Here is a 144,179-nt window from a genome sequence, read left to right as displayed (position 1 = left end):
CAGGTAGGTAAAACCGGACAGACTATAGAGACCTTAATGTCATTATTCTCCATCATAATCTGGCCTTCTGGCTGCAGTGCATGTCGAGCCACAAGGAATTCTGCAGTCATACAGACCTGATTCTGGTGTGTTAACAAAGCTTGTCCTCTGACCCCCCCATGTCCCATGCCCTCAGTGCATGCTAAGGAACCGAGCTAGCAGTGGCCTGAGAGAGACCCGCGGTGGAACTGAAGTCTTTGTAGAAATGCCGGGAAACAGCAGTCTGGCGTGATGCTGGATCCGCCAACCAGGCCAGGAAATATTTACTTAGCAATTACAGCTGCTGCGGATTATTTACAGGAAGAGTGTTCTGTATTTTTCTAATTTTTTTTTTCTTTTTTGGATGAAGAAGGAAGAAGCTCATTGAACAGAACATGAGGCCACGAACATCAGAGGCACAGTTTAGTCTAATGCGGCTTTACTGCCGAAGGCCTCCTGGGTTGCAGCCCAGTCTGGCTCTAAAAGGCCCGGCGTTCTTGTGTATGCATCCAGTGAATGATGAGGCACAGAGAGGCACTGGGAGGGGCTGGGGACAGTGTAAGCTCCCTCCTGCTACCTGGAATGGGGCCCAGAAATGCAAAGCTGCTAACTCATTTAAGAGAGAGTCTCACTTTCTGGGAGTTAAAATTGCTATTTTTTTTTTTTTGCAGTGTCTATCCTAAATGACTCCCTTTTTCAACCAATCTTAATCTTTAAAGAGGTACTAACACACAGGATGAGGACAGGGCTGGGGCTAGAGGAACAGTTCATGAAAAATTCATCATTTATTTATTTTTATATCCCGGCGTTCGATCTGAGATATCACATCTGTTTACATTCAGGTACTGTGGGTATTTCCCTATCCGCAGAGGGCTTACAATCTGTGGGGCAGATTTTTAAAAAGTACGCGCACCCCGCGCAAACAAGAGTATGCCGGATTTTAATAGATACGCACGTAGCCGCGCGCATCTTTTAAAATCCGGGGTCGGCGAGTGCAAGGCTGCACAATATCGGCAGCCTGCACGCTCCGAAATCGGCGCGGCCTCAGAGGGAACTTTCTTTCCGGCGCCCCCCACCTTCCCTTTCCTTCCCCTAACTAACCTGCCCCCCAGCCCTAACTAATTCCTCCCCCCTACCTTTATTTCAAAAGTTACACCTGCCCGAGGCAGGCATAACTTGTGTGTGCGGGCTGGCGCACCATGTTCCGATCCGGGGGCTGCGGCCACACCCCCCAGAACATGCCTGTCCCAGGGCTTGCACGCACCACCGAGTCTATGCAACATAGGCTTGGTGTGTGCAGGGGGTAGATGGGGCAGCTTTTTGGGGGTTAAGCGTGTATCCCTTTGAAAATCTGCCCCTAAGTTTTGTACTTGAGGTAATGGAGGGTAAAGTGACTTGCCCAAGCTCACAAGGAGCTACAGCAGGACTTGAACCCTGGTCTCCTGGTTTGTAGCCCACGGCTCTAACCACCCCTCCACCTTCTCTCCTCCCATCATAGCCATCTATTTCACTCTTTTTAACTTTCATATCATTTCCACTCCCTTCATCCAATTCACATCCACCTCCTAGCTGTCCGTCTCTGATTTACCACCCCTTATAACTCTCCATTTCACCCTCTCTCCATCTCTGATCTGCTCCCCCATTGCTGTCAATCTTACTTCCCCTTCCCGGCCCTACCGTTTCCTGTTGCCGTCTCTCATCTCTTCCAACTCGAATGCTACCTCCCGGTCCTGTATCTCACCCTCTTTCTACTTCTCATTCCCCCTCCATCCCCACTTTGTCTCAGATTCCCTCTCCCAGCCCTTCATCACTCGCCCTTCCCCTTCCATATTTCCTTGCTCTCTTTTGCTTGGCCTCGGCAGCATCATGCTTCCTTCTCAAGTTAGGCTTGGACTCAAGGCAAGGCAAGTGTGACCCTGGGTTTGAGGGGTTTAGAAGCCATTATGGGTGCTCTTATCTTCCTGCCCACCTCAGGCTGCTGTGCCACTGGATTTACAGGACCCAGGCTATTTGCACCGTTTGCAGTGGCCTGAGGAAGATGATTAAACCACGGTACACCAACGGCTGAATTCGCCCCTGAGCAACTTCCGTATCGAAGATGGAAAGTCGGGGGCTTTTGCTGGCTACAATAAACAGTGGAATTTTGTGCCATTGTTAACAACACTTGGCTTGTAACTTTCCAACATGCTGATGCCTTGGTGCCCAGCCCTCAGGCTTAAGGCTGGCGGTGACTGCGGCTTTGAACTCAAAGGTGTGAAACTCTGATCCAGACCCACTCACTACATGTCCTTTAGCAAGGATCTTAACTTTTCTATGCTAAGATCACGGAGCTGAGACTTTTCTTAGATGCTCTGTACACCTTGAGAAGTCTTAGTACATAAATAAATGGCTCAAAGATGTAGTGGCTCTAAAGGGTCATGCTATAAAGCAGGGAATAACACATTCCAGTCATCCTGCTGGAATAATTTTGAGGTGGGAGATATACAGACTGAGATGCGGATAAGTCTAAAGAGAACAAAAGATCTCCCCTGGAAGGTGAAAGGAGAGGAACATGGTTGGAGGTGCTGAAGGCGCTCAAAGTTTACTTGTGGATGGAAATGAATAAAATCCAAACTCAGCCCAACACAAGAGCAGTGCATTAGATTCATGTGGGGAAGTACAGGCATTCCCGATCCATTTGTATTACTCCTAGGGGATAGTCGGGACAATCCTCCAGATTTTCAGCGCCGGCAGTAAGATGCCATGCTCCTGGATCAGCGGCTATTGAGGGTGGTGGAAAGTAATCCCCTGTCTCCACCCCAGCCGCTATCAAGAATGAAGAAAAAGCGGGCAGTCTGCTCTCTTAAAAAATAAATAAATAAATAAGAGGAGCAATAGAAAAGAATGGAAACTATTGTGTTTTGCCATTGGTTGGAAATGGAAGAAAAAAAAAATTCTGTCAAATCTACCGGCTTCTGCGAAGTTTGGTTACTCTCTGTTGTAACAAGAGTAGGGTATTTCCCCACTGGAGGGCTACTTTTTAATATAATTTTGATTCACTGGAGTACAATCTCATGTGGCTGTGGTAGGCCCTGACACAGCCCGAAGAAACCTGGCTACAGAGATATATATATATATATATATATATATATATATATATATATATATATATATATATATATATATATTTATATTTATATATATCCATGCAGACAAATAATGAAGTATTGCAACCTGCTTATCCTCACGGCATGCTTGACATCTTTGCAAGAGAATTCCTTGATAGAAATTGTTGGGGGAAATTCTGGTAAACTCCCATTATTTGTTTTACAAAAGGCACTATGATTAAAGCAAGCTAGTGCATGAACCTGTAGGTAGCTGAGGATTCCATAATAACTTTTCTTTATGCAACCCTCTCTCTGATGAGGGTCCCTGATACAGGGGTTACAGCAAAGACCCAGGACTGTCTTCACTCTGCCAGTTCTCTAACACATTTGTGGTCCAAACTTCAGCACTAGGGGTCAGGGTTCTCTGGCAAGGAGGAGGCCTGAGCCTCCAGAGCCCTGAGTGCTATGGTGAGGTAACCAGGCTGCACAGTTACTCTCGCTCCTTGCTCAGTACTCACGGGGGGTGGGGGGGGGGGGGGTTGGTTGATCCAAAAGGGTACACTTGAATGAAGGCTCAGAGTCCAAAAGTGGTGTTGAAATTATGAAAAGGTTTACTTCAACTTAAAAAAAAAGAGTATCCACACTAGGATTCCAAAAACCATAAATAAGGTAAGAAAACTACAAATAAAAAAGGGGTAGGTTTCTTTGTTCATGGTGCCTCTTTTGATGACTCTCTTTCTTCTGTGTCCTGGTCCAAAATGCCCTTCCCAATAGGGGTAGGTAAGTTTTCCTCCATGACCAACATTCTCTAGAGGTGATGGAAAAATTTCTCTCAATTCAGAAATAGATGGATTCACCAAAACGCTCAAAATACCCGCTCTGTCTTCCATCTTGCTATTAAGTGAGTGCAGGGTGCAAAAGGAGGGGTCTAGTTCTTCTTTCCAGGGTGTCCTCCCTCTCAATTAGGAACTTCTCTAGTCTTCTAAAAAATGCTTTATCTCATTTAGAGATCTCAATGGCGTCATTTCTTCTTTTCTATGGCGACATAAGACTCCACATATAAAGCTCTCAACCTTTCAATTTCCCAGAAACTGTGGCGGGTTGGACGCATCTAACCTGTTCCTTTATTACTTGGCTTCCAGATTGGTGGGCATTAAGGACTGGTTGGTGCACTCTCATCCTCCCAGTTGGGTTTCCCTTGAGAGTTTAAAGTTGGGAGAATTTACATTGGCATCAGGTCCTTACTCTGCCTCATACCTCCCTCATCATGCACGGTTGGGATGCCTGAATCCTTTTCTTTCGCATACACTTAAAGTTTGGCGCATGGCGAATAAATTGTTAGGCTTTGGATACGAGGGGTTATCTCCAGTCTCCTGTTTATATGGAAATCCGGCATTATCTCCACTCACATTTGGTTAGATTTTAAACCCTCCGCTCTTGTATATCCCAGCGTTTACATGCGTGGCCAGACCTTATGCACGCCGGGCGAATTTTCAAAGAGGCCTGGCCACGCACGTAAATGCCAGTACGCGAATAAGTGCCGGGCCTCTTCAAAAGGGCGGGCCGGGGGGGGAGGGTGTTCTGGGCAGGGAGGGGCAGGGGGCAGTCTGGGACAACGCTATTGTTCGCTGTCCCGAAGACCTGGCTGCTGGTGCGCGCAACGGAAAAAAAAAAGAAAACGGTAGGATTTAGGGGGTGGGGAGGAGAGGAGAGGGGAAGGGGAAGGGAGGTTAGGTAGGGGGTTAGGGAAGTTCCCTCCCAGTCTGCTCCTTAATTGGAGCGGACTGGGAGGGAACTGGGGAAGACCGCACATACGCATGCAGATTATAAAATCCAGCGCACATGTGTTTGCAGCCCACGGATTTTCCACCATGAGCGCACTTGGTAAAAAATCAGCGTGCAACATGGAAAATCTACCCCATTGTCTCCAGGCTTGAAGGACTGGGGTAAGGGGGGGGTCTATGCTTTTTGGATCAGATATGGGTGGGGGGACACTTCAGATGCTTTCAACATCTTCAAACCAAATATTGCATTGTAGAGCACACAAGCATTGTATTCTCACAATGGCAGAGGGGATTAAAATGATACCTTGATGGGGCTGGTCCTCTGCGGGCTTGCTGTGGTCACCCGGACATTTGAAACGTATGATTTCTAGGATGTATATGTACTTGTTTGATCCTGATACATGCTCTAGTATCAGTGAAAGGTAGAACGAGGATTTGTCACTGAGTCTTGATGAAGACGACTGGAAAGATGTTTGGGAATCACCTCCCAAATTATCCCGCTGTAACAAAGCTCTGGAATTAATGTTACGTTTGTTGCATAAAGCATATTGATAGCCCCTGGGTTTCTCTCAATTTAGCACAGCTAATCCCTGTTTCTCACTTTCATATGTGGTGGGACTGTCTCATTGTTAATCATTTTTGGCAACAGATTGGAGAAATCTGGGGCCGAACACTTCAGCTTACAGCAGCCCTTTGCCTGCTGGGAAGATGGGATGGCCTTGTTTTGTCCAAAACTGGGAGACTGCCGACTGTTCGGTTGTTATATGCTGCTCGTATCACCATCACCTATTACTGGAAATTAACCCCTTCAATAGATCCAATACTAGCAACAGATACTCAGGGTTACCACAGAAACATGACAGCAGAAAAAGAATTTATGGCCAATCCAGTCTGCTCATCCGTCCAATTAATTTAGCATTATAATTCTCATCACTTCCTTAGAGATGCTTTCTGGAATTCAGATACTGTTTTTGTCTCCACCACCTCCACTGGGAGGCTTTTCCACACATCCACCACCTTCTCTCTAAAGAAATATTTCCTAAGATTACTCATGACCCCTTGTTCTAGAGCCTCCTTTCTGTTGAAAAAGGCTCATTTCCTGTGCATGGAAACCTTTGAGATATTTGAACGTCCTTATCATAGCTCCCCTATCTCGCCTTTCCTCTAGGGTATACATGTTTAGATCGTTAAGTCTATCCCCATATGCTTTAGAATGAAGACCACTGACCATTTTAGTAGCCACCCTCCGGACCAACTCCATCCTATTATATTATATCCTATTGACGGTGCGGTCTCCAGAACTGTACACAGTACTCCAAGTGAGGTCTCACCAGGGACTTATATAGGGGCAATATCACCTCCCTTTTTTCTGCTGGCCATTCCTCTCCCTATGCAGCCAAGTATCTTTCTGGCTTTTATCATCGCTTTGTCCATCTGTTTGGCCACCTTAAGATCATCAGATACAATTACCCCCAGATCCCTCTTTTCCTATGTGCTTAGAAGAATTTCATGTCCAATACTGAGCATTTCCCTTGAGTTTTTGCATTCTGCATTTTTCAGCATTAAATCATAGCTGCCAGACCTTAGACCATTCCTCAAGCTTTGCTAGATCCCTCCTCATGTTTCCACTCCTTCCGGGCTGTCCACCCTGTTACAGATTTTGGTATCATTGGCAAAAAGACAAACCATTCCTGACAACCCTTCCATTATGTCACTCACAAAAATGTTTGCAAAGTATCGGCCTCAAGGCACACCACTAGTAACAGCTCCCTCCTCAGAGAAAACCAAGCTTCTTCATCCCATGGGCCTCAGCATATCTTACAGCTTTCACTTGCTTGGAACACTAAGTATCCCCAATGATCCCTTATTAACCCCCAAGGACCAATCCAAGTTCTCCAGGGTGAGGATACAAGTCTGTTTGGCTGAAAGCAGGTATGCAAGCCTTCTCAACTTACGTGGGTACAAATAGACTCATCCTGTTGCTCAAGGGCAGAGCACTGGCCCTTCAACTGAACAGCCCCTTGTTCAAGGTCAAGTCGGATCTTGTTTTTTTTTCCCTTACAAGCCTAACGCATGCAAAATGAGACTTTATGGGTCCCATGTGCTCAGAGCTAATGACACCCTGCCTTGTCCCCCACTCCCTGGAGTGCCTCTTTTCTATACACTCCTGGGGGAATCCTGCATTGCACAGTTGTGCAAAATGTGTGCACCCTCCAATGCAGAATTCTGCATTTGCCCCACAGAATAAGGTGCAAGGGCCAGGACACAGTGGGGACCTGCAAGGGCCGGAAGGAATAGCTGTCGGTGTCAGCTGGAAGTGAGAAAAGAGCAGCGCTGGGGCTGGCCTATGTTGACCGGAAAAGAGTTGGGAGATTCAGGGTTGGCCCATGCAAGCCGGAAGAGATGAGCCTGCATCAGCTTCATGACCTGAACAAAGGAGGGAGCATTGGGGTTACAATGAAGTCTGAATGAGCAAGAAAGACAGTGAGCTTGAGGGAAGAAAGGAGAGAGCAAGAGCAGTCTGAAGAAGCCAGGCCTTATGATGGAACAAATTTGTGCAAATTGTTTTTTGTTTTTTTTTATTTTCTGTGCAGAATTCCCTCAGGAGTATACGAGGCTCAAAGTGTGTGCATTTGACTAATACTCGTTTCCTCGGTTATGGATGTTTTAGACAGGATAACTATTTTTTTACCTATGTACAAGGCACCTAAACGTCTGACTCACTAAAAGGTGAATTTTAAAAGTTCTACACGTGCCAAAACTGGGAGATAAGCGCAGAAGTAGGGCCAGTTTTAAAAAGTGTGTGAGTATGCAGATATCTCCCTGTACGCACACTTTTTTTTTTTTTTTTTTTTTACAAAAAAGTGGGCGGGGGGTGGGCATGATCTGAGTGGGACACAGGCATTCCTAGATTTCTCAATGAAACCTGCACATATTTACGTGCATAAGTGCGCGCCAGGGTCCCTTACTGCATAACTTTACTTCTGCTATAAATGGCCTAGAACATAATAAAACAAAAAATAATGAGGCAAGTTGGGACTAAAAGGGTAAAAGGAAGGCTTATTAACTAGGGGGCTTAGGAAGTCCTAGGAATGGACTGGGGAAACTGGTAATTGCATTGGCTCGCATATGTACCAAAATCCCCCCCCCCCCCCCACACACTTACACAGTAGGGGCAGCATTTTGTGCAAATGTGTGCATCCATATAAAATTGCATGTACATGTACACACATACAGCCTATTTTATACTATGCGTGCACATATTTGCGTGTGTTATATATAAAAAGCAAGTTTGCTTACCGTAAACGGTGTTTCCGTAGATAGCAGGATGAATCAGCCATGCTGTCTTGGACTGTCCATTCAGGCCCGGGAGGCGGAGCTTCTCTAAGCTGTTATACAGAGCTTTGCTCTGTGCGGCTGCGCGAGGGTTCCCACGCTGGAAGAAACAGATTCTCCTCAGTCTGTAATTTAGCAGTGTGTATAGTTGATATGAGGTTAGTGATCTGTCCAGGGAGGTGGGTGGGATCGCATGGCTGATTCATCCTGCTATCTACGGAAACACTGTTTACGGTAAGCAAACTTGCTTTTCCCGTCGATAGCAGGGCTGAATCAGCCATGCTGTCTTGGGAGTCCCAAGCTAGAGTCACGCCATATATGTTGGCAATGTTTGTAGGCGTGACTACGGATAGTGGACAGAGCACTCCAAGTTACTTAAGAAGAGTGTTTAGGATTGTGCGCCCAACTGTGGCGTCTTCTGCCGTTTGTTGCGCGATGCAATAGTGCGTTGTGAAGGTATGTAAGGATGACCAAGTTGCCTCCTTGCATATCTCGATTGGTGGAACTTGCTGCAGATGTGCAATGGATGTCGAGACTGCCCGCACCTGATGTGCGTGAGGGAGTGAAGAAAGTGTGAGATCTCTTTTTGAGTAGCAAAATTTTATACACTGGACGATCCAGCTGGAGATTGTGCGCTTTGCTACCGGTAATCCTGGAAAGTTGGGATTAAAGGTGAGGAAGAGTTGGGAAGTTCTATTTACAGAACTTGTTCTTTGAAGGTAAGTCTGTAATGCCCGTCTACAATCCAAAGTGTGAAGCAATCGGTGTCGCTCGTTGTGGTGTAGTGCCAGACAAAAGGTAGGTAAAACTATAGCTTGATTGAGGTGAAAAGCTGAGATGACCTTCGCTAAGAAGGAGGGGTGCGTGCGAAGCACCACCTTGTCTTGAAAAAATTGTAGGTATGGCGTGTAATGGACCAAAGCTTGAATTTCACTGACTCTACGTGCTGATGTAATTGCTATTAAGAAGACTACCTTCCATGTGAGGTACTTCATGTGCGACGTATCGATTGGCTCAAATGGTGGTAACATTAATTGTTCCAGAACTATATTAAGATCCCAAGGAACTTGTGGTCTTGATACTGGAGGTCTGAGATGAGATAACCCTATCATGAAACGAGAAAGTAGCGAGTGCATAGATATGGATTTTCCATTCACCGGGGAATGGAATGCTGCAATTGCGCTGAGATGAACTCTTATGGATGCCGTCGCTAGGCCTGTTACATACAAGGAGTACAGGTATTCTAGGAGATAAGGTGGTGTACAATGTTGAGGATCATGTTGGTGAGAGGTACACCAATTAGTATAACGCCTCCACTTAGAATGGTAGTTTTTCCTTGTGGAAGGTTTCCTAGACGCTAGGATGATCTCCTGTACAGAACTGGATAATCCCAGATCTGTCAGTATTTCCCGTTCAATTTCCATGCCGTCAGGTGTAAGGAGCTGTGCATTGGATGCAGTAGGGATCCGCCTTCTTGCGAGAGGAGATCCCCTCGATGTCCGAGCGGAATCGGATGATCTATGGAGAGACGGAGAAGGTAAGAGTACCACGGTTGTCTCGGCCATGCCGGGGCTATTAGGATGAGATCCGCTTGGTCTTGAATGCATTTCTGGATTGTTCGAGTCAGAAGTGGAATTGGTGGGAATGCGTACAGGAGATCTCTGATCCATGACAGGAGAAAGGCATCTTGCGCCAGTCTCCTGTTGCTGTTCATCAATGAGCAGAATTTTTGGACTTTCCTGTTGTACTCCATGGAGAGTAGATCCACCGTGGGAGTTCCCCACTGCTCGAAGAGCATATCCGCTACTTCCTGATGGAGGGACCATTCGTGCTGGTGAAAGACTCTGCTTAGGCGATCTGCCCTCGTGTTGGCTATTCCTGGAAGGTATGTTGCTCGAAGGAGTATGGAATGCTGAGTTGCCCATTCCAGAATCTTGAGTGCCTCTTGACAAAGGTTCCAAGAACCTGACCCTCCTTGTTTGTTTATGTAAAACATGGCTACTTGATTGTCGGTGAAGACCATTACTCTTTTCCCTTGTAGGTGTGTTCGGAAAGTCTGTAAGGCATTCCGTATTGCTCGAAGTTCCAGGAGATTGATTTGTGGAATGCTTTCGTTGGGCGACCAACGGCCCTGTGTTTCGAAGTGGTCTAGATGGGCTCCCCAGCCCATATGGGAAGCATCTGTATTGAGAGTTGTATTGTGTGGAGGTGTCTTGAATAATGCTCCCTTTGTAAGTGTTCTTGGTCGTAACCACCAATTGACATCTATCAACATTGCTGGTGTAATTGAAATTGGGTGAGATAAGGGTTGATGGTGCTGAGACCACTGGCGTTTTAAACCCCATTGTAGTCTTCATATGTGTAGATGAGTGTTTTGAACCGTATATATTGCTGCTGACATATGGCCTAGAAGAGTGAAGATATGGTGTGCAGACGCGGTCTTCAGTCGCTTCGTGGTACGAAGTAGTGTTCTTAGATTGTTTGCTCTGTCTTTTGGCAGAAATGCCCTGCTCTGCTGTGATACCAGGTGAGCACCAATGAATTGTAGGGATTGAGTCGGTGTTAAATTGGACTTCTGAAAATTTATAACAAGGCCTAGAGTCTGAAGGCAGTGAATCGTTTGCTGAACTTGGTTCTGTAGAGTTTGTGGGCTTGATGCTACTAGGAGCCAGTCGTCTAGATATGGGAAAATTTGTATCTGTTGTTTCCTGAGGTGGGCCACCACCACCGCCATGCATTTTGTGAAGACTCTCGGTGCTGTTGCAAGACCAAAAGGTAAAACCTTGTATTGGTAATGACGACCTTTGCATTGAAAACAGAGGTATTTCCACGACGCCGGATGCATTGGGATATGCGTGTACGCATCTTTCAGGTCTAGTGAACACATCCAGTCCTTGGGTTGGAGGAGTGGTAGAATGGATTTTAAGGATACCATTTTGAACTTTTCCTTTACCAGATATTTGTTGAGTTCTCTGAGATCTAGGATTGGACGTAGTTGTTTGTTTTCTTTGGAATGAGGAAATATGGGGAGTAAAATCCTTTGTTTCATGAGGATCGGGGTATATGCTGTATTGCCTTTTGATGAAGTAGGTGAGTTATTTCCTGTGATAATTGAAGGTGATCCTTTATGGTTATGCGTTGCGGCTGTAAGTGTGGGATTGGGAGAAAGGTGGAGAAAGGAAGACAGTATCCGTGCTTTATAATGTCCAGAACCCAATGGTCTGATGTAATGTGTGACCATGTCTGATAGAACAGTTGTATCCTCCCCGCTACGATGGTAACTGCAGGGGGTGGCCCTGCTAAGTTCAAAAAGACGACTGGGTCTTTGAAGCAGACCCTGATGTTTGTGCTTGTGTGCGTTGATTTCGTGGCCTTCCCCTTCTTGGTTGATGTTGGGAGACCTGTTGCCTTTGTGGTTGCTGGTAAGTGGATGACCTAAATGGAATGATTGGCCTATACTGTCTCCTTTGAAAAGATTGTCTTCTGTGTTGAGAGTAAAACCTCCTACTCGATGATGGGTACGTTGGTGGGTTTACCAGCGACTGCACGGCTAGCGATTGCTCTTTTAATTTGGAGACTGTCTCTTGTAGCTGAGTTCCAAACAAGTTGTCAGCACGGCATGGTAAGTTCGCCAGTTTATCGTGGACATCCTCTCTTATCGTGCTAGCCTTTAACCTTTAATCAAAAGATTCATAAATGGACCTTAAGAGATGGCGTAAGCCTTCCTCCACATCTAATATGGGTTGAAGTACGCTCATATCAGCTGCTGAAGATGGTATTAGCGCCTTGACTTGCTGTAGGGAGTCGTAAAGGTATTTGACTATGAAGAATTGGTGTTGTCCAATATGGGCTGTGAGCATGGATGATTGGAAAGTCTTTTTTGCAAAATTGTCCATACACTTATGGTCTTTCCCTGGAGGAGTGTTTGAATGGGTTCTTGACTTCTTTGCCCTTTGTAACGCAGATTCCACCACTACGGATTGGTGTGGGAGTTGCGGAGTAGCGTAATAAGGGGATTGTTTCATTTTATATTTTAGGTCAATCTTCCTAGAGACAGTTGTGAGGCGTTTCCCAGGACTTTTCTAATAGACTATCTAGTACTTTATGAGATGGCAAACTAGTGGGTTCACTAGGTAAGTCGAATATTTTTAACAGATCTAAAGTGTCTGCTCTAGGGTCTGGAACCTTTTGTATTTTGAGATGTAGGGCAGTGCCTACTTTCTCAATAAATTTTGGGTATGCCAAATCTTCAGGTGGTGAGTGAGGTTGTTGGTGTTCCTCTTCTGGATCAGAAGGGTAGCCTGTTGAAGATGTTGGGGTGGACGGGTTCGACTGGGGATGATGAGGCAAATCCCTTAGGTCTGGTTTATCTGGTTGGGAAGGTTGTGGTAAAACTGGTTCTGGCTGAATTTGTGTAATAGGAATTAGAATCCTTGGCAAGACACCCGATGCTGGAATTGAGGATCCTTCTGGCGAAGGTGTTGGACGTTGTGGAACATTGAGGGCATCCTGCAATGTGGACATCACCCCTGATAAAAGGGTGGAAATCTGCAGTAAGGTTTGTTTGGCGTCCTCTGATGGTTGAGATCCCTGATCATCAATGGGAATGGATGGGGGGCTGTTTGGTGGCCCCACTTGTGGCTCGTGGGAATCCGACATGTGCCGAGATCTTCGTCTTTTATGAGGACGGTGGCTTATATACGATCGTTGTGAAGCAGGGGAGGATGATGAACTTAGAGATATTGGTAGCATTTCCTCCCTGGAGGAATTATCAGAGTGTGACGTAGCTGTATGGTGTGTCGGTGCTTCCAAGATATTTGGAGTATCCCATGCAGAGGATGTGAGACCTAATGCAGAATCCTGTAGTTGTTTCGACCTGTGGTGATCGTGATGGGAGTATTTTGAACTCTGTAGTGTCTCTTCTGACCACTGTGTGTGTCTGTGTATATGGTCTCGATGGGATCTTCCACGGGAGTGGGTATGGTCCATCGATGACTCTCTGGATGTGGGAGAGCGACCATGGTGGCTGCCATGCCTAGGAGAGTGGTCCCTGTGGGTAGAATGTAATCTCTTAGAATGTTGATGGTGGGAAGTAGATGTCAGTGAAGCCAAGAGTTGTCCTTCTGGCGTTGAAGAATGTTTCGGTGGTCTTTTATATGGTATCTCTTGTGCCCTGTTTGGGCTATGTGTCGGCTCCACTGCCTGTGTCGGCGCCAATGTAAGCGTCGGAGTCGACATGTGAGTCGGGGTTAATTGGTGCGTCGAGCGGTGAGTCGGCGTCGAGTGGTGAATCGGCGTTGAGCGATGCGTCGGCGTTGAGCGATGAGTCGGCATCGAACGATGTGTCGGCGTCGACGGCTGCACCGGCGTCGAAGGTTGCACCGGCGTCGCAGGTTGCTCTTTTTGCGTCTGATTCAAATATTGTGCCGATACTGAGTGCTCAGCGATGGCGCCCAGCTTTCTCTCTGGTTCCCTTCAGTGGCAGGTTTTGGCACCTTCCGGGGTTGTTCTGTGCTTGAGGCAGCCTATGACGGGCGCGTGGAAGATGGCCTCTTGTTATGTTTCTTGCCCATAGTCACCGGTCCCGGTGACGAAAGCGAGTCCTCCGGAGGGGCATAAGAGTCCCTGGCTAAACGTAACTTTTCTACTTTTTCCGCCCTTAATCTCCTTGCTCTGGGTGACGTTTTCCCACAGTACTTACAGTTAGCTTGTATGTGGTCTGGGCCCAGACACACATAGCACAACTCATGGCCATCTGTTAAAGACATTACTTTTCCACAGACGCAGGGCTTAAACCCTGATGGTCTAGGACGTTTCTGTGGAGCGGTATCCATATTAATTTGTTTGAATCTCTTTATTTCTTTTGTCTGTTAAGCTGAACTGAGGAGAGAACCGAAGCTCCGCGAGCGATCCCGCGTGCGGAAAAAACAGACTGAGGAGAATCTGTTTCTTCCAGCGCGGGAACCCTCGCGCAGCCGCACAGAGCAAAGCTCTGTATAACAGCTTAGAGAAGCTCCGCCTCCCGGGCCTGAATGGACAGCCCAAGACAGCATGGCTGATTCAGCCCTGCTATCGACGGGAAATGGACGTGTCCATTAGTGCGAGCTGGCATATGTGTGTGCTTGTGTGCCTGTGCGGCTTTTTAAAAGTTACCCATCTAATTGTTCTTCCCATTCTATGTCTGAAGGAATAAAGCTTAGTGAATCAAGCCCAAAGACTTAAAATATATACCCCTTAATGAGTGCATTTCACTTGGTCTGTTTTACAAGGCGTCCAATCGATAGAAAATCTAACTTTGTGTTGAATCAGACATCCACATCCTTTTAAAGAAGATTTTTGATGCAATGAGAAGCAAATACTCGCCACCGTTACTCAGTCTGAGCAGGTCACTTACTATCACCGTGCTTAGAACTTGCATCTTAAAGGTCCGTGTTCAAAAGTTTTGTCGAGCTAACCGGCTAAAGTGTATCCGAGCAAATGATTGCACGCACAAAATTTATCCAGATAAAAAGATGCATTCCCTGGCACGGTTTAACTTTAGCTAATCCTCGCTGATGGGGGTCGGGCCAAAATTAGCTGGCAACTTTAATCGGCCAGCTAGCAGGCCGGATAACTTTAGCTAGATATGTTCAGTGGTCCTTTTTATCAGGGTAAAGAAAGACCCTGGTAACTTCTCTTGTACACCGCTGCAATGACGGAGCTCCAAACAAAATAATCTGTGATGGGGGTCTGATTCACCGAACACTTAGACCTGGGGGAAGCTCTTGACCCTGATACAGTTAAGATCCTGCTGCTGACAGAAAGATATAAAACGCCTTCCGGAGAGTGGAATTTCTCCTGACAATAAACATTGAGGCTGTATTGGAAGGGTTTCAGCTGCGCAGTTTGTTGTGTGTATGACATCGCAGAATTATGAAACAGACCCCGGCTTAGCGACCCTACCCGAACCTGGAGAGCCCTGTTCCTTCCCTGTAAAACCTGCCACCAAAGAGCTTGCGGAACGTCCTGTTCGGAAATCGTTTGCTTTGGTCTTGCCATGCTGGGGACGGCTCCCGGGGACTGATAAGGGCGGGAGAGCACCCCCTCCAGCCCTCCCCCGCTCAGTTTGAAGGAACGCACGCATGCATGGACTTCTTTGTGGGGATTCCCCAAATCCGCTTCATTTGATGGACCCCCCCGATTTCAAGGAGCTTTAGAAAACTTTTCAGCTGCAGAAGCTAAAAACGATGGTACCATTCCTCGCCCCCCCCCCCCCCGATTCAAACCCGCCCCTCCCCCCCCCCCATTCTTTTCTCTTCTCTCCGTTTTCTTTTCTTTGGAGCTATTTCTGTCTATTCAGGGGGCAGGAGGACGCTGCCCTCCCTTTCTCCGGCTTGGCACCCTCCCTCTCAGATTGCAGCTGCTATGCTAATGAGCCCCTGGCAGAAAGGGACACCGCAAAGATCGAGGGGGCAGAAGACCCCCCCCTCCCCACCCCCACCCCACCACCAAATGCTCAATAAATCCAGCCCTGCCGAACAAAAGAGAATGTCCCCCTCGCCCCGGACAATGCTACCTTTTCACATTCAAATCCATTAAACAGTGAGCAGAAAGAGCCTGGGCATTCATAGCGCTGCGTTAAAGAAAGCAGCCCCCGCCCAACTTCATCTCTCCCCCCTTTGCCACAGAAGGCGGCGGGAAGGTTCTCCCCAGACGGAGGGCTCAGGGCAGCTCACATCCCCCAGTTGTTGTGTCTGTACTGGAATGTATAAGTGAAAATCCCTTCACTGCTTCGGAGAGCACAAAGGAACCTCCCCAAGTGAACCCGGCACGGATCCAGAGCAAATCAAGCCCGTTTCTTCTCTTTGTACGGTTCACGGCTCCGCGAGGGACAGCTGCCATGTCAGTCCTCATTTGTTTGCTTTGCTTCCCCATAAACGTGATGAAAGTTTAATCCCAGCCAAGCTTCCCAAAAGCTGCCTGCCTTCATCCGGCCTTTGCAGACTTTCTGCAGACCTCGCGCCTCTTGTGTTTGTGCACAGTCCTGGGAGATTGGATGGCAGCCCCCTTTCGGTAGCCTCACCTGGCCGTCCACTCTGCTCTGTCCTGGTGGTACTTCCATTTCCATCCTACTGCTGGAGTACACGCCCCAGAGAAAAAGCATAGCGCGAGTTAAAGCAGTGTACTTAGCAGGGAATCCTCATTCAGTGTTGGTGCAGTGTGCACGGCGGAGGGAGTCATCAATCAGTATTAGTACAGTAAGTCCCGCAGAAACCATCATCGTTCGATTATTAGTGCAGTGTGCACCGCACAGGGAGTCTTCATTTAATTAATGTTCATTGCAGGAGGAGTCCTCTTGCCATCCTACTGCAATGCACACCAGAGGAGGACTCATTAGTTATTGTTACAACTGTGTGCATGGGATGTCATCAATCATTGTTACTGTTGTGTGCACTGCAGGGAGAGTCACCATTCAGTGTTAGTGCAGTGTGTATTCAAGGGCATCATTATTCAGCACTAATGCAGAATGCACTAGCAGATGACTCATTAGTGGAGTGTGCACTGCATGGCAAATCCTTTCTCAGTATTAATACAGTGAGCACTGCAGGAAGAGTCATCAGTCAATGTTAATGCAGTGTGCACCAAAGGAGGCGTCAATATTCAGAATTACTGCAGTGTGCATAAGATGGGGGATCTATATTCAGAACTTCTGCAGTCTGCACTACAGAGAAAGTCATCAGTCAGTCATTGTTATCACTGTGTGCACAGCTTGGGGAACCATCACTCAGTGTAGTGTACACTGTAGAAGGTATTATCACTCACTATTAGTGCAGTGTGTATTGCAAGGGGCATAATCAATTATTGTTACTGCTGTGTGCACTGCTGGGGGAGTCATCACTCAGTGTTTGTGTAGTGTTTACTGCAGAAGTAATCATCATTCACTGTTAGTGCAGTGTACAGCTCAGAGAGCATCATCAGTCTGTGTCAGCACAGGGTACACTGCAGGAAGAGTCATCAGTCAATATTAATGTAGAATGCATGGGTGAGGGAGTCATCAGTCAGTGTTGGTGCAGTGTCACCAAAGGAGGAATCAATATTCAGAATTACTGCAGTGTGCACAAGAGGGGGATCATTATTCAGAATTACTGTAGTAAGCACTACTAGGGAGATCAATATTCAGAATTACTGCAGTCTGCACTACAGGGGAAGTCATCAATCATTGTTATCATTGTGTGCACAGCTTGGGGAGCCATCACTCAGTGTAGTGTACACTGTAGGAGGTATCATCACTCACTATTAGTGCAGTGTGTACTGCAAGAGGCATAATCAATTATTGTTACTGCTGTTGCACTGCTGGGGGAGTCATCACTCGGTGTTTGTGTAGTGTTTACTGCAGAGGAAATCATCATTCACTGTTAGTGCAGTGTACAGCTCAGAGAGCATCATCAGTCTGTGTTAGTGCAGGGCACACTGTAGGAAGAGTCATTATTCAGTGTTAAGGCAGTATGCACTCAGAGGACGTGTTAGTGGAGTGTGCATTGCAGGCATTGTGTCACTCAGTATTAGTGCAGTATGCATTGCATGGTGAATCATTACTTAGTGTTAGTATCATGTGCATTGCAGGGAGAGTCATTATTCAGTGTTAATGTATTGTACGCTGCAAGAGGAGTCATCAATCAGTGTTAGTGCAGTATGCACCAGAGCAGGAATCAATATTCAGAATTACTGCAGTCTGCATTGCAGGGGTAGTCATTAGTCATTGTTAATGCTGTATGCACTGCAGTGGGAGTCATCACTCAGTATTTGTGTCATGCACTGCAGGGGGATTCCTCAATCAGTGTTACTGCAGTGTGGACCACAGGGGGAGTTAGCATTCTGTGTTACTCAGTCTGCAGCTCAGGGAAGGTGTCATTCAATGTACCTCACACACTGGTCTTGGGAGGGATGTGGTGTTTAGAGTGAGCAATGCCCCTTTCCATTTGGGCAGCTCTAGATGCTCAGAATGGTTTGCTGACCTGAATGAGGGAGGTTACAGAGGGTGCATGCTCAGGGGGACCCTTACCTCTCCCCTTGCCCTCTTGAAGAAGATGGATCCCTTAATATTTTGTTGTTTCTGTGTTTGCGGAAACATTGAGTGCTGCATTCCCTTCTCACCCTAGCCTGCCACACTTTTTGATCTCTTCTTGCACTTTTCTATCAACTCACTTCCCTGGCCCTCCCCCACTTCATTCCATCCCCTATCTCTTCCCTCCTGCTCCCAAAATGTTGACTGAATCAAGCCACACACACCAGTAAACTTCTCCTGCTTCTCTCCCCCCTCTCAATTAAAAGGAACAAAGCTGCAGTTGTCTACGGGCTGGTCCTGGATGCTGCTGACCCCAATTTTCTGTGTGGTTGGGCAGGGTGAATAGGGCCATTGAGAGGCTAAGGACTGCCACCTTGATGTAGGGATTGTGTCCCATTCCTGCTCTCCTCATACTCCTCCCACCTCTCCACTCTTTCTTTTTTGAAATGTCCTTCTTTCTCATTGCTTCCCACTGGCCCAGGACTCGTGAAAGGGAGCAGAGAGGTGATTAAAGACCCCATCTGAATGCAGAAGGCATTGGCTTAGGAAGAATCAGAGCACAGCCAGGCAGCAGATGAAGCAGGTTCAGCCTGACCCGTGTTCAGTGCCTTCTCTTCCTCCGGAGAGGGGCCTGCTCACTTTATTGCTTCCTCCTATTGCACCTGCCAGAGCAAATAGACAGGAAGGCGAGCACCCCCCCTCCTCTTATTTTGGGGATGCAAAGCAGAGCTGCAGTCAGCTCTGCTTTGGTTGCTTGCGAAGGACACATAGTGTTTGGGGAGCGGCTAGGAGGGTGAGAATTTTGGAGAGAATTTTGCATTTAGCACAACATGGGAAGCTCTCAGGCAGCTCAGGGTGAGCAGGGGCACTGCCGAGGGAGGTATTATAATCACTGAAATGCAACAAGTCAAGTTTAAGGAAGGAGAAAATGGTAACAAATTAGTTTATCAGATAAGAAATGCCATGCTGGGTCAGACCAAGATCCATCTAGCCCAGCATCCTGTCTCTGACAGTGGCCAGTCTGGATCACAAGTACTTGGCAGATACCTAATAATTGATCTAGTTACTGCATCTCATTCCCAGGGATAAGCGCTAGCTAATAACTGTTTATGGACATTTCCTTCAGGAACTACTCCAATAGGGATGTGCATTTGTTTTTTGACGAATTAGGAAATCGTACAATATTTCCTAATTCGTCATGTATCGGTAAAACCGATAAACAATCACATTTTCCACAAATTATCGGGAAAAATCGTTTTTCGGTTTAATGCACGCTAACGGGACTTAGCACACACTAATGGTTTTATGTTAGTGCGCACTAACGGGAGCTAGCGCACACTAATGGGAGTTTGTGCGCACTAACCCGGAATCAATTTGCCATGAAAAAAAAAATACCGAACCGCGGGAGATATGAAATATCCTACGGTTTTACGAAAACGAAAGCAGAAACGATTGCTGGCACGATGCACATCTCTATTCTCCAATCCTCTTTGAACCCCACTCTGTTAGTTGCCTTGACCACGTCCTCTGGCAGCAGATTTCACAGCTTGATTGTGCACTGAATGAAAAAATGCTTCCTATGATTAGTTTTAAATCTGTTGCTTGCCAGTTTCATGGAGTGTCCCCTAGTTCTAGTGTTATCTAATAGGGTAAATAACCAATCCCTATTTACCTATTCCACCCGACACAGCTCTGCCAATATCCCTCTGTCCTGCCTTGCAGCACCCTCTGTTATTCCAGCACTGAGACCCCACACATAGCTCTGCCCATGCCCTTCCATCCTGTACTGCAGCAGCCCCTGCCCTATAATCTCAGGGGTGACCTGCGCTAACCCTGCTATTCAGTTCCTGCCCAGGCCTCCTGCTAACCCCACGCTGCTTCTGTGAAGCGCACAGATGCCGGATAGGAACTGGGTGGAATGTGCTGGACTCATTTTCCATGACCCCGGCAGCTTTGACCTCAGGTCTCCTGCCATGAACAGCCTGTGGCTTTCCTCCCTGCTCCTCCATTTTCCCCCTGAGCTCTGCCTGCCTTAACAATGAGACTGTGCCCACATGGGCTGCAGCTTCCCTGCTTGCTGCATTCCTGTAAAGCAGCTCCTTCTCTCCACAGGACAGCATCACATACGCTCTTCACTCTTTCTATCGTCATTCTGGATATCTTCCCGCATGCAAAGAAGGTGGAAAATATTTTATTCTTCACTTGCATTATTTTGGAGGGAAGAAAAGTCTTAGCTCATCAAACATTAATCCTAATGAACTTTCCCACCCTTCCCTCATTACCCATAATTCCCTCCCCCCCCCCCCCCCACAGCTCCACCAGGTACATTATACTCCACTTAAGGTAAGAGCACACAAATCTTTTTATCCCAGTGCTAACTTTACACGTACTGTAGTTAAAAGTGCTGAACCTTAATCTTTAAAACTCTTCTGATTTCAGCAGAGCTTAATATGTAGACAAAAAGGAAGCAGAACTGTGGAGTGGGCGGCGTATTGAAAAGGTGGGGGAGAGGAGGTGGAATGGAGGGAGCCTGGCAAGGGCTGGGTGGGATCTGGGTGAGGGAGCCAGGCCAGGGCCAGGTATGAGCTGGGTGAGGGCGAGGGAGCAGGACCGGGTGTGAATTCTCTCCTAAACACACACACACACCCACACAACACCCAGTAGCAGCAGAAGCAGTGGGGCTAAGAAGCCTTCGCCTCCTCAGCTGTGCCAGCAAACTGCACAAAAATCAAGGCCATGTGGCTGCTCCCATCTCAGGGTGAGCAGATCCCCCGACATACTGTACTCCACTTCCTCATGGGCCTGGGGGGCAGAAATGACCTGTGCCAACTCTAGGTCTACTTCTTTTCTGCAGGGGAGCCAAAACTAATTTCCACCACCAGCTCTGCTCTACCTTCTTGAGGACCGGAAACAAAAAGTGGCAGAAGGACATTCTGTGTTGCTCTGTAGTAGAAATTAAACCCTGAGTGAAACAAAAAGATGTTGAAATAGCACAAGTTTGAAACTTGTAGCGCTAATCATCAAGGACAGGACTGAAGCTTTGATGACTGGCACTGCTGCTCATAAATTTCCAAATTTGTGCACAGAGGGTGCTGCAAGGCAGGACTGAAGTATATTGGCAGAGCTCTGTGTGGGGGTCGCAGCAGGGGAATATCAGGGGCTGCAGCAGGGCAGGATTAGCACAAGCTCCTCACTCTGTAGTGCCTGCTTCCGTTTCAACCCTTCCTCTCCTTTTCCCTGTAGAACAGGAGGGGAAGGGGCAGGTTTAGGGAGCAGAGTGGCTGAGCTCTGTTCTGTCTGTTCCAGACTAATCCCCACTTCTCCTCTTCCCGGCAGTCGGCCTGAAGGGGGAGGGGCTTTAGCAAAACACCCCTGCTGCGCTCTGCCTCTTAAGTCTGAAAAGAGGTGATGGAACTTAGTGCGTTCCCAGGCTGCCCCCCCACAACCGAAGCCCTGGACTTCCGTCAGTTATCTGTGTAAAATCTGTCCTTGACACTACAAGACATAGAAACTAAAATGGGAGCCACATGTCTGGAATTGTACTTCACTTGGTTGTCGAAAGGTGCTGGGCATGTGCCATGAAATAAGGGTTCCAAATACTCTGAAAAAAAAATTGCATCTTCTTCTGACCCAATTCTTTCACTGTCAATCACTCCATCGTCATCGTTCTGTGGACCTGGTTTCTCCAGAACATCACATCCAGTGGTTGAGTTTGTGTCTTTTGCAACATAATTCACTTTTTGGCTATTAGAAGTCTTTTGTGTATGAAAAGTTTATCAGCAATCTGTACTATTGGAGACAGCAACATAAATTTTACTAAATTGGCGTGGAAGAGTAGCTTAATGGTTAGAGCAGCAGACTGGGAAATCACTGTTCAGATCCCACTGTCACTCCTTGTGATCTTGAGCAAGCCCAAGATTTAATATGTGTTAAATGCTGTTTTTGTGGGGCAATATCTCCAAAGACATTCTCCCCCTACTGAAATGAACTGCTTTGGATGTATAAAATTATCTAATGCATGCAAAGCAGCTCATCAGTAATCAATTCCATGCAAATAAAATAGCACAGCTGACTTTAACAAAAAAATCAGCCCTGTTATTTTTTTGCATTTGAGGGAGGTATAGACATTTTACTTTGGGAGAATCAGGATGCTAGTGCGGGTCCCAGTGGCCCAGCAGGAAAATATATAGAAACATAGAAACAGAAATGACGGCAGAAGAAGACCAAACGGCCCATCCAGTCTGCCCAGCAAGTTTTGCACTTTTTTTTTTCTCATACTTATCTGTTACTCTTGGCTCTTAGTAACCTTTTGATTCTATTTCCCTTCCACCCCCGCCATTAATGTAGAGAGCAGTGTTGGAACTGCCTCTAAGTGAAATGTCTAGCTTAATTAGTTAGGGGTAGTAACTGCCGCAATAAGCAAGCTATACCCATGCTTATTTGTTTACCCAGACTAAATAATTCAGACCTTGTTGGTTGTTGTCTGTATATAGATCCACTTTTCTTCATCCCCCCTGCCGTTGAAGCAGATAGTTATGCTGGATATGCATTGAAAGTGAAATATCTGACTTTCTCACCTGCCGTTGAAGCAGAGAGTTATGCTGAATATGCATTGAAAGTGAAGTATCTGACTTTTTCCCCTGCTGTTGAACTAGAGAGCTATACTAGATATGTGTGAAGTATCAGTCTTTCTCCCCTGCCGTAGAAGCAGAGAGTTATGCTGGATATGCATTGAAAGTTAACTATGAGACTTTCTCCCCTGCCATTGAAGCAGAGAGCTATGCTGGATATGCGTGATGTATCAGTCTTTCTCCCCTGCTGTAGAAGCAGAGAGTTATGCTGGATATGCATTGAAAGTGAAGTACCAGGCTTATTTGGTTTGGGGTAGTAACCGCCGTAACAAGCAAGCTACTCCCCACTTTTTTTTGTGAATGCAAATCTTTTTCCATGTTTCCTCTTGCCGTTGAAGCTTAGAGCAATGTTGGAGTCGCATTAACCGTGTATGTTTATTGAATAAGGGTATTATCTCCAGGCAGTAGCAGTCATTCCCGCGAGCCACCCGCTCTTCATTCACGTCCTCTAGACTTTATGGATCCACAGTGTTTATCCCACGCCCCTTTGAAGTCCTTCAAAGATCTGGTCTTCACCACTTCTTCCGGAAGGGCATTCCAGGCATCCACCACCCTGTCCATGAAAAAATACTTCCTGACATTGGTTCTGAATCTTCCTCCCTGGAGCTTCAAATCGTGACCCCTGGTTCTGCTGATTTTTTTCCGACGGAAAAGGTTTGTTGTTGTCTTTGGATCATTAAAACCTTTCAAGAATCTGAAAGTCTGTATCATGTCACCTCTGCTCCTCCTTTCCTCCAGGGTGTACATATTTAGATTCTTCAATCTCTCCTCATAAGTCATTCGATGAAGACCATTCACCCTTTTGGTCGCCCTTCTCTGGACTGCCTCCATCTTGTCTCTGTCCCTTCGGAGATACGGTCTCCAGAACTGAACACAGTACTCCAGGTGAGGCTCACCAAGGACCTGTACAAGGGGATAATCACTTCCCTTTTCTTACTCGATATTCCTCTCTCTATGCAGCCCAGCATTCTTCTGGCTTTAGCTATCGCCTTGTCACATTGTTTCGCCAACTTCAGATCATTAGACACTATCACCCCAAGGTCTCTCTCCTGCTCCGTGCACATCAGCCTTTCTCCCCCCATCAAATACAGTTCATTCGGATTTCCACTCCCCATATGCATGCACTCGTGACGTCGGGTGACAGGAACCAAAATGGCGCCGGCGCTACCTTTGCCCTGTCATATGGTAAGGGCAAAGGGCCACCGGCTCCATTTCTATTAACGCAGCCATGGCCCGAGAGCGGGAGATCGTGGGAGATCACGCCGGGGACACCCCCCCCCCCCCACTGGACCCCAGGTAATTTAAAACATTTTGGGGGGGTTCGGGAGGGTAGGGGATTTGTTTTAAAGGGTCGGGGTGGGTTTTAGGGTTGTTTTGGTGTGCCGGTTTTCCCACCCTCTCCCCTCCCCTGATTTATGATTTTTTGACGATAAATCGGGGGAATTGTTCTATCGCGGCTCTAACGATTTTTGACGATTTAAAATATATCTGACGATTGTTTTAAATCGTCAAAAAACGATTCACATCCCTAATGCCCAGCACTGTGCATCAATGGAGACTGATGCAGATGCTTCTTTGGCTTGCCTTGATGCCTAACACAGTTGTTGCTGAGGCTGATGACAATGAACCCGATGTCCTTGGCTGGGAGGAGCTCAGTGTTGGTTGATCTCCAGGGCCCCTATCAGCCAATGGCATTGACAGAACCAATAGCCCCATCAATGTCGATGGCTCAGTGTCCATCGGTGCAGCTCTGTGGTCCCTCAATGCCAATTCCTCCGATGCTGATTGTTTAGTCTTCCCAACCCGAAGATGGCTCCATCTTATCGAGTCGGAGGCAACATCTTTTCAGGGTCATTGGGGGCACTTTTACAGCAACCCCAGATGTCATGTAATGCCTTCAGGCAGAGGACACATGGGGGTCTGTGATGGACATAGTTCTTGGGCACCGAGGGTATCACTTAAACCTGGAGGCAGCCATGAGGGGACAAAAGAGAAGGACCCCAATATCAAATTCATTGGTGACAGGCATTGATGGCCAGCAGACACCAACTGTATCACTGCCCTGGGGATATTGACATGAAAGGAAACTTACCGAGAAACGTTGAAAACCCTAAGTCACTAAAGGGAGAACTGAGAGGTACCCGGCATTAATTGCTGGCACAGCAAAAATATTAAAAAACTGATGGAAAAATTGTTTCCAAAATAGGCTAAAAGGCCCAAAATGTGTGAGGTTCACAACTGTGATGCTGCAGCTCCGTGGAAAAAGAAAGAGTGAAGAGGGACCCCGCATGGACGCGTGGTATAGGGCACGCTGGGCATGCTCAATGTGATCAAGTCAAAGTTCTAGAAACCTTGACATGTTTTCCCTGTTAGGGCTCCATCTGATGATGTCACCCATGTGTGAGGACTACCATCCTGCTTGTCCTCGAAGAATCATCTAATCGTGAGTAAGATCACTGAGGACACCCATCCGGCGTCTTCACCCCCTGGGGAGAGAGAGGATTTGACTCTCTGTTCCTTGCCCACCCGGGAGCCCCACTTATCCAAGCGCTGGTGGGTAACAGTTTCTCTGGCCCTAGTTTAGAGATTCCTGCACAGATAGAGGGGGTAAGACTGTAAGGAAAAAGAGAGACCATATGGTGCAGAGGATTTTGTTATTGCTGCCATTTTACATTGCCCATCAGTAAAGACTTTTTATTTGGACACTAACACAGTGACTCCAGTGAGGTTATTGGATTCCAGCCTGAAGAGATAAGTTTATAGCCCCACTGGAGTGCAGTCTGCCTCCCAGGATGAGGTTACAATACTGAGTACCTCTGACTATTCACTGGTGCTCAAGCCTGCATGCTCATACCTTGACCTGCCTATCACTTCGTGTGCCAGACTTTGTTGTTCCACCTATGGCTGAATAGTTGATGCTAAAAACTCTTCCTGATGCGCCCTTCCAGGCTGCCCAGATAGGTAGACTGGCTGCAAAGGAGAGGTGTGGACAGGAGTTCAGACCATTTTCCAGCAGGCAGCAAGATCTATCAGCCCATAAAGGATGTCTCTGAGAAAGGGTGATCAGGCCATTCTAGCCATGTTCCACACTGCTCATCTTGGAGCTGTGCATAGGAAGGCACTGACCAGGAGCTACATCTGGTGGCTTGGAAAGGTTGGAAAGGTTGGAAAGAAATGCAACACGTGCCAGATGTCTAGACACAACCTGTCAAAAGCCCCCACTTTCCATTCGAATGTAACCAAGAAACTGTGGTCAAGGATTCATATTGACTATGCAGGTCCATTCCAAGGGATGAACTTCCTTGTTGTGATAGATTTTTATTTGAGGTAGCTCAAGGTGATTGCAACATCCTTACAAACATCTTCTGCAACAAGTATAGCACTTCAACAGCTGTTGGCAACTCGTGGACGACCAGACACAATCAGGTCAGATGCCTTGTCTGTTTTTATTGACTTCAAAAGCTTTGTGCAAAGAAACCTCAGCAGGGCTGTCACCATTGCACCTCACTGACCCTAGGCAAATGGCCTGACAGAGCAGATAGTGCAGTCAACAAAAGATGCATTAAAGAGAATTATTGAAGAAGACTGGCCTAATAGGAATGCCAGATTCCTTATCTCACAACATGTGAAACCATGTACAACTATGCAGAAGGACTGCTTATGGGACATGCTTATTACTCCTGATCTCACTGCAGAATTACAACTCAAGCAGGTAGAGACTTCCCTGGATTTATCTACTTTGTGCTGATTTACACTGCGAGATCCTGTGTTTTCTTATGGCGCTGGGCCAAGGTGGGTCCATTCTTCCATTGCTGAGATCACTGATGGACAGATCTGACATTGCCACATTGATCAACCAAGAAGCTGTTTGTGAGATGATGGAAGTTTCTAAAACTGTCATGTCAGTGGCACTGATTCTTTCCTTAGTTCCAGATACGCTCACCCTGCCAGGATCACCTTTGTGTGAGGGCAATGCTCTTGGCTCATCAAGAGCTGAAACTGATGTACAGCAAGTTGAGCACAGGGGCCTGCAGAGACCTCGGCACAATTATGAGTGGCCCCTAGAGCAGTGTTTCTCAACCTTTTCACATCCAAGGCACTCCTGCATTAACAAAAATATTGTGGGGCACACCAGTCTTCATGGAACAAGCAGTGCAAACACAGAGAGGATACTTGTTATGGATAAAAAAAAAAGAGTTAGGGTAGCACTGAAAGCCCCACCAGTTTTTTCCAATTTTTAAAACAAAGGGCGAAAAATGCAAAGACACATGTGAACCTGTCATGGTGGATCAGTTCCCTCTCTATACAAGTGCAGGAGAAGGAAGAAGACAGTGTGATGCAGGCAGCCAGTTTGGTTGGTTACCTTGGCTGCTGCATGGGGCTGCCAGAAATCCTTCACTGCTGCTGCTCCCATCATGAGTTTATAATATACTCTGTGGACTCTTATAGTGTTGCGGACGGAACGGTGGACCCTTGGACCGGCCTGGCGGAGTGGGATGGATGAATAAGAGAACTCTACCGAGATCGGTAGAATAGGCCAGAAGGCGGAGTCAGGACGGACATAGAGCCGAAGTCTTCACCCTGGAAGCCCGAGGTCCCCCCGGGAGGAGCCCGTGAGGACCCGATCCGTTGGGACTTAGGTGACGGCAGCGAGGCTGGAAGAGAAGGTAGAGTCTTCACCCTGGAAGCCTGAGATCCCCTAGGGAGGAGCCCGTGAGGACCCGGACCGCTGGGACTTAGGTGACGGCAGTGAGCTGAAGAGAAGACAAACCAGAAGTCGAGGCAGGTGGCAGAGACGGAGAGTCAGAAGCAAGCTGGAGTCAGGAACCAGAGAAGCAAGCCAAGAGGAATCCGGAACCAGGAACCATGGACCAGAGCAGAAGCGGGATCAGGAGCCACGAAGGATCCGGAGCTGGAACTGAAGCAGGGACAGGAACAGGAACAGAAGATCTGGAGCTGGAACTGAAGCGGGACCAGGAACTGGAACAAACTGAAGATCCAAGCAGAGATGAAGGCAGGGAAGTAGGAACACAGTAACTAACTACTCAAGGCAGGGAACCTCGTTGCAAGGCAACTTGGTCAGTCAGACGCCGGGCTTAAATCCCTGCCGGCGCCTGACGTCACTTCTGGGTGGCCCGCGGTCTGGCGGGAAAAGCCCTTTAAATACTCCCTCCTCGCGTGCCTAGGAGAAGAAGGGCCTGATTCTGAGGCTCGGCGGCATCTCCCTTAAGGAGACGCCGCCACGGGGAGGCCTGAGTAGGCCCAACGAGTGGCGGACCTTGTCGCCGGCAGCCCGGGAGAGAAGGTAAGGGCCCGGTTACGGGACCCGTGACCGGGACCGCAACAGTACCCCCCCTCTTGCGCCCCCTCCTAGAAGGACCAGGTTTACCTGGGTGGTCCAGATGGAACTGATGAAGCAGGGATTTGTCCAAGATGTGACGAGCTGGCTCCCAAGTGTTCTCCTCAGGACTGCATCCCTCCCAGGCCAGCAGGTATTCCCATCGCCGATGGTGAAAACGGACATCAAGAACATCACAAACTTGATAGGTTGGATCGTCCTGAACAGGCGTGTCCATGGGATCAGGAAGTCTACGATGGTACCTGGAGAAAATGAGAGGTTTAAACAAAGAGACATGAAACACATTGTGGATGCGTATTGAAGAAGGAAGACATAGTCGGTAAGACACCAAGCCCACTCTTTCTGCAACACGAAAAGGTCCACAATATTTTGGGGCCAATCTTCAAGATGGGAAGATGTTTATTCTTGGTGCTAAGCCAGACTCGATCGCCGGGGAGGAAGACTGGTGCAGGTTGTCGGTATCGGTCTGCCCACTTCTTAGCCGTGCTTGCCGCCTTGGTGAGCTTGCTTTGGATAGAGACCCAGAGACTGTGCAACTGCTGAGCGGAGAGTTGAACTGCTGGTGAAGGACTAGCCATGGGCAAGGGTAATGGTGGCTTGAGTTGCTTGCCAAATGCTGTTTGAAACGGCAATTCTCCAGTAACCGAATGAGTATGGTTATTATAGGAGAATTCGGCCCAGGGCAGTAGTTTTACCCAGTTAACCTGTCTTTCAGTGGCAAATGTGCGAAGAAAGGTCTTCAGAGAGCGATTGGTGCGTTCAGTTTGCCCATTACTTTGGGGATGGAATGCTGTAAATAAATTAAGTTGCACATCAAACTTTTTACATAATGCCCTCCAGTAGCGGGCCGTGAACTGGGGTCCCCGATCAGAAACTATATCCTGTGGAAGACCATGAATTCGAAAGACATATTGTGCGAAGTGCTGGGCCAGTTCTGGTGCAGAAGGTAACTTGGGAAGTGGGACAAAGTGGGCCATCTTGGAGAAACGATCCACGGTTACCCAGATGACTGTGTTCCCTTCAGAAACAGGCAGGTCTACCAAGAAATCCATGGCGATGTGAGTCCAGGGTTCCACAGGTATGGGCAAAGGTTGCAGCAGGCCCCAAGGTTTTCCAGTTTGAGACTTTTGCTTAGCGCAGGTGGGGCATGAACTGACATAAGCGCGAACATCTTGCTTCATGCTGGGCCACTAGTAATAGTGATTTAGCAGATCCAGTGTTCTCTCGTGACCAGCATGACCACCAGTAAGAGAGTCATGGGCCCAAATCAGGACTCTTTTTCGACAGCGTCGCGGAACTACAGCTTCCCTAGAGGACTTACAGTTGTACTGGATAAATTGATTCTCGCTGGATCCAGAATATACTGAGGAAGTTCCCACTCTTCCTCCAGCTCCGAGGTTCGAGATAAAACATCTGCCCGAATGTTTTTGGATGCGGGCCGGTAGTGAAGCACGAAGTCAAAGCAGTTGAAGAAAAGGGACCAGCAAGCTTGCCTGGGGTTTAAGCGTTGCGCTTGACATAGAAACTCCAAGTTCTTGAGGTCCGTATAGACTGTGACAGGATGAGCATCCCCCTCCAGCCACTGTCTCCATTCTTCAAAAGCTAGCTTGATTGCCAAAAGTTCCTTATCTCCTATACTGTAGTTACATTCAGCTGCAGATAATTTTTTGGAGAAATACGAGCAGGGTAATAGTTTCCCTGTACTGATGCTTTGACTGAGCACGGCACCCACCGCTATGTTGGAAGCGTCCACCTCCACTATAAAAGGACAAAGTGGATCTGGGTGACGTAGGCAAGTGTCTAGTAAAAAGGCCTTCTTAAGGTCTTCAAATGCTTGACAGGCCGCTTTCGGCCATTCCACGGTGTCGGCCCCTTTTCTAGTGAGGGCAGTGAGTGGCGCCACCCTGAGGGAATAGTGAGGAATGAAGTGTCTATAAAAATGTGCAAATCCGAGAAAACGCTGTAAGGCTTTTAATCCTCTTGGACGAGGCCAGTCTTTAATAGCTGCCACTTTCTCGGGATCTGTCTGGCACCCAGTTGCCGATACAATATATCTCAAAAAGGGAAGAGACTCCCGTTCAAACATGCACTTTTCAAGCTTTGCATTCAAGTGGTTGTCCCTGAGAATTTGCGGCACTTGTCTTATGTGCTGACGATTTGATTCCAGGTCCTGGGAATAAATTAGCACATCGTCCAAGTATACAATGACTGAAGAATGTAGTAAGTCCCGAAGCACTTCGTTCATAAGATGTTGGAAGACTGCCGGAGCGTTGCATAGTCCGAACGGCATCACTAGGTACTCATAATGCCCGTCCCTAGTATTAAAAGCAGTCTTCCACTCGTCTCCAGGACGAATCTGAACCAAGTTGTTAGCACCTCGCAGATCCAGCTTGGTGAAGATCCTGGCTTCTTGTAATCTGTCTAGGAGTTCAGGAATTAACAGAAGAGGGTAGCAATCTCGCTTAGTAATGGCGTTAAGGCCTCTATAGTCAATGCATGGCCTTAGAGAGCCATCCTTCTTTCCTACAAAGAAGAAACCAGCCCCCGCAGGTGACTTGGAGGGTCTGATGATCCCTCTAGCGAGATTCTCAGCAATGTACTCTGAAATGGCTCGTGTCTCCGGCAGGGACAAGGGGTACACCCTCCCTCGAGGTGGCGTGGTCCCGAGTAACAGTTCTATCGTACAGTCGAAAGGACGATGCTGTGGGAGGATCTCCGCTTTCTTTTTGGAAAATACATCTGCAAAGTCCGCGTAGGGCGCAGGAGGTGAAACGGAAGTGTGCAGCAGGGAGATGCATGGTGCGCACGGGACTTTGAGACAATTAGTGAAGCAAAAGGAGCTCCATTCCGCAATCTGTAAAGTGTCCCAATGGATGACTGGAGAATGTTGCTGTAACCATGGTAATCCCAGTACTACGGGGTGGACTGCTTTTTCCAGGATCAGGAAGGAAATCTCTTCAGAGTGCAAGACTCCAGTACGGAGAGTGAGAGGAGCCGTGGAGGTTGAGATACTTCCTGGAAGGACTGTCCCACGGATAGAAGTGATCCGTAATGGAGGGTCACGTGGAAGAATGGGAATTCGAAGTTGTTGCACCAGATCAGACAAAATAAAATTCCCACCTGCCCCAGAGTCAATGAAGGCAAGAGTCTCAAAAAATCCACCAGGGTATTCCAAGGTAATAGGAACAGTACATTGAGGAGCAGAGTTAACGCAGCCTAGGAGCAGCTCCCCGGTACATCCTAGGCTTTGGCGTTTTCCGGACGCTCTTTACATTGGGCTAGAAAGTGGCCCTTGTTGCCACAATAGAGACACAAGCCCAAGGTTTGGCGACGTCGCCTCTCCTCCGCAGAAAACGGAGTGCGTCCCAACTGGATGGGCTCCTCCGCTGACACTTCGGGGTGTGCTGCTCCTTGACTCGACACAGATGTCATGGGTCTAGAAAACACAGGAACTAAAGACACTGTTCATCGAAGCGGACGCCCCTCCTTTGCCCTCTGCTGTAAGCGGCAGTCAGTTCGTCCAGCCAAGTCGATTACCCCATTGATATCTTCAGGGATAGTAGAAAGACTAGGGGGCACTCCATGAAGTTAGCATGGGGCACATTTAAAACTAATCAGAGAAAGTTCTTTTTTACTCAACGCACAATTAAACTCTGGAATTTGTTGCCAGAGGATGTGGTTAGTGCAGTTAATATAGCTGTGTTTAAAAAAGGATTGGACAAGTTCTTGGAGGAGAAGTCCATTACCTGCTATTAAGTTCACTTAGAGAATAGCCACTGCCATTAACAATGGTTACATGGAATAGACTTAGTTTTTGGGTACTTGCCAGGTTCTTATGGCCTGGATTGGCCACTGTTGGAAATAGGATGCTGGGCTTGATGGACCCTTGGTCTGACCCAGTATGGCATTTTCTTATGTTCTTCTTATGTTCTTAACTCGACCTTGATACGTGCCGACAGGCCCTCCAGAAAGACTCCTCGCATACTATCCTCTCGCCACCCTACTTCTAGGGCAAGAGTACGGAATTCAATTGCGTAATCTGCCAAGGAGCGGGATCCCTGTCATAACTGTAATAGCTCCGATGTTGCTGTGGACAAGCGTGCGGGTTCATCGAAGGCTTGTTTGAAGCTGATTACAAACTGTTGCAAATTGTTTAGTAGAGGGTCACTTCATTCCCACATGGGTGAGGCCCAAGTCTGCACCTTCCCATCTAGCAGAAACAGGATGTACGCCACTTTCACGGAGTCGATAGGGAACTGATTGGGTAGGAGAGAGAACCTGATGTAACATTGGTTCAAGAACCCTCTGCAACCTTTAGCCTCCCCAGAGTAGCGAGAAGGAGCAGGTAGCTGAGTTGGCATGTTCACACTCACCACGGGAGCAGGAGGTGGCACCAGGGGAGGTTCTGGAGGCGTGGCATCCAAGCGATTCGCCAAGTGTTTGACGGTGGCAGCAAGTACATCCAGGCAATGTTGCTGCTGCTGCAAGCGCTGAGCCATTCCGGGGATGGCCTGAAGACCAGAGATGTCCGCCGGGTCCATGGCCTTGCAAACTGTTGCAGACGGAATGGTGGACCCTTGGAGCGGCCTGGCGGAGTGGGATGGATGAATAAGAGAACTCTGCGGAGATGGAATAGGCCGGAAGGCGGAGTCAGGACGGACGTAGAGCCGAAGTCTTCACCCTGGAAGCCCGAGGTCCCCCCGGGAGGAGCCCGTGAGGACCCAGGCCGCTGGGACTTAGGTGACGGCAGCAAGGCTGGAAGAGAAGGTAGAGTCTTCACCCTGGAAGCCCAAAATCCCCCTGGGAGGATCCCGTGAGGACCCGGACCACTGGGACTTAGGTGACGGCAGTGAACTGAAGAGAAGACAAACCAGAAGTCGAGGCAGGTGGCAGAGACGGAGAGTCGGAAGCAAGCCAGAGTCAGGAACCAGAGAAGCAAGCCAAGAGGAATCCGGAACCAGGAACCATGGACAGGAGCAGAAGCGGGATCAGGAGCCACGAAGGATCCGGAGCTGGAACTGAAGCAGGGACAGGAACAGGAACAGAAGATCCGGAGCTGGAACTGAAGCGGGATCAGGAACTGGAACAAACTGAAGATCCAAGCAGAGATGAAGGCAGGGAAGCAGGAACAACACAGCAACTAACTACCCAAGGCATGGAACCTCGTTGCAAGGCAACTTGGTCAGTCAGACGCCGGGCTTAAATCCCTGCCGGCGTCTGACGTCACTTCTGGGGGTGGCCCGCGTGCGTGTGCGCGCACACCTAGGAGGGAAGGGGCCTGATTCTGAGGCTCGGCAGCGTCTCCCTTGTGGAGACGCCACCACGGGGAGGCCTGAGTAGGCCCAACGAGTGGCGGACCTTATCACTGGCAGCCTGGGAGAGAAGGTAAGGGCCTGGTCGCGAGACCCGTGACCGGGACCGCAACATATAGTGCCCCATATGGGGGAGCCAAACCCCAATAATAATACTACTCCAGTTCCCCCTAAGCTCATGGGACGTTCCTCTTAGTAGGAACCCATATGGTTCTCTACACCCTCCCCCAGATTTTTTAAAATTTGAGTCTTTGTCACAAATTTACATTATAAAAATACACACTAAATATGAAAAGGACACTAAAACATGAGGAGAGTCAAAGAAAACCCACCCATTTCTGTTATGACAATTTACAATCATCAGAAACAACTACTGCCTAGGCTTAGGGTTCTGAAGGAAGCAACAGTATGTGGCCCCTGGCCAAGGATTGTCACTGTGATGTGTGGACTTGATGTGAGAGGGTTTAAAAAGAGAAAAACACTTGGGTGATATGAATGATAGCTCATCGCGTCATCATAGGTGCCAGCTGTGTGGGAGTGTAGATGCTTGTGCATTCCCAATATTGTCTCCTGCAATCCTGCTGAGTGGGAACTAAAAGCTGAAGAGCTTCCAGGGAGGGCAGGTGGGTTGTATTGGTTCTCCTCTACTGCTCCTGCCTCTCCTTAAAGTCTATTGGCTGGCTGTGAAATGTCTGACCAATGAGCTGCAGGGGGAGGAGTAAGCAGCAACAGTGTAGGACAGGCAGGCTTCTTGCCTTTGGTCTGCCCTGAGGTTCATAGAAGATGGGGAGGGCTGCTTGTTAGAGGGACAGAGGAAATCTGAACAAAGTAAGAGAGAGGACAGAGAGACTGCTGAGAGATGGGGAGTGGGAATGAGTGTCTGGGAGATGGGAAGATTGGTTGTGAAAGATGATGCTGGATGGGAGAAAGAATACTGCTGCGGGGATCTGGGAGAGGAATGGAAAGAGAATCCTGGCTGGGAGAGGAGGGGAGGGTTGCAGAGAGGGAGAGGAGTAGACAGGCAGTGAGGGCAAGAGGACATGGACTGGGAGAAGGAAGAAAGGGATAGAAGCTGGGAGAGAGGCTATGGCCTGTGATAAGAAGTGGAGCTGGGCTGAGGGATTAGCTGAAGGAAATTTAAGAGGGAGAGAGAGGTGAAGTGAACTGGGAAAGGAGCTGTGTAGGCCAGAGAGGAGGAGGGCTGATAGAAGAAGAAGAAACCAAGACAAGGGTGGGGGGAAGAGGCAAGAAGGGGGTGAGGATAAAGATAGAAGTGGCAGGAGAAGATGAGCCTAGGAGTGGGTGAGAGAAAATAATGAGCTGTGTAGAAACAGCAGGTGGAGAGAAAAAGATAAGCACATGGGGGAAAAATAAGTAGAAATGACAAAAAAATGAGAGAAAGACCAAAAAATTAAAATAAATGAGGAGGCAGGGTAGAAACTAAGAGCATGCAGAGACAGAGGACAGATTCAAACTATGGAAAGAAAGCTTGGTGTTGTGTCCGTCGGTCGCAGATGGCTCTGCCTTACCTCTTTTCTTCCCTTTTCCTCCTCCTTGGGCAGGATGGCTGCCTCCGGCGCCGAGTGCCGAGGGCCTCGGCGTCTCCAGCTTAGCATGGGCGTTCCAGTCTGCCATGCTCACTCCTGTGGCCTCCTAGGGCACGCGCGCACACACATCTCCTCGCTCTAATACACGTCATGGCGGGAACCTCAGGGGCGTCCCCACCGCATGACGTCAATACCTCCGGGTATTTAAAGCCTCCGCTTCGCTACCACCTTTGAGTTAGCAAGGACTTCGGTTTAAGCTACTCTGACCGCTCTAAGCTGCACGCTTAGACGCCGCTCTACACTCCAAGGGCCTCGCTCCTTTAGAAGCTCAAGACACCCGCTCCTCGGGGGTCTCTCGCTTCCATCACCCTTCGGAGCCTCTACTATCTGAGACAACCGCTCCTCGGGGGTCTCTCGCTTCCATCACCCTTCGGAGCCTCTACTATCTGAGACAACCGCTCCTCGGGGGTCTCTCTCTCTTATTCTTTTCAGGATCTCTGGACTATCAGGTACTCGCTCCTCGAGGGCCTACCAGTCTATGTATCCTGTACCACGGACCTTCAGTCCCACCATCTCACTACCAGGAAGACGCCTACACTCCTGTGAGTACCTCTACGATCCGGTGCTCCAACTCCACCCACCAGGCTCGGCGCTGCCCGCATCGCGGGTCCTCACCTCTCTTGATCATCTGGGTGAGATTCTACATCAGAGACTGTTGAACGTATTGGCACCTCGCGGACCTCAGTGCCTTACCTTCCTGCTCTGTACCATCTATCTACAGCAGTGCAATAAAGCCTTCCATTCATTCTGTGTCTGCTATCTGAGTTTAACCTATCGCTGTGGTTCCCCACGGGGCCCCTCCCCATGGGCGGAGTCATCTCCACAGCGACCAAGGGTCCACAATGCCATAAACACAATATTTGGAAAATTGTATGTTCAGTGAATGATTCTGTGCTAGCTGGGATGGGGCCAGGATGGGGGACAGGTGGTATCTGCCTTTGATTCCAGCCCTGCAGTCGCTGCTATAATTAAGATATTTTACCAGAAGGATGGTGAAGGGGGTGGAGGTTATGGTGACATGCGATGCCATGGGCTGAAAGTCTCCCAGAAATTGCTTTCTTTTAACAGCTTTGAATCATCAAGAGCGCTTAAAATGAGGAGGAATGGAGGGGGCTACTGTTCCCAAAATTTAAAATAAATAAATAAATAAATCATCCCCTGTTATTTCCTGCAGGAGACAGCAGTTATTTCTGGGGTTTCCAAGCTGAGGGCTGTAGCTCTGGCGCTGGGGGGGATGCTGACCGCTGGGCTGCCCCTGGGTTCAGGACATGCAGGTGGGGGAGTGTCTGACGTGGACTCTGCAGGCAAGGACCTGGCTCTGGCCCGGAATCTGTGAGTTTCAGAGGTGCTGCAGGTCCCTGAACCACAGACGGATGTGCCTGGGCTCAGGGAGTGCAGAGCAGGGAAATGAGCCAAGCCCGTGCAGCAGGGGGCATCACAAAGTAAGAGGTGAGCTGAGCCTGCCAATGGAAGGGGCGCCTAATGTGCCGAGGAGGGGCGAGGGGTGGGGAGCAGCGAAGGGGTGGGCGAACCAGGCCTGCAGAGGACGGCAGCTAGCTAAGGAGGGATGGGGAGAAACCTGCTGGGGAGCGGAGGGGCGGGGAGAGGAACAGAGAAGCACAGGTCAAGGCAAAATCGGAAGTAAACGAAGGGGGTAGAGGAAGCGGAGCAGGGAGAAGGGTATTGAGCCACCTGCCTTCGGAGATAAAAGTATTCCCATGCAGAAGGGGGAGAAATAAAAAGGTGCAAAGGGAATAAGGAGGAGAGGGGGAAAGAGAAAAAATGGGGAGGGGGAAAAGAGAGAAGGAAAATGTGAGAGAAAAGGAGCGTTGAGAGAATGGTGGAGGCAAGTGGTGGAGAGTTGGGGGGAGAGAGACTGGTGGGGGAGAGCTGGGGTTGGGGAGAGCAGCTGTGGGATGTTGCTTTGGTCACATGGGTCTCTCCCATGCTCGCATTACCTGCTCCTTCTGGACATTCGGGGCTTGATTTTCAAAGCGCTTTTCACACATACAATTCTGTTTTATGCATGTAAATGGGGCTCTGCAAGTCAGTCTTGGGCTTGTGTGGGCATAGGTACAGCAGTGACTTAATCTCATTACCCGCGCACTTTCCCCCACACTTGCAGTAGGCGTTCCAGAGGAAGGGGGAGCTGGGGGTAGGGAAAGGATTTGTGTTCATGCGTTTCAGTTTCAAATGTTTTTGCGTAAATCGCACCCTGCTGTGAGTAGAGTGTAATCTTCTGTATCTATATCCACAAGTAGGCACGTGCATTAGTTTAAAACAAAATAGAAAAATGAAATGACTAGGGGGCTAATTCATTTCTTTCGTGGGGCCCCAAAACGAATTGAAGGGGCCCCACAAATTCAATGAATCTTATTTGCTTCATTCGTTTGACATTCAATGATTTCTATAAGCCACTATAGTCAATGGACTCATAGAAATCATAGGGAGAGGAACAGGTGTACAGCAGTCAGGAGACCTGGGGAGGACGGATGTGTTCTCAAGGAAACAACAGGGATGATGTATCACAGTGAAGCAATTTGCCAATCGGACCTATCGCAGCACAGCAGGCACAGCGGCGTTGATCACGAAGACTGGACATGTCAGAGTTTTGCTGTGCGTGCGTGCGTGCATTCTGAAAACATTGTCTGGAAGCGTCTTGCTGTTTGAGATCTCTCTGAGTGCAAGGTTTACTTTTCCCAATCAACGTTGTTAATGCTGCCCATTTTGCAGTCTGTCACGCTGCCGTTCAGTCACATAAAAGTGGAAAGCAGTGAGGCAGTGCTGCATCTGAGGCTCTGTGTTTCAGATCAGACTTGTTTTGCTTGCTGTTTCTTTTTCTTTTTGCTTTGTGGTGACTGGAGGCAGACTGTTGAGTTGCTTGCAGAGCTGGTACTGATTTTGTCTCTGCCTGGACAGCGGGCATTGTGGGCACACGTGGAGCACTGAGGGCAGGGTAGAGACTGAATCATACCAGGCTGTGTTGTGAACCTGTCAGTGTTAGAGAAAAAGTGCCAGCAGTGTGATACTCGGTGCAGCAGTGTCTCTGTGTTGCCCAGACACACACATCAGCGTGGCACTGGCACAGTCCATGGGTATTATGATGCCACTGCAAAATATTAAATCGTTGTAATCCTCTCATCCCAGTGACAGAATCAATCCTATCAGGATCCTGTCAGGGATAGGGAAAGCCAAAGCAGCAAGAACCCAAAAGGCAGTGCTGACTCAGGATGCTATTGCCACTTTGGATGCCAGTTTGCCACTTGAGATGCCATGAAGAGTTCATGCCACTATTGCTAGTTCCCTCTTTTGGAGCCTTGGGGTTTTCTTCTCACACTTGTTTTCTTCTTAGTTTGTTATACTGGGGTGTTTTGTTCCCAGAACAAAAATTTGAAAAAAAGTCAATAAAACACACCAGTCGCACTACTAGGGCACAGTGGCACCTGTAACTTCCATAGCTCTTCCTTTCCTCCTAACATTTCAGCCTGCTTCTCCTTTCTCATTGAGAATGATTGATTATACTGAGGTAGATTTTTGTCAAAAAAAAAACCCTCATTCTTAAGGACAAAATAGAGGCGTAAGTAAAAAAAAAAAAAAAAAAAGGTCTACACTAACCATTTTGATGCTCTGAATGTGATAATGGAGCAGTGTGAGATTTCATACAAAACCAGAAAATCAGGAGATGGAACAGCTTGAGGTCAGTTAAATAATAAGGGAACTGGTTTCACCACTTTCCAGGAAAGCCACACCATATCATTAGAAAAACCATTGCTATGTACTGAATGTGATGATATTTTCATTTGGCAAGCCCGTTTCACAAGAAAATCCAAATTCCACAAGTGAGGGCAAAGGCTAGCGGCTGCCAGTACTGAAAATGGCGCCGGTGCTAGCCTTTGCCCTCACTATGTCACAGGGGCTGACCATCGGCCCCTATAACATAGTGAGGGCAAAGGTAGCGCCGGCGCCATTTTGAATACTGGCTATACGGCCTGAGTGCAGGAGGTCGCTCCCGGACCCCCGCTGGACTTTTGGCAAGTCTTGTGGGGGTCAGGAGGCCCCCCCAAGCTGGCCAAAAGTCCCTGGGGGTCCAGCGGGGGTCCGGGAGTGATCTCCTGCACTCAGGCCGTATTGCCAGTATTCAAAATGGCGCCGGCGCTACCTTTGCCCTGTCACATGGTAAGGGCAAAGGGCCATCGGCGCCATTTTTATTAATGCAGCCGATGGCCTGAGAGCGGGAGATCGCTCCCCGCGCTCCCGCTGGACCACCAGGTAATTTTAAAACCTTTTTTGGGGGTGGGGGAGGGTTTTTTGATTATCGGATTGGGCGCAGCCGATAATCAAAACTCAAATCGGGCTGGGTGATAAAAATTTTAGGATTTGGATCGGAACCGGAACCGATCAGATTCCGGTTCCGATTCACATCTCTAGATTAGAGTACTAAGAAAGAACTCATACAAAAACATAAAATCAGGAAATGTATCAGCCATAGTAAAACTACAGACTATAGGAAACATTTTCCATTAAAAAGCTCCCCTCACAACTGTAAATCCCATTTATGTGAAACCATTTCCATGTACTACATGTAATATAATTTCATTTGGAAAGCCCATTTCACAAGAAATTCCAAATTCCACCCTGTACCTAGGGGGGGTCTTTGTGTCACTCCCATGCCCAGACCTTGAACCTTGCAGTTCTCTTTGCCTCTGTGGTCTTGCTGTCATACCCCAGACCTTTCACCTTGCTAGTCTTGGGAGGGCTGCTTTGCACCTCTCGTGTTGCTTTGGAGTCTTGAAGCCACTGTTTGCACTGCTTGGCCCCTTTATCAGTGCCTACCTTGAGTTTTTTTCTGACACCTTTTCTGCTTTGTTTCACTTTCATGCTGCCATAGGAAGCTATTGCCACTTTGGGTGCCAGTTTGCCACTTGAGATGCCATCAAGGGTTCATGTTGCTAATGCCCTCTTTTGGAGCCTTGGGGTGTTCTTCCCACGCTTGCTTTTTTCTTTGTCCCAAGAACAAAAATTTGAAACAAGTCAATAAAAGACACCAGGGCATGATGGCATCTGTTCGATAGTTTTCCCTTTCCTCCTAAAGTTTCAGCCTGGTTCTCCTAACCCATTGAAAATGATTGATTATACTAGGGTTTTTTAAGCCCTCATTCTGAAGGACAAAATAGAGGCACAAGTCAAAAAATGCTCAAGACTAATTATTTTGAAGCCCTAATGTGATAACAGTTAGAGCAGTGCAAGAGATTTCATGCATAATCAGAAAATCAAGAGATGTAACAGCCTGAGGTCAGTTAAATAATATGGGAAATATTTTCAAAATAAAGCAGCCCTCACCACTTTCCAGGAAAACCACATCTCAATCATTAGAGAAACCATTGTCATGTTCTGCTTGTGATATAATTTTCAATTGGAAAGCCCATTCTACAGAAAATCTAAATTGCACCCTGCACCTTGGGGGTCTTTATGCCACTCAGCCTTGCTTCCATGCCCAGATCTTACAACTTAGAGTTCTTTTTGTAACACTACCTTGCTGTGGGACCCCAGACCTAACACCTTGCCAGTCGAGTGGCGGTGTGGGGGGGAGGGCGGGGGGAGGCTGCTTTGCACCTCTCATGGTGATTTGGAGTTTTCAAGCCACTCTTTCTGCTGCTTGGCCTCTTTATCAGAGCCTGCTTTGCAGGTTTCTCTGACACTTCTTCTGCCTTGTACACCCTTCATGTTGCCTTAGGATACTAATGCCACATTGGTACCAGTTTGCCACTTGAAATGCCTTTAAGGGTTCATGAGACTGTTGCTTGTGCCCTCTTTTATATCCTTGAGGTTTTCTTCACACTTTTTCTGCTTCTTTGCTCCTCTCACAATGTCTTGGTGAAATTCTGCCAATGCTGATACCCCTTTACTCCTTTATGAAGTCGTAGGCTATTCATGCCACTTTTTGTGCCTCTATCCAGTCTTGACAGCTTTTCTAAGTACCTTGTAGGGATGTGAATCGCGCTTCGGACGATTGAAAATATCAGATGATATTTTCAAAATCGTCAGAAATCGGGGGCTCCCCCAAAACAATAGGAAAACCCCACGATATTGATTGTGGAGGTTCTCTTATCATTTTGGGGGAGGGCGGGAAAAACGGCACATAAAAATAACTCCTAAACCCACCCCAACCCTTTAAAACTAATCCCTTAGCTTCCCCCACCCTCCCGACCCCCCAAAAAACTTTTTACAGGTACCTGGTGGTACAGTGGGGGTCCCTGGAGCGATCTCCTGCTCCCGGGCCATCGGCTGCCACTAATCAAAATGACGCCGATGGCCCTTTGCCCTTACCATGTGACAGGGTCTCCGTGCCATTGGCCGGACCCTGTCACATGGTAGGAGCACTGGATGGCTGGCGCCATCTTGTGCTCCTACCATGTATCAGGGGCTGACCAATGGCACCGGTAGCCCTTGTGACATAGTAAGGGCAAAGGCTATTGGCGTCATTTTGAATACTGGCAGCCGACAGTCCGAGTGCAGGAGGTCGCTCCTGGACCCCCGCTGGACTTTTGGCAAGTCTTGCGGGGGTCAGGAGGGTCCCCCAAGACTTGCCAAAAGCCCCTGGTAGTCCAACGGGGGTCCGGGAGCGATCTCCTGCACTCGGGCCATCGGCTGCCAGTAATCAAAATGGCGCCGATAGCCTTTGCCTTTACTATGTCACAGGGGCTACCGGTGCCATTGGTTAGCCCCTGTCACATGGTAGGAGCACAAGATGGCGCGGGCCATCCAGTGTTCCTACCATGTGACAGGGTCCAGCCAATGGCACGGATACCCTGTCACATGGTAAGGGCAAAGGGCCATCGGCGCCATTTTGATTAGTGGCAGCCAACAGCCCGGGAGCGGGAGATCGCTCCAGGGACCCCCACTGGACCACCAGGTACCTGTAAAATGTTTTTGGGGGGGTCAGGAGGGTGGGGGAAGCTAAGGGATTAGTTTTAAAGGGTCGGGGTGGGTTTTTTGTTTATCGGCTCGGGCGCAGCTGATAAACAAAACCGCAATCGGGCCCGATGAAAAAAAAACCACATGTGAATCGGAACCGGAATCCGAACCGATTCCGGTTCTGATTCATATCTCTAGTACCTTGGAGTTCTTTTCCTCTTCTGTTGATTTCTTCCCACAAGTTTTAAGACAATTGATTAGAAAACTCCCATTCAGGAGCCCAAATTAGTCTGGAAACTAAATGTAAATGCTTCCCCCATTGACTTTAATGGCAAATGAAAACAAATCAAGTTAATAAACACATTTTTTTTTTGTTTTGAAACTAAAGAAATGAATTAGGTAGAGATGTGAATCGTGTGATCGATCGTCTTAACGATCGATTTCAGCTGGGAGGGGGAGGGAATCGGATCGTCGCCGTTTGGGTTTATTAAATATTGTGAAAATCGTGAAAATCGAAAACATCCCTAAAACCCACCCCGACCCTTTAAAATAAATCCCCCACCCTCCCGAACCCCCCCAAAATGCCTTAAATTACCTGGGGTCCAGAGGAAGGGTCCCGGTGTGATCTTTTACTCTCGGACCTCCGGTGCGTGTAGAAATGGCGCCGGCGCTACCTTTGCCTTGTCATATGACAGGTCAAAGGTAGCGCCGGCGCCATTTTGTTTTTGTCCCCCGAGGTCAGGAGCGTAGGAGATCGCTCCCGGACCCCCGCTGGACCCCCAGGGACTTTTGGCCAGCTTGGGGGGGGGGCCTCCTGACCCCCACAAGACTTGCCAAAAGTCCAGCGGGGGTCCGGAACGACCTCCTGCAGTCGAATTGTGTTGTCTACGGCCGGCGCCACAAAATGGTGCCGGCCGTAGACAACACGATTCGACTGCAGGAGGTCGTTCCGGACCCCCAGGGACTTTTGGCAAGTCTTGTGGGGGTCAAGAGGCCCCCCCCAAGCTGGCCAAAAGTCCCTGGGGGTCCAGCAGGGGTCCGGGAGCGATCTCCTACGTTCCTGACCTCGGGGGACAAAAAACAAAATGGCGCCGGCGCTACCTTTGACCTGTCATATGACAAGGCAAAGGTAGCGCCGGCGCCATTTCTACACGCACCGGAGGTCCGAGAGTAAAAGATCACACCGGGACCCTTCCTCTGGACCCCAGGTAATTTAAGGCATTTTGGGGGGGTTCGGGAGGGTGGGGGATTTATTTTAAAGGGTCGGGGTGGGTTTTAGGGTTGTTTTAGTGTGCCGGTTTTCCCGCCCTCCCCCTTCCCCCGATTTACGATTTTTTGACGATAAATCGGGGGAATTGTTATTGTATCACGGCTCTAACGATTTTTGACGATTTAAAATATATCGGACGATATTTTAAATCGTCAAAGAACGATTCACATCCCTAGAATTAGGGTCCCCATGAACTGAATTTTCAAACAAAATTATTTTTTTTCTTGCTGCACACCCCTATCCTCAAGCATACAGGAATAACCTGCAAATCTTCAAAGTGGACTTATGTACATTAGTCCATTAAAAAAATGTAGGTGAAAACCTGAAGGTTAAAAGTACCCGCAGACCTTAGACTTATCCAAAAATTACCCTCTTAAATATGGGCTGGCCAGGCACACTGTGTTTTGTTCTTTCTTTTATGCTGGGGGTGCTGTAATTTGTGTTGAGTTCAGCACCCCCAATGATTGTTTTAACCTATGAACTACGTTTATAAAACTGACAATATCTATGCTAACAATCACATGAACCTTTTGGAAACTCTGTTAAACATCGAAACCTTGTAAACCGCTGTGATGGCGAAACCGAACGCCGGTATATAAAACTCGATAAATAAATAAATGAATTGTCAGAGTCATGATAGAGACCAATTTGGACAGAGCTAGAAATCCAAAGGAGCAGAATCTGTCAAGCCTTCCAAAAAAAAAAGACAGTATTTTTTTTTTTGTTTTTTGTTTTGAAATGCAAAGGCTTTGAGAAGAAAGAAATCTGTAAGAGTGAATCTGGTGCATTCGCTGCTGATAGGGATGGCTTTGGTTTAGTCTTTGATTAGGAGGAAAAGTAGCCCCAATGCTGAGGCATTGGTCAGGGGGAAGAATATCTCCTAAAACTCTTCTGGGTTTTGGGTTCAGAGCAAAAGAAGGAGGAAAGAATACCCCCCTGGCACCATGCTGGGGTATCTCTTCAGGAAGAAGAATGCCCCTCAAAGCCATGCTAGATTATTGACTCAGGGAAAGGATGCCCCTAAAAACTATGGTAGGGCATTAGTTCAGTGACATTGATTTGGGGTTGAGCGCCCCTACAACATTACCAGGGCATTGATTTAATCCTGGATTGTAGGGAAGAGCGGCCCTTCCCGAACCACCAGTGCCATTTCTTGAAGGTGCCTGTGTTCCTTGAAGTTTTCCTATCACGCTGAGCCTCTAAGATAGTAGAGAATAAGAGTGTGGGGAGGTGTGACTGTAGAGGAGGTTCTCAAAGGTCAATGAGTTGTGCCCTGATCTTAGACTAAAATGACTAAGATCCTCTATGCAGTCCTTGGGATATCCACAGTGAATGCGCATGAGAGAGATTTACTCACATTGAAGGCGGTGTATTCAAAACTATCTCATGCATCTTCACTGTGCACGTCCTGAAAACTTAACTGGCTAGGTGTGTCCCCGGGACTGGGTTAAAAACCACTGGACTGCACTACCAGACTATATTACCGTCATCCATTTCCCTCGCTCACCCCGAAACACAGTTCCCACGAAAAGCATGGAACATTTATCACTCTAATAACAAATGAATGAGAGAGATAATTACATTATTAACACGTCAAACATACATTTTATGACTTTTAATCGCACTTACATTCAACACTCTGCCATCGACGATATTCTCATGAAAGTGTTTTCCTGATGATTTTAAGTAAAATTAAACTCCAGTGATAATTTTTTAACATAGGTTATTATAATGAAAAGGTTTCAAAGGTATCACAAATAATCTCAACTTTTTTTTTGTTTCTAAGAAACAGAGTCAACCATACAACATCAATTACAGTGAAGGGCAGAAAGACGGTAATACATACATTACTTTCATGAATTGTTGGACACAGAATTTGCCATTTTTGGGGTATTGCTGCCCTCTGGTGGCATATTTCAGTAACACAAAGACTAAGCATAGAAGGAATCACAGCAAGCTTCAGGCATATACCATGGAATATTTTTCTTGCCCTGGCATTTTTTTTTCCCTGGCAGTTTCACCTTACTCCTTTGGGCTTTCAACTCAATTGGAACCATGGGTCTCCAGAGTCATGAACCTTCAGTCACAACTTCCTGGGGAATTTCCCCTATTTTATAATGCCTCCTTCCCCTTCCACCCAGCCTAGCCAGTCTGTGGCTGGGAGCCACGGATTGCAGCTCCTTGTGGAACTCGGTATGTGTGCACCATGAATCCAGCCAGTAGATATCACTTTTGAGTGAGAGCTGAGACTCTCTTCTCCCTCCTTTGGTTGTGAATGCTGCCTACACAGCTTCTTATGGCTTTCTAACTTCTATAGCAAGTGACTTTTGAACTTCAGAATGTTATTTTAAAAATACTTTCGTCCTTTTGTTTAAAAAGTCTGTTAGGTGCAGAATTGTTCTTGTATTTTGAGGTTGGGTTTATTATTTCAGAAGACTATCTTTTTTGGGTTTTTTAAATTGTATTTTTGGCTTGCTTCTTTGGAAATCACTTCTATTGGGCAACAGAAATATGAGCCTTTACTTGCAACTCTCAAGTGTTTTCCCCCTGCTTCTATCACCTTCCCTAACCCAGCCATTGCATGGATGGTCCTTGGTCCTCACCAGCCTCAGCTCCTTCTCTGTCACTCATCCCCTCCATGGCATTCAGCCCCTTTCTTCTATCTCTTACCCCTTACCAGTCTTCTATTTCCCCTTTTTCCCTGCATCCTGTTTCTGCCCTCTTATCATTTCTGTCCACGGCCCCTTCTTCCCTTTCCCTTGCCTCTCCCTAGCTCTCCCCGGGTCCTTGACACCATCTCTCGACCCTTCTGTGCCATACCTCATCCTCTGCCCCCCACCACTCATTACATCCATCCTGCCCCAGAAACGCCTCCATGAAAATCAGGTAAATTGTGTTGCACATGTAAATTGCTTTTGAAAATTGCCCGTTAAATAATGTGAATATGATTTGAGTTGTTACAGAACTTAGGGAGTCATTTTTCAAATTGCGATAATGCCCCAACGCACGTGATAACTACCGCATCGCAAGTTGAAAATTCAAATTAGGGAAAGGGGAGGAGTTTGGGGGGGGTTTAGGTGGGGTTAATAAAATGTAGGGTTCTGTAGCGCTGCAGGCGATAATGTATCGCACATTGTCGCCCGCATTAACGTCAGAACTAGTTACAGCTATTTCATTGGCACTACAGGGGTAATAGTGGCTGTGCAGCATGGCTGCAACTATGGCAGGCAAAAATGCACCACTGCGACGCAGCCGCCTGCTCACTATTGCCCCTCCCCACGCCCCTTTTTTTTTCCCATGACGATCATTTCGCTATAATTATAGAGAAATGAAAATTCTAGGCCTTAGCCAATTATGTGTTCTCTTAGGTGTCTATTGAATTTCTATAGGAGGAGTGCCTGGGATGTCAGCATCCAGTGTACAGCTTCAGGACCCCAGAACTTCATTAGCCCTCTGTAGTCAGATGAGAATACAGTGAGATCAGGTGCTTCTGACCTCTTGCAGCACCAGAGAGTCTAACTGAGCAGGTAGCTTTAATGAACAAGCTAGTACAAAGTATCCAGGAGACTTCAACTGGAAAAAGCATGGGCAGGAATGCATAGTCAAAGCTTTGCTACTTTTGGGTTGATTTGCCACTTCCTCCTGGTCATTCCCCCCCGTAAGGTAAATGTATAACTAACTCCTTGCCCAATGACAGCAATAATAATTCCCCTCTAGACAGTCACCATTATCATCATCGTTTATTTAATTACATGCTCTTCCAGCAGGAGAGTGTTCAAAGCGTGTTACGGTCACTGCACGGGAGCAATATACACAGCAGAATTGTACAGAGATAAGATACAAACTGTATACTGGGCAGCAACTTTAAATCAAGAATTATCCTAGATAATGTATTTTAGACAAAACAGAGATGAGATGCAAATGGTGTACCTGGCAGCAGTTACCACCAGTTTAATGATATCCCTCAAAGTTCTGATGTAGCTTCAAGACTTCTTCCTGTAAGGCTGCTTTCATCCTGCATGACATGGGCACCTCAGGACTGTGGGTTCAGAACTGAGTGAGACATTTGGAAGAATTTTAACATCTATACCCTCTGCAGTCAAGTCATTTCTTGCATGGAGCTCATTGTAAAACTGCTGTGGTTTGTTAGCATGACAGAAAAAAGAAATCTATGCTGATGTTTTTGTTGTGTCCGTCGGTTCCTGACGCCCTCTCTCCACCCCCTTTACCTCTTTGGCGCCTCCCTCCTCGCCCGCGGGAAGTTTAGCTGCTGCGGCGTCCTTCTGCCAAAGTCCTCCGGCATCCCCGGACCGGCTAGACGCTGCAACCCGCCATGTTTCCTGGAGGCCTAGGGGCGCGTGCGCGGCCCCGATTGAAGTACTGGCGATGGCGCGAACTTCAGGGGCGTCCCCCCTGCGATGACGTCACCCCCGACGGATATATAAGGTCTTAGAATTTGCTAACACATCGAGTTAGCAAGGAATGGAACGGACTCGCTTCAGATTCCAAGCTACTCTGCCTCCTCGGACTTACCAGGGGTACCAGCTCCTCAGGGGCCTCGCTCTCTCCTTTGTTTTTCAGGTGACAGTCTGGAACCGGTACTCGCTCCTTGAGGGCCCTTGTTCCCAGACTTGCTCCGTATTCTCTTCTGCCTGGAAGTCATCACTGCCAACTACATCAGTGAGTTACCATCGCGCTCTCAGAGCTTTCCCTGGAACCAGGTACTCGCTCCTCCAGGGCCCATACAGTCCAGCTCCTGGGCTTCTATGAGACATTGTGTGAGTGTTACCATCAGGTTCGGTACATGTACTCTGCATACCCTGTCTACTCACTATATTTCAGTTTCTCTACAGCTCAGCCTCCAGGGATCGCTGTTCCAGTATCTGAGGGACTACAGCCCAGCCGGGCATTCCAGCTCACTACTGCCACCTCTGGTGGTTCAGTATACTGTTTAATAAAAGACCTAATGTGTGTCTGTCTCCTAACTCTGAGCCTGACCAGTGGTCCCTCTCAGAATCTTCCCCCGGGGGCGTGGTCATCTGCTACTGGTCCAAGGATCCACCCACAACTCTCCTAAATACCAACAGTTTTATGTGCCTGAAAATAATTGGAATACAAGATCTGTGTAGGTGTGTGACTTTCACAGTAAGATTATTAAAAATAAGAATTTCTAATGGTGACAGATGTGTTATGGGCTCTGGAGTCTGGGAAACCCACCTGGGGAGCATCACGAGACTACAAGGCAGAACTCAGAGCAAGACAAGGGCCGGTCTTCTGCCTAGCCAGTCCCCTCCTTCACAGATTGAGCCCTTGGTTTTGAGGGCCAGTAGGTCTCTGCGGCAGCAGTACCTTATAGTGGTGAGTCCACACAGGTAAAGCTTGGACAAAGGCTAGCTGGAGACGAGGCTTGGACAAAAGCTTGGTTGGAGACAAGACTTGGGCAAGGCAGGCAGGCTTATGTCAAGGCTGGATTCTAAACAGGACCTGGAACTAGATAAGACATAGGTAAGGCAAAGCAAGGACAAGACTCTCATAAAAGAAGGACTGGAAACTGGAACAGATAGGACAAGACCAAAAAGGTAGACTAAGGCAGGAAAGGGAACATAGAACAAAGAACACAGAAGCCTGAAGGCTGCAAGGCCTAAAACAGACAGAATAGGCCCAAAGGCCCCAAGGCAGGATACAAGAGAGAGTATGCCAAAGGCCTCATGGCAGAGAACAAGGCAAAATAGGCCCGAGGACCTCAAGGCAAGACAGAAGGTCCGTAGGCACAAGGCAAAACAAGAACAAGGTAGAAGGTCCATAGGCCGCAAGGCAAGACAGAAGGCCCGTAGGCCACAAGCCAAGAACAAGGGTCAGATCACGGAGCCAGAAGTGACACCATGAGAAGACAAGGCTACATGGCAAGATGGGTTTACATAGGGCTGGGACTTGGGTATGGCAAGGGCAGTGAGGAAGAACTTGACAAGGCTAGTGATGAGGCATACTGAGGGCCTCTGCTGGTGGGGAGGTGTTGTGAAGGTAGGATAAGGCTATATAATAGCAAAATCCTAGCAAGATGCTTCTGTTTGAGCTCTTGCTGGTGGCCCAGTTTTTTCTCTTCCCTTCTGCTAAAATATTGCATAACTGACTGAATAATTCTACCCCACCTTCAACGATGGTGACTAAATCAGGAAGCACTCACCGAACAAGAAATACATCACTGGCTATAAATCACTGACTATTAGAAAGAGTCTGGTGAGGCCATAGATCCTGAGAAATTGGCAATGGCAAAATCCCATGTGAAACTCCTCATCCTCCAGAGTCAGCTACAGCCATGGCTGATAACAAATGTCGCCAATTCAAAGAGCTTATATAAAACTAAGTAAGACAGATTACAGATGAACCTAAGGTGATCAGAGACTCAACTGATAATCAAATGTAAAACTGGATGGTATTAACCCTCGCATAAAGTGAACACAATTTGGATTGTTACAGAACTTGAATCTGAAGCAGTAAATGAGAGGGACTCTGGAGAAACATGGAGATACCCCACTGAGACACAAGCAAGGCAGAGCCTCGGGTGTAGACATGACCTCTGAAGGAAGGATTAAGACACTAGATTAGAAGAGGGAGTGGAGCAGGGAAGGATGGAATACCAATGAACAGAACAGAGAGCCACCTGGTACCGAGGAATGATTGGTGACACAACAGTACTCTGGGATGGCTTCCATCTCCTTACTTGTTTCCTGGCTCCTGGATAGCCGTTCCCGGTTCCTGATTCTCGGATCTCCTTGCCTGGTTCCTGCTTTGCCTAGGCGGCATCATCTTAACCGGCTTTAACGTGACACCAGACATTGGGCCCCTTCCTTGGATCGAGGAAGGATCGACTATGGGGCACAGCTGGGAGACAGCTCACAGCTCAGTTGGACACTGACAGTTTGTGCCAGCCCCAAAAGAGCCATAAACGCTTTCTGATGGCAGCAAGAGGCCACCCTGAGTGAGCTTGGCCATTTCTACCATTCTTGTTCAGATGCAATGGTTTATCAATAAGTGGAGTCCTGGCAAAGGCTTGGGGCAAAATATCCTGGAGCCGCCCTTGGAGAGCCCCAGGCCCCCGACAGTCCCCTATGTCCCTGCCTGAGAAATCTGGGAGGAGGGGAGGGCAAAGGGGACACTTTTGGGGCTTTCTGCATCAGTACCATTTAATATTGCAACCCCAAACGTGTAGCCCAGATTGGATTGATGTAAAGCTAATCATCAGCCTTTTGACATGTGAAATTCTCCCCTGGGCAATGCCGATCCTGGAATGGGATAGCCCAGATTTGCATAATTCAGAGCATTTCCTGAATGCCGTGTTACTATAACCATTTATATCACACACAAGCAGCCCGATTTCGCAAGGAAAGGTAGGGCTAAATGTTCAAAGATGCAATGGGTGAAAACCTGAACTGGATCAGCCTGTTAAGAATGGCCTGGGTGAAATAACAGCTTTAATCGCAGTAACAGAAAAAAAAAATAGAAGCACACGTCTGTGTTTTCCATTTGCAAAGCTCTGGTGACTCTCCTTAGGCATCTTAGCCTGAAAAGAAACGTCAAGTATATCACCCCAAAGTAAAGTGGGAGGCTGGAATGCAGCCATCTGATAGTGCCCTTCTCCCAAGTCCCTTTGAAATGGGCGCCTCAGTTATCCTCCCTGCCCTCCATTTCCAGGTTCCTTCTCTCCTGCTTTCTGTCCAGAGCCCAGTTTGCATCCCACGGCTGTCACCGCTTCTGACTTCTCCGGAGCCTTCATGGTCTCTGTACTTCTCAATCAGAAGACCCGAGGTTTTGGCAAAACCAAAATTGGTTCTTTTCCTTTTACAAATGAAAATTAATTTACGCTATTCTGTTTATAAGCACGGAGGCCAGCTTTCTACTCTAGTGCTCTCCTGTTCTGTAGGATTAGACTATTGTTATTCTGTCTGCATTAGAGGATGGTCACATTGTTGTGCAACCTTTCTCATGGAGGGTTATGCCAGGCATATCTAAATGTATTTATTTCTGGGTGGAAAGACTTGAGGGGCACACGCCCCCTTTAGTTTTGTCGGTACAACTTCTTGAATGAGAACCTGTCTCCACTTGCTGAGGCTTCTTATCCAATAGATGCTCCTCAGGCCGGCAAGCTTTGGTGAAGAATCTTTGGACCCTCTAGGGCAGTGCCCTGCATGGGGACCAAGAGCTCTGCTGTTTGTGCAGTTTTGTTCCTGCCTCCTGCAGAAGGACAGAATTCCTGGGCACAGATTGTTATTATTATGGGGGTGCATTTTTAGCTGGACAACCAGCGCTGCTCTGCCCCCAAGTTAGCTACATAACACTTTAGCTAAATAACACATTAGCTGACTATCTTGGCACTGGTAAGAAGGGCAGGATTTTCACCATTTGTCCAAACTTAAACAATCAAGAGCTACCGCTCTGTCGCTCTGCAATTCAATGAACCTTTAAATGAATGGTATGTGTGTTATGAATTTTGATAAAGTAAATACCTACACTGTCTATGGTGAAAACATTTTTTTCATGTGTGTAAGTTTTTTTTTAAAAAATTTTTTGGAGTCAGAGAAAGGTTTCATACATAGTGTAGGTGCCCCGCACCTCCGTAAGGTGAACTTATAATCATCAACCTTCCTCCTCCTCCTCGATAAACTTTTAATAATTATTTTTTGAGAATTTTCTATGTGAACTTGTGTTGTCCCTAGCAACACATGAAAAACTCTTCCGTGGCAATGCTATTTTTAAATGTGTGACCGCAAAGGTTACTCCCTTGTGCTCAATGAGAATGTCAATAAAAGGTAAAAAACAGACTTCCCGGATTTAGGTTGGTGTGTCCATCTTCTTGTACGTTATCCCAACATGTTTCAGACGAAAATGCCTTTCCTCAGGGGATTAGATGTTTCCCAAAACCAACTTCACGGAGTCTGCAGCCCTCTCCTCGACGCTTTCTCCAAAGCAATAAACGTTGTGCCACATGGCGATCTGTCTCTATCGATCGCCGGGAAGGATAGCCTTGCAAGTGAACTGACTCCTTATATATATGACTACTGGGACTGAAAGTAACCAATGAGATGCTTCAACGTTGCAGCACGATTGATGACGTGGCAATCGGACCTGCTGGAGAACTCTAAAGGTTAGTAATACGGTGCGCGGACCTGAAGGGAGCACTCTGAGCTGTCAAAATGGTAAACAACGGAGTCCCGCCTCCAAACCTTAAAAACCAAACTGTTTTTTTGAACGAGAGCGAAATAATAAGCATAATCACTATGCCTTGTTGATCCTTTACAAAAGAGTATTGAAATTAAGCTCTTCATTCATACCTCGAGGTACGGAAGTTTTTAATGTAAAGATCCAGAAGGCTTCTCGTGTATTGAGCTGTCGGGCCGAAAACCGGACGCTCAATTTTGCCGGCGTCCGGTTTCCGAGCCCGTGGCTGTCAGCGGGCTCGAGAACCGACGCCGGCAAAATTGAGCGTCGGCTGTCAAACCCGCTGACAGCCGCCGCTCCTGACAAAAAGGAGGCGCTAGGGACGCGCTAGTGTCCCTAGCGCCTCCTTTTCCCCGTTTTTCCCACGTCACCTCATTTAAATACTGAATTGCCCGCACCGGCAAAGGGCCGGTGCGCGCGCCGGGAGAGCGGGCGTTCGTCCGCTCTCCCGCGGTCTTACAGTATCGACCTGTAACTGGGTAAAGAAGTGTACAGCTCCTTCCTCACCCATTGGACAGGCGAGTCTGCCTGCCAGAAGGCTCAGGTCAAAACTGTAAGCTTCAGAAAAACTGCAAAATTCCTTTCATCTCTCTCTTTCCTCCAGTCCTAAGAGAGGAGCTGGCAGGGCAGTATCCCTCCCTCTAGACTGGGGGCCTAACTTGGAAAGCACACTGAAATCAATCCTTTTCCCTCAAAATCAAATCTACACTGCCACACTCTAACTAGGGCTAGCCTAAAAGGACTTCCGGTTTCAGGCAACCCCTAGGGGAGGTGCTGTATTGAATGGCATGTCCCTTTATTGTAGTACAATCAAGGCCTGAGAACTAGGGCCATTTAGTGGTTACCTCATAGTCTCTCTACACCAAACCTCTTGAGGCTGTTGCCTGAAATATCAGGCCACACCATGCTCATTGACATTAGGAGTGTACCAGTGACCGCTCCATAAGAACATAAGAAATTGCCATGCTGGGTCAGACCAAGGGTCCATCAAGCCCAGCATCCTGTTTCCAACAGAGGCCAAACCAGTGGGCAAGAGAGCGGCCAAACGGCTGCATCAGGCTTCCATTAGGGCTGGGTAAACTGTATGGAGGAGTGTATATGAGAGAAGGAATTGATGTCCAGTATGTGTGGTATGTGCATGTCAGAGAGAGGATGCAAGGAGCAGCAGAACCAGAGCATGGTAGGGACATCTCCCTCCCCCTCCCCTGCAATTCAAATCCTCCTTCCCTTGATCTTGAATTCTATCCCCTAGCTCCTGAAACCTCCCTATCTCTCCCCTGTCCCCATATTCTGAAACCCACTCCCCAACCCTTCCTACTCACCTCTGCCTTTCCTCAATCCACGAACCTCCCTCTCGCTCCCTCCCTTTCCCCAGCTCAGATTCCTAATCTTCCCCCTCTCCCATCCTCCCCCTCCTCCCCCCACTCCTGATCTTCCTCCCTGTACTGAGACCTGAGATTAATTTTCTTCACCAATAGAAATAAAATAAATTAGCCTAGTAATAATAGTATAACACTTTTTTATAGTGTAATATAAGAAATGGAAAATGTTTGCCACTTTGCTTCAGAATTTTTTTAATTTTTGCCACAGGAAACTAAGGACTGTGCCTTAGACCTGCTCCCTGGTGTCCAACCTCGGATGGGGGTGACAGCAACAATAGTGCTCGGGGCACCAAGGTCCTAAATCCATCACTGTCTCCATGGATCACTGGTCTGACCCACTAGAGCATGGCTTCCCAAATTTTTTAGCCAGTGAGGCCCCATTTTAGACCTTGAAAATTCACACGACCCCAGAGGAAGACAAATGAGCAGGGGTGTGGGGCCCATCTCCCACAATCACGCCACTCTCTCCTTCCCTGCACTGCAGCTGATCCCCTCTCTTAGCCTCCGCTCTCCCCAGCTGATCCTCTCTCTCAACCTTAAGTTCCTTCAGAGGACCTCCAACCTTTCAGCAGACCCCTCTCTCAACCTCTGCCCTTCCAGCTGATCCCCTCTCATACCTTTTCCAGCTAATCCTCTCTCACCCCAAGTCCTTCTTATAGCCCCAAACCAATTCTCTGTCATCCTCTCCCGCCACCCTCTCCTCACCTGGAACCTCTTTCACATTGCCCCAGCTGAGCCCTCACCCCCCCAGCTCCTCTATCTTTAGTCCCCCTCCACAGCAGATCCCTCTCCACCTGATCAAACCCCTTCTGCATCTGATCCCTTCCTTCAAGCAGCCCCTCCTCCTCCAAACATATCCCTGCCCAGGGTCAGCAGGAAGCTTTTCCCTTATGCCTGGGGCCAAAGGTGGATGACGACTGGGAGGAACAGAGGGCAGGCAGAGGCCAGCAGCAGCAACATTTATCTCATGGGTAGGTTCAGTGGTGGGTGCAGGCCGTGAAGCTGTGCCAATCTTCCCCAGCCCATGCACAGTCAGTCCTCCTATTCCCAAGCCCATTAGTAAGGAAAGTCAGCCCTGGGGTGTGCGAGCCAGTACGAGCTCACAGGCCCTGCAGGAGCCCCTCGTCCCATTATCACAAACTCATGCAAGATTAGGGCCTGTGAATGTGTGCTGCCTTCCACTACTAATGCTGCTGGCACTTAAAGAATGCACCCCTTTTTTACCCTCAGCTGAAGGGGTCCCAAGCCACAGTTCAGAAAGCCCTGCACTATAGATTCTGTGTTCTTATCAACTGTATTTAACATATGGTATAAGAGCAAGGCATTTCCACAGTCTGAAAATCCAAACTGGTTTGCAGAGAACCCCTGTGACTAAGCAACGCAATAAAAAAAAAATCAGATTAAGAAGGAGAAACTCAGTGGTTTTATTTAACTCCTGAGTGAGATATGTAAAAGCATTTTCTAAAATTGCTGCTTTAAAAGAGGATTTACCACGAGGAGGACGTCGGAATCAGAACAACGAGGTGAGATTGTAAATTTGCAGACAAAAAAAATAAAAAAATAAATCAACTCTACCCCCTCATTACCAGGGAATGGGGTCAAACTGCAAGCCCCGCTGTCTCTGAACTTGTGTCCGGGGCTGTGTTACTAAGTTTTTACTAAAGATCTGCTCCGTGCAGTCAGACACTTTGGTTTCATAAAAGTCAGTTAGCAAGGGGCTCTAGCACATCCCTACCCGTGTCTCTTACGGGATAAGAGGCCCCTACTTAACAAACAGCAGGAAGAGGATGAGCAGCAGGATGGGCAGGAAGAGCAACAGTGGGCAGAGCCGCTCCAGGCAGCAGAGCAGCCCCAGGCTCAGGCGGTAGCAGGCATGGCTCCGGCGCTCCAGCGCCCGCAGTCCCCGCAACAGGCATCCCGGGTAGCGCAGGCAGGGCAGGCAGCCCAGCATTCTGGAGTGGAGCAGGCGCTGCTCCAAGGCCCCGCACGGCCCCCGTGGGGCCGGCGGGGGGCTCGGCGGGAGCAGCTGCTGCTGCACCGGCTGGGGGCAGCCGAGCTCCAGCATCTCGTCCTGCAGCTGACGGATCTCCCACTGCAGCATGGGCGTCTTCTGGCGGCAGAGGGGGCAGCGCAAGCGGCCAAACTCGGCCTGGCCGGCCCGCTGCAAGATGCTGCGCACGCACAACTCGCAGAGCGCGTGGCGGCAGTGCAGCGGGGCCCGCCGGTGCGCGGCGCTGTCGTAGCGCTCCGTGCACACCGGGCACTCGTGCTCAGCGGGGTCCGGGATCGGCGGCTCCGGCTCCTCCTCCTCCTCCTGGGCTCTGGCCAGCGCCGCTCTGCGCTCGTTTTGCACCCCTTCTCGGCTCTGAGGGCTCGGTTTCCCCATCCTTTCCGGACTCCACCGATCATCATCATCATCATCATCCGCAGCAAGCGTCGCGCCGTCCGGCTCCGTGCCCCGCCCTTGCTCGCTGGCCTCGGTCTCCCGGTGCGGTCCAGTGGCCCCCTGCAGACACGGCGTGCTCTCTGCCATAGGGCGGGCCCGCCTTAACGCCTGTGCGCGGCGCCGGGAGCCACCCGTCTGGTTTTTCGCCAGCCACTTCCTGCCACTCTTGCTGTGACCCTGCTTCTGACCTCGCTTTCTGAGCACCGCCGCCCGTGCTCCTGGGTGAAGGATCCGGGGGCCCAGGGTGGGATCGCTCTGCCGGCTCCCGCCCGCTGGAGCCCCCCCGAATTACCGCTGTTAGTTGGGTTATAACGCCACAGCCAATCAGAGCGGCGGAGATCGGGCGTCGTCTGGAGGACGACCAAACAGGTGAAACCTGAAGGTGAAGGCGTTGCCCGGAGGGGCGCACCCGGTACCTTGTGGTGTTGAGCAGCTGACTCTGGGCTAGTGCTGAAAGCACCGAGCAGTCCTAGTCCTGCATGCACGCTGCTGATAGTGCTTGCAACAGCCAGCCAGGTAAATAGTGATAAGTCACTTCACAGAGATATTGAATCATTAACAGGAGTTATACATCTAAGATGGAGTTGTGGTTTTTTTTGGGGGGGGGGACTGTAGTTCTTTTTTCCTTTTTCTTCCTGCTCAGTGGGAAGCAGTGCCTGCATCCTGGTGCAGTGAGCCTTCATTCACAGCTACCTGTAATCTGGTCGCTACTATAACAGCACGGAGTCAGGTACCAGGGCTCCACATCCAGCTACCAGGTGTTACCCTTAACAATAAGAACTTAAGAAATGTCATACTGGGGCAGATAAAAGATGCGTCAAGCCCAGCATGCTGTCTCAGACAGTGGCCAATCTGGATCACAAGTACCCGGTAGGATCAGAGCCAGATTTAAGGTTATGGCGCCCATAGGCAGAGGACCAGTGGTGGGAGATTTTGCTCCCAGAAATCAGGCAGCAGCAGCAAAGGAGATCTCAGTTTTTGAGCACCTTCAGAATATACACGTGCCAGTGTTGCCTCTACCTAAATCCGGCCCTGGGTAGGGGCTCTAAGAATGGATCCAGTCCTTCATAGCCAGGAAAAGCAGTGGCTTTTCCAAGTCTACATGGTTAATATTAGTTTCCCTGTACGTACCAGGATCAGTCCAGGACACCTGTGGAGGGCTCTCGGGAGCCCTCGCGGTGGACACATCCGCCGCGTGGCGTACCTCAGAAGTCGGAGAAGGAATCTTCATCTCCAGTTCACTCAGAGTCTCCAGAGGAGCCCCTGATGGGGGCCGAGGAGGCGGCTGCGGACGGTCCCGTCCAGCCCAGCGCGGGCAAAGGGACACTAGCCGTGGAAGGGGAGGTCCCCAAAGTGGTGCGGCTTTTTCGCAGGGAGGCAATGTCCCCGCTAATTCCAGCAATTCTTCAGGAACTGGCATTAGAGGCTCCGCCTGTGGTGGCCCGTCCAGAGGCAAACATGGATCCGGTGCTCTTAGGTCTCTTGGGGCCGGCAGTAGCATTTCCTTTTCACTTTTCATCGACAGATATCCTGTTCGGTGAATGGGATACGCCGGAGTTACGCTTGCAGGTCAGTAAGACCATGGACAAGATTTACCCGCTACCCGAGGGTGCGCTGGAACTCCTTCGACTGCCGAAGGTGGATTCCGCAGTCTCTGTGGTGACGAAGAGGTCGACCATTCCGGTTACAGGAGCCACGGCTCTCCGGGATATACAGGATAGGAAGCGGGAAGTGCAACTCAAGAAGAGTTTGGAGGTGTCTGTCCTGGGTTGCGGGCTGCCATCTGTACCAACTTCGCTATACGCGCGAGCCTGCGCTGGGCCCAAGTTTTTCAGTCGAACCCAGGTCTGTCGGCGGCAGAGGCATCACAGGCAGATAGGTGGAGGCAGCAATTGCGTATGGGGCAGATGCTCTCCACGGGTTGCGGCGTACATCCACTAAGTCCAGGGTGGAGGCTGTATCGGTGCGTCGCCTGCTATGGCTACGTAACTGAGCTGCAGATGGTTCGTCCAAAGCGGCTGCCCGAGGACAAATTTCAGGGCGCGCTCCTCCTTTTCGGCCAGAACTGGAGATGAAGATTCCTTCTCCGACTTCTGAGGTACGCCACGCGGCGGATGTGTCCACCGCGAGGGCTCCCGAGAGCCCTCCACAGGTGTCCTGGACTGATCCTTGGTACTACAGGAACGAAAATTATCAGGTAAGAAACTAATTTTCCTTTATGGACTTTTCCTCCAGGAACTTGTCCTAACCCTTTTTAAACCCAGCTACACTAACTGTTTTCACTGTGTCCTCTGGTAATAAATTCTATAGTTTAATTGTGCACTGTATAAAATAAATACTTTCACCAATTTGTTTATAATTGCTACCCATTAGTTTCATGAAATGTCTCCTATTCCTAGTACTATTGGAAAGAGTAAACAACCATTCCCTATTTACTCGTTCCATGCCACTCATGAGATTGCTACCCTGGAGGTTCTGGATTTCAGCTTTCTAGCTAAGTTCCTAAATTGGGCTTCCAGGACCTTTCTCCCACACCTTCCTATATTGTTGGTGCCCACATGTACTACATCAGCTGGCTCCTCCCCAGCACAGTCTAAAACCCTATCTAGGTGTTGAGGTCTGCCACCTTCGCACCGGGCAGGTAAGTTACCAAAATCTATTTTGAGATGTGAGCAGAACTGCACACAGTAATCTAGGTACTCATCATGGAGCGATATAGAAGCATTATGCAATTTTCCATTTTATTCTCCATTCTTTTCCTAATAATTCTTAGCATTCTGTTTGCTTTTTGACCGCTGCTGCGCACTGAGTTGAGGATTTCAAAGTATTGTCTATTATGATGCCCAGATCCTTTTCCTGGGTGGTAACTCCTAGTATGGAACCTAACATTTTGTAACTACAATGTGGATTACTTTTTCCGCATGTGCATCACTTTTCACTTGCCCCTATTAAATTTCATCTGCCATTTGAATGCCCAGTCTTCCAGACTTGCAAGGTCCTCCTACAGTTTTTCACATTCCACTTGTTATCGCTGAATAATTTTGTATCATCTGCAGTTTTGATCACCACACTCATTCTTCCCCTTCCCAGATCATTTATATATCCCCTTGGTGGGAGAACCTGGATAATTGTCCCCAAAGGCACACAATAATAAAATAGACCCTAATTGCCACAACTCTCCAGGATAGCAGTTAACATCTGAGCAGTCCAGGATTCACTGTGGGGGAAGCTTAGCTTCAAGGCCCTTTTGCTTTTATCCTTTAAGCCTCTCTCTAAACAGCACTGATGATCTCCACAGTTTGTAGCAGCAATAAACACACAAGCATAGTTGAGTGGGTTCCAACTTAACTTTACTGATAGTTGAACAAGGTTCTTTACAGCTCTTTGATGTTAAATTAAATTGGTTGAACATGTGGAAATTAATACATTTGTGACCTTACTCTTCTAACAAAAGTAATTTAACTCCTTCTCCTTCCAATTACTCAGAATGAGAAAGTGTAAACATTCTTCCAAGTCTTCCAAATGTATGCCAGATTCTTCCCATGGTGAAATGACCAGATTAGCAGTCATAATTACTTAATAGAATGAAGTCTCCATTCTCATACCTCTTCTAAAGTCTTCACCAGTACCATCATAAATCTCCTTTTGGAAGTCCTAAGTGCAGCACACATGAGTCAGGAGTGAAAATATAAATAGACCTTAATAGCTCCTTCTCTCTGGCAAGGGATGTGACCCCGTTCCTCTGGATGTAACAACTGCTCCTCAAAGTGTTCCTGAGTGAAAGACTGTACTTCTCAAAGTTCAAAACAAGTCTGAGTCCCTGGACCCTAGGGTTCTCATCAATAAATCAAAATCTCAATAAAAGGAGAGAAAGGAAGCTTCCCTCTTCAGCAAAGTCTCCCAAAGAGCTGGACCAAAATTAGAGTTGAGACACTCTGGGGTCAATATTCAAAGCACATTCGGGCTGCAGAATATGCGCTTACATTCAGCAGCGCCGCTTAACTGCATAAGTCATTTATATGGCTAACCTTTTAGCTGTATATATTGCGGGCCTGTAATGGGTAGATCGGAGCAGAGCTACTTAGCTGTATAACCTATGTGGCTAACTAGTGATATTCAGTCCTAACCTCATAAGTTAATCAGCTAAGTTAGACCTGTTCTATGCATAGAACAGGTCTAACTTAGCCATTTATAACTTATGTGGCTCGCGTAAATCCGGGCGGATTTACGCGAGCAGGGCTTTTAAAATCCGCCTGTATATTTTAAAAACTTTTTTCTGTTTTTGATATACTTCATATAACTTGCCAGTGCTTATGATTTTTCCTATTTTCTTCAGCTGGGATTCTTTTCCAGTTTTTGAAAGAAGTTCTTTTAGCTAAAATAGCTTATTTCACATCACCTTTTAACCATGCCAGTAGCTGTTTGGCTTTCCTTCCACTTTTTTTAATGCGTGGAATACATCTGGATTGGGCTTTCAAGATGTTTTTATTAAACGATGTGAACAAGGCAGGCAGAGTAAACAGCACACACATGTAGGAAGCATATAACAATGAAATAATGTGTGGCAAACAATCTACTGGTCAATATCTCTTAAAAATGTAGAAAGTGTTTAATTATACATACAATCACCAATATAGTACATATTTTTCGAACATACAGTCACAGAATCATAATGAATGCCATATTACTGTGTAGAACTCTTGTCATGGAGGACTCTTTAATAAGCTCAGTGTTTGAGATCGCACATTCAGCTCAAAATCAAATTAAAAAAATTAGAAACTTCCTGTTTTTGACTAAGCACCCGCTTAGTGTTGTTAAATACTGTGAATGATCTCGCCGACCCGCGGCTTAGAAACTTACTTGTTATATGATCTTCCACGGATGCGCCGTGCAATACAATTTGAATTTCAGTACTTGTGTCAAGCGATCCAGCAGACTACCCCAATTACATACAATCAACCTACAGTTTCCTGCATCGTGCTGCTCTAACTTTCAAGACTTACAGAAGTTGTGGTCCCCCTGATGCAGCCCCTGATGCAGCAATCTTCCAGCCACAGGGTCCAGGCCCACTTAGCAGCCTTCTTTCTTTGTCCAGGATTAAAAGAAGTAGCAGGTCCGCTGAGACTCAGGGCACTGGCCCCATGTGCCTGGTGCCAACGACCCTCCTGCTGCAGTACAACATTAGAAAGAAGGGGGGAAGGGAGACCACCGCACAGCATGGATCTTGTTGTGGCACATCAGTGAGCCGTGGCACAGTGGTTGATAAGCTCTGCCTTAAGGGACTGGCTCCAGGTATCTAGTTCTGTTCACCTTAAGGATCAGTCAGTAAGAGGCATTTCTCTGGGGAGGGATATAAAAACTCAGGCCCAAGAGGAATCACCAGACACTGTGCTAAGATGTTATCGGCTAGATATTCAAAGATATCCAGTTATCTTAAGTTATCCAGATATAACTTATCCAGATAATTTAGAAGGGATATTCGGCAGAACGGCTATGCTGCTGAATATAACCGGATAAATTCTAGTTAGCTGGATAAGTTATATCTGGACTACTTTAGACCTGGTATTGAGTGGGTCTAAATTATTCAGTTGACATTACTTGATAAGGCTGAATATAGGCACTTATCTAGTTAAGATAACCAGATACATTGCTCCGCCTCCATGATATCTGGCTATCTACTTAGCCAGCTAACGGTGGCCGCTGAACAAAGCTGCCACTTATCTGGATAAATTGCTATTTATCCGGCTAAGAAGCACTAAATATTGTCCTCCCTATGACTGCCCTAACTTTTTGAGAGAGGCAAATTGCTGCAATAAACAGACTGCTTATGTTTTCTATTTCTGTAAATAATAAAAGTAATTCTGTGTAAGGAAAGGCCAGACTGCTTTGGTCCTCTGGCACCTGAAGCCAAGGGCTGCTCTCATGTTATCACGTACCTGGATGTTAAAAAAGACAAGTCTTTCACTCCAGATTGCTATCCTCTAGTTCAGCGGTTCTCAACCGGTGTGTCGCGACACACCAGTGTGTCCCAAAGCACACACAAGTGTGTCGCTACACTTCCCGGTCCCCCACTGACCCAGAGCTCCCCCTGCCCCAGTGAAATAGGAATTCATCCTTTGCCCGGGCTTAAAATGCTGATAGCCCGGGCAGAATGCAGCAGGAGAGCTGGAGTCAGCGGCACCAACATGGCCTCTTCTTCCTGCCCCCCCATGGTCCGGAAGAGGAAGTGGAATACAGTGGCCGTGTGCGTGGGAAGATGAGACCATGCTAGTGCTAGCAGTGTGTCCTGAAGAAGAAAGGTGCGGCCTTAAGAATGAGCAGCGCGGCACAAAGCACAAGAGGAGCATCGTCAGCCCCCACGGCTGATAGGAGTCCTTTCTCGAGGCCGCGAGGACTGGAAGTGGAGGAGGCTGCTGCTGCTAATTAGGTGGGGGGAGAGAGAGAGTGAGCAAGCATGCACATGTGTTTGAGATCCTCTGTGTGTGTGTGTGTGTGTGTGTGAGAGAGAGAGACAGCATGTATGTAAGTGAGTGACAGAGCCTGAATGTGTGTGTGATTGAAAACCTGTTTGTGTAAAAGAGAGTATGTGTGTGTTTGAGAGCCTTTGTGTGTAAGAGAGATAGCATGAATGTAAGTGTATGACTGAGAACCTGTATGTGTAAGTGAGAGAGATCATGTGTATGTATGATTAAGAGCATGTGTGTTTGTGTGTGACTGAGAGCTTGTGTATGTGAGAGAGTATGTGATCGAGAGCCTGTGTGTAAATGAGAGAAAGAGAGAGAGCATGTTTGTAAGAATGTGAATGAGAGTGTGTGTGAGTGAAAGACACAGCATGTATGTATGTAAGTGTGTGATTAAAAGCCTGTGTGTATGTGTGAAAAGACAGCATGTGTGTAAATGTGTGATTAAGGGGTAGATTTTTAAAAAGTGCGCCTTCGCGTACTTTTGTTGGCACACCAGGCGCAAACAAAAGTACGCTGGATTTTAGTAGATACGCGCGTAGCCGCGCGTATCTGCTAAAATCCAGGATCGGCGTGTGCAAGGCTGCCGATTTTGTGCAGCCGGCGCACGCCGAGCCGCGCAGCCTGCCTCCGTTCCCTCCAAGGCCGCTCCGAAATCGGAGCGGCCTCGGAGGGAACTCGCTTTCGCCCTCCCCTCACCTTCCCCTCCCTTCCTCTATCTAACCCACCCCCCCCCCCCCCCGGCCCTATCTAAACCCCCCCCTACCTTTGTCGGGGGATTTACGCCTCCCGGAGGGAGAAGTAAATCCCCACGCGCCAGCGGGCCGCTAGCGAGCCGAGACGCGACCCGGGGGCGGTTCCGGAGGGCGCGGCCACGCCCCCGGACCGCCCCGGGCCGAAACCACGCCCCCGGGCCTGCCCCCGAAACGCCGCGTCCTGCCCCCAAAACGCCGCACCGATCGGCCCCGCCCCCGACACGCCCCCCTCGAAAAACCCTGGGACTTACGCGAGTCCCGGGGTTCTGCGCACGCCGGCAGGCCTATGGAAAATAGGCGCGCCGGTGCGCAAGGCCCTGCTCGCGTAAATCCGGGCGGATTTACACGAGCAGGGCTTTTAAAATCCGCCCCTGAGAGCATATATAAGTGAGAGAGAAAAGGCATGTGTAAATGTGCGTGATTGAGAGAGCATGTGTATATGTGGGTGTTTGAGAGCCAGTGTGAGAGAGAGAGAGCTTGTGTGTGACAGAGAGAGAGCTTGTGTGTGACAGAGAGAGGAGATAGTTGCAAGCAAATCATCCTGCTAACTCAAAACAATCTCAGGGCACCTGGATATCAAATGTTCCCAGGTATGCAGAGCAAAGCATTTTTTATCATTATTATTTTTCATTATTGGGTCTTTGTGCCTGCAATTTGGAAATATTTTATTGGTCTCTAGAAATTTTTGGTATGAATTTTTAATTATTGGATATTTCATGCATCAGCTGGTTTTACTGCTATTGATTTTATATTTCTTGATTTGTTTTATGACACTGGTGATGTTTCTCTTTTTCCTTTGTTACACTGCACACAGAATCTCTGGCTTGTTGCGGTTTCGAGTTCAGTTTTCCTTGGCATGTTTCTATTTATGCTTTATGGTCTTTTTATTCTTTGTTAGGTGAGGATCTGAACGTGTGACTGAGGTGAGGAATTCTGCTGGCGTGTAGTTTCTGTGTAGGACTCTATAGCAGCCTGGCTTGGTCAGTTTTCCTAATAGGAGGAGTATTGGAGATTTACAGCCTGGTGTAATATTTTCAGATTTGCCTTGTAAGTTTGAGTGCTGGAAATTGGCGCTGTTTTGGTATGGGATGTTTATGCAATTTCTGTTCAGAGTACTTATCTTTCCCTTGTGTCATTCTTAACAATAAAAATAATACTGGGTCTTTATTTTTTTATTTCCACCATGAATTGTAATGAGCAGTGTGTCACAGATGTGAGCGTGGCCTGTCCGGTGTGTCACGATGGGAAAAAGGTTGAGAACCACTGCTCTAGTTGGAGATGAATCCTCTGCTCCTGGAGACTACATTGTATTTTTCGTGGATGTTCCCTTTGTTCCTGGAGATTCTTATTGAACTCCAGATTTCCATCCCAGGGATCTATGCACCCTCAAATTGACATCTTACTCGTGAAACAGTTCTGTTAAAGTGATTGCTTTTGTCTGTAAGAGGCTCAAAGAAAACTGGACACAGACCCAAAAACAATCAGACAGGTGTATGAACTTTTAATTCTAGCTTTCTGACGCTCAGTAAACTGTACAGCGTCTGCACTGATATCAAACATAGTAATAGCTTCTACCCCCCCCCCCCCCCCATCAGAATCAGCTGTAGGGAATTGCTCAAGGGACAAAAGTTGTTCAGTCACTTTTCAGGTGTAGATCAGATGGCAGAGGTTAGTTTGACATAGGTAACAATTCCTCATCCGCTACGGAAAGAAGAGAGACAAGTGTTACTGCAGAACAGTAACAGTGCAGTAAAACAGGAGCGCCTATGAACATTCATTTGCACAAGTCCACAGCAGTAAAAAATTCTACAGTAGCATGAGGCCTTCAGTAATGCAGAACACTATCAGTAACATAGTATATGATGGCTGATAAGGACTAATTTACCCATCCAGTCTGCTTAATTAGCTTTTTTGGTTCTTTACCACTTTGGGAAAATATGTATAGAAATTCCCTTTCTTAAGCCAATACCAGCTTCCCCTATATCTCTGACTCAACCTCTCAACTCTGTTCCTACCACTGCCCTCTATATCTGCGCCAGGCATGTTACATTTCATTATAATGCTGGCCTCCACCACCTCCCGTGGTAGGCTATTCCAGGCATTGTCATCCTTTATGGTTCTTATGTAAGACTCCCTTGCCATATAGTTAGTCAAATTCAGTGTCCTAGCTCAAGGAAATGCTATGAGCCCACCAGCCATCTGGTGTGATGAGAAGTGATCTTTGCCAGTAGGGGGCGTACTAAGATGCCTGAGAGAGCTCCATAGATTTCTCCAGGAGCATGGTTGGATGCTGCTGAGAGGGAAAGCACTGGTATGCTTTCTGAGAAGGGACAATGATCAAACTATCCATGTTGGCGCAAACCCTGGTGTACGTTTTACCCATGAGGGTTTGCACCAATAACGAAAGCAAAAACTACAGACAAGGCACATGAGCATATAACTGCTTATCGCATGCTCTGGCATTATTACCTACACATTTAGTCTCCCCAATTTATTAGTGTACCCCAATTTTTACCTTTGCTATTGTATCTCAATCCATACCCTTTTTATCTTGTACCTCACCTTATTATCCAATCTGTAGCACTCAAATGGTCTTAAGCCCTGTAACCCACTTTGAGTGAGTAATAATTGAAAAAGGCAGGTAATAAATATGAATAACAATAATGAAATTATTGCCCACAGAAAAATTATCTGCAGAGATTTGCATCTAGCTCAAAGGAAGTAGCATGAGCCACTAATTACTAGATAAGTATATCTTCTATCTATACAGGATGTCTGTGGAAAGCAGCTTGGATTCAAGGTTTCATGATTCACATGAGCTGGGTATTCTTGTTATCAGTAGTAAATGTACAAGTTTAGAAAAAATTAATACTTTCCTGAAGCTTGATGTTTTCCTTTACAAGTAATAACCCTCCAGTACAACAGCTGGAAAAGTCCTTCCATCAAAGGGGAAGGGGATGAGGGTTAGATTAAGGTAGAGGATGCGCTGGTGGTCAGTCACTTGTTTCCAGTGTGGCCAGATGAGCCATTGGATCAAGAGGCCGCCAATGAAGAGTGGGTGACTCGCCAGAATGATGGCTACTGCCTGGAGACAATACCCTTATTAAATAAACATACACATGCTTACTGTGACTCCAACATCGCTCTAAGCTTCAACAGCAAGAGGAAATGTGGTAAAAAGGATTCACACTCACAAAGAGGGGAGTAGCTGGCTTGTTACGGCGGTTACTACCCCAAATCAAATAAGCCTGATACTTCACTTTCAATGCATATACAACATAGTTCTCTGCTTCAACGGCAGGGGAGAAGAAAAACTGATACTTCACACATCCAGCAGAGCTCTCTGCTTCAACGGCAGGGGAGAAGAAAAGAGGGTTCGCACTCACAAAGCGAGGAGTAGCTGGCTTATTACGGCGGTTACTACTCCAAACCAAATGTGCCTGATACTTCACTTTCGATGCATATCCAGCATGGCTCTCTGCTTCAACAGCATGGGAGAAGAAAAACAACCAATAAGGGCTGTATAACATAGTCTGGGTAAAACAAATAAGCATGGGTGTAGCTTGCTTATTGCGGCGGCTACTACCCCTAACTAATCAAGCTTGATATTTCACTTGGATGCAGCTCCATCACTGCTCTCTACATTAAAGGTGGGGGTGGAAGGGAAATAGAACCAAGAGCTAAGAGAAACAGATAAGTATGAGAGAAAAAAATGTGTGAAGCTTGCTGGGCAGACTGGATGGGCCATTTGGTCTTCTTCTGCCGTCATTTCTATGTTTCTATGGATGTCCCAGTGTCCTTATGGACCCCAGTCTGGGTTCTTTTTCTCACCTATGCCTCCTTTTTTTGGACCCCATTGATCCTCAACTTTCTCTCAGCTAGGAAATTGCAGAGACCACCAAAGCCCTTCCTATTGTCTCCCTTTCCCCTTCCTCTTCCAAGCCTATGAGTTCTTTGACCGTCTCCAACCAGTGAGTGACCGATACTCAAGAGATACGAAAAGGGAGCGGAGTAAGATGCTCAGTACTGGAGCATCTCACGCCTCCCCTCACCTAAGAACCCAATCTGTTCCTCTTCTCCCCCTCTCCTCAGATTTCCTCTGAGTGGTAAGAGTCTCTAATAAACGTGAAATTTGACCTCTGAAGTTTTACTCCTGATTTCCCTAGTCCTGCGACTCTTGGACCTCTGAGTACTTCCCATTTTTTCCTGCCATCCTCTTCCTCGCCTCTAAATCTGCTAGGCTGAGACCTTCTTTGTAAGTTCAGATGGTCTATTTTTTGTACCATAATGGGATTTTCCTCCAGCTACTGCTGTCTCAAATAAGATTCCAGAAACCCTCCTCATGGCACAAACCCATCTGAAACCAGTTCCTCCGGCTTCAGTCTTGCACATCAGCTATATTTGTCTGCTATCTGCTGTTTGGGTAATTGCCAGGTTCTTGTGGCCTGGTTTTGGCCTCTGTTGGAAACAGGATGCTGGGCTTGATGGACCCTTGGTCTGACCCAGCATGGCAATTTCTTATGTTCTTATCCCTGCCTCTCTAAGGGCTTCATTTAATAATGATGTGGGCCATCTGTTTGTTGCTCCTATTAATATCCCTGCTAATCTGCACTGCTCGCTTCCTTCTATTTCTCAGTATTCTTTAAACCCTAATGGGCAGATTTTCAAAGGCTACGCGCGTAACCTGAGGAAATCTGCCCCTGGGCGCCGAGCGTATTTTGCATAGGCTCGGCGGCGTGCGCAAGCCCCGGGATGCTCGTATGTCCCGGGGCTTGCAAAAAGGGGTGGTTCGGGGGTGTGGCCAGGGGCGTGGTGTTGGCTCAGGGCATGTTCGGGGCGAAGCGGCGGTCGGGGCAGTCCAGGGGCGTGGCCGAGTGCCCCGACACAGTGGCCTATGTCGAGGCTTGCCGCGCCAGCAGACATTCGGCGCGTGCAAGTTACGATTGCCTGGAGGCAGGTGTAACTTCCTGGATAAAGGTAAGGAGGGGGATTTAGGTAGGGCTGGGGGAGGGGTTAGATAGGGGAAGGGAGGGGAAGGTGGGGGGAGGCGGAAGGAAAGTTCCCTCCGAGGCCGCTCCGATTTCAGAGTGGCCTCGGAGGGAACGGGCAGCGCGCGCAGGGCTGGGCGCGCGCAAGGTGCACAAATGTGCACCCCCTTGTGCGCACCGACCCCGGATTTTAAAAGATAGGCACGACTACGCGCATATCTATTGAAATCCGGCGTACTTTTGTTTGTGCCTGGTGCGCGAACAAAAGTACGTGCTCGCGCTTTTTTTTAAATGTACCCCTAAGGCGCTGGATGGCATTAAACTATTAGGGGTAGATTTTATAAATGTACACCCACGCGTACTTTTGTTTGTGCACCAGGTGCAAACAAATGTACGCCGGATTTTATAAGATATGCGCGTAGCTGCACGTATCTTATAAAATCCGGTGTCGGCGCGTGCAAGGGGGTGCACATTTGTGCACCTTGCTCGCACTGAGCCCTGCGCGCGCTGCCCGTTCCCTCCGAGGCCGCTCCGAAATCTTTCCTTTGGCCTCCCCCCACCTTCCCCTCCCTTCCCCTACCTAACCCACCCACCCCAGCCCTATCTATATCCCCCTACCTTTATCGTGAAAGTTACGCCTGCCCCAGGCAGGCGTAACTCGCGTGCGCCGATCGGCTGCCGCCGCACGATTCCCCGGCCCAGGAGCGATTTCGGAGGCCTCAGCCACGACCCCGAAACACCCCCGGGCCGGCACCATGCCCCCGACATGCCCCCCAGAACGCCCCGAATGTCGCGCCACCCCAGACACGCCCCCTAGCAAAGTCCTGGGACTTACGCGCGTCCAGGGGCATGCGCGCGCCGCCGAGCCTATGCAAAATAGGCTCGGCGTGCGCAGGGGGGTTTTGAAAGGGTTACGCGCATAACTTATGCGCGTAACCCTTTTAAAATGTTTTTTTTTTAAAATTTTACATTTATATTCAGCTCTTCACACTTTTTTCAGCGCTTCAAAGTGGATTACATTCAGGTACTGTAATCAACGAGCTAGTGCCTAGCTCGTTGATTAGGGAGCCCTAATCCTTATTCCTATCTCCTTCTCTAGCCCTTGTAACACTCCCATTCTGCCAGTCCAGAAACCCGGCACTGAGAAGTACCAATTGTTCAAGACCTCCACACCATCAGATCTATAGTTTGCTTTGTGATTTTTACACTCTGAAGTGGTCACCTTTTTGGTTGTTAACTTATGCTCTGCCTTTTTCTCAGTGCCCATTAGGGATGTGAATCGTTTTTTGACGATTTAAAACAATTGTCAGATATATTTTAAATCGTCAAAAATCATTAGAGCCGCGATACAATAGCAATTCCCCCGATTTATCTTCAAAAAATCGTAAATCGGGGGAGGGCAGGAAAACCGGCACACTAAAACAATCCTAAAACCCACCCCGACCCTTTAAAACAAATCCCCCACCCTCCTGAACCCCCCCCCCCAAATGTTTTAAATTACCTGGGGTCCAGTGGGGGGGTCCCGGCGCGATCTCCCGCTCTCGGGCCACGGCTGCGTTAATAGAAATGGCGCCGGTGGCCCTTTGCCCTTACCATGTGACAGGGCAAAGGTAGCGCCGGCACCATTTTAGTTCCTGGCACCCGACGTCACGAGTGCAGGAGATCGCTCCCGGACCCCAGCTGGACCCCCAGGGACTTTTGGCCAGCTTGGGGGGGCCTCCTGACCCCCACAAGACTTGCCAAAAGTCCAGCGGGGGTCCAGGAGCGACCTCCTGCACACGGGCCGTATTGCCAATATCCAAAATGGCGCTGGCGCTACCTTTGCCCTCACTATGTCATACGGGCGAGTGAGGGCAAAGGTAGCGCCGGCGCCATTTTGAATTTTGAATATCAATAACATTAAGTCCATTGAACATCTGTCCCAAGTAAGATATTACAAAGTAGTAGAAGATGATCCTACAACAATGTTGAAAGAACAAATAGGACAAACAATAGAGAAAGCCTTATATTTAACAGCAAAAGAGAAGGCATTTTTGGTGCAAACTGAACCCAGGACACCTGTTATATATGCGGTACCTAAGATTCATAAAAATTTGGAAAATCCACCTATTAGACCCATTGTTTCGCTTAATGGGTCGGTATTGGAGCCCCCGGCTATTTTTGTTGATAAACATCTTCAACAAATTGTACAAAGTAAACCATCTTATCTCAAGGATACTATACATTTTTTAAATATATTAAAAAATGTAGAAGTTATACAAAACACCACCTTATTAGTGACAATGGATATACAATCATTATATACCCAGATACCCCAACAATCGGCTTTGGAGGTGGTTACACAGGAGATAACAAGATATGATGGTTTTGGAAGGATTCCCAAACATTTCCTTATTACTTTAACTGAATTAGTGTTATTTAACAACTACTTTGTGTTCAAGGACATCATATATCATCAAGAACATGGTATCCCTATGGGATCGTCGTTGGCCCCGGCGGTGGCCAATCTTTATGTGGCAACTTTTGAGACTAAATGTGTATATTCATCGGAATGGTGGTGTCATATTAATCATTGGCACAGGTTTATTGATGACATTTTTTTCGTATGGCGAGGAACAGAGGAACAGCTTGTCAAATTCATTACATGGATTAATACTGTTGATGAAAACTTGAAATTCACCTATGTTAGCAGCAACAAGAGGATAGCATATTTAGATGTACTTATAGAAATCAAGGAAGATGTCATACACACTAGAGATGTGAATTGTGTGATCGATCGTCTTAACGATCGATTTCGGCTGGGGGGGGGAGGGAATCTTATCGTCGCGGTTTTGTTTTTTAAAATATCGTGTAAATAGTAAATCGGGGGAGGGCGGGAAAACCGGCATACTAAAACATCCCTAAAACCCACCCCGACCCGTTAAAATAAATCCCCCACCCTCCTGAACCCCCCCAAAATGCCTTAAATTACCTGGGGTCCAGAGGGAGGGTCCCGGTGTGATCTTTTACTCTCTGGCCTGCGGTGCGTTGTAGAAATGGCGCCGGCGCTACCTTTGCCCTGTCATATGACAGGGCAAAGGTAGCGCCGGCGCCATTTTGTTTTTTGTCCCCCGACGTCAGGAGCGTAGGAGATCGCTCCTGGACCCCCGCTGGACCCCCAGGGACTTTTGGCCAGCTTGGGGGTGCCTCCTGACCCCCACAAAACTTGCCAAAAGTCCAGCGGGGGTCCGGGAACGACCTCCTAAACTCGAATCATAAGGCAAAACGATTCGAGTTTAGGAGGTTGTTCCCGGACCCCTGCTGGACTTTTGGCAAGCCAAGCCAAAAGTCCCTGGGGGTCCAGCGGGGGTCCGGGAGCGATCTCCTACGCTCCTGACGTCGGGGGACACTAAAACATCCCTAAAACCCACCCCGACCCGTTAAAATAAATCCCCCACCCTCCCGAACCCCCCCAAAATGCCTTAAATTACCTGGGGTCCAGAGGGAGGGTCCCTGTGTGATCTTTCTACAACGCACCGCAGGCCCGAGAGTAAAAGATCACACCGGGACCCCCACTCTGGTCCCCAGGTAATTTAAGGCATTTTGGGGGGGTTCGGGAGGGTGGGGGATTTATTTTAAAGGGTCGGGGTGGGTTTTAGGGTTGTTTTAGTGTGCCGGTTTTTCCGCCCTCCCCCGATTTATCATCAAAAATCGTAAATCGGGGGAATTCCTATTGTATCGCGCTTCTAACGATTTTTGACGATTTAAAATATATCGGACGATATTTTAAATCATCAAAAAACGATTCACATCCCTAATACACACCACGGTGAATAGAAAATCAACGGACCGAAACAATCTACTCCGTTACGAAAGTCATCATCCTGTGGGTTTCAAACGGGGACTGCCAGTCTCCCAATTTTTTCGGATACGTCGAATTTGTACCACACTAGTAGAGTTTAAAATACAAGCTGAGATCCTCAGTAAAAGATTTATTGAAAGCGGATATCCAAAAGGTGTTGTACGGAAAGCCTATAAAAGGGCTAGGTATAGTGACAGAGAATCCTTACTTCAATATAGACCTGCTAAAGAAGAGAAACAGTTAGTGTGCATTTTGCCCCAAAGTACATCCACAACAGCTATTAGGATGTCCATCAAAAAACATTGGCATATAGTGGCCCTTCATAACACGTTGGCAGAAGAACCCCTTATAGTGACCAGAACGTCATAGATCAGGTGGTTCATGCCCAACAAACAAATAAAAAAAGAGAAATTAACAACTGGGTTCACATAATAAGTGTGGGAAATGTTCAGTGTGTCACAATGCGATTGAAGGGAACATTTGTAACAGGATATAAAAATTACGGATTGTACATCAAAATCAGTCATATACGTTATCGTTTGTCCTTGTCCGAAGGTATATGTCGGGCGCACAAAGAGGGCAATTAAGATACGAATAGCAGAACATCGGTCCCGCATAAATAACGCTACGATATCTGCGCCTATCGTACAACACTGTATGGAAAAAAGTCATACATTTGCACAATTGCAATGGTCAGTAATTGACAGTCTAGAGGACAAACAAGATAATCAGTCCTTGTTAAATTATCGCAAGCAAGCATGGATTTTTAGACTTGGCTCAGAACAACCTGCGGGACTAAACGATCAGCTTGATTGGTTCTCCTTAATTTAAGATCTAATGGTAAAATTAGCTGGTATTCAGGAAGATGTTTAAACCTAAACCAGAAGTGGAGTAACGCAGAACGCCGTCAGGAAGAGCGTTAGACGGAGGCTTGTTAGAGCACCGGAAAATTAAAAAATAAATGAACATTTAGTTGGACTCTTGGCAAAAAGAAAAAGCATACGAATGAACCCTGATGAAGACATTCTATGTCGAAACTTGCACAAGTCGGGACTAATTCAGGACTTTCTAAAGCTAAGTACAGCACATCCATTTCTGACGGTTTGCATGAATAACCAGTAGTGCGTTTGCACAGCGAGAAGAGGACTGATTTAAGTTCATAATATTTAAAGGAATAAAAAGTGATCTTTACTGAAACCCAACTTTAAGAGTTTTTTAAACATAATTTGTTAAAATAAAAAAATGGAGGTTGGAGGATGCGTTTATGATTAAAACGGTGAAGGCACCAAGGGAGTTGCCGTATATACATTATATGAAACCATCCCCATTTCCTAAAAAATTTTTTTATGGTTATTTGAAAAACATAAAATAAAAATCGTGTTGGTTTTCAGTGAACATCTAAGTTAAAATATTATTACCAAGTAGTGATTGTGGTAAAGAAGTTTTATACTTGGTGTATAATCTCTGTTGTGGAATGGAGGCTATTCCAGGCAACCACCATCCTCTCAGTAAAGAAGTATTCTCATTTTTCCTCTGAACTTCCTCCCTGCAACTTTTCCTTTAATTTTCTTCTTTTTTTTTTTATGGAAAATGTCACCTTCCCATACTTTATTGAAACTTGTCAACCCTTTGAATATTTCTATCATATCCCTCCTAGCCCTTCATTCCTCCTGTCAGCACATTTTTCATAGAGTGTGTGTGAGGGGGGTCTCATTAAGGAACTATACAAGGGAAATATTACTTTCTTTTTTTCCTGCTGATAATACCTCTGCTTATGCAACTGAACATACTATTAGCTTTCCCAGTTGCTTTATTATATTGACTGACTAGCATGAGGTCATCTGAGATGATTAAGCCTAGATCTCTTTCTTGTGTAACTTACAGTTCTTCTATTTGAAATATGGTTGGTGATTTTAATTATAGTGTGCGTTTTGACACCTGTCAGTTCTGTTACAAGTTCACAGCAACACAGAGCTTTGCGAGTTCTCCACTATGACTACTGAAAGTCACAAAGTCTCACTCCATAGTGACTCAGGCTGAGAAGTGTCAAGGGGTAAGGAACAAAACTGACAGCAGAAGCTTTAGGAGAAGGTGACACCCAATACTGGGACAGTATGCCACAAATGTGAAAAGGTGACTTACCATCACCAGGCACCCCACAATACTCCTTACATTCCTTTTCTGTGTAGAACTTGTTCCCATTCCCATGGCAGCCTCCATAGATGAAGGTGACACATTTACCCTGGCGTGAGTCAAAGGCCCAGTGTTCTTTATGAGCTTTGCAAAGCCCTGGCTCTATGGGCAACCTACATGCAGCTAGAAAGAAAAAGAGAGACAAAGAATTAGCAAATTGAGAGAGAGGTCCTGTGTGGTTCTTAATTTCAGTAGCCTTGTGTCTTAGAATCAGATGTTGTTCCTTCATGATTAACTGGTATGCAGGATATTAACTGTCCCTTGCTGTGGTGTTCCCCTTGTGAGCCCTATCACACTGCTTGCAAACATCAGATAGGGAAATAATTTAATAGCAATAATAATGCCCTGCAGTAGTGGAAAAGCATGTGAGCAAGTGTCTGATCTATCAGAACTTGCAGTACCATCAGCCCATTCCAAGCTCCTGAGGAGAGTTTCTACCTAGAAAACCCCACCTATTCTTATCAGTGATTCTATCTCTTGTGCTGAAAGAGAATCTCTGTTAGTTGTAGTAGTAACATCCTATATTGATTTCCTGGGTGTAATTGCACACCTGTGATTCTTCACAAGTACCTAACAATTTGGGGGTGTGCAGGTATCACTAAAGTTAGTACCACTGCTGAAAGCCACCCTGTCTCTGCTGCTGATTTTACAAAGTCTTAAGAACTTAGCAGGGTTGGGCTTGGATTAAAGTCTTCAAAGGAACATTGGTTGCTTAGGAAGTAGCACTGATGGTTCAATAGACAGCGCTCTCAAAGCTGCTCCACCATGCTGTTGAGGGCTTTCTCTTTCAAATGAGATATTCAGCCCAGGCTTTGTCTGCTCTGTGGACATTAGAGGTCGCAGGTCCTTTTCCACAAGGGCAGGAGAGGTCAGTGCAGTGCCATGCCTAAATTCTGGCTAGAGATGGATGAACCAGTTAGGATTAAATCCAAACCATGTTGTGGAATATCTCAGAAAAATCCAGATCTTTCACAGTTCAACTTAAACCTTCAGTTTCACCCAGTTCGGACATTATTCAGATGTGAATATTTAGATTAATGCTTATGTTCAAATTATTCAAAGTGTCACATTAATCTTGAAATCTGCCAACACTTGCATAAATACAAACCAATTCAAGTAAGTTTTTAGATTTTATGTTTACTTTTTTATATTATGAGGTTATGATTTGAACCAGTTTGAAGTTGATTCCAATTATGCAAACATAACCTAACCAGGGTCAGCAAAGGCTCTCCCTCTGCTCTGTGTCACCCTCACTGAGCTCTGTAAAAAAATAAGTACTCTGCACAAGTCTCAATAGTAATTCCATTCTTACAGGAAAGGGTTTACAGACAGAGCATGCAACTATTACCACCAGGTTTTCAGTGGATTTCATTGTCTCTGTCTCTAAAGCATGAAAGACTGAGTCAGTCCTCTCAGGATTTCCCATGAGTACCCACATCTGGTCATCAAGAGCTTGGCATAGGTTAATGGTACTGCAAGTTCTGGTTGACCAACCACTTACATACTTTTCCCCAACTGCTGGGCATTATTATTACTATTGTAACTAAATAATTTCCCTATTTGATGTTTACAAGCAGGTGATAGGATTCTCAGAGGGAATACTGCAGCTATAGGAAGTTAATATCCTGCATGCCAGCCAATCGGACTACTCATAAGGGAGGCAGGCAGGCATTCTAATTAACTGCTCTCATGCGCTTCCTCGTTCATGTGGGATGCATGCTCTCAGAGTAGGAAAGGCTGAAGGATGTAAACCCCCAACTTCTGCATTGCATTGATGAAATCATGCCACATAGGATTCTAGTGGGGCCTCTGACTTCCAATACAGCTCTCATTTATTTATTTATTTATTTATTTATTTGTTTGTTTGTTTGTTGAGTTTTATATACCGTCATTCGGTAGAGCCATCATAACGGTTTACAAAAATATACATTTTTCTTAGCAGTTGAATCCTTCAGCTTATCCCTATTAGCTGTGATTAAAATGAACACGGCTGTTCTATTTCTTGTTTCAGTCAGCAGCTGGTTTTTAATGCTGGCACATGGCAGAGGGATAGCACAGTTTGCCAGCCACAGTGTACCTGCTTCAAAATTTAGTATCCACTGCCACTTCACATGCAATATGGAGAATGCTGTCTCCATCCTCGGATTCTTTCCAGATGTGTGTTCACAAACAGTCTGGGTTTCCCTGTGCCCAGTGGCCACCTACCCTCAGTCCTGCAAGTTTGTAAACATTCCTTCTCCGAATGGAAATTGTTCCCGTTTCCAAGGCAACCACCATACTGGAAGGTTTCGCAGGTCATGGAGGAAGAGTTGTAGAAATACCTGGTGTTCGCCCCCAAGCAAGGGCCAGTGGCTTTATCCAGTCTGCAGGCAGCTGAGAGAATAGGAAGGCAAGATAAAAAATGAGTATTACTATTCTTTTTAACAAATGTATGGAAGCCTACAGTTCTGTATTTAACTGTGTTGGAAAACTAACGTGATTGAACATGGACAGGAGCAAATGTACGAGCTTGGCATGAAGGTGCAGAGCAACTACAGGAGAGATGCAGAAAAGTTACTAGTGTGTGGAAAAGCTTAGTGGTTAGTGGGAAAAAGCAGGATAGTAGGATACAGAGATGGCATGGAGAATATCAGAGGAGATATATACATGGTTACTTAGCACACATAGATCCTAATCTCTCCTTCTAATCTGGGTGGGGTTTATTGCATCATAAACACCAATCATAGTAATATGAAGGCATTTTCCCCCAGTTTCCTGTGTTGGTATTATGATCTACATTCCGGGCTTTCCTAAGGCCCCATTCTGTTGATTTGCTCTGACCCCTGAACCGTCCTAAAGTCAATCGTGTTTGCACGTGCAAATCTATAAACCCTACCTGCAGGCAAATAGCTGAATTACAGACAGAGATTAGTAGTACTGCTATCACACCTCTTAGTTATTTGGGCTCACTTTAGTTACATAGACATAAATTTTCAAAGGGATTTATCCATCTAAACATGAGCTGGTGAAAATTCCCCCCCCACCCCCCCCCCCCCGCCTTCTCAACTGAGTGGCTAAATCTAGCCATCTAGATTCACTAAACAGCTAGATGTATTGTAATCTGCACTGATCAGTTATTTGGATGTAGTAGATAATAAGTGCAATAAATAAATATGTATATAGTTATACAACTTCTATACCGCCTACCCGGACCTCAACAGAATTTTTGAGGTGGTTTACAATTGCACCAAAAAATGTAGTCAGCCAAAAAATGAGCAGCCTCAGAGACATGACTGGGGTAGGGAAAAGACTTAGTTGGTTGCCACCCTGCCCCCTACATCCCACATCCGACATTTGAAATCACTTCTACTTCTCTGGCTGGACAAGAGCTGCTGTGGCCTGTAGAGGGTAGGAGATACAGTCTTGGAGCGGGACTCCACCCTGCCCCACCAGCTCGTCCATCTTGGAGGGGAGGTCATTCTGGACAATTTACCCAAGGCCCTGCACCTCACTAAGGTCAGTCCTGCAGGTTTATTCTCAACTACTGCCCCAGGAAGGGAGAAGAAAGATGGATGGGGAGAAAAGAAAGAGAAAACTGAGCAGTACTCCAAGTGACTGGGGAACTGAGTGTCCATGACACTGCATCAGGAATTGAGTTGGGCAGCCTAGATATCCTTATCTGCTGTCATATTCTACATTTCTATTCCTCCATCTTATTATGAATTAACGTCTGACTAAATATTCCCAGGTGTCACAAATTGTACCACAGTGCATCTAATGCTCTGCTTCCTGGCTTCTTGCCTATCCTAAAATATACTCCTCTGCAGGTGATCTCCCTGCCCTGTTTTTCCTTAATGTTATTCATTTCTTGTTGAGAGACAAGATGAGAAGGAAGAATAAAAGATCTGAAAGCAACAAATGGAATCTTAGTAGAATGTATGATACTTTTACAGGGCTAAGCCACAAATACTCAGAAGATGTTGCAGTTCACAAGCTTTCAAGACATGAAGATGGGATCTGTGTGATCTCAGTTTCATGTACTACAAAATCTTTTGATACTTTTTCTTGAACCAACATAAGAATTCACAAGCTGCATCCATTCCAGTTTTCTGTAGGACCATACAACTCCTAGAATCATGTGTTAAAGAGCGTCAAGGAGAGAGAGTGTATTGAAATAGGTAATGGAGAAAAAAGATGAATTGATAGAGAAGAATCAGAAGGAAGATTCAACAAAAATGGATAGAATAGAGAGGACAATTAAAGGTTAAAACAGCAAAGGAAAAGGCAAAAACAACTAGAACCAAAACCATCTGGAAAAGGGCTGCAAAAGGTAAGGTTTCAGAAATGTGCCAGTCCCTTAGTCTGATAAGGTACTAAGGAAGGACACCTCAGTTTCTCATCTCTTGCAAAACCAGGTCTGGGTCAGATCTTACACTTCAGTGCTTCTGGTGCACCATAGTTGAATGCAGGACCATATGAGCCTTTGGTAAAGTCTTTATTTCATAATCCATACCTTCTGTATTGACTTTTGGAGAGCTGCCCCCTGAGCCTTCTTCCCCAGCCAGCACTGATCTCGCAGTCCTCTGCAGACACAAGGAAGAATTAAGCTGAGAATGGCTATCTGGAATCCAACTTATTGAGGCATTTCCATGTAAGCTTTGAGAAGATGGGAGGGGAGGGGTGGGGGTGGGGTAGAGGGTGCCTATTTGCTCATGAAAAAGTGCCACAGGCATATTTGTACCACCCTAACCCCATTTGTTCTATTTGAATTCACTCCTCATTTTGTAACTCTCAGCTCTTTGCAGTTGGTCTTAGTATTCATTTTACCATAGAAGGCTGGGCAATAGGCACATCCTAGGATTAGAATTAAAAAAATTAAGCAATGATTCTGTGGCACATTAGCACATATTTTGATAATCTGGCGTATTAAAGAATGTACATTTATTTTGTATAGTAAAAATAAGTCATTTTCCAACTTTGCTTTGTATATATGGGACGAATACAGAGGATCCCTCTGGGAGTGGAAGGGATTATAAAGCTAAACAGGAGGTGTGGATGGGAAGATGGGATGGACTGAATGGTCTTTATTTGCTGTAATGTTCTACATTTCTGTAGTTTTATGCATGGAGGTTCTCAGATATCAATGTGGGGAAGAAGAGGATGAGTAGATTTCAGGGATGGGAGAGGAGGGAGGGCGGAAGTGGATGGCAAAAGGAGAAGGAAGAAAAACATCAGAACAGAATATAAGAACATAAGAAGTGTCACGCTGGGTCAGATCAATGGTCTGTCGAGCCCAACATGATAACATTCCGTCTCTGAGAAAAGACAATCTGAGGACCAGGGATGGAGGAAGGAGAAGGAAAGAGGATCGAAGATGAGGATGAGAATGGGGAAAAGTGGGAAGATTAAGGATGAGGAGGGGGAAAGAGAGGGAGGATCTGGAGGGAGAAGAAGGATGGAAGATTGGGCATGGGAGGACAAGGAAGGAAGATTGCGTACAGGGGATAATGTAGGGCATTAGTCAAATACCCTAAAAAGGAGCGTGCAGGGGAAGAACATGATATCACGGTAATGGATGGCCACCTGAATAATGAGCTCCCGGTTCCATAGCATAAAATCCTTAGCTTTAAGCAATCCTGCCTCCCCAAAATGTGAAAGAAGCAGATTAGTGATAGATACAGGTCATAGATGGCGTTGTGAAAGAAATTGATGACCTAAAGCAATGCAATGCCGATCAAGGAGGGCCTGCATGGTGGTGAAGAGGTGGAGGAGGGGGCCAGGGAGGTAGGCCGCAATACTAAATCAGATACAGCGATTTTAAGCGGTCCCGAAGGTTTGACCAAGGTAGAGTTTCAGGCATGGTGGCGTAACTGCATCAAGATATGGGCGTTAATAAGAAAGCGATATTAGATACTGTGGTGGAGTTATGGCAAGACTTTACCGATCTGGGAACGCGGGTTGAGGAAGCAGAGGCATGGCTCGATAAGAATGAGGCTGCCTCAAAGCAAAGGCAAACAGCAGTTCCTGAGTAGGTGGTGATTAATGCTGAGCTGAAGGACCATGTGGAAGAACTGGAGAACAGATCGAGGGGGAAATATTAGAATCAGAGGAGTCCCAGAAGGTGCTGCTTATGTGGACTGAGTGCAGGTGATAACTAGTGGCGATATTGGGCCTTGATAAGGAGGTGACAGAGCTGCCCAGTTTGAGTTGGACAGAGCTCATAGATCATTGGCCCAGCCTAGAGGGAACCAGCCGAGAGATATAGTGGTGTGTTTCTGCAAGTTCTCTGTTAATGAAAAAGTTCCTGCTCAGTCCAGAAAAATGGATACAATTTTGTGGAGAGGCCATTGCTTGGAAATATTTCAAGATATCGCATCAATAACAATCAGGAAAAGGAGAGAATTCAGAGAAATTCTTCATATACTGCGCAAAGAAAATATTAACCGGTGAGGCTGTCCTGCTTATAGAAAAGCTCAGTCCAAAGGGGAACAGCTATCTATTTAAGTGTGGAGGAAGCAGCAAAGATTCTGCATGTAGCAAGGCTCTTACAACAGCAGATGGACCAGCATCAGGCCTCCTCCTTAGCAGGGGCGATGGAGGGGCCCCCTAAATGGCAGTGGCCTACGTAGATAATCTGGAGGCTCTTCATCTTCCAAAGAAGCAGCTAAATGAAGGACAAATGGTTAAAAGTGGCTTAATCATAGAGCTGAAGATTAGCAGTTTATAAAAAGCGCTCAATAGTTTTGAAGGAACTATATAGGCAGATTGCAAGTTTGGTTACTTGGCAGACTGCTATATTATATCAGTTTATCAGAGTTGAGGATTTTTCAGTTTTACAAATGTTCATGCGGGAACAATGGAGTTTGGAGTCAGAGATTGGAGGAATCGAGGCGATGACAGTGCTTCTCTAGCTGGCAGGGCTTGGGCTCTTTGCCGGGTCAATTCTCCCGTGCACAGTCATCTTGGGCCGCCAGCGATTGAGCTCCCTGCTGGCCCAATGCTCCCATGCGCTGTCTTCTTGGACTGGCAGGGTTTAGGCTCCTTGCCAGCCTACTCAGATCTCTTCATTTGGCTGCTGCTTGCAGCAGCTGGATGACTGCAGCAGAGCGCTTTGAAGTGGGCCTATTTTCATTTTTTTTTTCCAGTTAAAACCAAAAAGACCCCAGTTTCCCCATTGGAGGAGTTTTATCAGGGTTTTTTTTGGTTTTAATCAAATATCAGAAGCCCTATATATAAAGAAATCACCCTTTCAAGAGTGATTATGGATGAAACCCACTTAGAACAGTTTGTTAATCTGTACTCTCATTTGACAAGCAGGATTGGGTTAGTCATGACATGTGAGTGACATCATCTCATGGCACTGAACAGACCTGCTCTCTTTTTCTCTACTGATCATGTATCGAAATTCCTGAGTGGGCATTGCCTCATGACCTCCACAATTCTTTTTTGTCCAAGGTTCTGTACAGATGTGTACCATATCTCTCTGAAAATCTTTTCCTTTTTATTATATATCTTTGATAAGTTTTTCAATTATTTTGTTGCCCCGCTGCCTAAGCAAACAGCACTTCTTAGTGCTATACATAAAAAAAAAAAAAAGACAATTCTTCACAAAATGTCTGAATCCAAGAAGCTCACAATGAGTGGTTTAAAGACAGACTATCCTGTAGAAAGATGTCTGTTATGAATGGGCATGACTTCTGTTTCTGCTGCCTTGGAACCGACCACAACTAGGAAAATTGCTATCACTGTGGCTGCATGTCTTTGCAGTCACAGAAATCCAGGGTCTGGAAAATGGAGGAGCTTCATAAGACTCTGAGGAGCTATAGTTGATCCTCTTCCTGGTGAGACCTCTTCATACTCCCCAGGTGTTGAGATGAACGGGAGCTCCTCTAAGAAATCTCTACCATTATGGAACAGGCTGGTTACTTGGAGTTGAGCAAACCAAAAACTAAGAAAAAGAAATGCTCCACAGAGCCAGTGGTGCATTTGGCACTGAAAAAGTATCGATTGGTGCCATTGATGCAGCCAATTTATCTTCTGGCCCTGGTGCTGTCAACGACCCCAGACCTGTTGATGTACTGGATTCTGGTGCCACCAACACATCGATCACCAGCACATAAAGCTTCATTGAAGCATACATCATTGGGATTGTCGACACACAAGGCCCCAACACATAAGTCCTTGATGCCTTCCACTCACTGTGCCCTAAAGCATACAATGATTTGAACTTCAATGTCAGTAATGCTCCAAGTGTTGGAACAGACTAATCCATTGTTGACATACCAGGCTTCAGTGCTCCCAACTCAACTGTTCTCTACTTTACCAGCAACTCCCATAAGGAAAGGTGAATTGTCAGGGGCAGAAGGTGACATATTACACTTACTCTCACCAATCACCAGAGCAATGTCACCACTGAGGTTATTGGAACAAGGCCTTTGTCTAGAGACACCAGATCCCATTTGTTCAATAGTCCCTTAATTTCTGTTGCACCCCTGCTCGTGGGTCTAACCACGAACAGGCGCTTACCTTTGCGGCAGGAGGCCGCCGATGCTCCGCCATGCGGCTGGTGCCACCCCCAGACTTCCCACGTGGCTCGGAGGCCATGCCATGGCAGAGTGCCACTTGAGTTCTTCTCCATTGGCCAGAGGCCGCGGCCTGTCTTCCCTTTGCGATGTGGAGCTGCCCTCTGTTCACCTCTTCGTGGCATGGATGCGGTCATCGCTCCGCCTCCCATGTTGGGGCCTTTCCTGCGGCCCGTTCCTCCTCCTGCACAGCAGCAGCATGGCCGCTGTCCATGGTCCTGCTTCCTGTTTCCCCTTAGGGGCGAGGCCACATTTTCTTCATGGATTTAAAGGGCCTGTGGCCGGATATGCCCCGGGCCCCACCTGAACTCCTCCCTGGGCATCTCCTCATCTTTGCAGGTTGGCGGGGGCCTGCGTTCTCCATTTTCAACCCAGACAGGACTTCGTCTCACCTGCCTCAGCGCTTCCTTGGAGCTCTCTCCTGGGTCGCCGAGGTCCAAGGGCACACTTCTCCCCGGATTGGGAGCACTCCCTAGTGCTTCCTCCTAAGTCTTCAGAACAATTGCCTCTGGTGCAGATCCTGCAAAGTCCAAAAGAGGTGCAAGGGGATTCCATCTTGGTATCAGAAAAAGATGTTCTATCTCCAATGCCTGGCCAAAGAACAGTTCAATGCTTGGACCAAGTGGTGGAATTAGTGAAAACGTTCTTTATCTCTCTGGCATCTAAAGATAAGGCAAGTACTGTCCAATCTCTCCATTCCAAGATATCAGATTTACTTCCATGAGAAGGAGTCCCAGTTTCCCTGGATCGAGTAGACACTCCATCAGATCCCCTGTGAGATGATTCTAGCCTTCTACACTCACTTGCAGCAAAGTCCAGCCAGTCTGAGGATGTACATCAGGAGTACACCCCTCTGAGGCAACTAAGGTCCTTGTCTCAGTCACCTAATTCATCATTGGGGTCTTGGATTAGTGTTTCCTCCCCCGTTGAATCTGAGGAGATTTTGACAGGGATATCTTCTGATCCCCCACCTCTGCCTCTTATATAGTTCCTGAAGACTTTCTTTCTTCAGATTTCTGGATAAGTTGGGAACAGTGCTCAGAGACAATGCTTGTAATAACAAGGATCCTTGTGTGAAAGTTTTTGGCCTTCTCTGAACCAGCAGCCATTCCAATCCATGATATTCTGCAAGAATTACAGACAAGAATTTGGGGGAACCCAATTTCCTGTGCTTCAGTTGCTAGACAATTATTCTTCAAGTACAGAGCTACAGATTATGGAGTAGTACAACTATTCTACCAATCAACAGTAGTGGAGTCAGCTTAAAAGAGCTAAGAAAGCAAGAATATTTTCCAATACTCCAGGTTATTAGTCAAATGTGGTAAGAAAGTGTTGCAGAGTTCCATGCTCAATATATAGATTTCTGCTAACAAGATCTACATGGTTCAATACTTACATGAGTGCATGTAAAAATTGAATCTGTTCCTTCCTTCAGGTGATATTGATTTGGCATATCTACAGCTGTTTATAGATTTGGAAGAGTGCATATGCCATCTTAATTGATGGGTCTATGAAATATTTAACATGTCTGCCTGCTCTTCATCAACCTCAACAGGAGCATGTCAGATGGCTTGGTTACATGCCAGCAGCTTGCGGGACGGATGTCCCTGATAAGCTAGCAAATGTCCCTTGCATGAGAGACCATCTCTTCGGAAATAAGCTCATAAAATGGTTGCTCAAATCAATGAGCAACATATGGTGGTCCAGTCCCTCTCAACAGGCTCAGATTAACAGTCCACTTCACACGTTATTGCACTTTTAAAAGGCTATACTTTCAGAAATGCACCTTCCTGCAATTCCAAAGATATTGGATCCTGCCTCTGCATCCGCAGCAAAAACAACTTCTGGCCTGACGTTAATATGAATGGCACACAAGTCAAACCTAAACCTGGACCAAGATTTTGATCATCCTATAATCCCAGCAATTATCCTCCCCATTCGGGTGAAGAATCCAACTCTACCTAGAGGAATGGCACAAGATTACCAAAGACCACTGAATCTGGATACTGCATATGTTTTTCTTGACTTCACACACTTCCTCATTATTCAGCTTTCAATCCAGATTCATTTCACTCAGCACAACTCCCCTGGAAGTGGTGTCGCTTCTCAGTCAGTGGGAGATAGAACCTGTTTTCTCTATCAACATGGCAAGGAGTTTTATTCCTGCTACTTTCATATCCCCAAGAAAACCAAGGAACTGAGACCCATCTTGCTCTGGGAGAAATTCAAAATGAACTCTCTTTATACAATTTTCCCTTTCATCCAGAAGGGAGAGTGAATGTGTTCTCTAGATTTGAAGGACACATATTCCTATTCATCCCTTCCACTGGCTCTTTGTGATGGACTCCTCTTATTATCAGTACTGAATAATCCCCTTCAGACTATCAGCAGCCCTAGTTGTAGTAGTAGTACACCTTTGTTGTCAATGCACCCAGGTCTTCCCTTACCTAGATGACTGGCGAATTCTTGGAAAAGTGTTCACCTCCCTGCAGAAGTTCATTCACATCTTCTGAACTTGAAATCCTGCTGAACTTTGAGAAATCAATTCTAGTTCCTACCCAGAGAATAAAGTTCATAGGAGCATGGATAGATTCTTTGCAAGAGAAAGTCGCCCTCCCATTAGATCAGGCAAACACGCTTAGGATCCTTGTATATTGATTGCTGAAAGCAGATCAGACAATAGTCAGGGACATTCTAGTCATTCTGGGACACATAATGGCAGCAGTTCATGTAGTTTCTACTATTGCTTCCAATGGGATCAATTAACTCAGCCCTTGACAATCTCAGTGGACATCTCGCAGGAAATGAAATAGGAGCCTCGCTTGTGGCTACAATCCTTCATCTTCCAAGAGGGAGAACCACTTAGTTTGCTTCCTCACCATTAGAATTGGAGACAGATGCCTCCACAAAGAGATGGGGAACCCATACAGGCCCCTTCCAAACTCAAGGGAGTTGGTTGTTAATAGAAAGACAATTTCAGACCAAACTCCCAAACTGAAAGCAATCAGATACACTTTGGCAACTTTCTCTCCAGGGGAAGAGGTTTCTCATTCAAACTGACAACCAGGTAGCCATGTTCTACATCAACAAAAAAGGTGGCATGGGGTCATGGACCCTCTACCAGGAAGGGATAAAGGTATGGGATTGGGCATGCAAACATCAAGCTGTCCTGTAAGCAGATCACTTCAGCAAAGTATTTCATCCAGATGAATGGTCCCTGCAAAAATCAACTGCGACAGTTTTTGGGGGCTTTCAGCAATCAATCACTGCGTCAGAAGAAAACAGAAAAATGGAAAGATTTTGCTTCATTCTTCCTAGCAAACTCAGATCCACTCAGGATGCTTTTCTGCTCAACTGGAATGCAGATCTCATGTACACTTTTCCACTGATTACCATGAAGGTACAAAAACTTCTGGAGGACCGCGCCTGACTGATTCTTATTGCTCCAGCCTATCCCAGACAAGTATGGTTTGTGTACCTGGTACAGCTGTCCAGAACCCCTCTGATTCATCTTGGGGCAGATCCATTGTTATTAACTCAAGAGGAAGGACGTCTATATCATCCCTCAACCTGACAGCATGGATGTTGAACAGTCGCTGATTGTACACTTTTCCTTACTCAAAGAGGTTGAGGAGTGACAGTAAATTTGGACAAGGAGTTTTGCATAACTTGTTCACCTAGTAGTCCACTCTCAAAGGTGAGGTCTGGGTAACATACTTAGTACACGGTCTGCTGCAGTCCTCAGCTTGAGATATACCATGTGTCATGCCTAATTCAACCCTGCTTGTGGATGGAAAAAGCAAGCTTGCTTACCATAAAAGGTGTTCTCTGTAGACAACAGGATGAATTAACCATGCAAAATACCTACCCATCTACCTGAGGAGTCAACTATTTAGCTAATATTGACTAAGGGGACTCACGAGACAATATCCATGCAGCAGTTTCACTACTCATGCTCAACAGAGCAAAAGCTCTATGAGCTTATAGAAAAGGGTCTGTTACTCTGTTTAGCACCGTTGGATATCGCCCACATGTCATGGCTAATTTATTCTGCTGTCTACAGAGAACACCATTTATGGTAAACAAACTTGCATTGGCAGTATAAAAGAACATCACAATAAACAATAACAATAAAACACAATTAGCATTTATCTATAGTTGGAAGTTTCCTGTAATTATTTATACGTGGGGACCCTTTAGGATCACCACTATTTGGCCCTAGTTCCTAACCCTTTTTTTGAGCTAGGAGTAGGAGATAGGTAGTAGAGGGACATAAGAACATAAGAAATTGCCATGCTGGGTCAGACCAAGGGTCCATCAAGCCCAGCATCCTGTTTCCAACAGAGGCCAAACCAGGCCACAAGAACCTGGCAATTACCCAAACACCAAGAAGATCCCATGTTACTGATGTAATTAATAGCAGTGGCTATTCCCTAAGTAAACTTGATTAATAGCAGTTAATGGGCTTCTCCTCCAAGAACTTATCCAAACCTTTTTTGAACCCAACTACACTAACTGCTCTAACCATGTCCTCTGGCAACAAAGTCCAGAGCTTAATTGTGCGTTGAGTGAAAAAGAATTTTCTCTGATTAGTTTTAAATGTGCTACTTGCTAACTTCATGGCATGCCCCCTAGTCTTTCTATTATCCGAAAGTGTAAATAACCGATTCACATCTACTCGTTCAAGACCTCTCATGATCTTAAAGACCTCTGTCATATTCCTCCCTCAGCTGTCTCTTCTCCAAGCTGAACAGCCCTAACCTCTTCAGCCTTTCCTCATAGGGGAGCTGTTCCATCCCCTTTATCATTTTGGTTGCCCTTCTCTGTACCTTCTCCATCGCAACTATATCATTTTGAGATGTGGCGACCAGAATTGTACAAAGTATTCAAGGTGCAGTCTCACCATGGAGCGATACAAAGGCATTATGACATTTTCCATTTTATTAACCATTCCCTTCCTAATAATTCCTAACATTCTGTTTGCTTTTTGACTGCTGCAGCACACTGAGCCGACGATTTTAAAGTATTATCCACTATGATGCCTAGATCTTTTTCCTGGGTGGTAGTTCCTAATATGGAACCTAACATCATCTAACTACAGCAAGGGTTATTTTTCCCTATGTGCAACACCTTGCACTTGTCCACATTAAATTTCATCTGCCATTTGGATGCCCAATCTTCTGGTCTTGCAAGGTCCTACTGTAATGTATCACAATCCACTTGTGATTTAACTACTCTGAATAATTTTGTATCGTCCGCAAATTTGATAACCTCACTCGTCGTATTCCTTTCCAGATCATTTATATATACATTGAAAAGCACCGGTCCAAGTACAGATACCTGAGGCACTCCACTGTTTACCCTTTTCCACTGAGAAAATTGACCATTTAATCCTACTCTCTGTTTCCTGTCTTTTAACCAGTTTGTAATCCACGAAAGGACATTGCCTCCTATCCCATGACTTTTTTAGTTTTCTTAGAAGCATCTCATGAGGGACTTTGTCAAATGCCTTCTGAAAATCCAAATACACTACAACTATTGGTTCACCTTTACCTACATGTTTATTAACCCCTTCAACAAAAATGAAGCAGATTTGTTAGGCAAGACTTCCCTTGGGTAAATCCATGTTGACTGTGTTCCATTAAACCATGTCTTTCTATATGCTCTACGATTTTGATCTTTAGAATAGTTTCCACTATTTTACCCTCACTGAAGTCAGGCTCACTGGTCTATAGTTACCCCTGGATCACCCCTGGAGCCCTTTTAAAAAATTGGGATTACATTGGCCACCCTCCATTCTTCAGGTACAATGGATGATTTTAATGATAGGTTACAAATTTTAACTAATAGATCAGACATTTCATCTTTTAGTTTCTTTAGTACCCTAGGATGCATACCATCTGGTCCAGGTGATTTGCTACTCTTTAGTTTGTCAATCTGGTCTACTACATCTTCCCGGTTCACAGTGATTTGGTTTAGTTCATCTGACTCAACACCCTTGAAAATCATCTCCAGAACTGGTATCTCCCCAACATCCTCATTAGTAAACACGGAAGCAAAGATATGAACAACATCCCATCGCCATGGATTGCAGCCACTTTAAAAATCTATACTCCTACCAGAACTTATGATCATCTAACCGTGGATTTCTGGACATTCCCTCCCCCAAGACTGGTGCACTTGGAGGAAACCAGAGAGCGCGCTTTCTTAACTGCTAGACCTATAATTATAGAACTCTCTTCTTATGGCTCCATTATATGCACCATTTCAGAACAGCATCTCCACAGAGGCTGCTCGAATGGCTAGCCCCTGCTGGTATAAAAACAGTTGCAGCATTGCAAGATGTAGCATTTTGAGTTAGCAATCAGAGGAGAAGGATCTGTTTTTCCTGAGTTGATTTCCTTCTATTCTTGATGTACTAAGCTTCATGGCTTGGAATCTTTACTGAAAAAGAAGGGATTAATTGCCTTGCTGATACACAACCTGTCCAATGAGGGTGTGCTGAGGTTGTTTTTTAAAGGATTTTTGGACTTGATTTGAGAATTTTTCTGTTAGATCCCTTGTACTTGGCCTGAGTTAGGGGACTTTTACTTGGCCTGAGTTAGGGGACTTTCGGGGAGTCTGTTTTAAGTAGATGAGATTTCATTCCTCTCCATCACACAAACCGTGGATGGATCAGGGGTGACTTGATGCAGGAGAGTTCCAGTTTTTGCCTTTTTGTGAAGATTTGCCTTGAGTTTTTGTCACCCTTCCTACCCTAAAGTGGGAAACACCAAAAGAGCTGTTTGCTTCCTGCTGCCTGGACCTTTCATCTAAAAGATCCTATGTGTTGTCCGGAGAAAAGAACTGTGAGGAAGATCTTTTAGTTCCACTCAGAGGCCCCCTGAGGAGAAGAGGAACTAGTGGGGATTGTGCAAAGTTTGAGACCCTGAATTTTGTCTGCCAGTATTTCTGGAAGGGGATTTTCTGCACATAAATAGGATACTCCTGTCCATCTGGGAAACCTTGCCTTTCCATGCCTTGGAGGGTGAATTATTTCCCTGGCCCAGCAGTTACTGAGAGATATTTGCACAGATAAAGAAAGTTGTAGAACTATGATAAACTGTTTGCGCCGAGAACTGGTGCATACAACTGCTACAGTAAAATTTCTTGGACACCCAACTCGCACATCCAGAGTATTTTGTTGGCACACTCATCCATCCCACTGAAAGTGAAGTGAGACCTCCCCAAGAAAGAGAAATTGAGAACCCACACCTTGGGCCTTGGACGTGGATCCCTCCCTCCCATCATAATTACCCAACACCCCAGGGCTGTAGAACAGAGAGAAAGAGAAAAGAGCTGGTCCCAGGGCCCCGTGTGATCCCTGCCTTCTAGGCCCAACCACCAGAACAAGGGGCTACATATGCATTTATAGAAGACCAACTGGCATGCCTGCTTATTCTATGGCACCAAGGCACAGGGTGACCAGAGCAGACCACACTCGTGACTGAGTCTGCTTCAGCCTGTCCCTTGTGAGATGCAACCTCATAGTCACCCTGCTTGGGCAGCACACACATAAAGCCATCGCTGTCGTGTCTCCAGGCTCTTAGAACAGGAATAACTTGAATTCAAACTGCGAGTGAACACAATGGTATTTCAGCAAATGCTTTTATAAAACGACTGAGAAAAACCAAACCTTGCCATTTGTCGGTCAGCTTCATGGGGGATATTTTCAAAAAGCCTGCCTAGGTGCACAACTACGTGGGCGCTTTTAATGCAGCACTTTAAACAGGTCTCTTCCCTTGGAAAAGTGGCAGCCACAAAGCACGTTGCAGCTGCTGTTTTTTGCGGGTGACTGAAACGTGCACTTGAAAACCGCGTGTATGCAGGTCATTTCACTCCTCTGACCTAAACATGCCCACGGGGATGACTCTTTTTAATGCGGCTAATGCTCCATGCACTACAGAATTCGTATGTTGTAGCCACCTTTGAAGAGGGTACATTTCTGTTGTGCTGTTTCACCTGGGTAAAATTGCTTTCCATGTGACTCAGCCTCAAAATCCTCTAGAGGGGAATTTTCAAAGGGATTTGAGCGGGTAGAAAAGCCCTGTAGTTCAAAACGACCCTCCCCTCAGCAGGTAAGAGTACAGCCACTGTATTTGGATAGAAGTTTCTTTTTATTGCTGCATGTTACTTTAATCCAATCACGGTTAGTACACCGCACGCTTTCAGAGCCTTTCAAGAAACCCAAAGCACAGGGCACAGGCCCCAGATAGGAAGGTTATAAGGGCACCTAGGGGTTTGTTTGGTGAGGAAAGATGACCAAAGATTTGCCAGGATTAGTTTACAGAAGGTTTTCTTACAAAATCTTGATCTGACTCACCTTGGGTGAATCTTGAGTTTCCTCAGGAACACATTCACCTGTGTCAGAGGACAGAAAAAAGCATGAGAAACAGAACTCTTAAGTGCTCAGAGTTGTTTTGTGTGTGTGTGTGTGTGTGTGTGTTGTGTGTGTGTTGTGTGTTGTGTGTGTGTTGTGTGTTGTGTGTGTGTGTGTAATTCTAGATGTTTTGTAACATATTTTCAAGTTTCCCAAGTTATGGCACATGTGTGGAACCTGGGGGCTTTTGTTTCAGGTTAAGGTTTGAATTTTTCTTGGACAGACCTCCGGCACACGGTGCTCCCAGAACAAACAGGACGGTTGCTTATATAAAGGACAGCTTTCAAAGCTTTTTCTGCAGGTGAAACAACTGTTTGCCTGCAGAAAAAGATCCACTGATAATTGAGGCCCAACCACCCCCCAATACGGGTAAAAGTACTTTTACCAGTGAAAGAAAAGAGGTGGGGCAAGGGCGGGAGTAGGAGAGAAGGCATAGGACCTTCATTGTGAAAGCTCTGCGCATACTTTCGGCAGCTAAGACTGAGCACCTGCTTCAAAACTGGCGCAAATCTATGCGCCAAGATTGGAGGCCCATTCCCACGACTGCTGCATTTTTTTTTAAGGAAAACACTATAAGGGGTATGAAAGCCCCACCGTACCTTCTCCACAGGGTTTCAAAATTGGTCCCCACGATCTTTAAGTGATGCTGACACAAGGCAAGCCTTGACCAGGCACTGGCAGTAGACGAGCTCTCCCAGCTACTCCCATCCACAGGTGCCCACCCCCAAACACAGCCAATATCAGCGCCAGAACCTGGCAGGCAGGAGGAATTCAGAAATCTTTCCTCTCAGTCCTACATCAGTGTTTATGGTAGGTGAACAATTTGGGGGGGGGGGGGGGAGGTGTTTTATATAATAAATTAAGTGCCAGAAAACAAAAATGTGCTGCTTAGTATAAGAAGGTCCAGATGTTACTGCTGCTCTGAACTGGAGTAAATATATACAGAATGAAGGACCCTGGGAAGCAAATAAAAGCCACATTTTATGCAGGTAAATAATGATTAATCCACTTAACCTGGCCGTCTGAGAATTGTCCTCCCTCACTATGGCTAACGGTATGGGCAACGTCCCACAATGCGCACATTTTTAGCCACATTTAGGGGAGGTGTTTCCAGGGGTAGGTTTTGGGTGGGATTGGAAAATAATGCACATAGAGGGCAATTTTATAACAGCATGCAAACTTCAGCCCTAATTTTCAAAGAGGACTTAATGCGTGCAAGTCTGCTTTGAAAATTTGAAGGATCATGGGCACATTTTACGCCTGCTAGAAAGCAGGCAACAATGTCCACCTGGGCATTTATGCTTGTACTTTTGAAAATCAAAAGTATGCGTGTAAACGATTTCCCGGACCCTTCTTTGCAGTAGGCGTAAAAGTGCTTTAATATGTAGAACCCCGTTGTAATTGTCAAAAGCCCATTTACACCTCTAAAGGCTTTTGAAAATTACCTTCACAGGTTGCACTTTCATGTCTACCTGCATTTGTATTCCTTTACAAAATCTACATGCATAAAAAGCAAGAACAAAAATCTGTGTGTACTTTCTCTTTGAAACTTGGTACAGCGTTCTCAGGTAAAACGTACCAGCGGACCTTGCCCCAAAGCAGACAGACTGAAAATTTCTCCCTCATAGCTGTGTCTGTGTATGTGGAGGGGGGCGGCAGAAGTGATTAACCTCTAATGAGTTGGTTTTGGGAATGGGGATTGGAATTGTCAATGAACTATCTGCCTCTTCTGCACTTCATTTTTTTTTCCAAAACATGCCAAATTGATGTTTGCCTGTCATGCATTCAGAAAACCCCAAATGTGGTGCTTTCTCCTGCTGTTTTGGGCCTTCACTTGAGGGTGAATTAACCCCCTCAGAGTCCTTTTTTTCTGTTTTACTGTGAGCAGAACAGATCTAGAGATGTTTATGGGTTTCCATGTGTGCTTTGCCTTGCAGATGGATTCTGATCTCTTGGCATTCAGATGTCTTTACATATTTAATCTTTTTTTAACTGTTTGAATCTATTTTTGATGTTTACTGTGCCATTATCTCTTGTTAAGATTTAATGACCTTTGGAGTGAGGAAACTCACACAAAGATGAGATTTGTGCAATGTTCTCTCAACCTAGCTTGATGTTACCCAGGTAGAGAGTCCATTAAGCTAGGTTGAGAGAACATTGCACAAATCTCATCTTTGTGTGAGTTTCCTCACTCCGAAGGTCATCAAATCTTCACAAGAGAGCACTATTCTGTTCGTACGTCTTACTTTGAATGTCAAAGTGGCCCCTAACCCCTACACTAATACCTAAACCTCACCTCGAGTGACTAGGTAGGCCTCATATAGAAGTATAAATACCTACCTAGTATAATGGTATTACAGTTAGTCTCTCTCTCTCAATTTTGCCGGCGTGGGTTCTCCAGCCTGCTGATAGCCACGGGCTCGGAAACCGGATGCCAGCAAAATTGAGCATCCGGTTTTCGGCCCGACAGCCGCCGGCCCATTTAAAAAATTTTTTTCTTTTTTTTTTCTTTTTTTTACTCTTCGGGACCTCCGACTCAATATCGCCATGATATTAAGTCAGAGGATGCACAGAAAAGCAGTTTTTACTGCTTTTCTGTGCACTTTCCCAATGCCGGCAGAAACTAGCGCCTACCTTTGGGTAGGCGCTAATTTCTTAAAGTAAAATGTGCGGCTTGGCTGCACATTTTACTTTCTGTATTGCGCGGGCATACCTAATAGGGCCCTCAACATGCATTTGCATGTTGAGGGCGCTATTAGGTGCTGCGGGTTGGACGCACGTTTTCCGCCTCTTACTGAATAAGGGGTAAGGGAAAACGCGCGTCCAAGGGCAGGTTAACAGTGCGCTCCGTCGGAGTGCACTGTACTGTATCGGCCTGTAAGATTGTACACTTTGCAATAAACTGCCTATTACCATAAAACACACCCCTTTTCCTATCACATGCAATATTTAGTTCATTTTGGTACATCCAGGCCTTAGTTGGAAAGAAGACTGTAAATTCTATAAATAAAATAAAGAAATGCTAACAGTGCTCAGTCTCCACACTTCTCAGCTGCTATATTTTATTAAATCAGCAGAGTAGGCCTTTTTAAGTTGGATCCTTTGCAGGCTGTGATTTTTCTTTACAGAATCAATGCAAGCATTATCCAAAAATAATGCAGTATATAAACTGTTCACCATCTAGCCAAAAAAAAAAAAATGTACTGAGTGACATAGCAAAAGAAGTACACAGAAAAAAAAAAAGTGCTTTAAACCAAAACTGCCCATGCATTTGAGACACAGAAATATGAGATTTTACTTAATGTAATAAAGCTGGTTACCATTGTTTATCAGGATGAAAATGGAGTCTTCAGGAATGCCCTGGTCCAAGGCAAACTGTCGGAACTCTGCAATCAGACCCTGTCGCAGCTCTGGACTCCGTCCTGGGAGAATCACAAGCAAAAAAGTATTTAGAGAAGAGATGCACTTTGGAAGCCCAGAGTCCCTGGATCTCATGATCTGTCTACACTTCCACATTCTAGTACAGGGGTGGCCAACTCCAGTCCTTGAGAGCCACTAACAGGCTAGGTTTTCAGGATATCCACAATGAATATACATGAAATAGATTTGCATGCACTCCCTCCATTGTTTGTGGCTCTCCAGGACCAGAGTTAGCTACCTGTACTAGTACTTTTAACAGAATACAGAGAGCACACTGATGGCCAGGACTCATTCCTGGACCTTCCGGAGGAAGTGATGAAGACCAAAACTGTGAAGGACTTCAAAGGGGCGTGGGATAAACAGTGTGGATCCATAAAGTCTAGAGGATGTGAATGAAGAGTGGGTGGCTCACGGGAACGATGGCTACTACCTGGTGATAATACCCTTATTCAATAAACATACACACGGTTAATGCAACTCCAACATTGTTCTAAGCTTCAGCGGCAATGAGGAAATGTGGAAAAAAGGATTTGCATTCACAACGTTAACAAAACAGAATACTTAGCCAAAAATAGGGATCTCGCAACACCCAAAACCGACATGGGCCATGTTTTGACTGTAAAAAGTCTTCTTCAGGGGGAACAGATCTTTATCTTTTCTTTAATAATGGCAAAATATTCATAGATCCGGGACGGAATCAAACATCTCTCAAGATCTCGACATGGCATTTAAACGTCTCGGGCAGACTAAAAATAGAACATAAGCCCTATAAGTTAGATGTAAAACAGTAGTAAGACAGTCCAAGACAGAATTTGAGAAGAAGCTTGCCATGAAGCAAAAACTAATAATAAAAACTTTTACAAGTACATTCAAAGTATTTCGGAGACCTTGTGGAAGGAGGATAACCAACAGGACACTGTGATATCAGGGTGCAAATAAAATTGGCAAATAAAATTGGTGGAAGGATGGCACTATATGTTAAGAATGGCATACAGTCAAGCAAGATAAATTTTTTGCAGGAAACAAACTGCATTCTTGAATTCTTATGGGTAGAAATTCCAAGGTTAAAATGGAAAACTATAATGGTGGTGTTGTGACCTCGACGGAAATGTGGACCTTTGGCCTGTGTTGGGGTTAACACTACCTGGGAGGAAGACCTGCCGCAGGTTCCCAATGACAGGAGGTGAGGCTGATGGAAGACAGGGGCCGGCTGGAGCTTTACCAATACCAATCCCATTCCTGGCGGGTTTAGCCTTTGGGTGCCGGGACTGGCTTGACTTAGGTGGGCCCCTGTACAGAGGTTCTGACGAAGTACTGGAGGCAGGTTCCACGATGGGGTGGCCAGGAGGGCGGAAGTCCTGGTCTGAGGTTCTGGGGAAGCAGCAAGCAAACAGTGAGAGGTCCGATCCGAAGCCCTGGGCAGGCGGCAAGCAAGCAGAGAGTGGTCCGATCCGTAGTCTTGGGCAGGCGGCAAGCAAGCAGAAAGAGATCCGGTCCGAGGGGAGAAGGAGCGACGGGCGAGGAACTGGGAGCTGGAAAAAGAGCGGAAGGCGGGAGCAGAAGGCACGAACAGAAGCAGATCCAGGAGCAAAGGGCAGGAACTGACTAAGGAACACACCAGAACCACCACACAAGGCAGGAGACTCGTTGCCAAGTCAGGGAGGTGAAGGAGAAGCAAGCCTAAATAGGCCAAGCGTAGTGACGATGTCCTGTGGGGCCCGCAGGGTTTTCCTGCCACTGGCCTTTAAGGGGAGGCCATAGTCACGTGCGCCTAGAGGGAGGACCTGAGAGGCAGGGAGGCCGGTGGAGTCCCGTGCCCCGATGGGGGACCGGCACCGACGGAACGGATGCAGGACTGTAGGAGGAAGGAGCAGGGGATCCGGGGATGAGCCGGCCGGCGGCGTGAGGTAGGAGACCGCGGGGAGCAGGGCCGGTGCGGCCAGAGTGGGCGGTAAGTGTAACAAAAATGTATTCTATATATTAAAAAAGATAAAAGGAAAACCAAACAACAATATTTAATAATAAGGTGAAAGTGGCAATTAAAGCCAAAAGGGCATCTTTCCAAAAATAGAAAGCAGACCCAAATGAGGAAAAATAGGGGACAGCATAAGCACAGGCAAGTTAGATGTAAAAAAATAATGAAGCAGGCTAAAAGAGAATTTGAAAATAAGCTTGCTACAATAGAGGAAAAAACAAGTAATAAGAACTTTTTAAAGTACATTCAAAGCAAAAAAAATTCTTTCAGGATTTTGCTGTTGCCATGTGCTGCAGAGCTCTAGTAGCCATGTTGGTTCTTTAGAAAACGACTCCTTGCAGGTTGTGATACATCTCACTGGACAATAGGAAGGTGGAGAGGCAAAATTTTTGTTTGGTTCATTCATTCATTTTGTAGGTCACCTTCATTTGTTTCATTAGTTTCAAACAAAAAAAAAATTGTATTTATTCATTCGATTTGTTTCCCATTAAAGTCAATGGAGGAAGCAATGCAGCCTATTTTGAGCTTCAAATTGGGGTTTTCTAATTGGTTTTAATGCAACTTGTGGGTAGACAACATCAGAAGGGAGAAGAGAACTCCAAGGCACCGTAAAGGGAAAAGAATACCAGAAGTGGCAGGAGTTCATCAAGACACTTTCAGACGACCAAAGCAGAAGTGAGTGTGAAAAATACGCCAAGGCTTCAAAAGAGGGCATTGATAACTGTGGCATGACCCCCTAAATGCAGCAAAAAAGACGTAAAGTGGCACTAAGACTGCGTGAACACCTTAAGGCACCATGAAGGTGGTACAAGGTAGAAAAGGTGCAGGAAAAAAGCTCACGTACTGACAGAGGAAGATGTGGCACAGTAAATGAGCAGTCAAGGCTTCTCTGAGTGCTTTTATTTACAATGCACATGAAATAGCTTATCTGCATACCTTCAGCAGTGTTCACAACAAGTACCTGCAATGTTCACATACAGGGTTCACCATAGGACAGCAATGTGACAGGAGCCACACAGAGGCCTTCTCCTGGAGACCTGAGCCTGGCCTGTCTGCTCCCACCTGAGTCCCTGCTCTTATTCTTACTCTGAGGGCTCTCTGTCTCTCCGGGTTTTTAAGGTGGACCAGGATAGTTGCCTAGTCCTGAACAGGTTAAGGAGGGGTTTTAGGGCCACTCCTTCACAGGGCAAAGCAGCACAAAGAGTGGCGTGAAGACCCCAAAGTACCATGAAAGGTGCAAAGCAACCGCCCACAGTGGCAAGAACACCCCAAGGTATAGAGTCTGGGGCTCAGCAGCAAGCCAGAATGGCAGTAAGAACCCCAATGGGTAAAGTCTGTAATATGGCAAGAAAGCAGAGAGGCAGAAAGACATCCAAGTGTAATGTCAGGGGCATGGCATCTAGGCAGTGTGGCTGCAAGATTCCCAAGGTGTAGCATCAGGGGCCTGGATGGCAGCAAGAGCCTTAAGGTATTGTGTCAGGAGCAGGGCAGCAAGGCATAGTGGCAGCAAGATGCCCAAGGTATGTAGTGTTAGAAGTAAAGAAACAAGGCAGAGTGGCAGCTAGAACCTCAAGGTATAGAATCTGTGGTATAGCAAAAAGGCTGAATGATTACAAGACCCCTGAGGTGGTAGCAACACGTAGTGGCACCCTTCATTCATTTCGGAGGTCCATGAATGAAACAAAAATGGTCTCATTTGTTGCATTTTACCCATTTGTTTCAAACAAATGCACATCCGTATTGAACATTATAAAGACCGCATGAAAATAGTGAGCTTTTGAGCTCACAGAGATCTCTTCTTCAGATGTGCTATTAGCTTACACCATATGCACAATTGCGACAGTCTGAACAGGAACCTCTAGAGGGTGCCAAAGTATTATCCAAACACAAGACGAGATCCATTTGCATACATGCTCATACAGGGCCGCCCTGTGCGAAAAATTCCCTGAGTGCTTACTGCTTGGGTGCTGTACACCGAAGCAGCCATGGGCCACTGTGAGCCATACCCTCTTTGAGTGTTGAATGTGGCCGAGCTTTAGAAAACCTTTCATCCCCTTCACACCTGGGCTCAGAAGCATTACAGTAGACACCAAGGCCAGCCTTAAAATGGTGTGACTGTCCCAGGAACTCCTGTACAGGGGTGGACATAGAGATAGAAAGGATAGTGGCTGCTCCAGGATCTGGATCCACACCAGCCCTGTATGATTTTAGCCTAATGTGAGGAGCAGGAGTGGTGGTGCTACAGTCAAGTAGATCCTGTCATGCTGAGCAGCCCTAGCAGGCTGCCCATGCTTTATCACCCCAGACAGGCGATTAGTTAGGTTTTAATAAACTAAACTAAATTGTAGTAAACAAAAGAAATGGTGGTATGCCTGGTGGGGCCAACAATGTGAGAAACAGACATGGCACTGTCTGGTGGGGCTTTTCGGGCTTTGGCCACTGATACAAAGAACAGGAACATTGCTGCTGGCTCCACAGAATCTCTCTTAAGCAAAGCTTTAGTTTCCCTCACTTTAGCTCTGGCAGGTCACAGGTGCTACTGGGCATTTGTTTCTACAGAGCTGTCTGCAGTACTCACTTTTCCCCCTCAGTGTTACTAGACTTGCAGAGGAAGGATTAAAGGGGTCCCATTGGCTGTTAAAAAGTCACTGTGTAAAGCTGAGACTTATTGAGTTGCCAACACGTCACAGCTCTATGAAGTTAAGCTGCATCTGCTCAACCTCATGACCAAATTCCCTCACACCTTCAGGCACAGCATCAGGAAACTTAGGGAGCCTTTTGCAAGAGCTGACAACCGTAGATGATATCCTTAGGGCAGAAGCAGAATGCAGATTTTTTTTTTTTTTAGCCGAGTCAGTTTTCCCCTCACCCCCCATCATTAGTAGGAGGGAAAGTCTAGAGTTACCATAAAGTTTCATTGTTGTGGTTGTCTCTGCGTTCTTTGTTTTCCGCATCAGAATGATGGCGTACTCATTGTAATTGGTGTACAGCACATAGGACTCAATGGTCATGCCCCATCCTAGAGATAAGAACAAAGTTTAGATATACATGTTAGGACATCACATTAGGAGATATTCTTCCAAAGAGCACAAAAGGTTCCATGTAGATTTTTCTTAAATATATTTCCTGAGGGTCTAGCTCTATGCAAATTTCATGTGCTGGTCACAATGTCACCTGGTGCTGCAAAAGGTTTGTTTGTTCAGTGGTCTTAATGCAAATTTGTGCATGGGTGTGTTTATTCTAAATCAAAACGTGATCCAAAAAATACTGAATGAAAATATTTTTAACCATACAATATAACATTCACCTGTGCAGTTACTTATTCCTTAACCTGTTATATTTATTTACTGGACATTCATACACCAGGAATACTCAAATGTATAGACCATACATTTTTAATCATCATTCTTTTTTTAAAATTTTAAACTTCTCTTTAAAATTTATGAAAAGTATACATTGATTTCTTTCCTTAATTGAGTCTGTCACTTAAGGAAAGTAATTAAATGCAATCATTTTTTAAAACAGTCATTATTTAAAAATTGAAGTTTAAAATGTGGGTGTGGTCACTGAGAAGAAAGTAAATAGGGGTAGATTGTAAAAAGTGCGCGCGCACGTCCATGTGCATACACTTCCCAGCGCGCATACATGGATGCACCAATTTTATAACATGCGCGTGCCGGCGCGTACATGTTATAAAATCCCATGGCTGCAAGCATAGGGGGGGCCCAGTTTTGTACGATTACGCACGGCGATGCAATTGGGCTTCCCCAAGTTCCCTCCCAGTCCACTCCAATTAAGGAGCGGACTGGGAGGGAACTTCCCTACCCCTCTACACATAATTCCTCCTTCTTCCCCTCTTCCCCTCTTCCCCTCTCCTCCCCACCCCCTAAACCCTGACGCCTACCTTTCTTTTTTTTTGTTTTATTGCTTACTGCTCCGTTGGAGCAGATGCAACTTACGCCTCCAGCCCGACCCCTCCTCTCTTCCCGGACCACCTCTTTCTCTGGGCCTGGCACTTCTGTGCATGATGGGGGTTACACACTTGTAGCCGGGCCCCTTGAAAATGCGCGTGGCGCATGCAAGGCCTGGCCACTCACGTAACCCCCGTTTTTTTTTTACAAACGTGGCCATTTTAAAATTCGGCCAATAATGTACACTTTTCATAATTTTTTTTTAAAGTTACAAATTTAAAAAAGGGATGATGATAAAAAAAATATATGGATTATTTGCTATTTTAGTAAATAATCCCTCTTACCCTTGCTAATCCATGACAATTTTAGTATATCTGAAATCAAACGTTCCCAGGTATAGAGAGTGAGGATTTTTTAATCCTTATTAGTTATAATTTTGGGGTTTTTTTAAATGTGTCTGTTGTTCTGAAGTATTTTATTACTGTTTGAAATATTTTTAAACATTTTTACATGAGTTTAATTATTGGATGTTATTTTATTCATCGCTGTATTGAAATATGTATATTTTTATTAGTATGGTTGTATTATTACTGATGTTTTATATTTCTTGATTTTATTGTTAGATGTTTTATGAGGAATGATAAATATTTCTGGTTTTCCACTGTTGCACTGCATACAGAATCTGATTTCTTGCATATTCCAATTCAGTTTTTGTCTACACATTTCTGTTCATACTGCATGGTCTCTTTATTTTGTATTTGTTGAGGGTCTGCCTGTGTTTTCCATGACTGACTGAGATGACATATTCTTCTAATGTGTAGTTTCTGTGTAGGGATCTATAGCAGCTTGGCTAGTTCTGTTTTTTTAACCAATGTATTGGTATTTTAGGGCCTGATGTAATATTTGTAGTGTTGTATTTTCATGTTTAATTGCTGGCAGTTAATGTTGTTTTGGCATTGTAGGTTCACTAAATTGAAATTATAATGGCTTTCTGAGGGCCAAGCCTACACCCAGTACGCATTATATTAGGCCTAATACCATATGGGTTTCAAGTGTTGTTTTTGTTTTTTTGCAAGGTTTTCTGATTGGCACTACAACAGTGCATGTAAATGTAATATGAATTTGTTGTAAGTGATGTTTTTACCTCAGAAGACTGTACCTTGAATGTCCTTTTTTCGTGTAAAATCTGTTGTTATATACATGTTAATTTTTTATTGTGTGTGGAAGGGGCAGGGGAAGGGAGTAAGGCTATAAGGTTCACCAAGGATGCCTAATACTTTTGCACCTGCCCTGAGATTGTGGATTACACTGCAAAATCCCAACCATAATCCATGTATTTCCTGTTGGGTGAGGTTCAGTGGATCATCATCCAAGAACAGCTACAAAGGAGGCTATAAATTTGAGGGATAAATAAAAATGAAATCCCTAGTTTGATTAGGGACTTGTGGTTTTTAGCACAAATTAGCTGAATTGTTTCTGCTTGATGTTTGAATTGATAAAACCAGGACTAACTTGTATGTTTCTTATGACATGGAGCTAAGAGGTGCACTTGCTCGTGGATAAGGACTTAGAGAAATAACACACCTAACATGCTCGCTGCACTTCTAGGGTGCCTAGCAAAGCTTTATTATGCCTAGACATTTCCTATACACACTGAAGGATTTGCTAGGAATATTTGCTGCATGTGACAAAACTATAGTGTGAATGGGCATTTTGTATTTCACCTGACAATTTCCTCCTGCTCCATTTGGGCTTCCACCACAGTTGCATTCAGGGCTGGGATCTGGCTCCAGAAGCCTTCATTCACAACTACCTGGGGATTTTTTCCCAACTATTTTATATCTCCTCCCAACTAACTTTCGTCCAGTTATTGCAGGAGCAGTCCTTGGCCACAGGCCATGCCCCTGGGCTCTGGCACTAGGTGTCACCATTGTGCAGTGCCTGACTCCCTCCCCCCACTCAGCAGGCTGTGTGCAGCATTCTCAACTCCAGCTGGCCTGAGGAATGGAAGACCTCTGCCGGGAATCAAATTCACGTGCCTCCCGCACGTCAGAGCCGAACCAACAGGCTGACTGAAAATGGATATCATTTTAATTTCATTTTGTTCATAAAATTTACATACCAACTTACCGTGTCCCTGACCAAGGTGATATACAAGCAGTGAAAAACATAGCAGAATGCCAAGATCAACGATTAAAAAACAAAAACAAAAAACAACTTGCAAACTTACTGGGGCTATAATAGATGAACTTCCCAGGAATGTCAGTTATTTGGTATGCACCATGAACTCGAGTACACTTGTCTTCCCTAGAGAGGAGAAATGAGTTAGTTGTGCTTATGTGTGCTATCTGCCACCTGCTTTAATGCGGCGCATGGCCAGGTATTCCCTGTGGCCACCTAATGCACTTGTTTCCTTTGTGCACATTCACACTTTGGATAGTGGATGGGAAGAGTGGTGTAGCAGCTTCTACTGGGTTTTAGTCCTATTTTTCCTCTAACAATTGGAACAACAAATCCATAGATGTCATAGAGTAAAACCAGGACTGGCTTAGCTTATCTAGATGGCACGGAGCCAGGTGAGGGACAGGTAAGGTGAAGATCTTTTCAGCTGCTGCAGAAGCTTCCAGATTTATCTCACCACATTTTGGCTGCTATTACAACTACAGTTCAAGTCTCCACTGTATAGATGTGGGGTTTGGTCAATGTGCTTTGGAAATCACTTTTTTAATATCCATGATAACAAATCACTTAAAAATGACAGTGGAGTGGTATAGGCACGGCAGTGACTAAAATTTGGACAGCATATTTTAAGATTCCCATTATGAAATAGTTTGAACCCTTACAGGTTTTATTGTGAGCTGAATACGTTAGAAGTTCTTAGTTATACATTTTTGGTTAATAAAAAGACCCAAAAAAACCCCCCTCAAGTTAAAATGGTTCAAACAAGCCTGGTGAAAGCCAGGAAGCTAAAGAAGAACCCTTGTGCATGTTTAAAGGAGGTTTATCATTCATCTGTAGGAAAAGATTCATATAGATGGACAGTGGGTCTTAAATGCAATGGGTTTCGCTGTATTCCTTTGCACACGTGGCTCCTGTTTGCAGGCAAGTTATGTTGCCATATTTGTTTTGCATTTAGAACTCACCTGATTCTGGTGCTGGAGGTGCTGATCGTGTCACTCGTTTCCCCCACTCCAAGAACCAGCGTTCCCATGTTGAATTTATCTTTGAATTGCTTCAACCATTTGCAGTTCGAGCCCATGGCAATGTCATACCATTTTCCATAGATCTAAGGCAAAGGAAACTCCGCTGTTAATAAACATCCTCTGCATTCAGAACAGGAAAACACCACCTCTTCTTATGAATGAATCTCTTCCTGTCTTTTTTACTTATCCCATGCAGAAAGGGATTTTTAAGCTCTCAAGAGAGAGAAATGTAGGGGAGAAGAGAGATATTTCAACATTCCTAACAATACACATTGGAGTTGGGGAACCTTTATGAGAGAGGGAATTGGAAGATGATCAGTTTTGGCAAAAATGAAACCTGATTTGCTGTAAGTTGCAATACCTTCCTGCTAGACCAAGGTGAAAATCTTCATCATTACTATTGATTTGGTCCAATTAAAAGCATCACAACTTACAAAGAATTCAATTTTTTTTAGGACCATATGATTGCTAGTACTTAGCAGACCAAAATAAGATGGAGTCTCCCCTCTAGGGGAAGGGTTGTTTGCTCTGTTTTTTTTTTTTGTCACCAGTTTCATTTATTAACCTTTATTTCTGTGCATTCTGTGTCACCAGTCAGTGATGAGGTATGCAACAGAATTCATGGATTAATAGGAGCTGTGATGTGAATGCGTCTGCTATGGCGTCTAGAACTGGATTGAGACCACTACCCCCCACTGCCATGTGGAGGAACCTGGATTTGATTTCCAGTTCAGAGCTCCCACTCCCCAGGTCGATCAAGGCTGGGAATGTTGCAGAGGCAGTGATCATGGATCCCAGCAAGAGAGAAGAGAGTCATAGTCAATGGCAACACCAGGGGCCTGGGTTAGGACTCATGAGTGCAGGGTTCTGGAAGGAGTCCTAATGCTCAGCCCCCAGCCACCCAGCTGAAGACTGTCACTTCAATGACTGGGAGGGAATATAAACAATGGAATAGTCCCCAGGTTGCTGCAAATGAAGGCTCAGAGTGCCAGAACCTAGCTCTGGTTCCAATTGATCTGAAAACCCAAAGGAGAAGGAGGAAACTGCTGAGTCAAAAAATATGTATTGCTATTATTTAATTTTTGTAGCATATAGTATACTTACATTAAGAAGGCGTACATTCAAAAAATGGTAGCAGATATTTTTCTGAAGCTAAAGACAAATTTCATAGAATGTCAAATTATGGAGCTTGTGTTAGTGCTTATTCAGGGCATATGAATTTCCCTGCTTAACCCCCATTTAAGGTGCCATGGCGATTTTTCATATCTGCGGAGCAGACAGAGGCTTGGTTTAATGTCTCATCTTAAGGACAGCACCTTCAGCCTAGTGCTTCTTATCACATGCAGTTATATTCGTTCAATACTGGCTCCGAGGGAAGAGTGCTGCTTCCTAAGCACTGTCTGGTCCCATTCCTCTTAGCTTCTGAGATCTCACAGGGCCAGTGCTCAAGGTAGCAAAGCTATTGTGATGTGATTGCACAGGATCATCAGGCCATTTGTTAGGGTCTTACCAATCCATCAGATTTTAATAAGGACTTTTGAGGCAATTGTATAACATTTTATAAAACTGGAAGATTATTACCTGTGGAAGGTCAAAGTTCTCTTGAGTTTGAATGTCCTCCTGCACTTGGACTGGATTTGCATGGCCTGATTTCAGGATTACCGCAAGAAGAAGAGCCCAGTGTATCTTCATGATTTCTTAATTCCTAAACTGTTAAATCTCTCTCTCTCACACAGAGAATATGAAGGCAACCTCTCTCCTCCTGTGACAAAAATGAACTAGCTCTGAGCTCTGCTTGTTGCCACAGGTGAATGACCCTGTGGGCATAGTGTATTTGAGTATTACTTACCCAGCTCAATCAACAGGCAGGTGTATTGCTTGATCTTCTCCATCAGTTTGAGTTTTTTTTCAAACTGCAAGAGTTCATAGTCTGTTGATCCTCTAATGCTGAGAGATTACAGGACAGGCCCAAACACAGATGGTAATGCATACTGCATGCCCACATAGCTCAAAGGGATTTATTCACCCAAATTCGGGACTTAGAAACATCTAGAGTAAGAAGTTATTCATCAAGTTCAGGTAATAAAAACAATTGCAAAGCATGTTACCCTCTTCCCTCCTAAAATCAAACCCAAATAAAAACTGCAGTTCAGACTCTATGTGGTAATGTAATACCCTTTTACATGCCCTTTTTCAGAAAGAATAGACCGATCTCCTTAGCTGTAGGGAAACTTTAATTCGCTGTACAGTTTGATAAAGTGAGTTTACAATGCTCATTGCCGAAGATAAGATCTCCTTAACTATAAGCTGTGCAGCATTAAGAAAAATATTTTTGGTGCCATTTCTTTCATTTAAGCACTTCTGGTATTTCATTAACTTTCCTTACTAGGGAGACACTGCTGCATGATAGAATGTGTTCACACTCAGAGGTAACCCCGCGGCTGTAATACAGTATTTTTTGTTATACATTTTTTGTAACACTATTTTTGTTGACCATTTAATAATGAATCTGTTTATTTAACAGCAACACTCACCTGGTTTGGTGATACACATGAGTATATATTTTTTTTTTCCAAAATAGTTTTTATTGGGAAGAAACATCGACAGACATTTAGTCTCGCTTAGCAGCAGGAGCAAGCAATATACAGAGCTAGCAATACAATCCAAAAATATCTAATACGCAGCTTCAACAACATAACATCGGTCGCATCTCTGTCCCAACACCTTTTACCATTTTATCCTCTCCAATCTTCCCCCCACAGAACCCACCAACACCTGTAGTCCATTCATCACCATTCGAACCTCATGCCACTCATACTGCCACAGGCTCTCCCCCCACCCCGACCATCCTCCATTCCTTACCTCCCCCCCTCTACAGAGACCAGGGATTACATCCAACCAGGATCATATCCACCAGCACGTAATCCTTCCTGCACAGCCCCTGGTAACAGGCATGCGCAGGCCTGCCAACAAGCTTGGTGCAGTTTATCAGGTTTTCGTTTGCCCAGCACAAAGTCCATTCGTTCAAGGTGGAGAAGTGAAGCCATTCTTTGAGACCAGGCCAAGATAGACGGGGACAAATCTGGAGCTGCCCAATCAGCAAGTATGGTATGACAGGCCACTAGGACGGCCACTCTGATAAATTTGTCTTTCGAGCGACAGACTTCAGTAGAACAAACCTGTGGGCTAGACAGCAGAAACTGCCCAGTCGCAGGTACTGGGACGGCAGTGCACTTTAAAATGACATCCGATACTGATCCCCAAAAAGCAGTCAGAGATGAGCAGCGAAAAAGTCGATGCAAGAGCGTGCCCTCATCTATTCTGCATTTTATACAAAGAGGGGAGTCCGTGCACCCCACTTGGAAAATGAAAAGCGTACACTACGCCCTTAAGAGCCCAAAGTTGATATAGAGCACTACAATCTCTGCCCGGCACAAAGCTCACATTTCCCAAAAATGGCATCAACATCGAGATTATCCCTGGCTGGCCACCCTAAAACCGTAGCCACTGCCAGGCACGAATACAGGGGTGGAGCAGATTCTGGGGAAGGCCAGCACTCGGCGCGCACGCTCATTCGTTTGAATAACGCTCAGTGGCGACCAGGGGGCGGTCATCTGATTTAATAAGCCAGGCCCGCAGTATTGGTAAGTATCCGTAAGCCACTCCCCCATGAAGCACAGCTGACAGGCAGCATTATAGAGCCAAAAATCTGGCAAGCCATAACCCCCCCGCTCCCTGGAGCACGCCAGCGTGGCATAGTTAAGGCATGCCCTCCTTCCCCTCCACAAAACTTTTTGGATCGCGGCACACAGCTCCTAAGGTCTGCTTTCTTCAGCCAGCAAGGGATCATATGCAGGACATAAAGTACCTTAGGGACTATCACCATTTTGATAAGTGCACATCTGCCGAACAATGACAACGGTAGAGGCCCCCAAGCCTCCAATTGTGTTTGTATCTTGTCTAAAACTGTGTGAATATTAAGATCATATAATCTCCCCAAGTTCCTAGGAATCCATATCCCAAGATATTTTAACTTATCAGAGGCCCACTTGAGAGGAAAGGGGCCATTCCATGTGTGCTGCAGCCAGGGTTCCAGCGCCAAAGTCTCTGACTTTGCAAAGTTAATTTTGAGACCTGCCACCCTCTGAAACTGACCAAACAGTTCTATAATTATAGGTATGCTGGTGCGGGGCCGGCCCACAAAAAGCAGAATGTCATTGGCAAACATTGCTAACTTAAGGGGATGATTGTCTTCACTAATACCCCACACCAGATGATCCCCGTGCAGCCGGATAGCTAAGGGTTCGAGAGCCAGGATAAAGAGTAGTGGGGAGAGAGGACAGCCTTGTCGAACCCCACGGTGTAGGGCAAAGGAAGGAGTCGGAACTTCATTCACCAGGACACTGGCACTAGGATTACTATACAACAGTTCAAGCCACTGCAAAAACGCCCCTGAGATCCCATACCAACGTAAAGCCCAAAACAAATACTCCCACGACAGAGAGTCAAACGCCTTTTCAGTGTCTAGACTAAGGATCGCTGCTTCCTCTTCTGAATGGTAACTAAGAGATGCGATCAGGCGCACATTGCGTACCCCTTGACGACCCCGCACAAATCCCGTCTGATCCCCATGAATAAGAGAGGGAAGAAGGCCACCCAACCTCGCCACCAGGATAGCTGCTAATAGTTTGATCTCAACATTGAGTAAGGAAATTGGCCTGTAAGAGCCAACTTCCAGTGGGTCCTTGCCCAGCTTTGGCAGTACCACTATAATCAAGTGATTTAAAACAGCAGACAACGAGTTAATGTCTAGCAATTCGTTGTAGAATTTGTGGAGAGGAAACAGTAAAGAAAATTTCAGAATTTTATAGAACTCTGAACCCAATCCATCCTGACTCACTACTGCCATTGCCTTAACGTACTCTTGTTCCCCTACCCCCTACCCCCTCCTCTCCTTTCCCCTCCTCGCTCCCTCCCTCCCTACTCTCCCTGCCCCTGCATTTAATACTGTAAATAAATTCATATGTTAAGTTCATAAGTGCACATGCCTCCTTAACATTCTGATGCATACCTAAACTTAACATGGATAATCAAAGTCCATTTCGTTCTACAAAGTTGTATCCCTGCTCGTTGACTCTCTCTCCTTGTACTTTCATATTTTACCCAGTATCGTATATTATCCAATTACTCTCCAGTTAGCCCTCTATCCTCGTTCATTGTAATTTCCTTTCTCAGTTACTTGTGAACCGACATGATGTGTCCTACGAATGCCGGTATATAAAAAGTGTTAAATAAATACTTTCCTTTTGTATGGCCTCATGTACCTCCTGTTCGCTAACCAGAACATTTAGGGTCGTCAATTGCTCTGGAGAGAGTCGTAGCCAGGGGAGTTGTTGGAACAGGGCTTCAGTAGTCCCCGGGTCTTGAGGTTTCTCCGCATATAACTGCTGATAAAATTCGAGAAATCTATCAGAAATATCCCCTTGGGCGGTTCAATGGTAACCGTGGCGATCCCGAATACCCACAACTGCTCTCCCATGATCTCGAGGCCGCACTAAATTAGCCAAGAGTTTGCTGGCGTGGTTACCATACTTATACAACTAGTATTGATAATACCTAAGGGTTTTAGATGCCCGCTGGTGAAGGAGACAATTCTGAGCTTCCCACACCTGGTCAGTTTGGCCCTTAGTTTCTAGGGTCATATCAGCCACATGTCTCTGTTGTGCATCTTTGAGAACCTTCATGAGCCTCACTATTTCAGCATTACATTGGCGATTAGTCTTAGCTACATAAGCAATGATTTCCCCACGCATGACCACTTTCCCGGCCTCCCATAACAGAGCCACCAAAGTGTCCGGGGTAGCATTAAGTGTCACCTATTCCGCCCAACAGCACTGTAGATGGGTGTGAAAATCTTTGCTTAGGCAGAGATCGGGATGCATGCGCCAAGAAAAAGGAGGCCTCGGGCCCTGCCCACATTTCAAAAGAATAGTAACAGGAGCGTGATCTGATAAGGACATGACTCCCTATGTTTGCCTCCTCCACTCTGGAAAACCATTTATCCGAGACCAATAAATAGTCCAGACGAGAATACGTCTGATGGGGATGAGAGAAAAAGGTAAAATCAAGATCTTCCAGATGCAGGACATGCCACACATCCATGAGTTGCATTTCAGTACATAAAAAGTTTACCCCCAAGTGTTGATCAGTGGCAGTGGTGGGCTTAGATGGTTTACAATCAAGCTGCTTATTAGCCACCACGCTAAAATCAACTCCCTTTCCTTTACAGATTTGGGCAGGCCGATGATCCTGATATTATTTCGCCGGCCCTGGTCCTCCAAATCCTCAAACTTGGCCATTAACTCCCGCTGGGTGTCCTGGAGAGCGGCCACGTGGCGCTCTGACTCCGCCAAGCGATTGCTATGATCCCACAAGACAAGTTCATCCACTCTTTTAGTTTGGCCCTTCAAAGCTGATTTGATGTCCTCCATAGAGGCTTGGATTTTAGTGAGGTGAAGATCCAAAGCCGCCGTGACGCTCTGAGAGATCTGGAGCAGAGCATCTGTGGAAAGAGAGTCCAGCACTTTCGTGCCTGCAGGAGCTTCTGGCGTTGTGGTGGCAGTAGAGTGGGGATGGCAAACTATGTTTTTACGAGCATTTCTCTGTCGCATTGCCAGCTCATCGCAAGTACAACGGGGGCCCCTGGGGCACCGAGGGACCAAAGCGCGAGGTGCAAGGGCACTCAGCCGGCGCTGCCCAAGATAGATTCTGTAGTCAGGGGAGCAGAACCTCAGGACACAATTCTCCAGCTATCGCCGCTGTCCCGTCAGCGTCCGAGACCCCAGTGAACCCGTGCGCAAGATCTTGTTCCGCCGGAATTGGGCACCGAGACACTGCTCCAGATGAAGGTGAGGGAGAGGGAGGCAAATAGCAGTTTTGTCCAAGAGTAGGCCAGCCAAACTCTTTCCCGATCCCCAGGCTCTTCAGTCTGCACAGCGTGCTAATAGAAGGGACTTACTGAGATGGCCGCCATCTTGGCCATGCGGGACGTGCACCATTTGCCTCCTGCCACGATACTGAGCGCTGGTAATGCATCAAAGGCCCCAGATGTCAACACCAAGTTGGGGAGGGCCTCCCTGATGAAATCGCCGCCAAATTGCCGGCTTAAGCCTGCGGAGAGTGGGGGTTGGTCGGCAGGCTGGCCGTCATCTTGAGCCCGTAGCGCCATGCAAATCCTGCTCCTGCTGCAGCCACTATCATCTGCCTTCCCCGAGGCGCCAAAGTCCCGTTGCCGGAGACCCTGACCGCTCTGAAGACTTCCCAGGCAAAAGGGTGCAAAAACTGCCGCTGCTACATGGGGCTATCGGGGGAAACCGGTAGGGGAGCCGCGGAGCTCAAATATCCTCCATCCTTGCCGGTGACGTCATCGCCCGACAATCCTCACATGAGTATATTTATAACCATTGGTCATTATGATATACTACAGTTTAAGTAGGTCGTCTTCAAAGTATTTTTCCATCATTTTTTCATTGTTTATTACTCACGCCTTTCCAAGATTTATATAACAGTCACGCTACTTTAATATATCTTGGAGTATTGGCTGAAAAGTATATATATTTACATATTCATTCATTGTTTGATGCCACATTCATGTTTGAGATTCCCTATACTTCTACAATGCTCCATGCCAGAGTTACTTGTGTCCAGCGAAGTGATATACAATTGTTTTGGAGGCAGTCCCGGTGTTTGAACACTTGCGTTGTTTTGTAATTTTAATTTTGCAATCATATGCAATATCTAAATATTTGTACATTAATACACAGAGAGCTATATCCATTAATTAATTTTTCTGATTTATTGGTTTATAAATGCGTTTTCCATATCCTCGTGAGGTTTGTGTTTCTATGACAGAAAAATTTATTGCATACAGAGATACTTATGAGTACTAACAATCATTGCTTAACCCGATATAGTATAATTTTAGGTAGGTATTTGTTTGCCATCCCTTTTAAATGAATTATCTATTCATATTTATATTTATTTCTTTTTCTTTTTCTTCTTAAATCAAAGCATGCTTGCATCTAATAATTTATTAATCATGTATTGAGTTTATAATAGTATTACATGTATTATAAACAATAGGGGGAGTTAATCAGTTACTAGAATATATCTTTGTTTATTTTGTGTTTATGCTTATGTTTGTAATTTTATTTTGATCATTTTTATATTTTTAAATTTTATTATCATATATTTATATTTTTTTATCTGTTCTGTATGTATCATATATTTCTATGCTCATCTATAATGTATTTATGATTTGTGATTATACATTTTAAAATTATATTATATAATTTTTAATTATTATTTCAAAATTTTTAGGTATGTCTAATTGATACATTATTTCATATGTTTTTCAGCCCCTGATGCAACCTAGTTATATGTGTGAAACTCAGCCTGAGTCAAGCAAATGTGACTTTTTCCTGTAGTATTGGGAATGTGTATTTTTACTTTATGAAATTGCCCAGCAAATTAAAGTTTCCCTACATCTAAGGAGATTGGTCTAGCCTTTCTGTTGTTTGCTTACTGGCTTTTTTAGACCATCATCCGGTTTGCTTTCTGGGACCTTCATTTCATGTAATACATTGTCCTTGTTATCTTTCCCACAGAGACTTTCTTAGGAACATATAGAACTGGGTAGAGGAAATACATTGTGCATGCTCCCACTGTGATGTCAGTTGGAATCGGTGGTAATTTTCTAAAAAAAAAAAAAAAAAAAAAGTACCAGATCAGGACCAGCAGCAGCCTCCATCTACCACCCCAGTCGCAATGGGACAAAAGGAAAGAAGCTCAAAAAGGTTCCAGGCTGGTGACCTGGTAGAAAATTACCACTGGCTGGAAGTGAAGATAAGAGCCAAAAATGCTTGCCTACACTTCAGTCCACTCACTGAATCATTTTAACAGGCTCAAGAAGCAATGGAAAGAAGGGAAATGTAAATGAAATTTAGAAAGCTCTTATTCCAGGTTGAAAAATAGTCATGGTTAGAAGGCAGTTAAACTGAATGTTATAGCGAAGTTAGGGAAAGCTCACATGTATACTGAATAAAAATAATGATAAATACAATTTTATCCTATTTTCATATTTTGCCTCAACTTCACTGGCTTATTAGCAGCACTATACCAAGAAGGAAGACATTGTTTACAAATAACATATGCTTGCTTTTACTAGTCTGACGCCAGTTTCTACCATACCTTTCCTAATACATGATGCCTTGACCACTCAAAGTGGATTATACAAAGCAACATTATACAGGAAGGATAGAAGGATGGGGAAAGGGATGTTCATGTCTTACACAATCAAGCCATCCTCAGTCATCCATATCCATGATCTGAAATACATATAAGAAGGTCAAAAACTGCAGTCTCAACAGACCCTGAGTGTGAAATCAGAAAGTGTAGGAGTAGAGAAGGTGTTTGGCACATGGTTTAAACTCAGCTCCTGAGCCCTCATGGTTCATGCTTCTTCAGGATCTCTCTTTCAGAGAGAGAGGTTCCTTGGGGATGGTCTCTCCAGGGGAAGAGGACTACCTGTCCTGCTTCCTGTCCTAGAAATGTGACTGGGAGTTAAGGTTGGGGTGCCTAGGCCTTCTAGATGAGGAAGACATCTTGGAATTTAAAAGTAATTCTTTAGATATCCTGAAGATCCAAATAAGAGGTCAAGAAGAGGGGAGTTAGCCACAATACTCCTTAACTATCTGTGAGAATTCTTCAGAGTATTAGAGAAGGAAGATCTGTTTTTGTGTGGAATCAGAGAGAAGACTGCTTTACAGGGAGAAGGTTCCTAGAGTTGCTATCTGAGGAAGGCATCCGTCATTGTCTACTGGATTCCAGACAACAGCATCAAGCTGTGCAGATATTACCAGGGGAAGTGCCCAGGCAGGGGTTTCCTGACTAAGCGGACCTACTGGCAGGGATGTGCAGAGTTGCTAATGATTGAGAATGCAATGTCTAATGGAGTTTCTGCATTGATTGTGCACTGAACAGATGTGTACCCACTGTAATTATTACATGCAATCAAGTTACCAGTAAAAACATTTTATTTGCAATGGTAGTGAGTGTTGCCTTTACTAGATTGTTGCAGAGGATATCCAGAAAAACACTAAAAGCATTGAAAGACTTGCCTTTTTCCCTCCTGTGCAGGAAGAACCTGGGAGCATTGGAGCTGTAATGGCCCGTGATTCTGTTGCCAAGAAGACGTTGGGACAGTTGATGCCAACACAATTCAGAAGAGCATAACTACAGTGTAGACTAGCACATTTCATCTCATGCTCAAGCCAACTAGCTAAGGACAATGCTTCCACTCTTGATAACTGTTAGGTAGGGCCAGATTCACCGTCATTACATTCATATGCCATGATGGTGAGGTCCCCTCAGGACATGCTATCCCTGAATCATTTGTCTGTAACAGCTTTTTGGACCAAGCAGGAGTGTCCTGTTGGACCTGCCCCTTAAAGGCCCAGAGTTGAGTCAGTGGAAGTTCATTATTCCAGATCCCATCCACCACTCTACACCTTTTAGGGAGAAGGCCTGACAGGACACTGCTGCTCAGCCCTAGTGGTGCTTACTGGAAAGGGCTACCAGAACAGAGAAAAAAATATCCCTTTTACAGCAATGTCCCCTAGGTGGGCCCTACTTGAAAGAATGGAAAATCTAGATTTGCTGTTAAGAGTTAGCTATACATGTCAAGATATTTAAAAAGCCCAAGACTGCATATCTCTGTTCAACTTGTTCTTGACAATAGAGGAGGTATCATTAGACTGCAGGATAGCAGATGTTATTCCACTTCCTAAAGGTAGAACATGCCAGGAAACTGCAGACCCATCAATTTGAAGTCAGTAGTGGGCATAAGAAGTGCCATGCTGGGTCAGACCAAGGTCCATTGAGCTCAGCATTCTGTCTTTAACAGTGGCTAGTTGGGTCACAAGCATGATAAGGAATGGCTTCCCCAAGTCTACTTGGCTAATAACTGTTAATTGACTTTCCTTCAGGAACTTTTCCAATCCATGGTCAAGGTATGTTAGCTACCTTGACCATGTCCTCTGGCAGCAGATTCCATAGCTTGATTGCATGCTGAGTGAAAAACTTCTTCCTACAATTTATTTAAGTCTACTGGTTGCTAGTTTTATGAAGTGTCCCCTAGTCCTAATGTTATTTGAAAGGGTAATTAACCATTCCCTATGAGACCCTCTCTTGGTTTGGGAGTCCCTAATGCAGGGGTCACAACAAGACTCAGGCCAATTTCACTGTCCTGGACCTCTAATCTGACCCTGGGTGCCAGGATTCCAGCAGCGGGAGGAGGACCAAGCCTCCGGGGCCCTAGGTTGTATAGATGGTCTTTTTCATACAGTCTCTTAAGCTCTCCATTCCTCACTTTCACATTCCCAATTGGTACTAACTTAGGTCATTTTCTTCAACAAATTTTCAAGAAGGAGGTAATGAAACCATGCAGTAGCCTGGGAAGGGGGTACAAACAAAAAATATTTACTGCAACTTAAAAAATAATATCCATGCAAGAATGGCAAAAATCATCATCATGAACAAAAGAATGATAAATCCCAATATTACAGTCTTTCTATGCATCTCCAAACTTGAATCAGTATTCTTTTCCAGTGATGGGGTAGGATGGTGAAGGCCAAAACAATTCCTCCCCTCAAAAATAGGAAAAACTGCAATCAGTTCTCTTCGACCCAATACATATCTTTCGGAGCACTGCAAGTCCACATGACTGGTAGACAGACATACAGTCTCAATCCTGTTCCTTCCAGAAAGGAGGCTTCCTTTCCAGGCTAGCCAGATCACAAAAATAACAGGCCCAACTTTCTGTAAGACAAACAACTCTCCTCTTTGCATCAACATGAAAACCCCCTTCTGGTCTGTGAGTGTTGGGTGTTATCCCAACTTGTAGGCTGTGGGGTCCACTGGGATCACCAGCAAATAACTCCAGTCCTCCTAGCTAAAACCAAAACTACAGCCAAACACCTCCTGAGCATGCTCAATCCAGTTTATATAGGGCATCTCAGCCAATCACTGCACAAGGGCACAAGAGGAAGTTCTTAGGGATGATCTAAAAAGGCAGACCCATTCCTCAAATGGAACTCGAATCTGTTTAGTATTTCTCCATAAGGAAGCTTTTCCATCCCCTTTATCATTTTTATTGGTCTCTATACCTTTTCTATGACTGCTATATCTTTTTTGAGATGGAGTGATCAGAACTGCACACAATACTCAAGGTACTGTCCCACCATGGATCTATACAAAAACATTATGATATTCTCAGTTTTTTCCTAACATTGTATTTGCACTTTTGATCGCTGTCATATACTGAGCCGAGGATTTTAAGATATTGTCCACAAGCATTCTGAACTCCTTTTCCTGGTTAATGATATCTCTGAAAACATTTCAAAAGTAAAAAATAGTGCAGCACCTTGAAGTTAGTATATTACAGGATACCAGGTAGCATGGCTTCTGAAAGGGAAGAGCCTGTCAGACAAACTTTATTGAGTTCTTTAATGAGTTGAAAATGATGAATCAGGAAAGTGCAGTAGATGTTTCCTGTCTGGATTTTAGTGAGGATTTTGACACTGTTTTGCATAGAAAACTGGTAAGCAAACTGGATGGTATGGGAGTGGACAAAGTTGGTAATTAGGTGAGAAACTGGCTCAGCAACAGAAAGGAGAATGTCATGATGAATGGAGTCCACTGTGAAGAAGCTAAAGTGACTATTGGGTATCTCAGAGCTCTGTGCTAGCACTAATTCTTTTCAATATCTTTTCTAAAATATATACGTGTACTTTTATAAAATAGGTATAACCCTCTTACATGACTACCTTTGCTCTCTTCCTGACTGCGAGCCCACAGTTTTGTCCATCTGAGCTAATCTTCTTAAGTGGCTCTTACTAACTCTAACTGCTAATATACAGGCCGATACAGTACAGTGCGCTCCAACGGAGCACACTGTTAGCCTGCTATTGGACGCGCGTTTTCCCTTACCCCTTATTCAGTAAGGGGAGGAAAACGCGCGTCCAACCCGTGGCACCTAATAGCGCCCTCAACATGCAAATGCATGTTGAGGGCCCTATTAGGTATGCGCGCGGGATACAGAAAGTAAAATGTGCAGCCAAGCCGCACATTTTACTTTCAGAAATTAGCGCCGACCCAAAGGTCGGCACTAATTTCTTCCAGTACGGGAAGTAAAAACTGCTTTTCTGTGCACCCTCCGACTTAATATCATAGCGATATTAAGTTGGAGGTCCCGAAGAGTAAAAAAAGTAAAAAAAAAAAAAATTTGAATTCGGCCCGCGGCTGTCGGGCCGAAAACTGGATGCTCAATTTTGCCGGCGTCCGGTTTCCGAGCCCGTGGCTGTCAGCGGGCTTGAGAACCGACGCCGGCAAAATTGAGCGTCGGCTGTCAAACCCGCTGACAGCCACCGCTCCTGTCAAAAAGGAGGCGCTAGGGACGCGCTAGTGTCCCTAGCGCCTCCTTTTCCCCGTTTCTACCGTGTCACCTAATTTAAATACAGAATCGCGTGCACCGGTGAAGGGCCGGTGCACTCGCCGGGAGAACGGGCATTCGTCCGCTCTCCTGCGGACTTTACTGAATCGGCCTGATAGTTCTACATAATTTGTTTGTGGTACCCATCAACTCATTTTATTGATACCCAATGTACTTGAGAGACCCCCTCTTCTCTTAGCTTAGGATATTCTGTATGTTTGCATCTCTCTCTTGCTCTTGAAAGGTATTAATGATGCCCATGAATTCAACCTTTTCCAGTGGAAAGGAAACTGTAGAACTAAGGTCTTGATATGAAACTTGAAGAGAGTAGACTTGGGAACAATGTCAGGAAATATTTCTTCATGGAAAGGATAATGGATGCATGCAGTGCCCTCCCAGATGAAGTGCTGAAGACAAGTATAGTAATGGAAGTCAAAACGGCATAGGATATGATGAAATGAAGAACTGAGGAGCAGCAGTTACTACCCTTAATAGAAGGCATGGGGTTTGCCTGAATGGAATGGCGTGGGGTATGCTGGTCAGACTGCATGCACCTTTTGGGTCTTTATCTGCCATCATTCATTATGAAGTATGCTATATATTTATTTTTAATATAATCCATCTTGTGAACTAACCAATATTCATATTACTTATGACATCATGTTTTTATTTTGGTTGTAATCTGCCTTGTGATTATCATAGGAAAAGGTGGAATGTCAAATGTTTATAAATAAATAAATAAGAGAAATCCCTGCATTAAAAAAAATGTGAACTGAAACATAACATGCATACTTTTGGGGTGGTGATATGGTATTTTATAGACTGCAGTTCCCATTGCATAATTTATAAAATACAGGCGTAACTGTATGCGCACTTGCTTATGCAGGTATGTGCTGAATTATGCATGCTATCGACAATTACTCTCTAAAGGGCATTGGGAAATATTGAATTTTATCACTTCATGTTTGCCGTTTTAAAAAAAATCCTTCAAAAATATTTATGGTAGTAAAAAGGACTCTAATGATTATTAAATAGGATTTTGGCTACAAAAAAATTTGTGCTTATGATTGTCCCATCTTTTTTAAGGGTTCATGCCATCAGTTGAAAGGGGATCTAGGGGGAGCTTTGGCAGGGAAATGTTTCTTTAGAACAGCTTTCTTGGAAGTACTCGCTTCTGGAACGTTGGAGGAACTTGTGAGAGGAGCAGCACAGTGCTGGCCTTCTGGCTGTAGTTATTCTCTAGTTTTAGATTTGTCTGATAGGAAGCTCACTTATAGACATAGTGGGCCTATTCCTCTGCTTTTCTAATATTATGGAGAGAGGGAGAATTTCCCTTTTGGCTCACAAAGGGAAGAAATCTCAACCCTCTGCAACTCTTTTTTGTGACTAAAGGATCTTTCGTGTTATACCAGAAATCCACAACTCTTGTAATCGGATTTTGGTGAAAGAGAAATCTGCAAGTGCAGCCTGTAGAAGGTCCATCTCATGGAGAGGACAGTGAACCCATCTCAGAGAAGCTTCCATACTTACAGATATAGTGGAGAAATTGCAATAGTAATAGAAGATTCCACATCTGATTCTGGAAAAATCTTAGAAGCAAAGGAAGCCAAAATGATACCCAGAACTTTCATCGATGAGTACGCATGTGCATTTATTTGAAACAAATTGGAAAATTTTAACAAAATTTCCCTACTTTGTTTCGATTTGTTTTTAAAACAAAATGAAAGAAAAATGAACAAAATATTGTTTCTTTAGTTTTAAAATAATACCAGTGCCAGTCTGCATGAAAGAAATTAACAAGGGCATTGGCCATGGTGTACCAGCACCATTTCTAAATATTTCTCCAGCACGTCAGGAGCAACCGGGGTTTGCTCCTGCCCTGTGAAGAAAGACAATAATATTAAAAGGGCTTGAGGGGAGGGTGTAGTGTCAGAAAGAGGTCTGGGAGGGAAGTTTTTAATTTCTTCCGAAGGGCCCAACATTCTTTGTTTTCTTTTTCTTCACAAGGGCGACCAAAATGGTGTGGAGGCTCTATCAGAAGATTTATGAGGAGAGGCTGAATGATCTTAATATGTACACCCTGGAAGAGAGGAGGAGCAGGGGAGATGTGAATCAGACCTTCAGATACCTGAATGGTTTTAATGATGCACGATCTGCAAACCTTTTCCATTGGAGAGCAAACAGTTGAATTAGGAGTCATGAAATGAAACTCCAGGGGGGGGCGACTCAGAACCAATGTCAGGAACTATTTCTTCATGCAGAGGGTGGTGGATGTCTGGAATGCCCTAATGGAAGAGGTGGGGAAGACGGAAACAGTAAACTAATTTAAAAAAAAGTATGGGATAAACACTGGATCTTTATAGGCTAGAGGTGAAAATGAAGAAAAGGGTGCTTGGGGGTAACCTGCATGGAGCGGCAGCTGCTACCCCTAACAGAAGGCATGGAGTTTAGTACACTTAACCAATTAGCTTTCATGATTATGACACAACTGCAACAACATCACTCTCCGCTCTGATGGTGAGGGGAAAAATGGGAATTGGATTCAGATAATAGCCAATGCTGACTTTTACAGTCTGGGGTACTTATACGCAGACATTAGGGCAAAAGCCAAGATCAAAAGCTAAGCAAGTTCAAGCAGCATCATTGTATGAATTATCAAAAGGTTGCTCACCCTGTGAAAATGTCGCTAGCAGTAATTTTGTTATGGGTTTGACAGTTGCTTGGTTTTGATTGTTAAAATTACCACCCTTAACAAAAGGCTTGAGAGTAACCTGCATGGAGTGGCACTACCCTCAACAGAAGGCATGAGGATTACTTAAGCAATTAGCCTTGATGCTTTTGATGCAATTGCAACATTGCTATGCCCTCCAGACAGGCATGGGGTGGGGGAAGGGCTATTGGATTCAAATGACAACTAACACTGAACCACGATTTTTACGGTCCAGGGTACTAATTTGCAGACTTTAGGAGAAAAGCATAGGACTGCTTCTACGGCCAAGTCCAAAGCAAAGCACGTTCAAGCAGCACTGTCTGAATTATCAAAAAGGCTGCTCACCCTGTAAAAATGTTGCTAGCAGTCATTTTGTTATAGGTTTTCACAGTTACTTTGTTTTTATTGTTAATATTACTTCCCTTAACAGAGAAATGGGGGTAACCTGCACAGAAAGGCAGTTACTGCCATAAGAAACTTGCTGGGCAGACTGGATAGATCATTTGGTCTTTTTCTGCTGTTATATGTAACTATGATTTTTACTTTGTTTGAAATGAAATGAAAAACAAAGTGAAATTGAAAAAAATGTCTCTGTACTCCTTCACTGCTGATCTGTTTTGTGTATTTTTGTTGGACTGTGTGTGTGAGAGACTAATTCTGGAAGAAGATTTTATTTCCAGCCCTTTAACATGTTGCTTGAGTAAAATGTATTTTTATTGATAGAAACAACAAATCTGCCTGTGCAAAGCATTATTTGTAAATGTGATCCCTTTGGTCCTAGAAGTAAGTTGCTTCCCTCCTATCAGGAGGGACTCCTGGGATTGCACCAAGTCTGTCAGATAAGTGTCCGAAGATATGTCCCTTTTTCCAAGGAAAGACCCCCCAAAAAAGTCACAGCAGGAATGAGAAAACTGCAGAAATCTCCAGGTGCCATGACCAGGCCATTATATACAGTCATTGTTCATTTTTAGGTTCAATAATTTTTATCATAGATCACATTTTGTATTTTTTTTTTAATTGATTGATTGTACAAAGAACTATGAAGTAAAACTAGATTTTATCAAAAAGTGTTAACAATCTCCTTAAAACAAATTTCCTTCATTTCCTGCCCCTTCCTTTCTCTTACTGTATGGTGTGGTAGAAACTTTCAAATGCTGGGTAGACTATAGAAGTATTCTGACATTCCCTGTGACTGTGCAGAAATTGCTGTTTTTCCATTCACTGTATGCCAAAAAAATCTTTTAAGAATTATAAAAAAAATATTCTGACATTCACTATACCTGTAATTGGTTACTTAACTTTTAAAAAGTAACCTCTGGAGCACTGTATGGATGTTTAATGTCATCGGAGTTGTACGTTTTTGGTAAGACAATGGATTTGGCGTAGTTTTGACTTTGTTGCCAGAGGATGTGGTTAGTGCAGTTAGTGTAGCTGGGTTAAAAAAAGGTTTGGATAAGTTCTTGGAGGAGAAGTCCATTAACTGCTATTAATCAAGTTTACTTAGGGAATAGCCTCTGCTATTACTGGCATCAGTAGCATGGGATCTTCTTAGTGTTTGGGTAATTGCCAGGTTCTTGTGGCCTGGTTTGGCCTCTGTTGGAAACAGGATGCTGGGCTTGATGGACCCGTGGTCTGACCCAGCAAGGCAATTTCTTATGTTCTTATATGTTCTTATTGCCTGGTGTTAGGTCTCTAGTAAGGCTATAGATTTGGCACATTTTATAGTGTGAGCTCTGCTGGAAGAAATAGGGCTCTGGCATCCTATGCATGCTATTGTCACCACAATTTTGACACATTATTCTTTTAGAAATGCTAAGAATTAGCAAACTGTTACTGTTCTGTGATAGTCCTATGTATTTTTCATAGGTCCATCGTAATGATAGCTACAGCTGAATTAGCAGAATAGTCTTCTCTCAAATTCTTCCCCCTTTCCTCTCCCCCCGTTACTGTTTGTCTTCATTGAATCATCAACTAACATAAACAGGAGATGAACTTCAAACAGATCAAAGAGCAAAAAAACCAAGTGATCCATTAACTTCTTTTTTAAAGGGCAAACACATGGGTAATTACTGATAGTCATGCCTTGCTGTGCACATCTTCCTTCAGCTGTAGATGAGATTGTATTCCCTCATCCCCAATTCTCAACAATCCCTGCTATGGATCCATGATGATCCATGAACCATACATAAGGTTGCAAACTGTCCAGATTTTCTCTGGACAGCACAGAATTTTAAGGTACTATCTGGAAGCCAGATGGAGGGCTAAAATGTCCAGAAATTGCCTGGATTTTAGTCCTTCTTTCAAGTGAGGTTGCTTTCAGCGTCCGCATCTCCTCAACCAGCCTGAAAGAGCAGTGGTTTAACTCCACAGCCAATGGTGGCGCTATACACCCTCCAGGAAGTTGCCTGTGCATGCACAACCCCACTCCTTGCTACAATCTCGGCTGCCAGTGGCCCAACAAGAAAAGGTTCAGCAGGGCCTCCAGCACTTACCCTTCTATCCATAGACCTACAATGAAAGACCTTGCAGGGCTACTGCCACAGCTCTTCCTAGCTCCCACCCACGGCAAAACAAGAAAAGAGGCCAACGACAACTCACCTCCTGCCTGCGGCACCTCTTCTCCCAGCCGCAGCACAATACAAAGTGGAGCCACTAGCACCTCTCCTTCTGCCCAGGGCCCAACAAGAACAGGAACAGTTGGGCTGTTGGCACCACCCCTCCTGGCTACATCCAGGGAAGAACAAGAAAAGGGGCCAACAAAAACTCATCTCCCACACGTGCCACCTCTCTTCCCGGCTGCAGCACAACAGGACGTAGGGCTGCCAGCATCTCTCCTCCATACCGCAGGACACTAAGTAAAGGCCACTGGCACCTTTTCTCCCATCTGTGACAAAACAAAAGGCCCAGGGGAACATAGGTGTGCTGAAGCAGAGGCCAGGAGAATGTGTGAGAGCCTATATGTGTGAGGAAGAGAGAGTCAGTGTGTATATTTGTGTGTGTCTGAGAAAGAGTCAGTGTGTGTATGTGACAGAGAGAGAGAGCCTGTGTGAGCCTGTATGTATGTTTGAGAGAGAGAGAGAGTGTGTGTGTAAAAGAGTCCATATGTACCTGTGGGAGGGAGAGAGAGGCAATGAGTGTGAGACAGCTTGTCTGTGTGTGTGGGAGGGAGAGAGAGTCAGTGAGTGTGAAAGAGCCTGCATGTGTATGTGGGAGAGAGAGAGAGAGAATCAATGAGTATGAGAGAGCCTTTATGTGCATGTGGAAAGAAGAGAGAGTCAGTGAGTGTGAGAAAGCCAGTATGTGTGTGAGGGAGAGTCAGTGACTGTAAGAGATCCTGTATGTGTGTGTTTGAGGAAGAGAGTCAATGAGTATGAGCGAGCCTGAATATTAAGGGGAAAAAGATGGTGAGTGTGAGAGAGCTTGTGTGTGTGTGTGTGTGTGTGAGAGAGAGAGAGAGCCAGTGAATGTGGGAGAGCCTGTGTTTTTGTGAGTGAGAGCCAGAGTTTTGTTTGGGTGAGTGAGAGAGAATCTGTATGAGTGAGAGAAAGAAAGTGAGCATGTAAGAGAGGGCTTGTGAGTGCCTATATGTTTGTGTGTGTGAGTGTGCATGAGAGTGAACATATGTGAGAGTGTGTTTGTGAGAGAGAGAATGTGTGTGTATAAGAGAGACAGGATAAAGTGTGCACGCTTCCTCTCCCCCACTAATCCATGATAATCTAAGATGACTGGAAATCAAAAGTTCTCAGATATGGAGTCCTGGAATATTTTTTCCCCAATTTGTTTGAATCATTGGACTTTATTTTATCTGTCTGCTGTTTTGAAATATTTTATTGGTGTTTAGGAAAGATTTGTAGTCATTATAATGGATGAAAAATATAACCAGAGGAGTTGATTTGCGTATAACTAGGGATCATGAAATGAAATCCCAGGGAGGAAGACTCAGAACCAACAGCAGGAAATATTTCTTCACGGAGAGGGTGGTGGATGCCTGGATTGCCCTTCTGGAGGAGGTGGTGAAGACAAAAACAGTGAAAGATTTCAAAGGGGCGTGGGATAAACACTGTGGGTCCCTAAAGACTAAAGGATGGAAATGAAGAAAAAAGTCCACAACTTGCTGGTGTGGCGGTTACTACCCTTAACCAATAAGCCTTGATACTGTTGATACAACTTCAATATTGCTCTCTGTTTTAACGGTAGGGGGGGGGGGGGGAAGAAAAAAAGGGGAATCAGATTCAGACAGCAATCAATAAGGACACTAAAGTTTAAGGTCTGAGAAAACAGATAAATATGGGGGTGACTTGTTGATGCAGCTGTTACTACCCTTAACCAATAAGCCTGATACTTTTGATGCTACCACAAGCTTGCTGGGCAGGCTGGATGGACTGTTTGGTCCTCTTCTTCCATCATTTCTATGTTTCTATGTAAGTTTAGAGATGGCCTCTTCGAAGCACACACAGGGCCCCTGTAACTTTGTTACTTTTCCTCCTCTTATCCCTCTGTGGCAATCTCAGCCCCTCTCTCCCTTTGCTCCTCTGTTATGGATAGATTGTTTGCTCACTTGAATGTCCTGTCCCAGCTCAAGGAAAAACCTTTCAGAGGTACCTTCAGAGTCCTCCGAGCCCCAGCGCAAGTCCCCACTGACCCAGTTTGGCCTCCTGGTCCAGAAGAGCTCCTGTCCTGGTTAGACACAGGTTCAAGTCTTGGAAGTCCTGGGTAATATTGCACCCTTGCTTCTCCTCCTTAGGCTTCTAGGGATTTTAGTGGAAAATCCTCGCCTCTCTCCTTGCTGTTCCCTTCTGTCAATCCTGGCAGAGGATCACAGCTCCAACCAATTTCTTTCAGTGCAAATCTGAAGCAGCTCCTGACTCAGGAGAGTTGGGGCCTTTTATTATCTCTGATAACTATTAAGCCCCCTAAGTGGATGCCCCCCGCCCCTGGTTTGTCAAGAGGGTAAGAAACACTCCCTGACACAAAAGATGACCCAGGGCTCTGGAAGATTCCTATGCTTCTTAAAAATTGACTTGTTGCCTCCGTGCACATCCTGTGCACTTCCAGTAGATGTTCACTTAGGGCTGGATTTTTAAACCTACGCGCGCAGGGTACATTTGTGCGTGCTACCCGGCGCGCACAAATGTATGCCCGATTTTATAACATGTGCGCGCAGCCAAATGCATGTTATAAAATCCAGGGTCAGCGCGCACAAGGGGGTGCACACTAGCGCGTCCCAGGGTTCACGCACGTCACCGGGCCTATGCAAAATAGGCTTGGCGCGCGCAGGAGCGGTTATGCGCATAAATCCTGAGGATTTACACGTGAAACCCTTTTAAAATCCGCCCCTTAGAGATCAAAAGATTTGTAGCTCACAGGCCTCCTTGCAAAGGAAACCTGTCTGACACCTGCACTCCTGCTAACATAATCAGCCTCCATACTCCTTTCTGTGGCATAGGGGGCCACATTTCTCCCCCTCCTTTGCAAAGAAAAATTGTGAAATCCATTGAAACAAGTTTTCTTTCACATAGCTCCATAGACATTATACATAGACACAGGAATAAACAAATGCTTTGCAGGTTTCCTTTACAGGTAGCAGACATCTAGCAGGCCCCCCATCCAGCACAGCAACACATCTGAAGATGGTAATCTGGACCCTGTAAATACAAGGGGTTAGACATACCAAGCAATATATCACAAACATAAACCATTTCCTTTAAGGGAAGAAAATCTTTTAAACACCCCCAGAGCTCCATAATTCTCCACCCTGTACCCCAGTAGGGAGTACAAACTTTACCAATTGGCTTTAAAATGTTTACTTTTCTTTCTACATAAATGATACTCCTTAAGGGTTGATGATTTCAAAATAATATACTCAACACGACGTCAACCTTGAAATACCTTTAAATTGACTCTGAAAACTAGAATGGAATCCCAATATTCACATATACCTAGTATGGGTTTAAACGACCTTCATAACGCCCTGTTGCGGACAGGACAGTGGACCCTTGGGCCGGCCTGGCGGAACCGGAGGCTCCTCTGTAGTAGGTAGGCCGGCAGGCGGAACCACGGCAGAGGCGCAGGTAAAGTCTTCACCCTGGAGATCCGAGATCCCCCCAGGAGGAGCCCGTGAGGATCCAGACCGCTGGGACTTAGGTGACATCAGTGAGACTGGCGGAGAAGAAGGAATCTTCACCCTGGAGATCCGAGATCCCCCCAGGAGGAGCCTGTGAGGATCCGGACCGCTGGGACTTAGGAGATGGCAGTGAGAAGAGATGCGAAGACGGTCCAGAAGTCGGGGCGGGCGGCAGGCACGGAGAGTCAGGAGCAAGCTGGAGTCAGGAGCCAGAAGAACAAACCAAGGGTAGCTGGCACAGGAACAGCAGGAGCGGAACCAGGAACAGCAGGAGCAGAACCAGGAGCAGCAGGAGCAGAACCAGGATCAACAGGAGTGGATCCAGGATCAGCAGGGACGCAACTTGACTCTCAAGCAGAGGAACCTCATTGCAAGGCGATTCTCTGCAGGCAGACGCTGGCTTAAATACTCTCCTGGCGGCTGACGTCATCCAGGGGGCTGTCCACCGCTTCCGGGTGCTGGACCTTTAAAAGGTCCCTCTTCACGCGCGCGTGCCCCAGGAGGGGCGGAGCCAGCATTGGGCCTCGGCGGCGTCTCCCTCGTGGAGACGCCGCTGCAGTGTGGCCTGGCAGGCCCGAAACACGCCGGGACCCGACGCGACTCGGAGCGGGGTAAAGCAGGTAGACTAGCGACCGGGACCGCAACACGCCCCACGGTATTTTGGGCATTACTGTTCCATTTTAAGCCGCTAAAGGGGCCATTTTTAATCATCGGTCGAATTCAGTCGTGCACTCCAAGATGTTTTTGCTTCTTATTCTATTTGCTTTTTTTCTTTTTTGGATATGTTAAAAATGAATATTGTATAAGGATCATAGTGCGTATTAAATTCAAGGTGCTTGCCTTTCACCAATATCACAGTTCTATTCAGTTTAAATTCAGGTAATGCCCTTGAATAGATGACAGAACTCAGTGCAGCTCTATTCGGTTTGAATTCAGGTACTTCCCTTGAGTAGCTAGCAGAGCTTGGTCCAATTCAGGTACTTCTCTTGAAAAGATGACAGAGCGCAGTCCAGCTCTATTCGGTTTGAATTCAGGTACTTCCCTTGAGTAGATAGCAGAGCTCGGTCCAACAAGATCACGTTTCGCATCCCAGCTGCCTCCGGGACTTCTCTGGTATCTGGTTTGTGTGTTCCATTACTCAGATATCAAGAGATTATTCTCAATTTTATTTCATATTTCTTCTAAAAAGACAAAAACATTATCACTACCACATTCATGGGATTTCAGCTTTCTTGTACTCACTTTTCAGGAATGAACGTACTCGTCCGCGAGCGTTTTCATTACGGCCTCGCGGCATTGGAGAAAGATACCTCTTATCTGAACTATCTGTTTTGTCTTGCATTTATACGCATGCCCATGATTTGATCTATGGGCGGGCTACTTATGATTGTACACAGATGATTTGAACTGAGATTGTTGAGTTCAGAATGAATTCACATGAACTGTGTCCATCCTATTTCTTGGTTGAGCCCATATGGGGAGACTGTGCATAATTGAAAGATCCAGCACTGTTCGTGTTGTCGAAGTTGCTTCACCCTGTCACCTCCACACCAATGTGTGGGGATGTATTCCAAGATGGTCCATCTTAAGTCTTCAAAGCTGTGCTGGTGTTCAAGGAAGTATGCCACCATCTGTCAGGTGTGTCCTGACAGAAAAAAGGTTGAGAACCACTGCATTAAACAGTCCTATGGCATATCCTACTGCTGCATCATTGACTTTATGAGAGGAAAGGGGTCACTAGCCTAGAGCCTTACCCCATCCTGAATCCTCTCGCAGTTTATGGACTTTACCGGATGCTGTACACAGTCTCAAAGTACCATCAACATTCACACCCACACACACACCCATACACACACACACACACACACACACAACCACCCAAATCCCACCCCATCCAATCCCCTCAGTTCCCCCATATATCCCATAAGTTACAAAACAAACTTTTCTAGACCCCTTAGCCAGAAGAAACCTGCCGGCCCCCGAAGATCCTAGTGAGAGGTCTCTTATCTTTTTTCTTCTTCCTCCACCAATAAGAGGACATCTGCTTCCACCAAGGTCTTCTGGAGCCAACAGGGACCCTGTCAGTAGACATAAAGCAATTGAGTCTGGATGTTTAGCCTACCACGCAAAATTTAGATAGGATCCAGGCAAAGCTACAACTTGGTATCAGCACTCCTGTAAGAATGCATACAATTTGCCAATGATGATAATAAAGCAGAAAAAATAAAATATGGCACATCTCATATCTTAGCAAATAGTTGCCAACATTGAACATTGGTAGGCTTTAAAGAACCAAGATCATAACCACAGTAGCCCGAGTCAACCTGTGGCTAAGAAGACATAACTAACTAGAACTGCAAAGTTCAAATCAACAAGACATCTGATCAATAGTTGCAGCTGCTTCACCACCATGCTTTTTATCCATCCATAAAAGAAATGGGAGACTGAATGTTGCAGGGACCACCATGGTAAATGGAGCAACTCGAGTTAGAAACTGTGCAACTACAAAGTTAAGGGCGGATTTTAAAAAGGCCACGCACGTAAAATCCGCCCTTTACGCACGTGGCCGGGCCTAGTGCGCACCAAGCCTATTTTCCAAAAAGCCTGGTCACGTGCGTAAAGACCGGTACATGCATAAGTGCGGGCCTTCCTGAAAGAGGCAGGCTGGGGGGAGTTTTCTGGGCAGGGCGGATGGGGTGGGGCAAAAGATAAAATAAAAATAGGGGAAGCTAGGATAGGGATAGGGGGATAGGGGAAGGGAGGTTAGGGTAGGGGGTTGGGAAGTTCCCTCCCAGACCGCTCCTTAATTGGAGTAGACTGGGAGGGAACTGGGGAAGGCCCCAATGTCAAATTAGCTAATGAAATTAAAAACACATACAAACATGTTTTAAAAATTACCAAACTCCAATAAAATATTTCAAAACAGTATACACATCACATCCAATAATTAAAACTAATAAGGATTTTAAAAAATCCACCGATCTCCATAACTGCGAACTTTAGATTTCCAGTCACACTGAGATTGATGTAGATTGGAGGAAGGTGCACAAACTGTAACCTTGCTGTTTCTAAACCACACACACACCTGGCAGAATTTTTAAAAAATAAAATTGCCAAATTTACGGAAATTTTAGATAAAACGCCCCCACAAGACATCGCATTGACTAGTAAAGATGGGATAAATTGGTCTAACTTTGATAGGGTCTCCATTATTGAAATACCTATTTTCTCCTGATGTCCCAGGAGCAGCAGCTCCTACACTCATATCTCCTCTCTCCATTATCTTGCAGCCAGCCATCTGAGGAGGTAGGACTGTCCCAGCTTCTGCTCAAGCGGCAAGTCCTCCTTGCTGTGTCTGTTCAGAGACACTTTGGTCTTGAAACACAACCCTGCCGGTTTTGCGGAGGGGAGAGCTACACACCGGGCTTCATGGATCCGGAGGGCTTAAGGTCCCTTCATCAGGTAAAAACACATCTCCTCTCTGTATTTCCACAGCAGTGCTATCAGCCCTTGTTTCAAAGCTGGTAAGTCCTTATTCGGTGATGAATCTCTGCCCTGCAGGGCCAGGAGAATCCAAAGGCCTTTTCTTTTATGCGGCATTTTGTTATTATATTCAAAGAAAACCCAATTCTTTTAGGAAACAGAAATGCAGAGCAGGAACCGTTAGCGTCCTCCGGCGGCCATCTTAACTCCTCCCCCCAATTCTTAACATTTTATTAACAATTATTATGTTATAAATTTTTGATCTTGTTGTTTTTCTATGTACATTTTAATTAATCTTTTAGATTTAATCTTGTTTATTATTTTACAGTTCACTAATTTCCTTGTTTTTATTTCATTTTTGTTTGTAAACCATTGTGCCGGCATGTTCCAAACATCAGTATATAAAAGTTTTATAAATTAAGTAATTAATAAATAAATAAATAAAATAAAATAATGCTAATGGGGAGTGGGAATCCCGCCAGTATGTCAGCATTCTGCACTGCAGGGACTTTCTTAGTGCTGGCAGGGAGTGGGAACCCTGCTAGCATGTCTTCCTTCTGTACCACCGCATGGCCCTTTTAATGCTGGTGGGGGAGTGGGAACCCCACCAGCATATACACTTCCTTCCATGATTCCATAGGGGCCTTTTTTAGTGCTGTCAGGGAGTGAGAACCACACCAGCATGTCATCCTGTTAGAACCTCAGTGGTGGGGTGAGAATTAAGAGTGCCATCATTTTTATGTTTCTATGTAAGAGTGACGTGGCCGCCACAGGGTTGTTGGAGGTGGGGGAGAAACTTGCTGCTGCTGCCAAAAGTTTGCCACCTGAGGCAGCTGCCTCACACTGCCTCATTATAGAACCACCCCTGGAAACTGCCTAGTACTTATCACCAGAATTGATGTCATGGATCCATACAGCAGCTATGAGAAATTTATGGAATTTGTGAGTTCATTAACTGTGAGCCTAAAAGTGGAGAAGGTAATCATATCCCTCCATTAGCATATTGTATTGTGCTATAGAGGAAATTTGAAAGCTTTCCCTGGGGTTAGGGTGCCTTATAAACTTAAATTTAGTTTAGTTTATTTCCTGATTAACCTCAAAATACATAAAATAATAAATCAATCAATTTACATAGAATAATAATACCTTTAGAACTGCTTTATGGTTAATTCCAGATTCTAATAAACCAACCCTTAGACCATTTATTCAAAATCTCTTAGACAATTGAAAATAAACAATTCATGATAGCTATGTACTGCATAATTCTTTTAGAAAATCCTGCTCGATCTCCAGATTTACCCCCACTTCCTCATCATTAAGCAACCACTGTGTTTGTTCCATACTTTCTTGAGTTGCAATTCCCTTTTTTGAAATAACATTTTGTCCACTGGGACCCACTTTTTTTGGTATATGCATGAAATCTTCCTTATGCTGCCCCTGAGAGTCCTCCTCTATCTTGGTGACAGTTCTAAGACAACATTATTTATTTATTTATTTATTTAACTCGTTTATATACCAACACTCGTATACACATCGGTTTACATTATAACAATTGACCTAAGGAAGGAAGTTACATTATAACACTTCGGGTAACTAGGAGATAACAAAAGTGGGATGCTCTGTGGTAACAGAGGGTGGAGGGGATGCAGGAACAGAATAGTACAAAGCCATCGAGTAAAACATTAACTATAACTAGTATTGACATTGTTGAGGAAACATGTGGTTAACATGTTGAATGGGGAGATAGAATTCAATCATTAATAGTACTGGAGAGGTTGACTGGGGATGGGGGGGGGGGGGAAAGATAGCGTATGTGAGGTTGGATTGAATGCGATTTATTGGTAGGCTTGTTTGAAGAGCCAAGTTTTCAGCTTTTTTTTAAGTTAGTGGTGTTGGGTTCTAGCCTTAGGTCTAGTAGCATAGTGGTCCATATGGAAGGATGAAGCAATCAACAATTGTGAAGCCTCACTAACCCGGGGAACTTAATTCTAAACCAGGATTTTTCCCTTTTTATTTATTTGCATTTCATATATACATAAAGCCCAACTTATTAAACTACAGCAGACAATAACATAACATTACAAAAAAGGCAAAAACAAAATTATATCATCACCTGATGCTCACAGGATCCACAAATAAGAGAGAAACAGAGTAGGAAACCTAGGAGCAAGGTATTAAAAATAAAAACAAAATTAAAAAAACTATTAAACTGAGGGTTTGTTCTCCTCTGAATAAACACCTGCAGAATGTACAAGAAGACTCCATCCCAGAACAAATCTAATGAATGTGGTCTTTCTTCTTATTATCCATAAAGATCCTCAATTGGGAGGGCTAAAAAAATATATTTATATTTATTCAAAATTTGTGAATAGCCTAACTCTAAAAGGTCTAGGCAATTACAAGATAACATTCATAAACAATTCCAACATATCATAAAATGGCAAACAATATAACAGACAAATCATAAAATAATAAAATCAAATTCAAACTTCATAAAACAAAAACAGTATTGGGAGCAATAAATAATAGTTAAAATACAGACCAAATAAATAACTTAACTAAAAAAGTTAATTTAAAAAGAAAGGTTTTAATTAATTTTCTAAAGGTTTTAAGAGAATGGTACTGCCTGATGTCTACTGGAAATGAATTCCAGAGGGCTGGTCCTGCCACTGAAAATGTACATTCACAAGTGAATGAGCAGAGAAGAATACATTTACAAGAAAATCTAATGATATCTATTGTACTTTGTGCTAACAATTACTGATGCATAGCAAAATTCTTTCATCTCTCCTGTGTTTCATGGAAACAGATATGGAAAAATCCATATTTTAGAGCCCATAAACAAAACCAAATAATTACGGAAACACAATCTCTTAATATTAAGCCGATCCTGAGGAAACATAAATGTGACTAACAATGTTGCTGTGTTAACTACTTCCTTCTTAGATGTAAGAAAATCAATGAAATCAAGACTTTCAGCTGCTGACTGCCTTCTCCCATTCTTCCTTTAGCTGCTCTATATCAGGATTTATGGAGGTGATCCTGTTGTGCTTAATCTACTCATGTTCATATATAAAATGGCACAGAGGCTCTTTGTAATATGGGCATATGATATTTGCTGAATGATTTCATTAGAAATAAGTTATAGAGACATTAGTACAAGCTCATACATGCCTGATGGGTCTTTTGTTCCTGGTGTTATTTGCTTCCTAAAGGAGCATAGCATTGACTTCATATTCATGTAGTCCATTCTCAGAACTTGTATTTATCAGGTTAAAATGCAATTTGAGAATGTTCCTGGCACTTCTTTCTGGGAACTTATTCTGAGGGAGCTGTCAGAGAGCACCCTTTTATTGTATGTAATATAACACCAATGAATGCTTAAAGCATCAATAGCTTAAGAGTGATGGAGAGTACCCAAAAGAGAGACAAGACTTGGTGGCGCTGGACAGGATCAGATGGCAGCTAGCGTGCCAACCTTTGAAAGCTATTGAGGAAACCTTGGGTTAGAAAGAGAATAGTCTTAATTCCTCTTACTGCCTGCCATTAAAATATAATGACGTGTGAAGACTTTTAACGACAAAGCAACTATATAACCTTTTTGGTTACAGATGGCTCCACAGGCTCCACTGTTGGAAAAAGAAAGGTTTGCCAAAACTGCAACATTTACTAGTCTCTTCCTGGTAATCCTTTTTTGATTTTACTTTATTTCTTTTGGTGAATGACCCATATAAATTCACTGTCATCCCTAATCCTATGCTCCTTCCTACACAGGCTACTGGGTTGGACAAAAGCTCTAAGATGAAAAAGAGAGATGATCAAGTGAAGATCTGAAAACATAATTTTTCTCCCGAATAATACGCTATCAAATACAGACACCCAGCCATCTGTAGAAAGTTGGATAAGATTTTTTTCCTCCAAGATCAAACCCTTCTCAGAACTACTTTTAGTAGGTTGCAGTCTCCTGTCCTAAACCTCACACACACACACACACCCATATACTCTCTCAGGTGTCACCTTAGTAGAGAGCCTGAACTCCATCATTTCCATTCCAAGCAAGAGAATAAAGCATAGACGTCTTGTGACTCATAACTTCCTGCATCCGCAGGTCAGGATATAGCAGTGGTCTTTTTACGTACAAATCCATTCAGCAGACAAGTAAGAGAAACATTCTCTAAATTTGAAATGCCCAGATAAGCCGGACCTACAGCATATTAAAACAGATGGTGCCTGAAGTGTTCACTGGAAGACAAGAACTGGGAGCAGGGCCATAAATTGAGAAACATTTTTTAGGGACTCCAATGCCAGTTCAATTCTGCAACTGGAGACCAATTTCTGAACGGATACTGGGCCCATTCTGGGGAACCAAAAACACTTGCAAATTGATGTATTGAAGACCCTGATTAGAAATGGTGCGCTTAGGAACTGTGCTACGAATGAACTGCCAATCTTTTTGGTTTGATAGATATGTACTGATTTGTTACAGTGCACTTAACAACACCTATATAACCGCACTCCCAAAATGTACTACTAATTCAACTGGCTATTTCCCCATTTGAAAGGAAAGTAAATAGACTACTCCACTGATACAGTTTAACAAGGCATTGTACATCTGATACTTTATCAGTTTCCATAAGAAGAAATATCTGCTCCCCCCCCCCGCTCCATCCCTCAGTTTTCCACTCCCCTGGGCAATGTTTGTTTCTGCTTCCTTTGACTTTACTTCCTGTTGCTGATGTGGCAGTGGCCTGTACGGAACATTATCATGAAAATTCCTCTTAAGATTGCTTAACATGCTGTCTCAGCATTGGTGTGTTTTATGATTTGTATCAATTTGATATGTAACCCCTGGGCTGGGAAGTCCCAGATAGGAGCCTAGGGGCAACAGGTCAGTTCAGATCTTTACTGTTCAGTTGTCAAAAAGAGATCAAAACACTCTAAGATTCATTTTCTAAAGCTTACTCATGAAAAAAAAGGCCATATATGCATGTATGTAGCCCAAGTGCACACATTTTAAGAAGGGGCTACATATGAATGGATGCGCCAGAGCAGAGTTTGCAAATAGGTGTGTAATGAGGTATTTTAAAAGCAACATATACAAACATCATCACACTTAAATGTGTTCATGTACTACTGCTCATGTACTGCTCATGTACTACTGCTCATTTACGCACACAAGTGCACATTTTCATTTTGATTTTTGACTTGGCCTTTGGCAGGTTGGCTTCTCTGGGTAAGTGGAGATAGGAGCAGGCAAGGGGGTGGGAGGGAGTGTACCTAGGACAGACTGGTACTTACTGGGGTCAAACTGGGATACACCTGGTACATATGGGGGGGGGGGGGGTCACTGGGATAGCCAAGTCATACATGTGGGAATGATTGCACCTGGAATAGACAGGGTCACAAAGGGGAGTTGGAGTAAGTGTATTTGGGATAGACTAGGCCAAACTGGGTGATAACTAGGATTTATTGGTTTATACTGGGGGTTATTGAAACAGATGATATGAACTGGGACATACAGTGCTATACTTGGTGGTTGTGCATGTTACTGGGGCCTACTGGAGGGTGGGGGGAGTCAGTCGTGGCACTTTATTTTTCAATATGTCTCTAATGGCCTTATGGATACTCAGGTCACAATGGCTGAGGAGGGAGAGAGGAAAAGGAGGTATCCCTTACAGAGAGGTATACAGGACAAGAACACAGTTTATGGATCTGCCAGAGGAGCAAGTCATATGCAGGTTCAGGTTTGACAAGGAAACCATACTGTACCTATACCAGTAGTTAGAGCGGGACCTGAAGGGACCATGCCTTGCCAGTATTCATCAAGGTCATTACTGCCCTGGCATTTTTGTCTACCTGCACCTTTCAGAAACCTCTAAGTGTCACGGCTGGAATCAGCCAGTGTGCTATCTCCTTATATACTGAGCAGTTTCTGGCAGCATTGCTCTGGAAAACACACCACTATAAATCCTTCCCTTGGAGTAGACGTCAGCATCAGCAAATCATGACTGATTTCTATCAATTAGCATGCTTTCCCTCTGTCTTGGGGGCTATCGATTGCATGCATGTTCCTATAAGGGTACTAGGGGGAGATGAGGCCACCTACCACAACTGCAAGGGCTTCCACTCAATCATTTCACAGGTGGTCTGCAACACCAAGGGCATCATCCTGGACATTGTACCCAGGTTTCTAGGATCCACTCATGATACCTATATTCTCTCACAGTCAGGAACTCATGACTGCTTCCAGGAAGGCCACAACACCAGGGGTTGACTTATCATTACTACCACCACCACCACACACCAACTAACCTCTTCTTATTGTCTCTTCATATCTAGGTGCACTAACAGCTTTGACCCAGGAGGAAAACTCTAATCATGCCCTATGAACTACCCCACTGCCTGAACCAAAGGCATATTTAATTGCTCTTCTCTGCCTTCTCCCCTACAGGTGATAGACGATATCCACTCAAAACCTTCTCCCACATGATCTCCTTCCTCTGGACTCCAGTATCCTGGACTGGGATCATAAAGAAGATGTTGGACATTTATCACCTGATGGACCAGAAGGTGCACCTCCCTGGATAGGAAGTTGGGCTCTATCACCAGTGCTCCACTCCATTGTCACATGTTGCAAGTAGGAAGACATGCACTGGTAGCTAGCCCCTTATAAAAGCATACATGTGAAATTGCACAGATTTACACGTGAAACCCACCCCCTCTCCCAAGGGAGAGAAGGGTTTTGAGCATGCTACCATTTAAGTGAACTGAAGCAGAAAAAAAGGAGGATAATGCAACTATGTAGCTTCAGCTGCCAGCTCAGGAAATTGAAAAGATGGCCACACCCCTTATTGTGAAGGTATTTAAATGACCATTGAATAGATTAGTCAGAGATTCAGGTAGGGGATTTGCATGTTTCAACACCCTGGACTTCTGCAGGTAATTTTGTAGGAAACATCACTAAAAATCAGAGGATTCAAACTCCTAAATTACAGAACCATGCCTGGGAAAGGGATTTATGAGAGAAATGTACTGGAAAACAGTCCTAGGAAGCAAACAGATTTTCACCCTGACTAACAAGGGTATTCATACATGTGGGTACCAAACTCCTAGCCAACAGCAGAGACTAGCCAGGCAGAATAGAGGAGTGTGCATATGTTCTCTCTCCATGGTCCTGCCTGGGTCTTGGTCTTTGTCTTTTGACTGAGAGAAAATGACCCATACAGGGTTAGACAGCAGATAAAGCAAAAGCCAATCTGGGTAACAGCACATAACTGGCCATTAATTTAAAAGAGCTAAAATTACTGAAAGCTGAGACTGCAGAGGGTCAGAACCACTGAACACTAAAGCAGCCATGAGCCTAGTGGATCTGTAAACCCAAGCCAGAGAAAATCTTATTACTGAGGGAGAAGAACTTTGGGACAGCAACAAGCCTGGAGGTAGAGTGGTCCCCCCCTTGAGTGAAGGGACCCCAGCAGAAGATCTGGAGATCAAGCAGTTCTCCTTGAGCATGGAGACCCCAGTGGCAGTCTGGGAAGTAGAGATGGGTCCCCCAGGAGGGTGTGGACCCCAGTGGCAGACCAGAAGGTGGAGTTCTGTGCCCCAGGAGGGCATGGACCCCAGTGGCAGACCGGGAGGTGGAGTTGGGTCCTCCAGGAGGGTGTGGACCCTAGTGGCAGACAAGGAGGTAGAGTTGGTTCCCACAGGAGGACATGGACCCCAGCAGCAGAACAGGAGGTGGAGCCGGTCCTCCAGGGGGGCATGGTCCCCAGCATTTGTACAGACCTTTCAGTGGAGCGGAAGGAGACGGGTTTAGATACAGCGGATCCTAACCCCCAGGCCAACACTGACCACCAGCCCAGTTGCATCTGTTCACATAAATGAGAATTGGGATAAAAGGAGGGAGGATAATAATAATGCTAGAGTAAGCAGAAACGCAAGTGATCCCTTCTATTCTATAGGTGATATACTGTGGGGGCCAACAACCCCAAATTGCCAAATATTAAATGTTCTTGCTACCTTGTAGAAATGTATATAGTTGTATAAACTGATACTACTAACCACGAATAGATAACTATGCTGCTTGACATTCTATTAGCAATGTTTACATAGTCATGTAGAAATGTATATACTTGCATAGTTTAATAAATCTGTATATATATTTGTACATACTGCCAGCCTTGCTCACAGTCCCATTTGTTTCCTGGGGTGAAAGAGGGAAATCCCACCCACTTACACCTTCTTCTCCAGGTGGAGGAACGTGGGGACCAACGAAGTCTGCCCTAAGGATGCTCTCACCAGGTCGGTCCCGGACCCAGGAATGGCTCACGAGGTAAATAGTCAAGGGGGCATTACATAAATTTTGGTAGGCACCGTTAGGATCAATTTGATGGATTTTGATTTTTCATACTGTGAACAGGACTATCAGATTGGGGAAAAATGAATGCTAAGGATGTTGAAAAACTGGTGTAGAAGTGAAGGGGTTAACTTGTCAATGGTGATATTGTTGAATGGTGTCCCCAAGGACATGGAATCATCTGCCATTAAGCAGGCCCTAGGAGATCTCAATGTTTTGGGGTAAGTAAAGTTTAGGGGGAGATTTTATGATGACACACAACAGAATGTGAAAGTTTTCTGTACTTGCTCTATGGATTTAGATCCTAACACATCACCCCTTACGGTTTTGCTAGAAGATGTATCTGTTCCTTAGCCACTATGGGGGAGTAAAGTGTCTGTTTCCCTTAACCCCAGTGGGAGGGTAGATGTTCTATCCCAGTCTCCTGGTAGTTGGCAAGAAAAGTTACAGGCCTAATAAGAAGTGAAGGAAAAACTCTGCAGGATGAAGCAGAGATTCAGCCTATTCCCCTGACACACTAATTGGTACCATGGTGAAGGTGTTAGAGAAGTGCCTGCAGCCCCATTATGATACCAGCCCATACAAGAGGTTGAGAGCATTCTCAGGAGTTGAGCCCACCCCACCAGGAGAGGAGAATTTGACCACTGGATGGTCTTGGCCCTTCAGATGCTACAAGAATGACAATGTACTGAGTTGGAGAAAAAGAAGAAGGTGGTAGAGAGTTTGGGTGCCACAGCCCTTGATGCAGTAATGACCCTTTCCAAGCCTGATGCTACTCCCCAGGATTGCTTGGACATTTAGAAGGCATGTATGGTGGTACAGAACACAAAGAGGATTGCTTTATCCACTTCAAAACTACCAATCAGAGGCCTGGGGAAAAGCCCTCTCAATATGTATCCTGTCTAGAGCGTGTCCTACTGAAAGCTATGATGAAGGGGGCAATCACAGCACAGAACATGGACAGGGCTTGAATTGAACAGGTAGTCAGGGGGCCCTTATATTCAGATGTGACTATGATGAAAATTGGGTTAGCAGAAAAGAGGAAGGACCCTCCTCCCTTTGCTATTATAATGAGGGGGATCAGGGTAGAGGAAGAATTAGAGGCTATGATGAGTTCTCTAAGTCACCCCAACAGAGAGGGACCCCACCTTAAATTGGAAGGGAGAATAGTACCAGAGCTTAAGACCCTTGAAGATCATTCAAAAAAAACCTGCTATGGTTCAGAATCCACAGAAACAAAGGAGTGGGGGAGGGCACCATGAATCCACCTCAACCCCAGAGAAGGAGTACCAGGCTAGAATCCATAAGTTAGAGTCAAGGCTGGAGGCCCTTCAGACCAGACTTGACTCTCCAATGAGGGCTGCTCCACCCCAGAGGAACAAGAGGGGGGAAGAACTGCCCAGACAATACAGAAACATATTGCTCGCATAGGAAGAAACACTAAGCATTCTGGTATGTGTCACTGGTGTGGGAAGCCAGGGCACTATAAGAGAGAATTTAGGTTCCTCCAGGTCACATGGGGAGAAGTGGGGACCACTCAAAATCAGGAGTCATGGAGGATCCAGAGAGGGGGAGCTCCTAGGAGCTCTATAAGTTGATAGCGCTCAATCACCCGGGAATCCATCCAATTATGCAGGAGACTCTATGCCAGAGAGATTAGTAGGGCCCAAAAAACTGTCCCAATCTGAATTGAAGGTATGGCCAACCAGGACTTATTAGATAGTGGGTTCCAAGTCTCCCTTGTATACCGGAGTATCTATGATGCTAGGTTGTCACACATCCCACTCCAACCATTGCAGGGACTAGAGCTGAGGGGCATAAATAACTATAGTTGTCCCTATGAGGGCTATATAGTGGTGACAGTGGAGTTTCCCCAATACCTTACTGAGGGAGCCCAGCAGCTAGACGTTTTGATGCTGGTGTGTCCAGATTCTCAGTTCAGAACCCATATTCTAGGGGTGTGCATTCGTTTTGAACTTAAATGTAAAACGCTACTTTTTTTTTTTTTTAACTTAAAAAAGTGATGAGGCGAAAACGATCGGATTTCCAACTTATTCAACATAGCTATGTTGAATACGTTGGAAATCGCGATTGTTGATCCAAAATAAAAATTTAAACCCCTCACCTTCCTTAATCCCCCCCCCAAAGACTTACCACAACTCCCTGGTGGTCCAGCGAGGAGTCAGGACGCCATTTCTGCCATTTCTGAACTCCTTTGCGAGGAGCACGTGACGTCGGCGCCACGTGGGAGTGACGCGGCATCACGTGATTCCCCGCGGGTTCGCTCCGGGACCCTCGTTCGACCCAAAAGGAACTTTTGGCCAGCTTGGGGGTGTCAGGAGGCCCCCCCAAGCTGGCCAAAAGTTCCTTTTGGGTCGAACGAGGGTCCCGGAGCGAACGCGCGGGGAATCACGTGACGCCGCGTCACTCCGACGTGACGCCGACGTCACGTGCTCCTTGCAAAGGAGTTCAGAAATGGCGTCCTGACCCCGCTGGACCACCAGGGAGTTTTGGTAAGTCTTGGGGGGGGGGGGGGATTAAGGAGGGTGAGGGGTTTAAATTTTTATTTGCACATATGGACATAGACTCAACTTATGGAATTCTCCATATGTCCATATTGACCGCAAATGACCCCCCCCTTTCGACTTATGGACTTATGAACATAAACCTTTGGTCTGCACATCCCTACCATATTCCCTGTACTATTAGGTACCAATTCGCATAAGAACATAAGAACATAAGAAATTGCCATGCTGGGTCAGACCAAGGGTCCATCAAGCCCAGCATCCTGTTTCCAACAGAGGCCAAAACCAGGCCACAAGAACCTGGCAATTACCCAAACACCAAGAAGAACCCATGCTACTGATGCAATTAATAGCAGTGGCTATTCCCTAAGTATAATTGATTAATAGCCATTAATGGACTTCTCCTCCAAGAACTTATCCAAACCTTTTTTGAACCCAGCTACACTAACTGCACTAACCACATCCTCTGGCAACAAATTCCAGAGCTTTATTGTGCGTTGAGTGAAAAAGAATTTTCTTCGATTAGTCTTAAATGTGTTACTTGCTAACTTTATGGAATGCCCCCTAGTCCTTCTATTATTCGAAAGTGTAAATAATTGAGTCACATCTACTCGTTCAAGACCTCTCATGATCTCTCATGTTTGGCTGATTGGCACAGGCATGCCAGGAGACCATGGACGGCTGAGACTGGCATCCCTTCCCAGATGAAATGTTGTTACAAGTGTACTTTGTAGGGGGACAGCACAGAAGTGAGGTGCTGGACTTAGTAGGGGAGATATGACAAAGGAGCAAAACCCCTATTGAAATATCCCCAGGAGGTGTGAAGGTGTTTAATAACTGCTTGACAGTCGATGTTACCTTTGCACACAACACAGTGATAATTAAGGCCCCAGCAGAGGACCAATTGCCTGCAGGGTTACTGGTGCAGAATAGTGTACTAATTCTAGATGGGGACAGACACAGAAAGTGTTTGTTGGGCTGAAGAATGAATCTAACCACGTTGTCCCGTTACCCCCAGGGATCAGAGTGGCCACAGTGAGCCGAGTGGAGGCTGTTCAGAGAGAAGAACCTAAAGGGAGTTGTACCCAGGCTGTTGACCTCAATGTTTTCCAGTTTGGGGACTCCCTGATTCCCTCATCTTGGAAGGCCAGACTACAGAAAAAATTAGCACAACATACTAGCATATTCTCATGGTCTGAGTGGGATGTAGGGTGTGCAAAGGGTGTAGAACACCGCATACGTCTTACCGATGACTCCCCATTCCGGGAAAGATCAAGGAGTATAGCCCCAAGTGACTTAGCTGATGTGAGAAGACATCTGGAGGAACTCAGGCAGGCAGGGATTATCACTAAATCACATAGTGTTTATGCCTCCCCCATTGTAGTTGTTAGGAAAAAGGATGGGACAGTACGACTGTGTGTTGATTACCATACCCTAAATTCTAGGATCACACCCGACCAGTATACTAACTCTGAGCTGTGGATGCCCTTGACTCTCTGACTGGAAGTCAGTGGTTCTCTGTCCTGGACCTATGCAGTGGGTATTACCAAATACCTATGAATGAGATTGACAAGGAGAAAACCACATTTATATGTCCACTAGGTTTTTACCAATTTAAATGACTTCCCCAGGGGGTCTCAGGTGCCCCAGCTATAATTTCAAAGGTTAATGGAGAAGACTGTGGGAGACATGAACCTATTAGAAGTGCTGGTATACTTGGATGACCTGATAGTCTTTGAGAAAACCCTAGAGGAGCATGAGGAAAGGCTACTCAAGGTACTTGATCAGTTGGCACAGTGTGGCCTAAAATTATCATTGGGCAAATGCAAATTTTATCAAGCTGGGGTGAAGTATGTTGGGCATATTGTTTCTAAGGAGGGAGTGGCCACAGACCCTGATAAGATAGCTGCCCTCACCACCTGGCCCCGTCCAGCCAACCTCAAAGAGATATGTTCCTTTTTTAGGTTTAGTGGTTATTACAGCTGGTTTGTGAAAGATTATTCAAAGATTGTAAGTCCATTGTTGGGGCTGATACATGGTTATCCACCCATGAACAAGAAGCAGAAGCATAGAGTGTCTGACAAGATGGAATATTATAAGGTGTCAGAGTCCTTTGGTGTAAGATGGACTCAAGAATGTGAGGTTGCCTGTAGAAGGATCATACAGTGTCTGTGTAATGCATCAGTACTTGCTTTTGCCGACCCAGGCAAACTATATGATGCTTGCTTGGAGGGCTAAGGGGCAGTTTTATATCAGCCACATCCAGAGGGACTAAGACCTGTGGCCTGTTCAAGCTGCAGTCTAAGTAAAACTGAGAAAACTACCCTGCTCATAAACTGGAGTTCTTAGCTCTTAAGTGGGCGGTTGTGGACAAATTCAAGGATTACCTATAGGGGGTTTAGTTTAAGGTGAAAACAGTTTTAACAACTGCAATTTGGATGCAACTGGGCACTGCTGGTTGGCAGCATTATCCCTTTACAAATTAAATTTGCAGTACTGACCTGGAAGTGCTAATTAGGGATGTGAATCGTTTTTTGACGATTTAAAAAATCATCTGATATTTTTTAAATCGTCAAAAATCATTAGAGTGCGCAATACAATAGAAATTCCCCCGATTTATCGTGAAAAATCGTAAATCGGGGATTTGGGGGGAGGGCGGGAAAACCGGCACACCAAAACAACCCCTAAACCCACCCTGACACTTTAAAACTAAACCCTTACCTTCCCCCACCCTCCCGAACCCCCCCAAAACCCTTTACGAATACCTGGTGGTCCAGTGGAAGCCCCGGGACCGATCTCCCGCTCTCGATGGCCCAATAAAAAAAAAACCCACCCCCCCTTTAAAAATCGACCCCTTAGCTTCCCCCACCTTCCTGACCCCCCCCCCCCAAAATGTTATTAGCGCAGCCAATGGCCTGAGAGCGGGAGATTGCTCCCCGCGCCCCCACTGGACCACCAGGTAATTTTAAAACGTTTTTGGGGGGGTCGGGAGGTTGGGGGAAGCTAAGGGGTCGGTTTTTAAGGGTTGGGGTGGGTTTTTTGTTTATCGGATCGAGCGCAGCCGATAAACAAAAACCCAATCGGGACAGACGATAAAAATTTTAAGATTTGAATCGGAACCGGAACCGATCAGATTCCGGTTCTGATTCACATCTCTAGTGCTAATAGGAATAGGGATGTGAATCAGGCTTCGGACGATTGAAAATATCGTCGATATTTTCAAAATCGTCTGAAATCGGAGGCTCCCCCAAAACGATAGGAAAACCCCACGATATTGTTTGTGGGGGTTTTCTTATCG

The 144,179-nt window shown here is 45.7% G+C and overlaps 1 protein-coding gene across 2 annotated transcripts; it reads right to left on the bottom strand.

The window, feature by feature from the left end:
- Positions 1–65,104: 65,104 nt before the first annotated feature.
- On the bottom strand, positions 65,105–106,134 carry AMBP (alpha-1-microglobulin/bikunin precursor). 2 transcript variants are annotated; one of them, XM_029613986.1, is made up of 10 exons: positions 105,984–106,134; positions 104,075–104,217; positions 103,162–103,238; positions 99,926–100,039; positions 94,946–95,047; positions 91,569–91,606; positions 79,138–79,207; positions 76,851–77,018; positions 74,595–74,768; positions 65,105–65,324 (listed from the first exon to the last, which is right to left on the bottom strand). In XM_029613986.1, exons 2-10 carry the CDS (start codon positions 104,188–104,190, stop codon positions 65,293–65,295), a joined length of 891 nt encoding a protein of 296 aa, XP_029469846.1. In that variant the 5' UTR covers positions 104,191–104,217; positions 105,984–106,134; the 3' UTR covers positions 65,105–65,292. The 2 variants fall into 2 exon arrangements, with proteins under 2 accessions (XP_029469846.1, XP_029469845.1); XM_029613985.1 differs by lacking the exon at positions 105,984–106,134 and adding an exon at positions 105,716–105,940.
- Between the last annotated feature and the right edge of the window lie 38,045 nt (positions 106,135–144,179).

Source organism: Rhinatrema bivittatum, chromosome 8, assembly GCF_901001135.1.
Source record: "Rhinatrema bivittatum chromosome 8, aRhiBiv1.1, whole genome shotgun sequence".
Classification (NCBI taxonomy): Eukaryota; Metazoa; Chordata; class Amphibia; order Gymnophiona; family Rhinatrematidae; genus Rhinatrema; species Rhinatrema bivittatum.
The sequence above is the reverse complement of the archived record's forward strand: the minus strand, read 5'-3'. Positions and strand labels throughout refer to the sequence as shown.

Coding starts and splice junctions, on each gene's coding strand:
- AMBP (XM_029613985.1), bottom strand. CDS start 105,826: ATGAAGATACACTGGGCTCTTCTTCTTGCGGTAATCCTGAAATCAGGC. Junction 91,607..94,945: donor TTTCATCCTGATAAACAATG/GTAACCAGCTTT, acceptor CCTCTGACACAG/GTGAATGTGTTCCTGAGGAA. Junction 74,769..76,850: donor ACAAACTTGCAGGACTGAGG/GTAGGTGGCCAC, acceptor TTTTCTTTCTAG/CTGCATGTAGGTTGCCCATA.